At 49.9% G+C, this 143,837-nt stretch overlaps 1 protein-coding gene across 2 annotated transcripts; it reads left to right on the top strand.

Moving 5' to 3' along the window:
* Positions 1-22,931: 22,931 nt before the first annotated feature.
* Positions 22,932-122,485, top strand: LOC140396723 (fibroblast growth factor 17-like). 2 transcript variants are annotated; one of them, XM_072485469.1, is made up of 5 exons: positions 22,932-23,045; positions 23,186-23,222; positions 49,699-49,843; positions 82,387-82,493; positions 122,040-122,485. In XM_072485469.1, exons 1-5 carry the CDS (start codon positions 22,999-23,001, stop codon positions 122,334-122,336), a joined length of 633 nt encoding a protein of 210 aa, XP_072341570.1. In that variant the 5' UTR covers positions 22,932-22,998; the 3' UTR covers positions 122,337-122,485. The 2 variants fall into 2 exon arrangements, with proteins under 2 accessions (XP_072341570.1, XP_072341569.1); XM_072485468.1 differs by having other exon boundaries at positions 49,666-49,843.
* Positions 122,486-143,837: the final 21,352 nt, after the last annotated feature.

Here is a 143,837-nt window from a genome sequence, read left to right as displayed (position 1 = left end):
GACAGTGCGGCACTCCCTCAGTACTGACTCTCTGACAGTGCGGCACTCCCTCAGTACTGACTCTCTGACAGTGCGGGGCTCCCTCAGTACTGACTCTCTGACAATGCGGGGCTCCCTCAGTACTGACCCTCTGACAGTGCGGCACTCCCTCAGTACTGACTCTCTGACAATGCGGGGCTCCCTCAGAACTGACCCTCTGACAGTGCGGCACTCCCTCAGTATTGACCCTCTGACAGTGCGGCACTCCCTCAGTACTGACTCTCTGACAATGCGGGGCTCCCTCAGTACTGACCCTCTGACAGAGCAGCACTCCCTCAGTACTGACCCTCTGACAGTGCGGCGCTCCCTCAGTACTGACCCTCTGACAGTGCGGCACTCCCTCAGTACTGACCCTCTGACAGTGCGGCACTCCCTCAGTACTGACTCTCTGACAATGCAGCACTCCCTCAGTACTGACCCTCTGACAGTGCGGCATTCCCTCAGTACTGACCCTCTGACAGTGCAGCACTCCCTCAGTACTGACCCTCTGACAGTGCGGCGCTCCCTCAGTACTGACCCTCTGACAGTGCGGCACTCCCTCAGTACTGACCCTCTGACAGTGCGGCACTCCCTCAGTACTGACTCTCTGACAATGCAGCACTCCCTCAGTACTGACCCTCTGACAGTGCGGCACTCCCTCAGTACTGACCCTCTGACAGTGCGGCACTCCCTCAGCACTGACTCTCTGACAATGCGGGGCTCCCTCAGTACTGACCCTCTGACAGTGCGGCACTCCCTCAGTACTGACCCTCTGACAGTGCAGCACTCCCTCAGTATTGACCCTCTGACAGTGCGGCACTCCCTCAGTATTGACCCTCTGACAGTGCGGCACTCCCTCAGTACTGACCCTCTGACAGTGCGGCACTCCCTCAGTACTGACCCTCTGACAGTGCGGCACTCCCTCAGTCCTGACCCTCTGACAGTGCGGCACTCCCTCAGTACCAACCCTCTGACAGTGCGGCACTCCCTCAGTACTGACCCTCTGACAGTGCGGCACTCCCTCAGTACTGACCCTCTGACAGTGCAGCACTCCCTCAGTATTGACCCTCTGACAGTGCGGCACTCCCTCAGTATTGACCCTCTGACAGTGCGGCACTCCCTCAGTACTGACCCTCTGACAGTGCGGCACTCCCTCAGTACTGACCCTCTGACAGTGCGGCACTCCCTCAGTACTGACCCTCTGACAGTGCGGCACTCCCTCAGTACTGACCCTCTGACAGTGCGGCACTCCCTCAGTACTGACCCTCTGACAGTGCAGCACTCCCTCAGTACTGACCCTCTGACAGTGCGGCACTCCCTCAGTACTGACCCTCTGACAGTGCGGCACTCCCTCAGTACTGACCCTCTGACAGTGCGGCACTCCCTCAGCACTGACTCTCTGACAGTGCAGCACTCCCTCAGCACTGACTCTCTGACAGTGCGGCACTCCCTCAGTACTGACTCTCTGACAGTGCGGCACTCCCTCAGTACTGCCCCTCTGACAGTGCGGCACTCCCTCAGTACTGACCCTCTGACAGTGCGGCACTCCCTCAGTACTGACCCTCTGACAGTGCGGCACTCCCTCAGTACTGACCCTCTGACAGTGCGGCACTCCCTCAGTACTGACCCTCTGACAGTGCGGCACTCCCTCAGTACTGACTCTCTGACAGTGCGGCTCTCCCTCAGTACTGACCCTCTGACAGTGCGGCAGTCCCTCAGTACTGACCCTCTGACAGTGCGGCACTCCCTCAGTACTGACCCTCTGACAGTGCAGCACTCCCTCAGTACTGACCCTCTAACAGTGCGGCACTCCCTCAGTACTGACCCTCTGACAGTGCGGCACTCCCTCAGTATTGACCCTCTGACAGTGCGGCACTCCCTCAGTATTGACCCTCTGACAGTGCGGCACTCCCTCAGTACTGACCCTCTGACAGTGCGGCACTCCCTCAGTACTGACCCTCTGACAGTGCGGCACTCCCTCAGTACTGACCCTCTGACAGTGCGGCACTCCCTCAGTACTGACCCTCTGACAGTGCGGCACTCCCTCAGTACTGACCCTCTGACAGTGCAGCACTCCCTCAGTACTGACTCTCTGACAGTGCGGCACTCCCTCAGTACTGACCCTCTGACAGTGCGGCACTCCCTCAGTACTGACCCTCTGACAGTGTGGCAGTCCCTCAGTACCGACCCTCTGACAGTGCGGCACTCCCTCAGTACTGACCCTCTGACAGTGCGGCATTCCCTCAGTACTGACCCTCTGACAGTGCGGCATTCCCTCAGTACTGACCCTCTGACAGTGCGGCACTCCCTCAGTACTGACTCTCTGACAGTGCGGCACTCCCTCAGTATTGACCCTCTGACAGTGCGGCACTCCCTCAGTACTGACTCTCTGACAATGCGGGGCTCCCTCAGTACTGACCCTCTGACAGTGCGGCACTCCCTCAGTACTGACTCTCTGACAGTGCGGCACTCCCTCAGTACTGACTCTCTGACAGTGCGGGGCTCCCTCAGTACTGACCCTCTGACAATGCGGGGCTCCCTCAGTACTGACCCTCTGACAGTGCGGCACTCCCTCAGTACTGACTCTCTGACAATGCGGGGCTCCCTCAGTACTGACCCTCTGACAGTGCGGCACTCCCTCAGTATTGACCCTCTGACAGTGCGGCACTCCCTCAGTACTGACTCTCTGACAATGCGGGGCTCCCTCAGTACTGACCCTCTGACAGAGCAGCACTCCCTCAGTACTGACCCTCTGACAGTGCGGCGCTCCCTCAGTACTGACCCTCTGACAGTGCGGCACTCCCTCAGTACTGACCCTCTGACAGTGCGGCACTCCCTCAGTACTGACTCTCTGACAATGCAGCACTCCCTCAGTACTGACCCTCTGACAGTGCGGCACTCCCTCAGTACTGACCCTCTGACAGTGCGGCACTCCCTCAGTACTGACCCTCTGACAGTGCGGCACTCCCTCAGTACTGACCCTCTGACAGTGCAGCACTCCCTCAGTACTGACCCTCTGACAGTGCGGCACTCCCTCAGTACTGACCCTCTGACAGTGCGGCATTCCCTCAGTACTGACCCTCTGACAGTGCAGCACTCCCTCAGTACTGACCCTCTGACAGTGCGGCACTCCCTCAGTACTGACCCTCTGACAGTGCGGCACTCCCTCAGTACTGACCCTCTGACAGTGCAGCACTCCCTCAGTACTGACCCTCTGACAGTGCGGCACTCCCTCAGTACTGACCCTCTGACAGTGCGGCACTCCCTCAGTACTGACCCTCTGACAGTGCAGCACTCCCTCAGTACTGACCCTCTGACAGTGCGGCACTCCCTCAGTACTGACCCTCTGACAGTGCGGCACTCCCTCAGTACTGACCCTCTGACAGTGCGGCACTCCCTCAGTACTGACCCTCTGACAGTGCGGCACTCCCTCAGTACTGACCCTCTGACAGTGCGGCACTCCCTCAGTACTGACTCTCTGACAGTGCGGCACTCCCTCAGTACTGACCCTCTGACAGTGCGGCACTCCCTCAGTACTGACCCTCTGACAGTGCGGCACTCCCTCAGTACTGACCCTCTGACAGTGCGGCACTCCCTCAGTACTGACCCTCTGACAGTGCGGCACTCCCTCAGTACTGACCCTCTGACAGTGCGGCACTCCCTCAGTACTGACCCTCTGACAGTGCGGCACTCCCTCAGTACTGACCCTCTGACAGTGCAGCACTCCCTCAGTACTGACCCTCTGACAGTGCGGCACTCCCTCAGTACTGACCCTCTGACAGTGCGGCACTCCCTCAGTACTGACCCTCTGACAGTGCGGCACTCCCTCAGCACTGACTCTCTGACAGTGCAGCACTCCCTCAGCACTGACTCTCTGACAGTGCGGCACTCCCTCAGCACTGACTCTCTGACAGTGCGGCACTCCCTCAGCACTGACTCTCTGACAGTGCGGCACTCCCTCAGTACTGACTCTCTGACAGTGCGGCACTCCCTCAGTACTGCCCCTCTGACAGTGCGGCACTCCCTCAGTACTGACCCTCTGACAGTGCGGCACTCCCTCAGTACTGACCCTCTGACAGTGCGGCACTCCCTCAGTACTGACCCTCTGACAGTGCGGCACTCCCTCAGTACTGACCCTCTGACAGTGCGGCACTCCCTCAGTACTGACTCTCTGACAGTGCGGCTCTCCCTCAGTACTGACCCTCTGACAGTGCGGCAGTCCCTCAGTACTGACCCTCTGACAGTGCGGCACTCCCTCAGTACTGACCCTCTGACAGTGCGGCACTCCCTCAGTACTGACCCTCTAACAGTGCGGCACTCCCTCAGTACTGACCCTCTGACAGTGCGGCACTCCCTCAGTACTGACCCTCTAACAGTGCGGCACTCCCTCAGTACTGACCCTCTGACAGTGCGGCACTCCCTCAGTATTGACCCTCTGACAGTGCGGCACTCCCTCAGTATTGACCCTCTGACAGTGCGGCACTCCCTCAGTACTGACCCTCTGACAGTGCGGCACTCCCTCAGTACTGACCCTCTGACAGTGCGGCACTCCCTCAGTACTGACCCTCTGACAGTGCGGCACTCCCTCAGTACTGACCCTCTGACAGTGCGGCACTCCCTCAGTACTGACCCTCTGACAGTGCAGCACTCCCTCAGTACTGACCCTCTGACAGTGCGGCACTCCCTCAGTACTGACCCTCTGACAGTGCGGCACTCCCTCAGCACTGACTCTCTGACAGTGCGGCACTCCCTCAGCACTGACTCTCTGACAGTGCGGCACTCCCTCAGCACTGACTCTCTGACAGTGCGGCACTCCCTCAGCACTGACTCTCTGACAGTGCGGCACTCCCTCAGTACTGACTCTCTGACAGTGCGGCACTCCCTCAGTACTGCCCCTCTGACAGTGCGGCACTCCCTCAGTACTGACCCTCTGACAGTGCGGCACTCCCTCAGTACTGACCCTCTGACAGTGCGGCACTCCCTCAGTACTGACCCTCTGACAGTGCGGCACTCCCTCAGTACTGACCCTCTGACAGTGCGGCACTCCCTCAGTACTGACCCTCTGACAGTGCGGCTCTCCCTCAGTACTGACCCTCTGACAGTGCGGCAGTCCCTCAGTACTGACCCTCTGACAGTGCGGCACTCCCTCAGTACTGACCCTCTGACAGTGCAGCACTCCCTCAGTACTGACCCTCTGACAGTGCGGCACTCCCTCAGTACTGACCCTCTGACAGTGCGGCACTCCCTCAGTACTGACCCTCTGACAGTGCGGCACTCCCTCAGTACTGACTCTCTGACAGTGCGGCACTCCCTCAGTACTGACCCTCTGACAGTGCGGCACTCCCTCAGTACTGACTCTCTGACAGTGCGGCTCTCCCTCAGTACTGACCCTCTGACAGTGCAGCACTTCCTCAGTACTGACCCTCTGACAGTGCGGCACTCCCTCAGTACTGACTCTCTGACAGTGCGGCTCTCCCTCAGTACTGACCCTCTGACAGTGCAGCACTTCCTCAGTACTGACCCTCTGACAGTGCAGCACTCCCTCTGTACTGACCCTCTGACAGTGCAGCACGCCCTCAGTACTGACCCTCTGACAGTGCGGCACTCCCTCAGTACTGACCCTCTGACAGTGCGGCTCTCCCTCAGTACTGACCCTCTGACAGTGCGGCATTCCCTCAGTACTGACCCTCTGACAGTGTGGCAGTCCCTCAGTACCGACCCTCTGACAGTGCGGCACTCCCTCAGTACTGACCCTCTGACAGTGCGGCACTCCCTCAGTACTGACTCTCTGACAGTGCGGCTCTCCCTCAGTACTGACCCTCTGACAGTGCGGCAGTCCCTCAGTACTGACCCTCTGACAGTGCGGCACTCCCTCAGTACTGACCCTCTGACAGTGCAGCACTCCCTCAGTACTGACCCTCTAACAGTGCGGCACTCCCTCAGTACTGACCCTCTGACAGTGCGGCACTCCCTCAGTACTGACCCTCTGACAGTGCGGCACTCCCTCAGTACTGACTCTCTGACAGTGCGGCACTCCCTCAGTACTGACCCTCTGACAGTGCGGCACTCCCTCAGTACTGACTCTCTGACAGTGCGGCTCTCCCTCAGTACTGACCCTCTGACAGTGCTGCACTCCCTCAGTACTGACCCTCTGACAGTGCAGCACTCCCTCTGTACTGTCCCTCTGACAGTGCAGCACGCCCTCAGTACTGACCCTCTGACAGTGCGGCACTCCCTCAGTACTGACCCTCTGACAGTGCGGCTCTCCCTCAGTACTGACCCTCTGACAGTGCGGCATTCCCTCAGTACTGACCCTCTGACAGTGTGGCAGTCCCTCAGTACCGACCCTCTGACAGTGCGGCACTCCCTCAGTACTGACCCTCTGACAGTGCGGCATTCCCTCAGTACTGACCCTCTGACAGTGCGGCATTCCCTCAGTACTGACCCTCTGACAGTGCGGCACTCCCTCAGTACTGACTCTCTGACAGTGCGGCACTCCCTCAGTATTGACCCTCTGACAGTGCGGCACTCCCTCAGTACTGACTCTCTGACAATGCGGGGCTCCCTCAGTACTGACCCTCTGACAGTGCGGCACTCCCTCAGTACTGACTCTCTGACAGTGCGGCACTCCCTCAGTACTGACTCTCTGACAGTGCGGGGCTCCCTCAGTACTGACCCTCTGACAATGCGGGGCTCCCTCAGTACTGACCCTCTGACAGTGCGGCACTCCCTCAGTACTGACTCTCTGACAATGCGGGGCTCCCTCAGTACTGACCCTCTGACAGTGCGGCACTCCCTCAGTATTGACCCTCTGACAGTGCGGCACTCCCTCAGTACTGACTCTCTGACAATACGGGGCTCCCTCAGTACTGACCCTCTGACAGAGCAGCACTCCCTCAGTACTGACCCTCTGACAGTGCGGCGCTCCCTCAGTACTGACCCTCTGACAGTGCGGCACTCCCTCAGTACTGACCCTCTGACAGTGCGGCACTCCCTCAGTACTGACTCTCTGACAATGCAGCACTCCCTCAGTACTGACCCTCTGACAGTGCGGCACTCCCTCAGTACTGACCCTCTGACAGTGCGGCACTCCCTCAGTACTGACCCTCTGACAGTGCGGCACTCCCTCAGTACTGACCCTCTGACAGTGCGGCACTCCCTCTGTACTGACTCTCTGACAATGCAGCACTCCCTCAGTACTGACCCTCTGACAGTGCGGCACTCCCTCAGTACTGACCCTCTGACAGTGCGGCACTCCCTCAGTACTGACCCTCTGACAGTGCGGCACTCCCTCAGTACTGACCCTCTGACAGTGCGGCACTCCCTCAGTACTGACCCTCTGACAGTGCGGCATTCCCTCAGTACTGACCCTCTGACAGTGCAGCACTCCCTCAGTACTGACCCTCTGACAGTGCAGCACTCCCTCAGTACTGACCCTCTGACAGTGCGGCATTCCCTCAGTACTGACCCTCTGACAGTGCAGCACTCCCTCAGTACTGACCCTCTGACAGTGCGGCACTCCCTCAGTACTGACCCTCTGACAGTGCGGCACTCCCTCAGTACTGACCCTCTGACAGTGCAGCACTCCCTGAGTACTGACCCTCTGACAGTGCGGCACTCCCTCAGTACTGACCCTCTGACAGTGCGGCACTCCCTCAGTACTGACCCTCTGACAGTGCAGCACTCCCTCAGTACTGACCCTCTGACAGTGCGGCACTCCCTCAGTACTGACTGTCTGACAGTGCAGCACTCCCTCAGTACTGACCCTCTGACAGTGCAGTGCTCCCTCAGTACTGACCCTCTGACAGTGCGGCACTCCCTCAGTACTGACCCTCTGACAGTGCGGCACTCCCTCAGTACTGACCCTCTGACAGTGCGGCACTCCCTCAGTCCTGACCCTCTGACAGTGCGGCACTCCCTCAGTACTGACCCTCTGACAGTGCGGCACTCCCTCAGTACTGACTCTCGGACAGTATACCTAAACTGCAATTGAGTGTCATTCTCGGTTTGAATTGAAATCTCTGGATTGTGACTTGAAACCATTACCTTGTCAGTGGGAGGCAAGTGTTATGACAGAGGCCAGGGTGTAAATTCAGAGCAGAATATTATCTATTTGCTTAATATTCACTCCTGTTCAAATATGATCTGTCCCTCTGCTTTGTATCTTACCCCATTTAATTCTCACTACGCAGCAAGTCTAGCCTTTATTACCCATCCCTAGTTGCCCCTTGAGAAGGTGGTGGTGAGCTGCCTTCTTGAACCCGCTGCAGTCCCTGAGGTGTAGGTACACCCGCAGTGGTGGTAGGGAGGGAGTTCCAGGATGTTGCCCCTGCGACAGTGAAGGAACGGCCGATATATTTCCCAGTCAGGCGGGTGAGTGACTGGGAGGGGGACCTCCAGGTGGTGGGGTTCCCAGGTATCTGCTGCTCTTGTCCTTCTCGATGTAGTGGCTGTGGGTTTGGAAGGTGCTGTCTAGGAACCTTGGTGAGATACTGCAGTGCATCTTGTAGATGGGACACACGCTGCCGCTGTGTGTCGGTGGGGGAGGGAGTGAATGTTTCTGGTAGTGAATGTGGTAATGATGAAGTGGACTGCGTTGTTCTGAAAGGTGTTGAACTTGTTCGGTGATGTTGGAGCTGGTAGTCAAGAGACCACACTCGGGTGGTGAATAATTCTTCAAAAAGCCCTTTAGATTCTGAGTATTACAATAACGTTTATTTAAAGAAAAAGATTTCTGCCAAAGCGGGAGTGGACTGGCTCTTATTTTCATCGAAAGTAATGCTCCTTTGCATTACTCTGCTCGGTTAAAGGAAGGACTCCTCTTGATGAATGATGCCCTGGCATATATAAATGGTCTGAACCTGTGCCTGGTGTTGCCAGCTCAGGCTGGACATATTCCTGGAGGTGTCAGCTACCTCTCAGTCAACCATTTGCAATCCACTCCAAAGCAGCATTTCCTCCTTCCCACATTCCAATCACCAACCTTTGAATAACAATTCAGCCAAAATGTAAAGCACAGCCACTGCCCTGATGAATTTCCGCCCACGGTCCTGGAAATTGGTCCTTCGTTCCTGAAGCTCCCAGGGGGAAATCCTGGCAGGCTGATGACCCTATCCACTGGTCACGTGGAACAGTGGGAGCCTGCAGCCTCATGGCACTTGAAGGGTTAACAAAGCCTGACAGGCCATCCCGTGCCCCCCACCCCCTCCCCCCTGCACCTCCCACGTGTCACTTGCTGAGACTGAGCTCTGCTAATTTGTGCCAGGGTGCCCTCTGACCTCCCTGCTTCAGACCTCCCATTACCCCGCAAGCGGCAGCTCACAGGCTTTGAGTGACGAGCGTGGGGATACCTGCGTGGAAATGGCGTTTATACAGCTCGGATATACAAACAGATTGAGCCAAGAGATTCGCTTTATCTAAATACATTCTTTCTGGCTGTCTGTCAGCACACAGGCTGTTGACTCGCACTTTGAAGAAGAGGGATTCCGCCCCCCCTTTCCTGATTTGAGGGACAGGTGAGATGGTGGGGGTTGGTGGGAGCTGGGTGTGGCACTGGGAATTTACAGCACTGCCTGCTGACTCACATTGCGGCAGGAGAGCTTCTATTCCATCCCATCCTCCGCCTCACCAAACCAACCCCACTCAGCCTCTCACTTCAGCATTGAGAATCAATTGTTCGGCATCTGGAACTAAAGTGACGTCCCCATTAGGATCCCAGCGATGTCACAGAACTGGATGGTTTTGTGGAGTAAGTGGTCAATTCCAAATAATCCAGAATAACCCAGAAAGATCAGGACAGCAAGTCCTTGATGGGATGGTCGGGGCAGTCAGGGTAATACCACCCCCGCACCCCCCAACATCTCTACCCAGGATTCTCCAACTGCTTGCTGAGACACCGCATCTCCATTTCAAACACAACTTTCTACTCGCTCCCTGAAACCTTGCCTAAAAAATTTGTGCAACACAGACCTTTCTCTTCCACACTCACACACAGACACACATACAAACCTCTCTCTCTCTCTCTCGCACACACAGTCACAGTCACACACACACACACAGTCACTCTCACACACATGTTCACACTCTCCCACGCAAACACAAACACTCACACACCCTGAAACATATCCACGCACTGAGATACACTTACATATATATTTTACACCTGCGGACACACATACCTGCTCTCCCGGCAGTGGCGGTCTGGCATGGTGATGGAGCACCCCCTCACAGCTAATCAGTGCCCCAGGTTTTTGACAGACAGTCGCTGCAGTACAGAAGGGCTAGGATAAACACGAAGAGGCCTGAAAATCACAAGGATGGAGGTTCGATTATGGTTGTGTCAAATTTTGATTCCATTCTGTTGAGCATTCAATTGATGTCACCACTCGAGAGGCATATGTTGGCCTTGAAGGGGTGTGGATTTTGCAGAATATCGGGACTGAAGTTAATTTACCAGAGCAGGCTGAATTATGAAATGTAATTGAAGGTAATTAAAGGAGTTGAATGGGCAGCAGGGTGGCGCAGTGGTTAGCCCTGCGGCCTCAGGGCGCCGAGGTCCCAGGATTGATCCCGGCCCTGGGTCACTGTCCGTCTGGAGTTTGCACATTCTCCCCGTGGGTTTCGCCCCCACAACCCAAAAGATGTGCAGGGTTGGTGGATTGGCCACGATAAATTGCCCCTCAATTGGAAAATGAATTGGGTACTCTAAATTTATTTTTAAAATTAAAAAAATTAAAGGAGTTGAGAGAGAGAGACACACATTGGTGTGGTGGGGAGCTCGGAACATTACCATTGGAGCTGGGCGGTTTGAGGGTTGATGTCACAAAGGCTTTGCTGACATCGGGAACCCCCCCCCCCAGTAAACTGTGGGGGCTGCGGATTAAGTGAAAATTTCAAAAGGGAGATTGATGGATGTTTGTTCGCTCAGGTGAGTCAGGAACATGTCACCAAGGTGGGTGGAGAGCAGCCTGGATTGGTGTTACAGGCTGGAGAAGCTGAATGACCTCCTGCCCTGAGATTTCGGGGCATTCTGTGATGGCAGTGCGTTGAGAGATTTGGACAGGGGGAAGAAACCGGCACCTTCTGATTTAAAGTTGGCTGTGTGCATCGTGATTGGGTACGATTTACATCACACCAAAACTGAGGCTTTTCTTCAGGGATTCAAACAAATATCGCAAAGCATAACAGCTCCGGACAGGAATGAAATCGAAACATTGACAGGGTGGGAAGGGGCAATGGTTGGAGTATTGGGATCAAACTGCTGCCTGCTAAGTAAGGATTATACTCGTGACGTTGTTCCATCACAAGGGCCTGGGACAGAATGCCTCCCAGTTTGGGTAGTGGATACGACAGCCATGGTAACAGCAGCCTTTTTCCAGGCTGCCCAATTGGGTGGGCCTGGGCTGGGGCCTGAATCTGTTCCAATCGGGGACTGCAAATTCCTGAGGAGTGAGGGCAATGTCCACAAACACTCTCACAGCTACGGCCTCCCCGTCATGTGGAACACTGACGTCAGGGTCCTATATTCAGAGGGAGGGTGAGGGTGAGCCTGAGCTGCAATCAGACACTGTGTGCTCACCACGATTCTCCCTCCTTCTCTCTCTGATTCCTCTGGACATTCAGCCTGCACCCGTCCCCGTCCCCCCTCTGCCTCGACGCTTATCTGACTGAGAACCATGCCATCCCTTCCAACACCCTCACCTCCAAAGCAGGAACTCTGGCTGACTCACCCTCTCTCTAACCAAGGTGATCAAGAGATACATTGAGAGAAAGCAAGGGCGAGAGTGAAGTAGTGGGAAAGAGACAGGCAGAGAGACCAGCAAAGGGACACGGAGAGAGAGAGAGAGAAAGCTTCACCACAACTGTGCAGATGTATATTTGTTGTGGCCTCTGTTCCATTTTCCTGGATCTCTCTTCTTGTGATCAGAGGTCGGCTGTGAGGCAGCTTTTTTCCTTCGCCTTGAATCTGTATTTTGTGCGGAGCTCCTGAAGCATACCTGTCTATTTTAGGCCACCCCAGTTATTTGTCAGGAATGCCATTGAGGAAACTGTTTGATCCCAGGGACTGAAGTAGGCGCTGAAGTGAAATTAAACAACTTTTGTTGTGAGACCAGACTCCACTTGCCCTCTCCTCAAGGACAGAGAAGCAGGAGAAGATATGGTGTTGCTACCTGCTCTGGGCCATTCTCTGAGCATGGCTAGGAGTTGAGTGTATCCCCCTTTCCTCGGCTTTTCAAACTGTTGTATTCTCTCCAGTGCGATCGGGCCTATTCCAGAGTGCCAGCTCCACCTGGGCGAGGTAGCTGGGCAGTGGGACAACCGGCGAACCCACTGGCAGCTGTGCATTCTTGTCAGCAGTTCAAAGTCGATTGGAGATGGCGACAAAGTGCGGGAGATCCAATTGTTTGTTGACTCCCTCTGTCTGCATGTGTAGCCGTTGAAGTTATAGTGAGAGGGAAACAAGATTAAACAAGGCTGTCAATCATGTTTCCTGCTGGTGTTCGATGCCAGGCAGAAGCATCATGGCCCTTAGATCATATCTGAGTGGAGGTGCTTTTCCTCAAGTATTCCCATCTGGAGTAAGGGGAAGAGATTTGAAGGATCCGGAATCTTTCAACCGTCAATGTGAGGTGTGGCTGCAGAGTATGGATGTCAGTGTTTGACTACACACTAGTGGTTGTCCATCATATTTAACGGGTAATTCAGCCCATCTGTCCTGTAAACTGGTGTATGTTCCCTCAAGTCTCCTCCATCCACATTCTTACCATTCCCTCAGTAAAAACTTTCTTCTGAATCTTCGATTGAATTTATTATCGTCTCCCTGACATTTAGGATTTCTAATTCTGGTCTCATCCACAAGTGGAAACATTTCCTCTCCATCGACCTCCTCAAACTCTATTTTTATAAATTTAGAGTACCCAATTCATTTTTTTCCCAATTTAGCGGGGCCAATCCACCTACCCTGCACATCTTTGGGTTGTGGGGGTAAGACCCACGCAGACACGGGGAGAATGTGCAAACTCCACACGGACAGTGACCCGGGGCTGGGATTGAACCTGGGACATCGGCGCCCTGAGGCAGCAGTGCTAACCACTGTGCCGCCGTGCTGCCCCTGTCTCAAACTCTTTTTGAATAACACTGACATCAGTTTGTATCACCCCGTACATTTTGGTTCCTTGAGAAAGGAGCCGGGTCTTTTCAAGCTTTCCTCACCACTGTAACCTCTCATCTCGGCTGTCATTCTTGTCAAGCTTATTTGCCTTTCCTCCAGGTACCTCTATGGTTTCAAGAATGGTGCTTAGTACTGGAATGTGATCTACACAAAGTCCTTTACAAGTTAACACTCCCCTAATTTGTTTAAATGCCCAGTTTCTGTCGACACTGAGTTTGTGCCAGCTCCATCAGGCTGCAAAACCAGGCTCTCTCATTCCTCTCTTGCTTCCACCAGCCTCTGCAAACAATGGCAAGATAGCACTGCCCTGTTACTGGACTGTTTCAATGTTTGATTGACAAAGGTCACATCCCTTGTATGAAGGAAAAGGAATCGGGGACGGAGACCCATCGTGTGGTTCGCTTTGAATGTACTTCAGTGGCTGCGGAGGGTGCAGGGACATCCTGGGGTTGTGCAAGGTGACAGAAAAATGTCAGCCTTTTCTTGCATCACAGGGCACGACCCAGGGTGTTTCACAAAGGATGGCAGCTAGCAGAGCTAACCAGACAGCTTGGTCGCAGAAGCGAGAAGGTTTCTGAAGGAGCGGGGATGGAAATTGAAGGGATGGGTTTCAGTGAAACCATGGAGTCAAGAAATGCCATTACCTTTTGTTGACAGTGTAAAAGAGAACAGGTTATCGGTGTTATGCAGAGTCACAATGATGGATTGGAATTTTGGATACATTAACTACAAGACCCATCCTGAGATACATCACCCGCCCCTCCTATTCCCTACACAATCCCACCATTTCCACTCCGTCAATTAAAGCAAGAAGAGTTTGAGTAACAGGATTTAGCTCAAACTAATGTCAGGATGTTTGCCCTGAATCCTTAAATCATACATGTGGGATTTGTGCTCAGTGCTGTGACCTGACCCTGTGAGAAGATCACTATTACATGGCTGCAAAAAAGCCCAGCATCACTTGTCATGTTAGCCCCCTGTGAGACTGCAGAGGGATGTGAGATCCAGTCTCTTTGAACCAAGCAGGTGAATGGGAACCTTCAAGTATGACAGAATGTGGATGATCGCTGCTCTGGGAAGGGGGTGCAAAGTGATACTTGGTCAAAGAGAGGTTCGTGAGTCAGTTATTCTTGGTGGTTTATTAAAGAGATGAAATTATTTTGGTGATAGTTAGTAGCTGCAAGAAGAACAACAGCAATACGAAAATCAACAGTAAGCTTTGTAACATCAGCCTAGAAACATCAGCAACAGAAAGACCAATATCAACATTTGCAACATCAACAGTACCAATAACACAAACAGCAACGAAGGAGCACAATTTGAATTTATAGCTGTCTCTACCTGAGCATCCCAGAGGAGGGACAGATGTTGAGCAGTGTTTGGAGAGATAACAGAAAGCACGGGAGGAACAATAGGTTTTGAGGAGGTTTTTTGGAAACGGTCGTGACTATGGAGGTTATTGGCAAACGCAAGAGGTTTGGACGGAGAAGGAAAGGCAGTTTGTGTGGAGATACAGACAGTGAATCAATGGCTCCTGCAGTCCGGTTATTCGAAGAGTTCCAAGGTTTTGACCCAGGGGCAATGAAAGAACTGTGTGTGAATTCTAGCTAACCGAAAGAGGTAAGTTGGGAGATGAAGGAAGACCAAGAGGTATATTATTCATGTAAAAGAATAGAAATATCTGAAACAATGTTTAAACATGATTAAAATATTGAGGGAAGGTGTCCTTTGATTGTTACTGGGAATGTACATATGTTTGTATTTCGATCACCTACATATATGTGCACAATCTGCGATACTCTAGATGTCCCATTCAACATGTTACAGATGTTAAAGAATCTTTAAAATAGAAAACAGCCAGTCTTTGACCAACCTGGAACCTGAACTTCAGACTTCCCTCACAACTGAGTTCTGACTGATGTGAAACAACAATTGATTTTTGTGCCTTATAGGACAGTAACAACAGAATAATACGTGTTACCCCTGGTATAAATGCCCTGTTTGTGTAAAACTAATTTTCAAACCTACCATGTGTAATGCTGTGGAAGATCCCAGACATGATACTTCAGCATACCTGGGAAAGGAAAGAGAAAGAATATCAGTCTGCACTTGTCCTTCAGCGATCACTTGCTGACCAGGATTATCCACCTCCGAAACTGTGTGTCACTGGCCACAGGTTCTGAGTGTCCTTGCACGGCTCGTGAGCCTGGTCCTAGAGCCATGTCTCCAACCACCCACTTGGCAGGTGTTTGCGGGAGTTGGGATTGTCTTCGAGCGAGGCAAGGTGGCATTGTCACCCACATACTGAAGTTCCACAAGCAATGTCACTGTCGATTTCTTCTTGGATTTCAACCGGTTGAGGTTGAAAACCTTTCTGTCCATCCTGTAGACGATGTCCACTCCACTGGGATGCTTGCTCTCGACAAGGTGAAGGATGGTGGTGATGAAGATGGAGAAAGGGGTGATCGTGATGACACATCCCTGCCAGACTCCAGTCTTGACCCCAGAGGTTTCTGTCTTATTTCCGTTGGTGAGGACTGTCACCGACATCTTGCTGTGGAGGAGTCGGAGAATGTTGATACATTTTCTCTGGACATCCGGCCTTTGACAGGCTTTCCCAATTGACTGATTGGTCAGATTGATGAAGGCCGTATCGAGTGGTTGATGTTGCTCCTGGCATTTCGCTAGAAGTTGTCGAGTGCTGAAAATCATGTCCGCTGTTCCATGGTTTGATCAGACACCACGCTGGCTTTCCGGAAGGATTTCTTCAGATACTGGAAGAATGTGACTCATGAGGTTCCAGTGATGATCTTCGCAGCAATGGAGAGTAGGTAGTTACCACAATCTTTGTTGTCTCCTTTCTTGAAGATGGTGGCAATGACGGCATCTCTGAGGTTGGCAGGGATTTCTTTCTCCGTCCCAGATTTTCCGGAACAGCTCATGGGTGATTTCTTCTTCTCCAAGTTAAAACATTACGTCCAGTCCTGCAGCTTTTTCATTCTGCATGTGTTGAATGGCAGCTTCGACTTTGTCCACGCTTGGTGGGACTCCAAGATCATCATTGATGGGGAGTTGGGGGATTTCCTCAAACACGTCCTCATCGATGGTTGTATCACGGTTTAGGAGTTCTGTGAAGTGTTCTCTCCATCGAAGGCTGAGGTTTTCTCGGTCTCAAGAGGGTTCTGTCCTTAATCCACATCTGTTTGAGGCCTAGGTATCGGGTCCATACATTGCCTTGCCCAGGGTGCCATGATTGTTGGCCAGGAGTTGCAGCTCCTTACCTTTCTCAGTCCACCATTTGTTCTTGACTTCCCTAGTTCTTTGGACCTCCGCCTTGGCTGATGGGTAAGCTCTCCTCTTTGCCTTGCTGGTGATGTCGTTTTGCCAGACGCGGAACGTTTTCCTCTTCTTGTCGATGATGTCTTAGATGGTGTAGTCGTTCACGTAGAAACAATCTTTGTGTGTCCTGGTCTTGTAGCCAATCGTTTCTTCACAGCTTCAGACGATGGTTGTCTTCAGCTCTCTCTCCAGTTGTCCTCCACTCCATTAGAATGAACACTGGAGATTTTGGGGAAGACATATTTGGTGGTTCACTAGCATGCTTGGCTCTTGAAGCCACTCAACGTTGATCTTTGAGCTGTTTCTTCATCTTCCGCTGCTTCTGGAGGAGTTTGATGGATATAGAGGAATGAATGAGCCAGTGGTCTGTCCAGCAGCCATCAGCACTGGTCATCGCTTTGGCATGCTTTGACCACAGGATCAGACGATGACCAAGTCGATCATGTGTCAGTTCTTTGACCGTGGATATCTCTGGGAAGTCTTGAACTTGTCTTTTTGGTAGACCAGTGAATTAGTGATGACAAGTTGGTGTTCGCGCATTTGGTGAGCAACCGAACTCCGTTGGAGTTGCAATTCCCAACTCCTTCCTTTCAGATAGTTTCTTTCCAGATTTGGGAGTTCTTTCCAACCCTGACAGTGAAGTCCCCAAGGAGGATGATCTTCCCTTCCTCAGGAATGTTAGAGAGTATGGTGTCCAGGGTGGAGTAGAAGCCTTATTTGGACTCATCATTGGCCTCAAAAGTTGGCGGATTGGCGCTGACGACCGTTGCCCGCTGGTTCTTTTTTATACATAAATTTAGAGTACACAATTATTATTTTTTTCAATTAAGGGGCAATTTAGCATGGCCAATCCACCTACCCTGCACATCTGTGTGTTGTGGTTCTTGGCAAGTTGTAGACGGAGTGTCATGAGGGGCTCGTTGATGCCGACAGGGAGCTCCGAGAGCCGGTTGACGAGTTTGTTCTTGATGGCGAAACCAATTCCATGCATCCTGGGCTGATCCCGGGTTTTCCTCACCAGAAGAGGTGTAACCGCCGTCAACTTCCCTCAGCTGCCCTTTGCCTGCTCTTCAGGTCTCTGGCAGGGCAGCGACATCACTGTTGAAGTGCCTGAGTTCACTGCAACAAGGGCAGTTCTCCGTTCCAGTCGATTGTTTTGCTTGTTATCCATGAGGGTTCCATGAGTTGAACTTTGGTTTTCTGAGTGCAGGTCAATGAGCTGCTGGATGCAGCAGACTATTTTTAGGGCAGTGTTTCCCCATTCAGGATTAGCAGAGTGGATCCTGAAGAGGGCTGCTCAGTCGGGAAGAAAGCTGCCGAAAGGCGCTCCTGTTCCAGTTCCAGGAGTGAAATGACTCGGTCAAACTGCACCGTCTTCGTGATGATCCGAAGCTAGGGACTTCCAGATCTCATGGTCCTGTCCCAGTCACCTCTCGCCAATCGCTGCAGGGCTTGTCTATGGGGGGAGGGGTGTTAGTTTCCTCTATGTAGTCGCCTGGTGCAGGACATCTCTTAATGTGGGAATGCCGTTACACATCAGCAGGCAAGCGGTCCTTGGCAGAGGATAGATCCAGTTCCAGTGCCAAGGGAACCTCTCCTTACTGTTGCAGCCTTCATTTGCCATGGCAGCTGTTGATATCACACGAGTATCTTCCAGCTGATCCGCCATTGAGGACTTGTTTTGGATTGTGCTTTGTCTGGCTCCTCCCCTCCGACCTTACCGTCAGGGGTGACCCTGCCAGGAGTTTCAAACTCCCGACAGCATCGCTCTCAGGATGAACGGAATGCTCAAGCCTCTGCATCACGGCAAGGTGGCAATCCACAGGTCAGTCATTAACCTGTCGACTGGAATTTATAGCTGCAGTTAGTCTCTCAATGACCCAAGATGTTGATGAATACCTCCAGTTATTGGATTTAATCTATTAAGAGCTCGGGAACAATAGAACAAGAAGCGGCTATGCAGTCCCTCAAGCCTCTTCCGCTCTTCAACATGATCATGGCCAATCTATATCTTTATTTACACAGTGAGTGGTTAAAGTGTGCCAGGCACTGCTTGAATGTGTGGTGGAGGCAGGTCCAATCAAAGCTTTCAAAAGGCTTTCTGTCTGGCAATATAAATGTGAGATGAGAATGTCAGCCTTGACCCAGTGGCTCGCATTCTCACCTCTGAGACAGAATACTTGAGGGGAAAACCTCGGCTAATACTTCAAGTGGCACCTTTCGGATGAGTCCCTTCAAACTCACGACCTGTACCACCTGGAAGGACAAGGGCAGCAGATGCATGGGTACACCAACACCTGCCAGTCCCCTCCAAGTCACTCACCATCCTTCACTGTCGCTGGGTCAAAATCCTGGAACACCCTCCCGAACAGCACTGTGGGTGTACGAACACCACACGGACCGCAGCGGAAGGAGTCAGCTCATTGCCACCTTCTTAGGAGTGGACGGTAAATGTTGGCCTAGGCAGTGATGGCCACATCCCCGAAGAGAATTTTAAAAATGTCTGTCCTCTCAAGATGTTAAAGATCCAACTTCACTATTTTGTAGAACAGTGTCCTGCAACCAATATTTATTCCTCAGCCAACATCACGAAGATTATCTGGTTATTACCACAAGTTGGCTGCTGTTCTTCCCACAATGCTTCAACAATGACTACACTTCAAAAGTACTTCCTTCGGGCGGCACTGTGGTGCAGTGGTTAGCATTGCTGCCTCACGGTGCCGAGGACCCGGGTTCGATCCCGGCTCTGGGTCACGGTCTGTGTGGAGTTTGCACATTCTCCTCGTGTCTGCGTGGGTTTCACCCCAAGCCAAAGATGTGCAGGGGAGGTGGATTGGCCGCGCTAAATTGCCCCTTAATTGGGAAAAAAAAGAATTGGGTACTCTAAATTTTTTTTTAAGTACTTCATTAATTGTGAAGAACGTCAGGATAGCCTGAGAATTTGAAAGGCGAAAGTTGTTCTTCGAATTCAGAGACTCACTGTCGTGGAGAATCACACACTGTAGCTTTGACAGTCTGTCGGAATGTGTGGACACTGAAGAAAATTATTGATAATTGTCACAAGTAGGCTTCAATGAAGTTACTGTGAAAAGCCCCTAGTTGCCACATTCCGGCACTTGTTCGGGGAGGCCGATAATGGAATTGAACCCGTGCTGCTGGCATTGTTCTGCACTGCAAGCCAGCTGTTTAGCCCACTGTGCTAAACCAGCCCCTACATTGGAGTGACATAGTGGAGTTTCTGCCATTGTTACCTCTCCACTAACTCAGAGCAAGCACTTGGCTCCTCCTCTTCGTATCTCTTTCCCACCACATGCGGCACAATATAAACAGAACACAATGATTACAAGCAGGGAAGACGGTTAAGATCGGAGAGAAAGAAGAAAAAGGCAGACAGCAAGTTTCACTCCGTGTTAAATGTTTGCAGGGGTTTGATTTTTAAAAGTCACGCTGGAGGGGATTGCTGTCTTTACATGAATGTGGATTGGGATTCTATCAATTTCTTTTGCTTTCATTGTGTCAGTATCACAGGCTAATATCTGTATGTAAATGGATAGCCAGGACAGTACCCATCCTGTAACAGCAGACTAAATCCCTCCTCACCCACCCATCTCCAATAAAAAAACACTTCAGGTTGGAAAGAAAAGTTCATCCAATTACTCTTAATTGTGTTATTAGCCAAACAGTTGACTTGTAACACTCTCGCCACCCCCAAGCCCTTTGATAAAGTTTGATGTTATTTTGCATTACTTAAGCTGATAAGAAGAAATGAATGAGCCTTGTTACAAATGTTTTGTGTGCCTGCACTTTGGAGCTTCTGCATAATAATGGTGGGTAAACACAGTCTAGCAGTCATTAGGGGAAGGGTATTGTCACTGTGCATTGAGGTTTATTCATCTATTAAGAGTGGAGCTTGTGTATTGATGGTGTGACCTGGGGAGACTGTCCATGGCTTTGAAAGCTCCTGTCTCTGGTTTTGAACTGGCATCAGGAAAGGCCATGGAAGCTGCTGCCTTGTCCTCACAGCGAATTCAGTTCACTGATGTCCTTCAGAGAAGGGAATCGGCCACCCCCACCCTACCTGGGTAAATGCAGTCCCACACTGTGAAGAGGCCAAACAAGCCAGCTCCTAGAATCCCACAGCCCTGTAAGCTGATGCTGCTCCTTCGATAGAGCTGTCCAATTCCTCCCACTCCCTTGCTCTCTCCCTGGGCCCTTGCAAATTTCTCCTTTCGAAGTATTCCACCTATTTCAATGCTATTCCACTGCACTTTCTGACTGCTTTCCAGGTAACTCACTGGGTGAATAAAGGTTCCATTCACCTTCTCGTCCTTTTGCTGTTAAATCTGTGCCCTCTGGTACGAACTCACCTGCTGAAGGAAGCAGATTCTCCTGCTTCACTCCATCAAAATCCTTCATACGTTGTAAGAGCAAGTTGTAGAAGGAGGTGCACAAATACTTTGTCAGGGTTGTATTAATGCTCAGCTTGGCAGTGACACTCACACCACAAGAACAAATTGGTGTTGATGGTTTCCTGCAGTCAGACTGACCTCAGGGCAGCTTCACATCTCTTCTGATCTCAAATCAAATGATAAGCATGATTCCAAAATAAGCCCTTATGTCTCAGTGTCACCGGAAGAGCAACAACCTGAACCACCTGTATTCAATGAAATGATCCAGACTCTTCCACAAGTAACGCGTGGAAATGAATTTTGGAATTCTTTACCCCGCTTTCAGATCCCCACCATGGCTTTGAGCTCCTCCACATCTGTGGAGATATTAAACCACTGAAAAGAAAGGGGTTCATGAATCCCAAAGCATCACAAAATGCCTTGCAGCCAGGGAAGTACCTTTGAAATAGTGATGCAATGTCGGAAAGGCAGTAGCCAATTTGCATGCAGCAACTCCCACAAAGAATGACGTAATGGTCTATTTCAGTCAATACAGATTGGTTCAGATGCCAGGCAGAGCTTTCCTATCTCCCTTGAATCATGCCCTGGGATCTTTGATGTGCACCGAAGGCCTCGGGCCTCGGTTTAGCATCCTCTTTGGAAAGGCAGCATCTGTGGCTGTGCAGGGCTCCCTCAGTACTGCACTAATGGAGCCAGCCAGAATGACGTGCTCGAGTCCCGAGAGTGGAACTTCAACCTTGAAAACTGAGAGGCGAGAGAGTGTCACCCACTGAGCCAGTGGGAAGATCAGTGCGCGGGGGATAAAGTGGAGACTGGGAAATTGAGATGATTGAAAGGGAAGGCAAGCTTTGAGGAGGTGGGAGGAAGTATTGCAAGTAAGTATGGGACAGCTGCAGGAGCTTGCACCAATGGCTGTGAGGAGGGAAGTTGGTGGATGGCTGGTGGGCAGTTTTGGTGGCTGAAATGCAGGTACAGAGGTGACAGGATAAGGTAATGGATTTGTAACTGAGGGCTAGGAATTTTCACCTACTGCCATTGGAGGTCAGGGCTGACCGTGGTGATCGAGCGATGGGGGGTTGAGGCTGAGCTGGTGATATCAGTGTTTGGGGTAAAGTGAGGGATTGTGTCTGGACACCCAATCCAAATGCTGAGGAGAGAAGTGTGGGGTTTCTGCACTCAATATTCAGTCTGGGTGCAGATACAGCCCCAGGAAGGATGAAAATGGGCAACCTGACAAAAAGGGGCATTTTTAATTCCAGCAAAGTCCGAAAGTGGCCAAGATCTCATTGAGTGTACAGTCTGGGCTAACAATACAAGGCAAGCTCTTCTTCACACTGTCCATGAATTCTGGTGTGTTTATAACTGCAGTAATTAAGAGGACATGATTCCCTGGCATTTGGCAAGTGTTTACTCATCGACTGTTTTCAATGGATTGGTATCAGGACAAGTGATTGACCCGCCACAGGAGTCAGTAGCCATGAGGCTTTCATTCAACAAGTGACAGAGACAGAGAGAATGTGTGCCCCTGGGGTCCACCCCCCGCCCCCCTGCGCTCTATCACTCCATTTCCTCATTCCCCTGTTCAAACCATCCCTTGCCAGCCCCAAAGGCACAACCAGCTCTCCCATCAATGGAGTGAGAGTGCAGGAGGAGAACTTTCGATTCAAAGGCACGGGACTGCCCTTCCTCTGTGCGTGGGCAGGATGGGATTGCTGCTTGAGCCAGTCCCCGAGCCCACAAATAAGGAGGAGACAAGTGTGTGCAAGGATTCCCTTTCATGTGTCCACGTTGAGAATTTGCACCCTTCCGCTGTGTTACAAAAAAGTAGCAGAGGGGGTGGGTGGCTGGGCTGGGGGGAGGGAGGAGGAAAAAGCATTTAATTCCCAGGCTCCTGTTCATTCCTGGACACTTCTGACTGGGTTGCAGGCTGCATTAAAGGCGCAAGGTTCCTCCCCCCCCCCCCCCCCCCCCCCCGCCGAATTACTGTCGGCCGACAGGGAACAACTAAAAAAGCAGTCTGCCAAAACCGCGGCTTAAGGAGTCAGTGAGAGGAGAAAATACATGGGAGCATCAGCAATGCATCCGTTAGCGTTGCAGCAGATTTATCTGTAAGATCTGCTCTTTCGCTCAAAGCCGCGTTTGCAATTAACACTTGTGCTGTCGTTTTAAGCACATTTTCTCATGTTCAGCAATTTGAAATTGTATTTTTAATTTGTGTGTGTGCATTTTGCCATTATTTCTGTGACAGATGCCTCCAGTTTTTGCTGCTCTGCTTGCAAGCCCAGGTGAGTACATGATCTGCTTTATCACAATTTAGAATAATCTGAAATGTTCAAATGTGTGTGTAATTTTGAGAGATAGTGACCTTTCCAATGCTGTAGGCAGAGGCTGCATTGTTTAAGAGGGTGCTGTCTCTTTAAAGCCCTTGAACCTTTATACAACAAGTTTAGAATTCTTCCTTATTCTGACCCATCTAAAAAAATACCCATTTCTTTTGCTGGAGGGAATTTGACTTGTCTTCAGAGTGCCCCTTGGCAGACCCCCCCCCCCCCTTCAAGGGTGTCCCGAAGCAACTAGGTGACTGAATTCCCTTGAACGTGAGCAAAGTGACTCTCGTTATGTAGGCAAGCACGTGGGCGCCAGAACTGGGCATGCACGGCAGGATCCCGCAGATAGCCAGCTTGCCCGGAGGCGGGCGAGGAAGAAAGAAAAGGAACGAGAGAAATGGAAAGAAAGAGCAATATCTTTGCTGAAACATTGAGCTAAATCTCATTGTTAGCCGTCCATGTTTCCCAGCCAGTGCAGGGAAATACCGATTCCTGAAACGTGCTTCCCAGTATGGAAAAATCATGAGGTGGGAGCACAAACGATGATGTGTGAGAAAACTGATATGTTTCTGGATGAGGCAGTGGGATGTGGGGAACAAGGCTGCTGATCTACAAAGTGAGCAGATCCATATTAGCCTGTGTCTCCTAGTTAATCTCCAATCTGCCAGAAGATTCATAGGCATCCTGGCATTGCTTCTATTTAAAGGACATTGTTTTAAGATGGTCATTTGCAAATGGACAGGGCAAGCATTGACCTGAATGATGATTTAGTGCAGACCTTTGTATCTATTACACATAGGTATAATTATATAGACTCGAGCTACTTGAAGAAGATCCAACAGGACTTGAGAATCAATCTTTTTTTAAAATTCACGTGACTGGAGAAGGGGGAAAATGTAACGGAACAATCTCATTTCCTTCCTTCAATTCCTTTTTAACATGAACTCAACCTAATTAATCGAATCCAATCAGGTTTAAAATGTGATGATAATATGGGCAAGACAACAGGAGATTGCCTGCCAGTTAAATCCACAGTATTTAAAAAAATATATAGAAATCACTTGTGATAACATCAAACTAAGTTTAATAGCATGTTTGAGGGTTACTGCTCTAATTTTATATCATGAAAAGGGTTCCGATGTCACAATTTGTTCAAATTGGACTTATTCCATGAAAAAGAACAATAGACTTGCAGTTGTGTAGCAAGTATCACATCCTTCAGATAGCCCAAAGTTTCCCAGCCAATCCAATGCTTTATAACCTGGAGCTACTATTGTAATGCGGAAAATGTGGAGGCCAATTAATGTGCGCTTTCCAAGACAGGAATGGGATGTCTCCTGTTCGTGATGTTAGTTCAGGGATAAACGCTGGCCCAGGACACCAGGAAGAATCCCCTGCTCTTCCTTTTGTTACTTACAACTGAGGGCATCTCAAAAAGAAAACGGCACATGCGACAATACAGCTCTCTCTCAGCCCTGCCAGTGAAGCTTCAGCCAATATTCTGTCTCCAAGTGTCGGCAATGAGACTGGAATCCACACCTTGGTGAGTGTGGAGGTGAGAGTGATGCTCACTGAGACACAGCTGCCATCCTGCACTAGAGGATGCATTTGGGAGGTGTCCCACAGCAGCCTGCTGTCTGTCTAACACCCCCAATCATTCAAGCTGATCTCACCCCCTGCTGCTCACTGAGTGTCCGGCCCTGTCACTTTCCCAACATTCAATTACCTTTCCTACCAATCCCATTACTCCCCCTCTCGCCTCCCCATTGAATTGTCTCCTCAACCCCTTTACTGTCTCCCCATGTTCTGCTGTCACTTACCCAGTCTGCACCCCCACAACCACACTCCCCCCCCCCCCCCCCCCACAAACCGCTTAACCCCCCCCACCCTGGCTCCCAAACCCCCGGCACACTCTGCCCCCCCCCCATCGACACGCCCCACCCTGACTCCCCCCTGACTCCCGACCCCCCCACCCAAACTCCCCCCCATCCAAACTCCTGACCCCCCCACCCTGACTCCCCCCCCAAACTCCCCCCCACCCTGACTCCCAACCCCCCCCACCCAAACTCCCCCCCCACCCTGACTCCTGACCCCCCCACCCTGACTCCCCCCTGACTCCTGACCCCCCCACCCTGACTCCCACCCCCAACCCCCCCACCCTGACTCCCCCCCGACTCCTGACCCTCCCACCCTGACTCCCCCCCTGACTCCTGACCCCCCCACCCTGACTCCCACCCCCGACCCCCCCACCCTGACTCCCACCCCGACTCCTGACCCCCCCACCCTGACCCCCCCGACTCCTGAGCCCCCCACCCTGACCCCCTGACCCCCCACCCTGACTCCCCCCCTGACTCCTGACCCCCCACCCCCGACCCCCCCCACCCTGACTCCCACCCCGACTCCTGACCCCCCTACCCTGACCCCCCTGACTCCTGACACTCCCACCCCCGACCCCCCCACCCTGACTCCCACCCCGACTCCTGACCCCCCTACCCTGACCCCCCCGACTCCTGACCCCCACCCTGACCCCCCCGACTCCTGAGCCCCCCACCCTGACCCCCCCGACTCCTGAGCACCCCACCATGACCCCCCACCCTGACTCCCACTCCTGACCCCTCAACCCTGACTCCCACTCCTGACCCCCCAACCCAAACTCCCCCCCCACCCTGACTCCCCACCCTGACTCCCCCCCCCCCGACTCCTGACTCCCCCCCCACCATGACTCCCCCCCCCCCACCATGACTCCCCCCCCACCCTGACTCCCCCCCGACTCCTGACTCCCCCCCGACTCCTGACTCCCCCCCGACTCCTGACTCCCCCCCCCCCCCACCATGACTCCCCCCCCACCATGACTCCCTCCCACCCTGACTATCCCCCCACCCTGACTCTCCCCCCCACCCTGACTCCCACCCCCGACTCCTGACCCCCCCCCCCCCCATCCTTTAAAAAAAATAAATTTAGAGTACCCAATTCATTTTTCCCAATTATGGGGCAATTTAGCGTGGCCAATTCACCTACCCTGCACATCTTTTGGGTTGTGGGGGTGAGACCCACACAGACACGGGGAGAATGTGCAAACTCCACACGGACAGTGACCCAGAGCCGGGATTGAACCTGGGACCTCGGTGCTAATCACTGCGCCACCGTGCTGCTCTCCCCATCCTGTCTCCCGACTCCCCCCCCCCCCCCCCCCCCCCCCGCCCAACCGCGATTCCCTGGCTGCGGGATTCTCTGGTTCCGCCGGCGGCGCACACTCACACATGGGTTTCCCGGCAGCATGTGGCGGCTTCTATGGCCAGTCCCATCGACATGGAGCAGAGAACCCCGCTGCTAATCCCCGCTGCTAACGAACAGCATGCCGCCTCCCTCCGCTGAGAATCACGTGGCGGCGGGGGGGGGGGCCTTGGTTTGTTTTCAAAATTGAACATTAAAAAGACTGGACTGAGGTTCAGAAAAAACTTGCCCACTGCCTTTTCGATAATAATGTAAAAGCAAATTACTGCAGATGCTGGAATCTTAAACAGAAAATGCTGGCCAATCTCAGCAGGTATCTGTGGAGGGAGAAGGGAGCTAACCTTTCCAGTCCGGATGACTCTTTGTTCAAACCTTTTCTATACCTGTGACCATCTTGGCCTCTCTCTCTGTGTCTCTCTCTGCAGTGCCAGTCTCTGTATGTAAACGCCCCTCCCTCTCTGAACCATGTCTCGCTCTCTCTCTGATCCTCTTAGTCTCCGTAATACAGTGTGTGTGTGTCTGTGCTTGTGTGTGTGTCTGTGCGTGTGTGTCTGTGTGCGCGTGTGTGTCTGTGCGTGTGTCTGTCTGCGTGTGTGTCTGTGCGTGTCTGTCTGCGTGTGTGTCTGTGCGTGTGTGTCTGTGTAGGTGTGTGCCTGTGTGTGTGTGTCTATGTATGTGTGCGTATCTGCCTGTCTGTGTGTGTATCTGTGTGTGTATCTCTGTGTTTGTCTGTCTGTCTGTGTGTTTGTCTGTGTGTGTGTGTGTCTGTCTATCTGTGTGTCTGTCTGTCTGTGTGTGTGTGTCTGTCTGTCTCTGTGTGTGTGTATGTGTGTCTCTCTCTGTGTGAAGGGGATTTTCCTCTTCCAATTTCATTGGGCAGGAACGGCAATGGGAGCAGGCAGTCTCGCGATCCTCTGAGGTGTGCACCTGGTGGGCATCCCTCCCAGAGGAGCTGAAGTGAGTGCATCATTCAGAGGGGAGAGGGTCATGCCCGGGAACTGCCCCCTGGCAAAGGTTGCTGGCGAGGTGGGCTCAATCGGAGCCCATTCTGCCAGTGTGACATCCTGGGACCCACCCATTACCATTTTAGTTTCTATGTTCCCAGCGGTATGGCGGAGAATGCCACTGTTGGTGCCAGCGGTTCAACAGCGATATTACCTCCTGCTGACGGTGCACTCTGCCAAATACAAGTAACAGTGTGCCCGCGTCTCTCTCCCCAAAACCAATCTCTGGCCCTCTCTCTCTGTTACACACTTTGATAATTTTCTCCCTTAAATAATTTCTCAACAAAAGTCACAACAGGTGCAATATATCCTGTCACTTTTATCTTTTATGCATTAATTAAAATAGTTAACCTGTAAATTCACTTCAGTAAACCTTCTGAAAATGATTCTTTGTTTTCTAGTCATTAAAAGTGAAGCAACTGAGTCATTTAAAAGAAGATTAGACATAAAACGAGGTTTCTGATTTGATGTTGTCCAATTCTTGCTACAGCTCAAGCTGAATTTAACACCCACCTCCTCCCCCACCAGAGAATAATTCAATGGTACACTTAAAAAAAAAAAGAATTTAGAGTACCCAATTCATTGTTTCCAATTGAGGGGCAATTTAGCGTGGCCAATCCACCTATCCTGAACATCTTTGGGTTGTGGGGGCGAAACCCACGCAGACACGGGGAGAATGTGCAAACTCCACACGGACAGTGACCCAGAGCCGGGATCGAACCCGGGTCCTCGGCGCCGTGAGGCAGCAGGGCTAACCACTGTGCCACCGTGCTGTCATTCAATGGTACATTGAAACATATCGGCTCTATCCTGTGAAATATCTAATTAAAATAATATATCATTTAGGGCAAAGTCCCCAGTACAGGGTTAAACTGGTGAATGAAAATCAATGATTGGTTGTAGATATGTGCGCATGTACATATATACATGGTATACGTGGAATAATAGCAGATGTGTGTGCATGTACACAGATACATGGTATATATGGAATGATAGCAGATATGTGTATGTATACATATCGATGGTATATATGGAATGATAGCAGATATGTATGTATACATATCGATGGTATATATGGAATGATAGCAGATATGTATGTATATATATCAATGGTATATATGGAATGATAGCAGATATGTGTGTATGTACACATATACATGGTAATCATGGAATAATAGCAGGTATGCATGTATATATATCGATGGTATATATGGAATGATAGCAGATATGTGTGTATGTATACATATCGATGGTATATATGGAATGATAGCAGATATGTATGTACATATATCGATGGTATATATGGAATGATAGCAGATATGTGTGTATGTATACATATCGATGGTATATATGGAATAATAGCAGATATGCATGTATATATATCGATGGTATATATGGAATGATAGCAGATATGTGTGTATGTATACATATCGATGGTATATATGGAATGATAGCAGATATGTATGTATATATATCGATGGTATATATGGAATGATAGCAGATATGTGTGTATGTACACATATACATGGTATACATGGAATAATAGCAGATATGCATGTATATATATCGATGGTATATATGGAATGATAGCAGATATGTGTGTGTATGTATACATATCGATGGTATATATGGAATTATAGCAGATATGTATGTATATATATCGATGGTATATATGGAATGATAGCAGATATGTGTGTATGTATACATATCGATGGTATATATGGAATGATAGCAGATATGTATGTATATATATCGATGGTATATATGGAATGATAGCAGATATGTATGTATACATATCGATGGTATATATGGAATGATAGCAGATATGTGTGTATGTATACATATCGACGCTATATATGGAATGATAGCAGATATGCATGTATATATATCGATGGTATATATGGAATGATAGCAGATATGTGTGTATGTACACATATACATGGTATACATGGAAGAATAGCAGATATGTATGTATACATATCGATGGTATATATGGAATAATAGCAGATATGTATGTATACATATCGATGGTATATATGGAATGATAGCAGATATGTGTGTATGTACACATATACATGGAATAATAGCAGATATGTATGTATACATATCGATGGTATATATGGAATAATAGCAGATATGTATGTATACATATAGATGGTATATATGGAATGATAGCAGATATGCAAGTATATGTATCGATGGTATATATGGAATGATAGCAGATATGTGTGTATGTACACATATACATGGTATACATGGAATAATAGCAGATATGTATGTATACATATCGATGGTATATATGGAATAATAGCAGATATGTATGTATACATATCGATGGTATATATGGAATGATAGCAGATATGCATGTATATATATCGATGGTATATATGGAATGATAGCAGATATGTGTGTATATATATCGATGGTATATATGGAATAATAGCAGATATGTATGTATACATATCGATGGTATATATGGAATGAGAGCAGATATGTGTGTATGTATACATATCGATGGTATATATGGAATGATAGCAGATATGTATGTATACATATCGATGGTATATATGGAATAATAGCAGATATGTGTATACATATCGATGGTATATATGGAATGATAGCAGATACGTGTGTATGTATACATATCGATGGTATATATGGAATGATAGCAGATTTGTGTGTATGTATACATATCGATGGTATATATGGAATGATAGCAGATGTGTGTATGTATACATATCGATGGTATATGTGGAATAATAGCAGATATGTGTGTATACATATCGATGGTATATATGGAATGATAGCAGATATGTGTATGTATACATATCGATGGTATATATGGAATGATAGCAGATATGTGTGTATGTATACATATCAATGGTATATATGGAATGATAGCAGGTGTGTGTATGTATACATATCGATGGTATATATGGAATGATAACAGATATGTGTATGTACACATTTACATGGTATATATGGAATGATAGCAGATATGTATGTATACATATCGATGGTATATATGGAATGATAGCAGATATGTATGTATATATATCGATGGTATATATGGAATAATAGCAGATATGTATGTATACATATCGATCGTATATATGGAATGATAGCAGATATGCATGTATATGTATCGATGGTATATATGGAATGATAGCAGATATGTGTGTATGTACACATATACATGGTATACATGGAATAATAGCAGATATGTATGTATACATATCGATGGTATATATGGAATAATAGCAGATATGTATGTATACATATCGATGGTATATATGGAATGATAGCAGATATGCATGTATATATATCGATGGTATATATGGAATGATAGCAGATATGTGTGTATACATATCGATGGTATACATGGAATAATAGCAGATATGTATGTATACATATCGATGGTATATATGGAATGATAGCAGATATGCATGTATATATATCGATGGTATATATGGAATGATAGCAGATATGTGTGTATATATATCGATGGTATATATGGAATAATAGCAGATATGTATGTATACATATCGATGGTATATATGGAATGAGAGCAGATATGTGTGTATGTATACATATCGATGGTATATATGGAATGATAGCAGATATGTATGTATACATATCGATGGTATATATGGAATAATAGCAGATATGTGTGTATACATATCGATGGTATATATGGAATGATAGCAGATACGTGTGTATGTATACATATCGATGGTATATATGGAATGATAGCAGATATGTGTGTATGTATACATATCGATGGTATATATGGAATGATAGCAGATGTGTGTATGTATACATATCGATGGTATATATGGAATAATAGCAGATATGTGTGTATACATATCGATGGTATATATGGAATGATAGCAGATATGTGTGTATGTATACATATCGATGGTATATATGGAATGATAGCAGATATGTGTGTATGTATACATATCGATGGTATATATGGAATGATAGCAGATGTGTGTATGTATACATATCGATGGTATATATGGAATGATAGCAGATATGTGTGTATGTACACATTTACATGGTATATATGGAATGATAGCAGATATATATGTATACATTTCGATGGTATATATGGAATGATAGCAGATATGTGTGTATGTATACATATCAATGGTATATATGGAATGATAGCAGATATGTGTGTATGTATACGTATCGATGGTATATATGGAATGATAGCAGATATGTATGTATATATATCAATGGTATATATGGAATGATAGCAGATATGTATGTATATATATCAATGGTATATATGGAATGATAGCAGATATGTGTGTATGTACACATATTACATGGTAATCATGGAATAATAGCAGGTATGCATGTATATATATCGATGGTATATATGGAATGATAGCAGATATGTGTGTATGTATACACATCGATGGTATATATGGAATGATAGCAGATATGTATGTATATATATCGATGGTATATATGGAATGATAGCAGATATGTGTGTATGTACACATATACATGGTATACATGGAATAATAGCAGATATGTATGTATACATATCGATGGTATATATGGAATAATAGCAGATATGTATGTATACATATCGATGGTATATATGAAATGATAGCAGATATGTGTGTATGTACACATATACATGGTATACATGGAATAATAGCAGATATGGATGTATACATATCGATGGTATATATGGAATGATAGCAGATATGCATGTATATGTATCGATGGTATATATGGAATGATAGCAGATATGTGTGTATGTACACATATACATGGTATACATGGAATAATAGCAGATATGTATGTATACATATCGATGGTATATATGGAATAATAGCAGATATGTATGTATACATATCGATGGTATATATGGAATGATAGCAGATATGCATGTATATATATCGATGGTATATATGGAATGATAGCAGATATGTGTGTATACATATCGATGGTATACATGGAATAATAGCAGATATGTATGTATACATATCGATGGTATACATGGAATAATAGCAGATATGTATGTATGTATACATATCGATGGTATATATGGAATGATAGCAGATATGTGTGTATACATATCGATGGTATATATGGAATGATAGCAGATATGTGTGTATGTATACATATCGATGGTATATATGGAATGATAGCAGATATGTATGTACACATATCGATGGTATATATGGAATAATAGCAGATATGTATGTATACATATCGATGGTATACATGGAATAATTGCAGATATGTATGTATGTATACATATCGATGGTATATATGGAATGATAGCAGATATGTGTGTATACATATCGATGGTATATATGGAATGATAGCAGATATGTGTGTATGTATACATATCGATGGTATATATGGAATGATAGCAGATGTGTGTATGTATACATATCGATGGTATATATGGAATGATAGCAGATATGTGTGTATGTATACATATCGATGGTATATATGGAATGATGGCAGATATGTGTGTATGTACACATTTACATGGTATATATGGAATGATAGCAGATATGTATGTATACATATCGATGGTATACATGGAATAATTGTGGGCAGCACAGTAGCCTTGTGGATAGCACAATTGCTTCACAGCTCCAGGGTCCCAGGTTCGATTCCGGCTTGGGTCACTGTCTGTGCGGAGTCTGCACATCCTCCCCGTGTGTGTGTGGGTTTCCTCCGGGTGCTCCGGTTTCCTCCCACAGTCCAAAGATGTGCAGGTTAGGTGGATTGGCCATGATAAATTGCCCTTTGTGTCCAGAATTGCCCTTAGTGTTGGGTGGGGTTACTGGGTTATGGGGATAGGGTGGAGGTGTTGACCTTGAGTAGGGTGCTCTTTCCAAGAGCCGGTGCAGACTCAATGGGCCGAATGGCCTCCTTCTGCACTGTAAATTCTATGATAATCTATGATCTATGATAGCAGATATGTATGTATACATATTGATTGTATATATGGAATGATTGCAGATATGTGTGTATGTATACATATCGATGGTATATATGGAATGAGAGCAGATATGTGTGTATGTACACATATACATGGTGTACGTGGAATAGCAGATATGTCTGTATACATATCGATGGTATATATGGATTTATAGCAGATATGCATGTATACATATCGATGGTATATATGGAATTATAGCAGATATGTGTGTATGTATACATATCGATGGTATATATGGAATGATAGCAGATATGTGTGTATGTATACATATCGATGGTATATATGGAATAATAGCAGATATGTGTGTATGTATACATATCGATGGTATATATGGAATGATAGCAGATATGTGTGTATGTATACATATCGATGGTATATATGGAATGATAGCAGATATGTATGTATACATATCGATGGTATATATGAAATGATAGCAGATATGTGTGTATGTATACATATCGATGGTATATATGGAATGATAGCAGATATGTATGTATACATATAGATGGTATATATGGAATGATAGCAGATATGTGTGTATGTATACATATCGATGGTATATATGGAATGATAGCAGATATGTATGTATACATATCGATGGTATACATGGAATGATTGCAGATATGTGTGTATGTATACATATCGATGGTATATATGGAATGATAGCAGATATGTGTGTATGTATACATATCGATGGTATATATGGAATGATAGCAGATATGTATGTATATATATCGATGGTATATATGGAATGATAGCAGATATGTGTGTATGTATACATATCGATGGTATATATGGAATGATAGCAGATATGTATGTATACATATCGATGGTATATATGGAATGATAGCAGATATGTGTGTATGTACACATTTACATGGTACGTATGGAATTTTCAATTCCTTCCATGTTGTTGTAACCTCCTCCATCCCTACAACCCACTGAGATCTCTGTATTCCTCCAATTCTCTCTTTTGTATCCTGCTCCTCTGCTCTCGGCCTGTCCCAAGTTCAGAAATTCCCTGCCAAAGCCCTTCTCTCCTCCTTTAAGATGCTCATTAAAACCAATATCTTTTGTCCTCTTAACGTGTACTCAGTCAATTTGCCTGATTATATGGGTGAAGCGCCTTTGGCTGCGTTACTCCTTGAAAGGTGCTATATAAATACAAGTTGTGGTTATTGGGAAAGATTGGGAAGAATTTCCCACTTCCCACAGCGCCTTTTCCAGGAGCAGAGGTGGCCTGCCATCCCTGGAGGTGGGATCTTCAATTCCTGCCAGCCCTGCCCCCTTCACCACCGGGGATGCGGCGCTGGGGAGGGACTTCACCATCGGCCCTGCCCCCTCCACCACCGGGGATGCGGCGCTGGGGAGGGACTTCACCATCGGCCCTGCCCCCTCCACCACCGGGGATGCGGCGCTGGGGAGGGACTTCACCATCAGCCCTCCCCCCACCACCACTGGGGGATGCGGCGCTGGGGAGGGACTTCAGCATCGGCCCTGCCCCCACCACCACCGGGGGATGCGGCGCTGGGGAGGGACTTCACCATCGGCCCTGCCCCCTTCACCACCGGGGGATGCGGCGCTGGGGAGGGACTTCAGCATCAGCGGGAGCTTCCATTCCCACCGGCAGGAAAGGTCTGAAAATTTTGGCCAATGAATGATCCTGAATGAGAACAGGAAATGCCGGAAATGCACAGCAGGTCAGTTGCTAAACGGAGGAGGAGAGACAGGTGAATGTTTGCGGTGAGCTCCTGGACAGGAACATTTCCCTTCTCCCCGCAGTTTGTGAGCAACAGGTAGCTTCAGCTGTTTTGGAAGGTGGGGGGAGATTCCACGTGATGTGTGTGTGCATTGTAAGGGCATTCAGATAGAGCCTGTTTACGGTTTCACTGACCGTAGAGACTACGGCAATTCCACCCGTAATAGTTTGGGAACTGTGGCGAGGACACTGTGTGCAGGTTGTATGAACACAAGTTTCATCCTCGGGATCCTATCACATGCTGGACGGACCACAGTTGCCTCTCCGAAGGGCATTGGTAAACCAGTTGGCGTTTGAACATCCAATCTGGCCTGACCCTCCAACGGGGCTTTGAGATCATTTTACTCTGGTGTCAGATTTCTTCAATTCAATTTGGGCAGCACGGTAGCACTGTGGATAGCACAATTGCTTCACAGCTCCAGGGTCCCAGGTTCGATTCCGGCTTGGGTCACTGTCTTTGCGGAGTCTGCACATGTGTGTGCGTGGGTTTCCTCCGGGTGCTCCGGTTTCCTCCCACAGTCCAAAGATGTGCAGGTTAGGTGGATTGGCCGTGATAAATTGCCCTCAGTGTCCAAAATTGCCCTTAGTGTTGGGTGGGGTGGGGTTATGGGGATGGGGTGGAGGTGTTGACCTTGTGAACGGTGCTCTTTCCAAGAGCCGGTGCAGACCCGATGGGCCGAATGGCCTCCTTCTGCACTGTAAATTCTATGATAATCTATGAATTTCACAATGAGCCATTGCTGGATTGGAATTGGGGCATTTGGGGTTGGTGATCCAAGCCTATACTCTTTGTTCGGCTTTAAAAATGCAAGTTACTTCTTTCTATCTGTTTTCCTTTGCGAGTTGATTGAAAGTGATGTGTATTTGTTTCAGTGGTGAGTGTTGATACATCATTGCGGAAACTAACTGTTTGAGGAGCTGTTTCTAAACCCAGCACTGGCCATCCGACTGAATGATTCTGCGGTGTCCCAATCACAGCAGCTTATCCAGTGTCACTGCCTTACCCGCCAATAATCACTCCTTCCACAGATACTATCCCAGTTTAAAAAATGGACAGGCCAGTCGTCAGGTAGGATACGAAGCCTGAGTGAAATTATCCTCACTTCCATACTGATTTATCTTAGTTTGAATGAGAAGATCTCTGAATTTCCAGCCATCTCTCCGGGTCTATCAATAGCCGTGAACATACTTGTTAATTTAACTGACGCCGCCGAGGATCCGGGTTCGAATCCCGGCTCTGGGTCACTGTCCGTGTGGAGTTTGCACATTCTCCCCGTGTCTGCGTGGGTTTCACCCCCACAACCCAAAAATGTGCAAGCTAGGTGATTGGCCACGCTAAATTGCCCCTTATTGGAAAAAAAGAATTGGGTACTCGAAATTTATTTTTTACAAAGGCAGTAGTGCTAACCACTGCGCCACCATGCCATCCCTAAATTGCTCCTTAATTGGGAAAAAAAAATGACCATGTATGATCATTCATCTCTATCTGTCTGTCCATCCATCCATCAATTTCTCCAGGTATCTACAAGTATCTCTACCTGTTGATCCATTCATATCCATTATCTGTGTTTGTGAGGGATATTATCTACAGTCTTTCTCAATCAGTTTGTCATCCTGTGTCAATCTAGATCTATTGATTAATTGTTCTGGGTCAATTTTAACTCAATCTACTGTTCGCCTTTCTCCATCTAGAACATTACAGCGCAGTACAGGCCCTTCGGCCCTCGATGTTGCGCCGACCTGTGAAACCACTCTAAAGCCCATCTACACTATTCCCTTATCGTCCATATGTCTATCCAATGACCATTTGAATGCCCTTAGTGTTGGTGAGTCCACTACTGTTGCAGGCAGGGCATTCCACGCCCTTACTACTCTCTGAGTAAAGAACCTACCTCTGACATCTGTCTTATATCTATCTCCCCTCAATTTAAAGCTATGTCCTCTCGTGCTAGACATCACCATCCGAGGAAAAAGGCTCTCACTGTCCACCCTATCCAATCCTCTGATCATCTTGTATGCCTCAATTAAGTCACCTCTTAACCTTCTTCTCTCTAACAAAAACAGCCTCAAGTCCCTCAGCCTTCCCTCATAAAATCTTCCCTCCATACCAGGCAACATTCTGGTAAATCTCCTCTGCACCCTTTCCAATGCTTCCACATCCTTCCTATAATGCGGCGACCAGAATTGCACGCAATACTCCAAATGCGGCCGCACCAGATTTTTGTACAGCTGCAACATGACCTCATGGCTCCGAAACTCAATCCCTCTACCAATAAAAGCTAACACACCGTACGCCTTCTTAACAACCCTCTCAACCTGAGTGGCAACTTTCAGGGATCTATGTACATGGACACTGAGATCTCTCTGCTCATCCACACTGCCAAGAATCTTACCATTAGCCCAGTACTCTGTCTTCCTGTTATTCCTTCCAAAATGAATCACCTCACACTTTTCTGCATTAAACTCCATTTGCCACCTCTCAGCCCAGTGCTGCAGTTTATCTATGTCCCTCTGTAACTTGTAACATCCTTCCGCACTGTCCACAACTCCACTGACTTTAGTGTCATCTGCAAATTTACTCACCCATCCTTCTACACCCTCCTCCAGGTCATTTATAAAAATGACAAACAGCAGTGGCCCCAAAACAGATCCTTGTGGTACACCACTAGTAACTGGACTCCAGTCTGAACACTTCCCATCAGCCACCACCCTTTGTCTTCTTCCAGCTAGCCAATTTCTGATCCAAACTGCTAAATCACCCTGAATCCCATGCCTCTGTATTTTCTGCAGTAGCCTACCGTGGGGAACCTTATCAAGTGCTTTACTGAAATCCATATACACCACATCAACTGCTTTACCCTCATCCACCTGTTTGGTCACCTTCTCAAAGAAAAATGGGTGATGAATTTACACCACCATTCAAAATTAAAATTATTCCAAAAGACGGACTATTGAGAGAAATGAAAACTGTGTAGCTCGACAAACCTCCATCACCGCGAAGAACAAGGGGGTGGGATCACCCCCACCTCCAAATTCTCCGCCAATCTGATCTGAAAGTATTGTTCTCATCTCTCTCTAGTCATCTATTTCTGTGTGCCTATTTATGCACCTATTTTGTGACAAATATCCAAATCTATCTCTCTTGATAATGATCTATGCTTCTGTATGTATTATTTAACTGCCTATTAATTTCAATTTCTTTCTCTATCTATAGTCATCTATCTCTATTTATTTCTATCCAGCTATTTATCTGATTATATCTATTCATGTTCTATCTGTATCTGTCTACAATCACATACACACAACATATATATTTATCCTTATATATAAAGCAGCACGGTAGCACAGTGGTTAGCACTGCTGCTTCACAGCGCCAGGGACCCAGGTTCGATTCGCGGCTTGGGTCACTGTCTGTGCGGAGTCTGCATGTTCTCCCCGTGTCTGCATGGGTTACCTCCGGGTGCTCCGGTTTCCCCCCACAAGTCTCGAAAGACGTGCTTGTTAGGTGAATTGGACATTCTGAATTCTCCCTCTGTGTACCCGAACAGGCGCCGGAATGTGGCGACTAGGGGCTTTTCACAGTAACTTCATTGCAGTGTTAATGTAAACCTACTTGTGAGAATAATAAAGATTATTATTAGATTATTATCAATCCTTTTCCACTATCAAGGAATCTCTCTGCATGTGTCTATTTCTCTCTCTCGAAACAGCAACCACTCTGATCACAGCATCACTATGGGGCACTGCTGTGTCTGTAATCACCTGTTGACCATCAATACATATTTCTGCATATATGCACAGATTTTTCTGAGGGCCTATTCAAACTAAAACACAATCTTTAAATGTACCTGCTGGACAGTTTCTGGGGAGAAGACAGAGCCAGCAGGGCTGCTACCTTCCTCTCCTCCCCCATCACCAGCAGTGTCATCCACCAGCTTTTTTTACAAGTCCCTCTCGCAAAGCTGTTCTGAGCCCTCCCATATTTGCAATGCCGTCTGCTGTCTCCTGGGAAGAGTCGCAGCCTTTAAAGAAAGGTGTAAAAATAGTGACATTCTTCAAAAGCAAGGCTGGAAAAGCCTCCCAGGAAGAGGCACAAAGATCTTGCCCTCTCTGTCTCTCTCGAGTGACTATTTCAGGATCTGGCCCCACAGTGTTGAGGTTACTCCACTGAGCTGCTTTGGTGACAAATGCAGAAAGTGCTCAGAGGTGTTTATGTTGGCAGGTGACGGACGGCATTGAAAGAAAGACAGAACTTGCATTTATAAAGTGCTTTTAATGACCTTGATGTGTCCTAATGCCAGTGGGACTTTGCAGCTAAACTTGCAGTCACTGTTGTAATGTGGGAAGCAGGGCAGCCAAATTGTACAAGCAAGATCCCACAAACAGCAATGTGTGAAATAACCAGACGACCTGTTTTAGCGGTTGGTTATGGCCAGGACACTGGAGAGATTAACATTTCCCCACCCTTTCTTCATCTAGTAGCTGTGAGATCTTTGACATCCACCTGAGAAGATGCTGAATGAGGCAGTGTATGGAGTTAGCTCGCAGATCGAGCACCATCTCACTGGGTGCCAATACAGGCTCCAGGGGTTAAATGCCTTCCTGTTGTTGCCTCTCACTGCAGGTGTACAAGTTGATCCAGCCCTGGCTGGGACTGGAACCCACGATGTTTAGATAGAAGATGTGAGGGATGCGTGTCACCGATTGAGCCAGTCTGGTGTTTCCCTCTTTGTGTCTGTGCCGGGCCTTGCCACACTCCACAGCAGCTCACCCTGGCATTCGGAATCGCGAGCCTGTGCAGCAATCAGAAAGGTGCCGCTCAGGGAACAGAGCAACACTTCCATTAAGATGCTGACTGCGCACAGCAAAAGGAAGTTAAAGGGAACACGTTCGTGAAGAACCCTGGGTTTAAAGTTGTGTCAATGCAGCTCTGTTGCATCAACATGGTAAAGCATGCAACAATCTTTAGTGCCTGTCTGTAAACATCATTTAATGTAACCCTGTCTGGGACAAGTGGTAACTTCAGCCCAGTGATACCCTCAGAATAAACAAACAGATGTCAAACTAGATGGCTATCCATCGATCTATCCTTCACTATTTATTAGTCTATCTGTCGATTGATCTATCTGTCTATCTCATTGTTCTGGTCCATGTCTATCACTGCTTATATCTCTCTGTCTCTCCATATGTAAAAGTTTTGACCGTATCCATCAGACTTTAGATTATCGTAAATCTATTATCAAAATGAAACCCACGCTGGGATACTTTTCTGAGCAGGAGTTAGAAATTTGCGAACATCTGATAATCTTTAGCTTTGCCTCACCCTGGAGCAGTTCAATCCTGCCTGAACACAGCAAGACCCATTCAGGCCACTGACAATGTTCGGAGTATCACCATCACCAGATTCCATTCAAACCAGGAAAGATACAGGACAACACTGGGCTGTGTGACTGCCTCCCATTAGGATTAGCATCTTTTCTTGCGTGGATTATTTCTAAAGGAAGTGAGTAATTCCTCTTTGGAATTTGCAGTCATCTCGAATTCCCATTTGATTTCATGTGCGGGGTATATGCTTTCACAAAGCACTTTCCTAATATCGCAACAATTTGCATTGATAAATTGCACCTTTAATCTGAAAAAGCATCCCAAGGCAGTATATTCTAATCTGCCTTCTTGGATGTTTGATTACCCATCACTAGGTGCCCTTGAGAAGAAGGCAGTGATAAAACTCCTTCTTTCACCACTGCAGTGTGTGTGTGTGGTGACGACACACTCATCGTGGTGTTCGGTAAGATTCGGACCCAGCACCGATGATGAGATGAGAACAATACTTTCAGGTCAGATTGGCGGAGAATTTGGAGGTGGGGGTGATCCCACCCCCTTGTTCTTCGCGGTGATGGAGGTTTGTCGAGCTACACAGTTTTCATTTCCCTCAATAGTCCGTCTTTGGGAATAATTTTAATTTTGAATGGTGGTGTAAATTCATCACCCATTTTTAAAAAATAAATTTGGAGTGCCCAATTATTTCTTTCCAATGAAGGGGCAATTTAGCGGGGCCAATCCACCTCCGCTGCACATCTTTGGGTTGTGGGGGCGAGCCCCACGCAGACATGGGGAGAATGTGCAAACTCCTCACGGACAGTGACCCGGGGCCGGGATCGAACCCGGGTCCTCAGCATTGTAGGCAGCAGTGCTAACCACTGCGCCACAGTGCCGTCCCATTCATCATCCATGTGATTTTTCCTCCACATTGAAGTGATAGATTGTGGTGGAATAGTTGGATATTATCCACAATTACAATTACAACACTTGCCTCTTGAGCTTTACCTGAAGATAGAACCTGGGGAGTGTGTGCATTGGGGGATTTGCAGATAAGAGCAGAAAGTCTGATCCAATACGTAATGCGATGACTCCCCAGCAAGACCTACAAAGTTTAAACTCTACAAGTGGGCGGTAGAATGGGGTTGAGGGAGTCTTCGTGAAACAAGACCGGTTAGAATTTCGGGTGATGCTGACATTAACCAGCTTCGCCCTGTTGGGCAGTCGATGGTGTCATTCACCAAAGAGCCAAGAGAACCGGCATGTAGTGTTTTGGAAATACAGAATTCTGTCTAATTAGACCGAGGCAAAGTGAACCCAGCATATTACCCCGAGCCAACTCGAGAGTGACAGGCATGAAATGAAAATCGCTTATTGTCACAAGTAGGCTTCAAATGAAGTTACTGTTAAAAGTGTAAAATCAGGGACAAACTTCAGACTGCTGGAAAATATAATGAATTCTAATTATTGGGCGTGATCAAGCTGAAGACATGAGGCACCAATCAAAATGCACTTAATCTGCTCCCAGGAGAAAAGAAAGTGTTTGAATTATTCTGCAAATTTCCCAGAGCACTTTACAGCAAATTCAGTGTTTCTGCAAGTGGAGCCACTGCTAAAATACAGGAAGCATGGCAACCAATTTGTGCACAGCAAGATCCACCAAATAGCATTCTGATCAAAGATCAGATGGGATTGTTTCAACAATACTTGTTGAGGAATATCATCGACCGCACTAAGGAGAGCTCCTCAGCAGTTCATTGAATATTGTCATGTGATCCACTTGAGAAGGAAGACCCCCGAGTCTCGGTTTAATGTCCCCCTCCAGCAGGGCAGCACTGCAACAGGTGCTGCAGTCTCTGGAGTGGGGTTTGAATCCACCACTTGCTGCAGCGGAGAGAGTGTGAGCCAGCCGCACGCTGAGGAAAGCGTGAGGATTCACAGTTCCAGAAGGATGAACTTGAGCCAGCTGAGTGATTCAATGCACGCGATATTCCTCTGTCCGCAACATCCATGTTTGTTTTAAACCGGTTAAAATCTCTGGTACACAAGTGAGAGGAGGAATGGCCCGTGATCAGGCTATGTACTTGTCGGTGAGGTGATCGGTGATTTCTAGACTTGTCCATCATGGACATGGCAGGATCTCGATTGTGGCATATCGAGGTGTGTTTTTTTTCCATCCAATGTTACATTCTGGGAATCCCACAAGGACGTCGGTGGCCTGGTTAAGGGGAATCGGGATGGAAGTGGTTCTGCCACTCTATGAGGGTGTTCTTTACCTGGACTAGGCTTTCTGAGAGAGCTGAGGAATAGTCAGGGGTGAGGCAGTTCAAGTGGAAAGATTGGAGAAGAAAAGATTAAGAGGAAATTTAATGGAGCTGTTGAACATTAGAATGGGGTTTGATCGTCTAAATAAGGGACAGCAGTTTCCATTAGCTGTTGGGTGCTTTTGGGACCATGGGTTTGTGAAAGGCGCCATAGAAGGCAAGTCTATAGAACACACCTTTTTCCTTCTCAAGTCAATGAGAAAATCTCAGTTTGTGATCCTTTTAATGACTGACACTGCTGCATTTGTAGAATAGTATCTTGGTAAATTTTAGAGGGCTGGATGCACTGCAAGGTAGTTCATCCACAACCGGACGGAGACAGTAGATGAGACATGACAAAGGTACAGTCAACTGAGAATAGCCATCCTCCGCTGCCAACACGCCATCCACTCACATGCAGTGAGCTGCTGGGTCAACTTGCATTTCTACAGTGTCTTCCAGAGTGTGAGGACATCTCAAAGCCTTTCACAGTCAACAAAGTACTTTCTGAAGTGCAGTCACTGTTTTGTTGCAGGAAACACAATTTGTTCACTGTGACTTGTTCACAAACAGAAATGTGATAACGACCAGATGAATCTGTTTTAGTGACATTGATTAGGGCCAGGACATTGGGACACCACGCCATCCCCTGTTCAGGATAGTCGACCATTTCTGTTGACTTGAGAGGATGGAAGGCACTAATTTAACACCTCTTCCAAAAGGCAGCACTCCCTCTTGTTAGATAGATTGTGTGCGGAATGGGGCCTGGCCCCATGGCCTACTCAGAGCTGAGATTGTCCTCCAACTGAGCCATGGTTGAATCAGGTATGGTTCTCGGTTCCTGTTGAGTCAGCTGGCATCAGCCTGCATTGTTGGATGGACAGTGCCTGGGGAAAGGAGGATGGAATGAAGCAGCTTGCCATTGTAAGCCCTGCTGAAAAGGGTGCCCCAGGCCACGATTCTTGGCTGCCGTGTGCTGTCCCCAGTGGCCTGCCAGGCATCAATGCCCCAAGCTTGCACACAATTGGCGAGGTTCACCCACAGCAAGTAGACAGAAGGATACATTCCTGACCATGACAAGGCACAGCTCAGAGGTGTGAAAATCAGCGGCGAAAAAGCAGCAAATGCTTCAGTGCGGCGTGAAGCTCTCAAAGGGTTAATTGGCCCACGGTCCTTGAGCAGTTCCCTGAGAGTTGGTTACCTCCCCTTCCCCACCCAGCCCTAACCCCGCGGTGCTAACCCGTGCAGTAAATTCATCACCGGAAGCTTTTTTTAGTGCAGATATAAATAGTTTCAGTATCCGACACCAAGTTAACACTTCTCTCTGGGCAAAAGGTTAAAATTAGCACGAGCGGCTGTGCATTTTGCAAAAGTGATTTAGATCCCTACTCCAAAGCTGTGGAATTCTCCTGCCCAGTCGCAGGTCAATGTGGATGGAGACAAACACAATACCCAATCCAAGCCTTTAAGGCACAAATCCTTTTGATGTGGACTGCCTGTCGGGGGTTTTTTTTGGGTGCATTTGTTTTTTTTAGGAAGCAGGTTGAGAACAATTAATCAAAACATCGTCCTTCTCTTTCCCTTGGGCGGCATGGTAGCACAGTGGTTAGCACCGTGGCTTCACAGCACTAGGGTCCCAGGTTCGATTCCGCGCTGGGTCACTGTCTGTGCGGAGTCTGCACATCCTCCCCGTGTGTGCGTGGGTTTCCTCCGGGTGCTCCGGTTTCCACCCACAGTCCAAAGATGTGCAGGTTAGGTGGATTGGCCATGATAAATTGCCCTTAGTGTCCAAAAAGGTTAGGAGAGGTTATTGGGTTATGGGGATAGGGTGGAAGTGAGGGCTTAAGTGGGTCGGTGCAGACTTGATGGGCTGAATGGTCTCCTTCTGCACTGTATGTTCTATGTTATGCTGGGGGAAGGATACCGTGGACATCATTCATTCCCCTCCCCCTCCCTGGGTGAGAATAGATGCCGAGTGTCGACAGGCCATCAGAGAGAGAGAGGACAAGAGAATCATCTTCATGCAGCAGATTGTGGTACTCCCCTCCTGTGTTAGTGGCTGAGGGAGGAACTGTGGCAACATTCCAGATTAGACCGCAGGCCAATACGGGGTTGATAACATAAGAACATAAGAACTAGGAGCAGGAGTCGGCCATCTGGCCCCTCGTGCCTGCTCCTCCATTCAATGAGATCATGGCTGATCTTTTGTGGACTCAGCTCCACTTTCCGGCCCGAACACCATAACCCTTAATCCCTTTATTCTTCAAAAAACTATCTATCTTTATCTTAAAAACATTTAATGAAGGAGCCTCTACTGCTTCACTGGGCAAGGAATTCCATAGATTCACAACCCTTTGGGTGAAGAAGTTCCTCCTAAACTCAGTCCTAAATCTACTTCCCCTTATTTTGAGGCTATGCCTCCTAGTTCTGCTTTCCCCGACCAGTGGAAACAACCTGCCCGCATCTATCCTACCTATTCCCTTCATAATTTTGTATGTTTCTATAAGATCCCCCCTCATCCTTCTAAATTCCAACGAGTACAGTCCCAGTCTACTCAATCTCTCCTCGTAATCCAACCTCTTCAGCTCTGGGATTAACCTAGTGAATCTCCTCTGCACACCCTCCAGTGCCAGTACGTCCTTTCTCAGGTAAGGAGACCAAAACTGAACACAATACTCCAGGTGTGGCCTCACTAACACCTTTCCAATTGCAGCATAACCTCCCGAGTCTTAAACTCCATCCCTCTAGCAATGAAGGACAAAACTCCATTCGCCTTCTTAATCACATGTTGCACCTGTAAACCAACGTTTTGCGACTCATGCACTAGCACACCCAGGTCTCTCTGCACAGCAGCATGTTGTAATATTTTATCATTTAAATAATAATCCCTTTTGCCGTTATTCCTACCAAAATGGATAACCTCACATTTGTCAACATTGTATTCCATCTGCCAGACCCTAGCCCATTCACTTAGCCTATCCAAATCCCTCTGCAGGCTTCCAGTATCCTCTGCACTTTTTGCTTTACCACTTTCTCCAGTTCTGCATACTCCTGGAGGTTTCCTCACCTCACACCGCCTCACTTGGTCAAAATGCCACTCTTTATCCCATTTCCAGTATTTTTCCAACAAGGAAACTGAATATAACGTACAATTATTTTGAATATTGACTCTGATTTTTTTTGTTGCCAAATCAGTGTGTTGGAAGTTAATCTGAAGGGGCTGCCAGCCACTATAGGTGGATGGAGGAAGAGGGGATGAAGCGATTGGGGAAAATGGGGGACAGATTGTTGGCACGATGAGTGTTGGACTGGACAGCCTGTTTCCATGTTGTCATCTTTCCTGTGCCAGTGCACGGCGCTTTGGGTTGTCCACCGAGACAGATCTGGGCAATTTAAATGAGGCATGGAATGGGAGCCCCATCACCAGAGAATCCTCCCCCCCCCCCCCCCACCTCCAACTCTATCTTTGCTCACGTGAACTGCTGTCCTGTAGGCAAATGTGGAAGCTGCCTTGGTGCACAGCAATATCCCTCAAAGGGAAACAGTGGCCAGGATGCTAGTGACAACTCCTTGTGGAGAATCTTTGACAGAGAGGAATATTTTCTGACTTACTAATGTCCATCTTCCATGACATGCCACAAAATCGTATTTCCCTTTGTCACCATTGTAAACACACTTCAGTGCCAACCTCGCCAATGTTAAATTCCTCTGTCCACATTTCTCATGGTCAATGTCAATGTAAACACGTCACACTATCAATCCTTCCAGTGCTGGCCCTGCCACACCTCCATTTTGCAGCCAGCTCCTCAGCCTCTACAACAGAGAAACTCCCTTTGCTCCAACTATCTCTCCCTCCCCAATGGCTGAAAGTTGATCTGTTTATCTCACTCTTCTGAAATCAAATTAATGCCGACAAATAAGGACAGGGCTACTTTGAAACTGGCCCAATGATTAGCTCCGGCCGACTGATCCCACTTCACCTGTCGCCTGCACATGCAGCAGGGGTTTTCCAACCCCGCCCAAGTCACTTTTAGAGGGCTTGTGGTATTTTCCAGCTCCGCCCTGCCCCGATAGGACTGTGAACCTCCAGCCACGATGCTGTCTCGCCCTGTGCACTACCACCTGGCGTCAGCCTTCCTGCGATCGTCAACTAAATGTGAATGGAAGCAAATGTGGCCCACGGAAGAGGATGGCGGGGATTGGAGCATTCACCGCACTGCCGAATTGTAACATACCACACGTTAAAGACGTGTGGTCACAAGCAGCTGTAACTTGTCAATGATGTGACCAATGCTGCTCTGGAACATCCACGGGACCAATTATGGAGCCTTGAGAAACTAACGCCAAAGCAGAAGGGGGAATAAACGGAGTTAAAATGATGCACACAAGCCTGGCATGTGAGGAGTTACCTCTCAGCACTGCTCAAGTTCTTTCAGCTTATTCCAAGACTTTTTCTGTTGCTGTTAGCTTCTACAACTCAAGAAAGATAGGTTTGTGTCTCTACTTTTAAAATAAAATTGATAATCTAGGCCTGTGAGTCCGGCTAGGAGTTGAATCCAATGCCCTGCCCCCTGTATTATATTCAGTTAGCCAGACCCTTGGAGCACCCCCCCCCCCCCCCCCCCCCCCGTGTTTGCCGCAGGCCTCCCGGTGCGATTGCCGAATGGAATCTGTGAATATTTATGTGCTGTGGACATATGTCCACAGGAGAATAGAATGAGGCTTGGTTCAGTTAGGGTGATGGAAAAAATGCTACAGAGAGCAGGGATCTTTTTTGCAATGATAAAAATAGCAAAGGCTGCAAATGGATAGCGGGACAAAAGGATCTCCCTATTCCATCCTGCAGACCACCAGGGAGAAACCTCCAGAGGGGCTCTCCTGTGCTGATCTCTGCAAATTTTAAACTTAATCTGCTTCCAGTATCCAGATAGCATTTATATAGTGGTCTCCAACCATCCCAAAGTAGTTTACAACCCCTGAAATAACTTTCTGAAGTGTACTCACTGTTGTAATGTAGGAGTAAATTCTGTATTTTTATGCATATTATGAATGTTGGCCATATAAAAATCACACAGAAATCATAACACGGCCCATTGTGTGATACCATGAAAAAGGAGATCTGCTCATTACCTCAGTGCTGTTTGTGGGATCTTGCTATGCACAAAATGGAGGTTGCCTACACAACCAGCTTGATTGGCTTGGGAATGTGCCCAGGATGGGAGATGGCCACATCCTGAAGGATGTGCCAGATGTTGAGCAAGCTCATGTTCCACCAGGTTGCCCGAATGTCTGATTGAGGGCTGGTGCCATGACAGCCCTCACCATCAATCACGACAAGTGGGAAACTGGAGGGCACAGGCGGTGACACCAGCTTCGGGCAGGAGGTTGGGCACCTTGACGATGTGTAGTTTCAGGTGCTCCAAAGCAGGTGCCAGCCCTGCACACAAGGCGGTGGCGGGCGGGCTCGGCCTTTGCAGATTCGGCTTGTTGAGCCGTCAGAAGAATCGCGGCAGACGATCTGATCCGACCTTAAATTTTGTGACTGTGTTTGCATCACATTCTGCAAATGGATGGGTGCCAGTCCCTCAGAAAGCAGTGACTGTATCTCAAAAATACTCCATTCAGAGTGAAGCATTTTGAAACCACCCGAGGACGAGAAAATCGTCAGATTAATAGACGTTCTGTCACTGTCTGTGCGGAGTCTGCACGTTCTCCCCGTGTCTGCGTGGGTTTCCTCCGGGTTCTCCGGTTTCCTCCCACAGTCCAAAGATGTGCGGGTTAGGTGGATTGGCCATGCTAAATTGCCCATAGTGTCCAAAATTGCCCTTAGGGTGGGGTTACTGGGTTATGGGGATTAGGTGGAGGTTTGGACCTTCGGTAGGGTGCTCTTTCCAAGAGCCGGTGCAGACTCGATGGGCCGAATGGCCTTCTTCTGCACTGTAAATTCTATGTCTATGTCTATATCTCTAGGAATTAACGATCAATCTGCAGGACACGTGAGCAAAACCCAGGAACTCTAAAGAGCATTTTTTAAAAAAAGTGTTTTATTTTAGTATTGCTGAGAAAAGGGACATGCTGTTGAAGGTTTTTATCATGATTCATCAGGACAGATTGACACGAATATTAAATGAGTTTAGGACTGAGTTTAGGAGGAACTTCTTCACCCAAAGGGTTGTGAATCTATGGAACTCCTTGCCCAGTGAAGCAGTAGAGGCTCCTTCATTAAATGTTTTTAAGATGAAGATAGATAGTTTTTTTGAAGAATAAAGGGATTAAGGGTTCTGGTGTTCGGGCCGGAAAGTGGAGCTGAGTCCACAAAAGATCAGCCATGATCTCATTGAATGGTGGAGCAGGCTCGAGGGGGCAGATGGCCGACTCCAGATCCTAGTTCTTATGTTCTAATGAGTGCACGATTAAAAGCAGCGATGGCTTATATCTTTGTTCAGCAACACATGTCCCGTACTACCAAGTGAATGTTGTTAATTTTAATTTGTAGGTCTTTGTTAATTTTTAAAATATTGAACAAGGGGAGAGAAGGAGCACGACAAAGGGAGACACATTTGACAGTCAATGGCGGTTCTCTGGGGATGGGGAGGTTGGAGGTCAAGTGACGACACTTCCAGCAATATGTCCAACCAGAGTTGGCAACCCTCCGCCCAGCGCAGACTGGCAGCGGGTCGAGTGGGGGGGAGGGGTAAGCGGACGCACACTGGTGCAGTCCGCGATCGCGTGCCCCAGGTCGCTGGGCTCCGGCACAGTAAAAGCAAATTGATTTTATTTCTCCCTTTGTAAACAAAAGGGGGAGAATCAATCGTCTCCTAATTTTAATCAGCACGTGAGGGAGCACGCCAGGAACAGTGACCAGCTCAGCCGACGACACATCCGTGTCTACCAGCTCTACAGCCGGACCAGCGGAAAGCACGTCCAGATCCTCGGCAAGAGAATCAATGCAACTGCTGAAGACGGCAGCAAATACGGTAAGAATGCTGTTTTACTGCTGCCTTTGAGTCGTGATATCACAATCCCTGGCCAGAATGGAGGTGATGACTGAGTGGTCTGTTAATCACACCCAGGACTGACTGTTGTCAGTGACAGAGATTGACTTTATGCACATCATTTAGAAACTATAACACATCTCCATTCACTGCAACTTGCTGTTTTAAATAGAATCAGCTTTCGAGCAAATTTCTCTCTCACTCCAGAAATTCAAACTGTTCACAACCGAGTAACAGATACCCGGGAGTGAGATGCAGACTGGAACCTAATCGAGGGGATCAAGGTGGTTGATATATAGAATACCAGATACCCGGGAGTGAGTTACAGACTGGAATCTAATCGAGGGGTTCGGGGGTTTATATATAGAATAACAGATACCCGGGAGTGAGTTACAGACTGGAATCTAATCGAGGGGTTCGGGGGTTTATATATAGAATAACAGATACCCGGGAGTGAGTTACAGTCTGGAATCTAATCGAGGGGTTCTGAGTGGTTTATACATAGAATAACAGATACCTGGGAGTAAGATACAGACTAGAATCTAATCGAGGGGTTCGGAGTGGGTTACTTGAGGGTAATTAATCCAGGGGATCGGGGGGGTTTATCTGTAGAATAACAGATACCCCAGGAGTGGGTTACATGAGGGTAATTAATCCAGGGATAGGGGTGGTTTATCTATAGAATACCCGGGAGTGGGTTACATGAGGGTAATTAATACAGGGGATCGGGATGGTTTATCTATAGAATAACAGATACCCCGGAGTGAGTTACATGGAGGTAATTAATCCAGGGGATCGGGGTGGCTTATCTGTAGAATAACAGATACCCCTGGAGTGGGTTACATGAGGGTAATTAATCCAGGGATAGGGATGGTTTATCGATAGAATAACAGATACCCCGGAGTGAGTTACATGGAGGTAATTAATCCAGGGGATCGGGGTGGTTTATCTGTAGAATAACAGATACCCCTGGAGTGGGTTACATGAGGGTAATTAATCCAGGGATAGGGATGGTTTATCGATAGAATACCCGGGAGTGGGTTACATGAGGGTAATTAATCCAGGGGATCGGGATGGTTTATATATAAAATAACAGATACCCCAGAGTGGGTTACATGAGGGTAATTAATCCAGGGATAGGGATGGTTTATCTGTAGAATAACAGATACCCCGGAGTGGGTTACATGAGGGTAATTAATCCAGGGAATCGGGGTGGATTATCTGTAGAATAACAGGTACCCCGGAGTGGGTTACATGAGGGTAATTAATCCAGGGGATCGGGGTGGTTTATCTGTAGAATAACAGATAGCCCGGAGTGGGTTACATGAGGGTAATTAATCCAGGGAATCGGGGTGGTTTATCTGTAGAATAACAGATACCCCGGAGTGGGTTACATAGAACATAGAACATGGAACAATACAGCGCAGTACAGGCCCTTCGGCCCACGATGTTGCACCGAAACAAAAGCCATCTAACCTACACTATGCCATTATCATCCATATGTTTATCCAATAAACTTTTAAATGCCCTCAATGTTGGTGAGTTCACTACTGTAGCAGGTAGGGCATTCCACGGCCTCACTACTCTTTGCGTAAAGAACCTACCCCTGACCTCTGTCCTATATCTATTACCCCTCAGTTTAAGGCTATGTCCCCTCGTGCTAGCCATTTCCATCCGCGGGAGAAGGCTCTCACTGTCCACCCTATCTAACCCTCTGATCATTTTGTATGCCTCTAATAAGTCTCCTCTTAACCTTCTTCTCTCTAACGAAAACAACCTCAAGTCCATCAGCCTTTCCTCATAAGATTTTCCCTCCATACCAGGCAACATCCTGGTAAATCTCCTCTGCACCCGTTCCAAAGCCTCCACGTCCTTCCTACAATGCGGTGACCAGAACTGTACGCAATACTCCAAATGCGGCCGTACCAGAGTTCTGTACAGCTGCAACATGACCTCCTGACTCCGGAACTCAATCCCTCTACCAATAAAGGCCAACACTCCATAGGCCTTCTTCACCACCCTATCAACCTGGGTGGCAACTTTCAGGGATCTATGTACATGGACACCTAGATCCCTCTGCTCATCCACACTTTCAAGAACTTTTCCATTAGCCAAATATTCCACATTCCTGTTTTTCCTTCCAAAGTGAATCACCTCACACTTCTCTACATTAAACTCCATTTGCCACCTCTCAGCCCAGCACTGCAGCTTATCTATATCCCTCTGTAACCTGCTACTTCCTTCCACACTATCGACAACACCACCGACTTTAGTATCGTCTGCAAATTTACTCACCCACCCTTCTGCGCCTTCCTCTAGGTCATTGATAAAAATGACAAACAGCAACGGCCCCAGAACAGATCCTTGTGGTACTCCACTTGTAACTGAACTCCATTCTGAACATTTCCCATCAACCACCACCCTCTGTCTTCTTTCAGCTAGCCAATTTCTGATCCACATCTCTAAATCACCCTCAATCCCCAGCCTCCGTATTTTCTGCAATAGCCTACCGTGGGGAACCTTATCAAACGCTTTGCTGAAATCCATATACACCACATCAACTGCTCTACCCTCGTCTACCTGTTCAGTCACCTTCTCAAAGAACTCGATAAGGTTGGTGAGGCATGACCTACCCTTCACAAAGCCATGCTGACTATCCCTGATCATATTATTCCTATCTAGATGATTATAAATCTTGTCTCTAATAATCCCCTCCAAGACTTTACCCACTACAGACGTGAGGCTCACCGGTCTATAGTTGCCGGGGTAATTAATGGGGTAATTAATCCAGGGGATCGGGGTGGTTTATCTGTAGAATAACAGGTACCCCTGGAGTGGGTCACATGAGGGAAATTAATCCAGGGATAGGGGTGGTTTATCTGTAGAATAACAGACACCCTGGAGTGGGTTACATGAGGGTAATTAATCCAGGGGATCGGGGTGGTTTATCTGTGGAATAACAGATACCCCAGAGTGGGTTACATGAGGGTAATTAATCCAGGGGATCGGCGTGGTTTATCTATAGAATAACAGAGTCCCCAGAGTGGGTTACATGAGGGTAATTAATCCAGGGATAGAGGTAGTTTATCTGTAGAATAACAGATACCACGGAGTGGGTTACATGAGGGTAATTAATCCAGGGGATCGGGGTGGTTTATCTGTAGAATAACAGATACCCTGGAGTGGGTTACATGAGGGTAATTAATCCAGGCGATAGGGGTGGTTTATCTATAGAATAGCAGATACCCCGGAGTGGGTTAAATGAGGGTAATTAATCCAGGGGATCGGGGTGGTTTATCTATAGAATAACAGATACCCCACAGTGGGTTACATGAGGGTAATTAATCCAGGGGATCGGATGGTTTATCTATAGAATAACATATACCTCGGAGTGGGTTAGATGAGGGTAATTAATCCCGGGGATAGGGGTGGTTTATCTGTAGAATAACAGATACCCCGGAGTGGGTTACATGAGGGTAATTAATCCAGGGGATCGGGGTGGTTTATCTGTAGAATAACAGATCCCCGGAGTGGGTTACAAGTGGGTAATTAATCCAGGGAATCAGGGTGGTTTATCTATAGAATAACAGATACCCGGGAGTGGGTTACTTGAGGCTAATAAATCCAGGGGATCGGGGTGGTTTATCTATAGAATAACAGATAACCCGGAGTGGGTTACATGAGGGTAATTAATACAGGGGATCGGGATGGTTTATCTGTAGAATAACAGATACCCGAGAGTGAGTTACTTGAGGGTAATTAATCCAGGGGATCGGGGTGGTTTATCTACAGAATAACAGATACCCCGGAGTGGGTTACATGAGGGTAATTAATCCAGGGGATCGGGGTTGTTTATCTGTAGAATAACAGAAAGCCCAGAGTGGGTTACTTGAGGGTAATTAATCCAGGGGATCGGGGTGGTTTATCTATTGAATAACAGATACCCGGGAGTGGGTTACATGAGGGTAATTAATACAGGGAATCGGGGTGGATTATCTATAGAATAACAGACACCCCGGAGTGGGTTACATGAAAGTAATTAATCCAGGGGATCGGGGTCGTTTATCTATAGAATAACAGATACCCGAGAGTGGGTTACATGAGGGTAATTAATCCAGGGGACAGGGGTGGTTTATATATAGAATAACAGATACCCCGGAGTGGTTAAATGGGGGTAATTAATCCAGGGGATTGGGGTGGTTTACCTGTAGAATAACAGATACCCCGGAGTGGGTTACATGAGGGTAATTATTCCAGGGGATCGGGGTGGTTTATCTGTAGAATAACAGATAACCGGGAGTGGGTTACATTAAGGTAATGAATCCAGGGATAGGGGTGGTTTATCATTAGAATAACAGATACCACGGAGTGGGTTACATGAGGGTAATTAATCCAGGGGATCGGGTGGTTTATCTGTAGAATAACAGATACCCGGGAGTGGGTTACATGAGGGTAATTAATCCAGGGATAGGGGTGGTTTATCTATAGAATAACAGATACCCCAGAGTGGGTTACATGCGGTTAATTAATCCAGGGGATCGGGGTGGTTTATCTGTAGAATAGCAGATACCCTGGAGTGGGTTACATGAGGGTAATTAATCCAGGGGATAGGGGTGGTTTATCTGTAGAACAGCAGATACCCCGGAGTGGGTTAAATGAGGGTAATTAATACAGGGGATCGGGGTGGTTTATCTATAGAATAACAGATACCCCAGAGTGGGTTACATGAGGGTAATTAATCCAGGGGATCGGATGGTTTATCTATAGAATAACAGATCCCTCAGAGTGGGTTAGATGAGGGTAATTAATCCCGGGGATAGGGGTGGTTTATCTGTAGAATAACAGATACCCCGGAGTGGGTGACATGAGGGTAATTAATCCAGGGGATCGGGGTGGTTTATCTATAGATTAACAGATACCCCGGAGTGTGTTCGTGAGGGTAATTAATCCAGGGGATCGGGGTGGTTTATCTGTAGAATAACAGATTCCCCGGAGTGGGTGACATGAGGGTAATTAATCCAGGGGATTGGGGTGGTTTATCTGTAGAATAACAGATACCCAACAGTGGGTTACATGAGGGTAATTAATCCAGGGTTATCGGATGGTTTATCTAGAGAATAACATATACCTCGGAGTGGGTTAGATGAGGGTAATTAATCCCGGGTATAGGGGTGGTTTATCTGTAGAATAACAGATACCCCGGAGTGGGTTACATGAGGGTAATTAATCCAGGGGATCGGGGTGGTTTATCTGTAGAATAACAGATTCCCCGGAGTGGGTTACATGTGGGTAATTAATCCAGGGAATCAGGGTGGATTATCTATAGAATAACAGATACCCCTGGAGTGGGTTACATGAGGGTAATTAATCCAGGGAATCGGGGTGGATTATCTATCGAATAACAGATACCCGGGAGTGGGTTACATGAGCGTAATTAATCCAGGGGATCGGGGTGGTTTATCTATAGAATAACAGATACCCCGGAGTGGGTTACATGAAGGTAATTAATCCAGGGGATCGGGGTGGTTTATCTATAGAATAACAGATACCCGGGAGTGGGTTACTTGAGGCTAATTAATCCAGGGGATCGGGGTGGTTTATCTATAGAATAACAGATAACCCGGAGTGGGTTACATGAGGGTAATTAATCCAGGGGATCGGGATGGTTTATCTGTAGAATAACAGATACCCGGGAGTGAGTTACTTGAGGGTAATTAATCCAGGGAATCGGGGTGGTTTATCTATTGAATAACAGATACCCGGGAGTGGGTTACATGAGGGTAATTAATCCAGGGAATCGGGGTGGATTATCTATAGAATAACAGACACCCCGGAGTGGGTTACATGAAAGCAATTACTCCAGGGGATCGGGGTTGTTTATCTATAGAATAACAGATACCCGAGAGCGGGTTACATGAGGGTAATTAATCCAGGGGACAGGGGTGGTTTATCTATAGAATAACAGATACCCCGGAGTGGGTTACATGAAGGTAATTAATCCAGGGGATTGGGGTGGTTTACCTGTAGAATAACAGATACCACGGAGTGGGTTACATAAGGGTAATTAGTCCAGGGGATCGGGGTGGTTTATCTTTAGAATAACAGATAACCGGGAGTGGGTTACATGAAGGTAATGAATCCAGGGATAGGGGTGGTTTATCTATAGAATAACAGATACCCCGGAGTGGGTTACATGAGGGTAATTAATCCAGGGATAGGGGTGGTTTATCTATAGAATAACAGATACCCCAGAGTGGGTTACATGCGGTTAATTAATCCAGGGGATCGGGGTGGTTTATCTGTAGAATAGCAGATACCCTGGAGTGGGTTACATGAGGGTAATTAATCCAGGGGAAAGGGGTGGTTTATCTATAGAATAGCAGATACCCCGGAGTGGGTTAAATGAGGGTAATTAATGCAGGGGATCGGGGTGGTTTATCTATAGAATAACAGATACCCCAGAGTGGGTTACATGAGGGTAATTAATCCAGGGGATTGGGGTGGTTTATCGATAGAATAACAGATACCCCGGAGTGGGTTACATGAGGGTAATTAATCCAGGGGATCGGGGTTGTTTATCTGTAGAATAACAGAAAGCCCAGAGTGGGTTACATGAGGGTAATTAATCCAGGGGATCGGGGTGGTTTATCTATTGAATAACAGATACCCGGGAGTGGGTTACATGAGGGTAATTAATCCAGGGAATCGGGGTGGATTATCTATAGAATAACAGACACCCCGGAGTGGGTTACATGAAAGTAATTAATCCAGGGGATCGGGGTCGTTTATCTATAGAATAACAGATACCCGAGAGTGGGTTACATGAGGGTAATTAATCCAGGGGACAGGGGTGGTTTATATATAGAATAACAGATACCCCGGAGTGGTTAAATGGGGGTAATTAATCCAGGGGATTGGGGTGGTTTACCTGTAGAATAACAGATACCCCGGAGTGGGTTACATGAGGGTAATTAATCCAGGGGATCGGGGTGGTTTATCTGCAGAATAACAGATAACCGGGAGTGGGTTACATGAAGGTAATGAATCCAGGGATAGGGGTGGTTTACCATTAGAATAACAGATACCCCGGAGTGGGTTACATGAGGGTAATTAATCCAGGGGATCGGGTGGTTTATCTGTAGAATAACAGATACCCGGGAGTGGGTTACATGAGGGTAATTAATCCAGGGGATCGGGTGGTTTATCTGTAGAATAACAGATACCCCGGAGTGGGTTACATGAGGGTAATTAGTCCAGGGGATCGGGGTGGTTTATCTGTAGAATAACAGATAACCGGGAGTGGGTTACATGAAGGTAATGAATCCAGGGATAGGGGTGGTTTACCATTAGAATAACAGATACCCCGGAGTGGGTTACATGAGGGTAATTAATCCAGGGGATCGGGTGGTTTATCTGTAGAATAACAGATACCCGGGAGTGGGTTACATGAGGGTAATTAATCCAGGGATAGGGGTGGTTTATCTATAGAATAACAGATACCCCAGAGTGGGTTACATGCGGTTAATTAATCCAGGGGATCGGGGTGGTTTATCTGTAGAATAGCAGATACCCTGGAGTGGGTTACATGAGGGTAATTAATCCAGGGGATAGGGGTGGTTTATCTATAGAATAGCAGATACCCCGGAGTGGGTTAAATGAGGGTAATTAATCCAGGGGATCGGGGTGGTTTATCAATAGAATAACAGATACCCCAGAGTGGGTTACATGAGGGTAATTAATCCAGGGGATTGGGGTGGTTTATCTATAGAATAACAGATACCCCAGAGTGGGTTACATGAGGGTAATTAATCCAGGGGATCAGATGGTTTATCTATAGAATAACAGATACCTCAGAGTGGGTTAGATGAGGGTAATTAATCCCGGGGATAGGGGTGTTTTATCTGTAGAATAACAGATACCCCGGAGTGGGTGACATGAGGGTAATTAATCCAGGGGATCGGGGTGGTTTATCTGTAGATTAACAGATACCCTGGAGTGGGTTCATGAGGGTAATTAATCCAGGGGATCGGGGTGGTTTATCTGTAGAATAACAGATTCCCCTGAGTGGGTGACATGAGGGTAATTAATCCAGGGGATCGGGGTGGTTTATCTGTAGAATAACAGATACCCCACAGTGGGTTACATGAGGGTAATTAATCCAGGGTTATCGGATGGTTTATCTATAGAATAACATATACCTCGGAGTGGGTTAGATGAGGGTAATTAATCCCGGGGATAGGGGTGGTTTATCTGTAGAATAACAGATACCCCGGAGTGGGTTACATGAGGGTAATTAATCCAGGGGATCGGGGTGGTTTATCTGTAGAATAACAGATTCCCCGGAGTGGGTTACATGTGCGTAATTAATCCAGGGAATCAGGGTGGATTATCTATAGAATAACAGATACCCCTGGAGTGGGTTACATGAGGGTAATTAATCCAGGGAATCGGGGTGGATTATCTATAGAATAACAGATACCCGGGAGTGGGTTACTTGAGGCGAATTAATCCAGGGGATCGGGGTGGTTTATCTATAGAATAACTGATAACCCGGAGTGGGTTACATGAGGGTAATTAATACAGGGGATCGGGATGGTTTATCTGCAGAATAACAGATACCCGGGAGTGAGTTACTTGAGGGTAATTAATCCAGGGGATCGGGGTGGTTTATCTACAGAATAACAGATACCCCAGAGTGGGTTACATGAGAGTAATTAATGCAGGGGATCGGGGTTGTTTATCTGTAGAATAACAGAAAGCCCAGAGTGGGTTACATGAGGGTAATTAATCCAGGGGATCGGGGTGGTTTATCTATTGAATTACAGATACCCGGGAGTGGGTTACATGAGGGTAATTAATCCAGGGAATCGGGGTGGATTATCTATAGAATAACAGACACCCCGGAGTGGGTTACATGAAAGTAATTAATCCAGGGGATCGGGGTTGTTTATCTATAGAATAACAGATACCCGAGAGCGGGTTACATGAGGGTAATTATTCCAGGGGACAGGGGTGGTTTATATATAGAATAACAGATACCCCAGAGTGGTTAAATGAGGGTAATTAATCCAGGGGATTGGGGTGGTTTACCTGTAGAATAACAGATACCCCGGAGTGGGTTACATGAGGGTAATTAGTCCAGGGGATCGGGGTGGTTTATCTGCAGAATAACAGATAACCGGGAGTGGGTTACATGAAGGTAATGAATCCAGGGATAGGGGTGGTTTATCTATAGAATAACAGATACCCCGGAGTGGGTTACATGAGGGTAATTAATCCAGGGGATCGGGTGGTTTATCTGTAGAATAACAGATACCCGGGAGTGGGTTACTTGAGGGTAATTAATCCAGGGATAGGGGTGGTTTATCTATAGAATAACAGATACCCCAGAGTGGGTTACATGCGGTTAATTAATCCAGGGGATCGGGGTGGTTTATCTGTAGAATAGCAGATACCCTGGAGTGGGTTACATGAGGGTAATTAATCCAGGGGAAAGGGGTGGTTTATCTATAGAATAGCAGATACCCCGGAGTGGGTTAAATGAGGGTAATTAATCCAGGGGATCGGGGTGGTTTATCTATAGAATAACAGATACCCCAGAGTGGGTTACATGAGGGTAATTAATCCAGGGAATCGGGGTGGATTATCTATAGAATAACAGATACCCCGGAGTGGGTTACAGGAAGGTAATTAATCCAAGGGATCGGGGTGGTTTATCTATAGAATAACAGTTACCCCGGAGTGGGTTACATGAGGGTAATTAATCCAGGGGATCGGGGTGGTTTATCGAGAGAATAACAGATACCCGGGAGTGGGTTACATGAGGGTAATTAATCCAGGGGATAGGGGTGGTTTATCTGTAGAATAACAGATACCCGGAGTGGGTTACATGAGGGTAATTAATCCAGGGGATCGGGGTGGTTTATCTATAGAATAACAGATACCCGGGAGTGGGTTACATGAGGGTAATTAATCCAGGGGATCTGGGTGGTTTATCGAGAGAATAACAGATACCCGGGAGTGGGTTACATGAGGGTAATTAATCCAGGGGATCGGAGTGGTTTATCTGTAGAATAACAGATACCCGGGCGTGGGTTACTTGAGGCTAATTAATCCAGGGGATCGGGGTGGTTTATCTATAGAATAACAGATACCCCAGAGTGGGTTACATGAGGGTAATTAATCCAGGGGATCGGGGTGGTTTATCTATTGAATAACAGATACCCGGGAGTGGGTTACATGAGGGTAATTAATCCAGGGAATCGGGGTGGATTATCTATGGAATAACAGACACCCCGGAGTGGGTTACATGAAAGTAATTAATCAAGGGGATCGGGTCGTTTATCTATAGAATAACAGATACCCTGGAGTGGGTTACATGAGGGTAAATAATCCAGGGGACAGGGGTGGTTTATATATAGAATAACAGATACCCCGGAGTGGGTTAAATGAGGGTAATTAATCCAGGGGATGGGGGTGGTTTATCTGTAGAATAACAGATACCCGGGAGTGGGTTACATGAAGGTAATGAATCCAGGGATAGGGGTGTTTTATCTATAGAATAACAGTTACCCCGGAGTGGGTTACATGAGGGTAATTAATCCAGGGGATCGGGGTGGTTTAACTATAGAATAACAGATACCCCGGAGTGGATTACTTGAGGGTAATTAATCCAGGGGTTCGGGGTGGTTTTTCTGTACAATAACAGATACCCCAGAGTGGGTTACATGAAGGTAATGAATCCAGGGATATGGCTGGTTTATCTATAGTATAACAGATACCCCGGAGTGGGTTACATGAGGGTAATTAATCCAGGGGATCGGGGTGGTTAATCTATAGAATAACAGAAACCCCGGAGTGGGTTACATGAGGGTAATTAATCCAGGGGATCGGGGTGGTTTATCTGTAGAGTAACAGATACCCAGAGGGTTACATGTGGGTAATTAATCCAGGGGATCGGGGTGGTTTATCTATCGAATAACGATACCCGGGAGTGGATTACATGAGGGTAATTAATCCAGGGGATCGGGGTGGTTTATCTGTAGAATAACAGATACCCCGGAGTGGGTTACATGAGGGTAATTAATCCAGGGGATCAGGGTGGTTTATCTGTAGAATAACAGATACCCCGGAGTGGGTTACATGAGGGTAATTAATCCAGGGGATCGGAGTGGTTTATCTGTAGAATAACAGATACCCGGGCATGGGTTACTTGAGGCTAATTAATCCAGGGGATCTGGGTGGTTTATCGAGAGAATAACAGATACCCGTGAGTGGGTTACATGAGGGTAATTAATCCAGGGGATCGGAGTGGTTTATCTGTAGAATAACAGATACCCGGGCATGGGTTACTTGAGGCTAATTAATCCAGGGGATCGGGGTGGTTTATCTATAGAATAACAGATACCCGGAGTGGGTTACATGAGGGTAATTAATCCAGGGGATCGGGGTCGTTTATCTGTAGAATAACAGATACCCGGGAGTGGGTTACTTGAGGGTAATTAATCCAGGGGATCGGGGTGGTTTATATATGGAATAACAGATACCCCAGAGTGGGTTACATGAGGGTAATTAATCCAGGGGATCGGGGTGGTTTATCTATTGAATAACAGATACCCGGGAGTGGGTTACATGAGGGTAATTAATCCAGGGAATCGGGGTGGATTATCTATGGAATAACAGATACCCCGGAGTGGGTTACCTGAGGGTAATTAATCCAGGGGATCGGGGTGGATTATCTGTGGAATAACAGATACCCCGGAGTGGGTTACATGAAAGTAATTAATCCAGGGGATCGGGTCGTTTATCTATAGAATAACAGATACACGGGAGTGGGTTACATGAGGGTAAATAATCCAGGGGACAGGGGTGGTTTATATATAGAATAACAGATACCCCGGAGTGGGTTAAATGAGGGTAATTAATCCAGGGGATCGGGGTGGTTTATCTGTAGAATAACAGATACCCGGGAGTGGGTTACTTGAGGGTAATTAATCCAGGGGATCGGGGTGGTTTATCTGTACAATAACAGATACCCCAGAGTGGGTTACATGAAGGTAATGAATCCAGGGATATGGCTGGTTTATCTATAGTATAACAGATACCCCGGAGTGGGTTACATGAGGGTAATTAATCCAGGGGATCGGGGTGGTTAATCTATAGAATAACAGATACCCCGGAGTGGGTTACATGAGGGTAATGAATCCAGGGGATCGGGGTGGTTTATCTGTAGAATAACAGATACCCCAGAGGGTTACATGTGGGTAATTAATCCAGGGGATCGGGGTGGTTTATCTATCGAATAACGATACCCGGGAGTGGATTACATGAGGGTAATTAATCCTGGGGATCGGGGTGGTTTATCTAGAGAATAACAGATACCCCGGAGTCGGTTACATGAGGGTAATTAATCCAGGGGATCGGGGTGGTTTATCTGTAGATTAACAGATTCCCCGGAGTGGGTTCCATGTGGGTAATTAATCCAGGGAATCAGGGTGGATTATCTATAGAATAACAGATACCCCTGGAGTGGGTTACATGAGGGTAATAAATACAAGGAATTGGGGTGGATTATCTATAGAATAACAGATACCCGGGAGTGGGTTACATGAGCGTAATTAATCCAGGGGATCGGGGTGGTTTATCTATAGAATAACAGATACCCCGGAGTGGGTTACATGAAGGTAATTAATCCAGGGGATCGGGGAGGTTTATCTGTAGAATAACAGATAACCGGGAGTGAGTTACTTGAGGGTCATTAATCCAGGGGATCGGGGTGGTTTATCTACAGAATAACAGATACCCCGGAGTGGGTTACGTGAGGGTAATTAATCCACGGGATCGGGGTTGTTTATCTGTAGAATAACAGAAAGCCCAGAGTGGGTTACATGAGGGTAATTAATCCAGGGGATCGGGGTGGTTTATCTATTGAATAACAGATACCCGGGAGTGGGTTACATGAGGGTAATTAATCCAGGGAATCGGGGTGGATTATCTATAGAATAATAGACACCCCGGAGTGGGTTACATGAAAGTAATTGATCCAGGGGATCGGGGTCGTTTATCTATAGAATAACAGATACCCGAGAGTGGGTTACATGAGGGTAATTAATCCAGGGGACAGGGGTGGTTTATATACAGAATAACAGATACCCCGGAGTGGTTAAATGAGGGTAATTAATCCAGGGTATTGGGGTGGTTTACCTGTAGAATAACAGATACCCTGGGGTGGGTTACATGAGGGTAATTAATCCAGGGGATCGGGTGGTTTATCTGTAGAATAACAGATACCCGGGAGTGGGTTACATGAGGGTAATTAATCCAGGGATAGGGGTGGTTTATCTATAAAATAACAGATACCCGGGAGTGGGTTACATGCGGCTAATTAATCCAGGGGAACGGGGTGGTTTATCTGTAGAATAACAGATACCCTGGAGTGGGTTACATGAGGGTAATTAATCCAGGGGATAGGGGTGGTTTATCTATGGAATAGCAGATACCCCGGAGTGGGTTAAATGAGGGTAATTAATCCAGGGGATCGGGGTGGTTTATCTATAGAATATCAGATACCCCAGAGTGGGTTACATGAGGGTAATTAATCCAGGGGATAGGGGTGGTTTATCTATAGAATAACAGATACCCCACAGTGGGTTACATGAGGGTAATTAATCCAGGGGATCGGATGGTTTATCTTTAGAATAACAGATACCTCGGAGTGGGTTAGATGAGGGTAATTAATCCCGGGGATAGGGGTGGTTTATCTGTAGATTAACAGATACCCCGGAGTGGGTTACATGAGGGTAATTAATCCAGGGGATCGGGGTGGTTTATCTGTAGATTAACAGATACCCCGGAGTGGGTTACATGAGGGTAATTAATCCAGGGTATCGGTGTGGTTTATCTGTAGAATAACAGATTCCCCGGAGTGGGTTACATGTGGGTAATTAATCCAGGGAATCGGGGTGGATTATCTTTAGAATAGCTGATACCCCTGGAGTGGGTTACATGAGGGTAATTAATCCAGGGGATCGGGGTGGTTTATCTATAGAATAACAGATACCCTGGAGTGGGTTACATGAAGGTAATTAATCCAGGGGATCGGGGTGGTTTATCTATAGAATAACAGATACCCCGGAGTGGGTTACATGAGGGTAATTAATCCAGGGGATCGGGGTGGTTTATCGAGAGAATAACAGATACCCGGGAGTGGGTTACATGAGGGTAATTAATCCAGGGGATCGGGCTGGTTTATCTGTAGAATAACAGATACCCGGGAGTGGGTTACTTGAGGCTAATTAATCCAGGGGATCGGGGTGGTTTATCTATAGAATAACAGATACCCGGAGTGGGTTACATGAGGGTAATTAATCCAGGGGATCGGGGTGGTTTATCTGTAGAATAACAGATACCCGGGAGTGGGTTACTTGAGGGTAATTAATCCAGGGGATTGGGGTGGTTTATATATAGAATAACAGATACCCCAGAGTAGGTTACTTGAGGGTAATTAATCCAGGGGATCGGCGTGGATTATCTGTAGAATAACAGATACCCCGGAGTGGGTTAAATGAGGGTAATTAATCCAGGGGATCGGGGTGGTTTATCTGTAGAATAACAGATACCCCAGAGTGGGTTACATGAGGGTAATTAATCCAGGGGATCGGGGTGGTTTATCTATTGAATAACAGATACCCGGGTGTGGGTTACATGAGGGTAATTAATCCAGGGAATCGGGGTGGATTATCTATAGAATAACAGATACCCCGGAGTGGGTTACATGAAAGTAATTAATCCAGGGGATCGGGGTCGTTTATCTCTAGAATAACAGATACCTGGGAGTGGGTTACATGACGGTAATTAATCCAGGGGATCGGGGTTGTTTATCTGTAGAATAACAGAAAGCCCAGAGTGGGTTACATGAGGGTAATTAATCCAGGGGATCGGGGTGGTTTATCGATTGAATAACAGATACCCGGGAGTGGGTTACATGAGGGTAATTAATCCAGGGAATCGGGGTGGATTATCTATAGAATAACAGACACCCCGGAGTGGGTTACATGAAAGTAATTAATCCAGGGGATCGGGGTCGTTTATCTATAGAATAACAGATACCCGAGAGTGGGTTACATGAGGGTAATTAATCCAGGGGACAGGGGTGCTTTATATATAGAATAACAGATACCCCGGAGTGGTTAAATGGGGGTAATTAATCCAGGGGATTGGGGTGGTTTACCTGTAGAATAACAGATACCCCGGAGTGGGTTACATGAGGGTAATTAATCCAGGGATAGGGGTGGTTTATCTATAGAATAACAGATACCCCAGAATGGGTTACATGCGGTTAATTAATCCAGGGGATCGGGGTGGTTTATCTGTAGAATAGCAGATACCCTGGAGTGGGTTACATGAGGGTAATTAATCCAGGGGATAGGGGTGGTTTATCTATAGAATAGCAGATACCCCGGAGTGGGTTAAATGAGGGTAATTAATCCAGGGGATCGGGGTGGTTTATCTATAGAATAACAGATACCCCAGAGTGGGTTACATGAGGGTAATTAATCCAGGGGATTGGGGTGGTTTATCTATAGAATAACAGATACCCCAGAGTGGGTTACATGAGGGTAATTAATCCCGGGGATAGGGGTGTTTTATCTGTAAAATAACAGATACCCCGGAGTGGGTGACATGAGGGTAATTAATCCAGGGGATCGGGGTGGTTTATCTGTAGATTAACAGATACCCTGGAGTGGGTTCATGAGGGTAATTAATCCAGGGGATCGGGGTGGTTTATCTGTAGAATAACAGATTCCCCTGAGTGGGTGACATGAGGGTAATTAATCCAGGGGATCGGGGTGGTTTATCTGTAGAATAACAGATACCCCACAGTGGGTTACATGAGGGTAATTAATCCAGGGTTATCGGATGGTTTATCTATAGAATAACATATACCTCGGAGTGGGTTAGATGAGGGTAATTAATCCCGGGGATAGGGGTGGTTTATCTGTAGAATAACAGATACCCCGGAGTGGGTTACATGAGGGTAATTAATCCAGGGGATCGGGGTGGTTTATCTGTAGAATAACAGATTCCCCGGAGTGGGTTACATGTGGGTAATTAATCCAGGGAATCAGGGTGGATTATCTATAGAATAACAGATACCCCTGGAGTGGGTTACATGAGGGTAATAAACCCATGGAATCGGGGTGGATTATCTATAGAATACCAGATACCCGGGAGTGGGTTACATGAGCGTAATTAATCCAGGGGATCGGGGTGGTTTATTATTAGAATAACAGATACCCCGGAGTGGGTTACATGAAGGTAATTAATCCAGGGGATCGGGGTGGTTTATCTATAGAAAAACAGATACCCGAGAGTGGGTTACTTGAGGCGAATTAATCCAGGGGATCGGGGTGGTTTATCTATAGAATAACAGATACCCCGGAGTGGGTTACATGAGGGTAATTAATACAGGGGATCGGGATGGTTTATCTGTAGAATAACAGATACCCGGGAGTGAGTTACTTGAGGGTAATTAATCCACGGGATCGGGGTGGTTTATCTACAGAATAACAGATACCCTGGAGTGGGTTACATGAGGGTAATTAATGCAGGGGATCGGGGTTGTTTATCTGTAGAATAACAGAAAGCCCAGAGTCGGTTACATGAGGGTAATTAATCCAGGGGATCGAAGTGGTTTATCTATTGAATAACAGATACCCGGGAGTGGGTTACATGAGGGTAATTAATCCAGGGAATCGGGGTGGATTATCTATAGAATAACAGACACCCCGGAGGGGGTTACATGAAAGTAATTAATCCAGGGGATCGGGGTTGTTTATCTATAGAATAACAGATACCCGAGAGCGGGTTACATGAGGGTAATTAATCCAGGGGACAGGGGTGGTTTATATATAGAATAACAGATACCCCGGAGTGGTTAAATGAGGGTAATTAATCCAGGGGATTGGGGTGGTTTACCTGTAGAATAACAGATACCCCGGAGTGGGTTACATGAGGGTAATTAGTCCAGGGGATCGGGGTGGTTTATCTGTAGAATAACAGATACCCGGGAGTGGGTTACTTGAGGGTAATTAATCCAGGGATAGGGGTGGTTTATCTATTGAATAACAGATACCCCAGAGTGGGTTACATGAAGGTAATGAATCCAGGGATAGGGGTGGTTTATCTATAGAATAACAGATACCCCGGAGTGGGTTACATGAGGGTAATTAATCCAGGGGATCGGGTGGTTTATCTGTAGAATAACAGATACCCGGGAGTGGGTTACTTGAGGGTAATTAATCCAGGGGATCGGGGTGGTTTATCTATAGAATAACAGATACCCAGAGTGGGTTACATGAGGGTAATTAATCCAGGGGATTGGGGTGGTTTATCTATAGAATAACAGATACCCCAGAGTGGGTTACATGAGGGTAATTAATCCAGGGATCGGATGGTTTATCTATAGAATAACAGATACCTCAGAGTGGGTTAGATGGGGGTAATTAATCCCAGGGATAGGGGTGGTTTATCTGTAGAATAACAGATACCCCGGAGTGGGTGACATGAGGGTAATTAATCCAGGGGATCGGGGTGGTTTATCTGTAGAATAACAGATTCCCCGGAGTGGGTTACATGTGGGTAATTAATCCAGGGAATCGGGGTGGATTATCTATAGAATAACAGATACCCGGGAGTGGGTTACATGAGGGTAATTAATCCAGGGGATCGGGGTGGTTTATCTGTAGAATAACAGATACCCCGGAGTGGGTTACATGAGGGTAATTAATCCAGGGGATCTGGGTGGTTTATCGAGAGAATAACAGATACCCGGGAGTGGGTTACATGAGGGTAATTAATCCAGGGGATCGGAGTGGTTTATCTGTAGAATAACAGATACCCGGGAGTGAGTTACTTGAGGGTAATGAATCCAGGGGATCGGGGTGGTTTATCTGTAGAATAACAGATACCCCGGAGTGGGTTACATGAGGGTAATTAATCCAGGGGATCAGGGTGGTTTATCTGTAGAATAACAGATACCCCGGAGTGGGTTACATGAGGGTAATTAATCCAGGGGATCGGGGTGGTTTATCTGTAGAATAACAGATACCCCGGAGTGGGTTACATGAGGGTAATTAATCCAGGGGATCGGGGTGGTTTATCTGTAGAATAACGGTTCTTTACAACTTGGTTATGGGAAGGTCATTTTCTGAATTCACAATCGCTGTGCTTTGCTCTGCTGATGGCAGCAACGAATGGATGGGAAGATGGTGGTCAACAAACTCACAGGATCTTCCCTTCCTTCCTTTTCAGGAGTCAGTGAAATTCTATGTGAATATTCCACCATACCCTAAGTGAATGGGGGAAAAACCCAAAACATATTCTCGAATTTAACAGCATTACATCCCCAGTAACAGTGAAACCCTCATTGTGTTCTGTGTCTGTCCGTGTGGCCTGGGTATTTTATCCCCAGGAACAGTGATACCCTCATTGTGTTCTGTGTCCGTGTGGCCTGGGTATTTTATCCCCAGTAACAGTGATACCCTCATTGTGTTCTGTGTCTGTCCGTGTGGCCTGGGTATTTTATCCCCAGTAACAGTGATACCCTCATTGTGTTCTGTGTCTGTCCATGGCCACCGCATTTTATCCCCAGTAACAGTGATACCCTCATTGTGTTCTGTGTCTGTCCGTGTGGCCTGGGTATTTTATCCCCAGTAAAAGTGATACCCTCATTGTGTTCTGTGTCTGTCCGTGTGGCCTGGGTATTTTATCCCCAGTAACAGTGATACCCTCATTGTGTTCTGTGTCTGTCCGTGTGGCCTGGGTATTTTATCCCCAGTAACAGTGATACCCTCATTGTGTTCTGTGTCTGTCCGTGTGGCCTGGGTATTTTATCCCCAGTAACAGAGATACCCTCATTGTGTTCTGTGTCTCTCCGTGTGGCCTCAGCATTTTATCCCCAGGAACAGTGATACCCTCATTGTGTTCTGTGTCCGTGTGGCCTGGGTATTTTATCCCCAGTAACAGTGATACCTTCATTGTGTTCTGTGTCTGTCCGTGTGGCCTGGGTATTTTATCCCCAGTAACAGTGATACCCTCATTGTGTTCTGTGTCCGTGTGGCCTGGGTATTTTATCCCCAGTAACAGTGATACCCTCATTGTGTTCTGTGTCTGTCCGTGTGGCCTCAGTATTTTATCCCCAGTAACAGTGATACCCTCATTGTGTTCTGTGTCTGTCCGTGTGGCCTCAGCATTTTATCCCCAGTAACAGTGATACCTTCATTGTGTTCTGTGTCTGTCCGTGTGGCCTGGGTATTTTATCCCCAGTAACAGTGATACCCTCATTGTGTTCTGTGTCTGTCCGTGTGGCCTGGGTATTTTATCCCCAGTAACAGTGATACCCTCATTGTGTTCTGTGTCTGTCCGTGTGGCCTGGGTATTTTATCCCCAGTAACAGTGATACCCTCATTGTGTTCTGTGTCTGTGTGGCCTGGGTATTTTATCCCCAGTAACAGTGATACCCTCATTGTGTTCTGTGTCTGTCCGTGCCGCCTGGGTATTTTATCCCCAGTAACAGTGATACCCTCATTGTGTTCTGTGTCTGTCCGTGTGGCCTCCGCATTTTATCCCCAGTAACAGTGATACCCTCATTGTGTTCTGTGTCTGTCCGTGCGGCCTGGGCATTTTAACCCGAGTAACAGTGATACCCTCATTGTGTTCTGTGTCTGTCCGTGGCCTCAGCATTTTATCCCCAGTAACAGTGATACCCTCATTGTGTTCTGTGTCCGTGTGGCCTGGGTATTTTATCCCCAGTAACAGTGATACCCTCATTGTGTTCTGTGTCTGTCCGTGTGGCCTGGGTATTTCATCCCCAGTAACAGTGATACCCTCATTGTGTTCTGTGTCTGTCCGTGTGGCCTGGGTATTTTATCCCCAGTAACAGTGATACCCTCATTGTGTTCTGTGTCTGTCCGTGTGGCCTGGGTATTTTATCCCCAGGAACAGTGATACCCTCATTGTGTTCTGTGTCTGTCCGTGTGGCCTGGGTATTTCATCCCCAGTAACAGTGATACCTTCACTGTGTTCTGTGTCTGTCCGTGTGGCCTGGGTATTTTATCCCCAGTAACAGTGATACCCTCATTGTGTTCTGTGTCTGTCCGTGTGGCCTGGGTATTTTATCCCCAGTAACAGTGATACCCTCATTGTGTTCTGTGTCTGTCCGTGTGGCCTCAGCATTTTATCCCCAGTAACAGAGATACCCTCATTGTGTTCTGTGTCTGTCCATGGCCTCCGCATTTTATCCCCAGTAACAGTGATACCCTCATTGTGTTCTGTGTCTGTCCGTGTGGCCTGGGTATTTCATCCCCAGTAACAGTGATATCCTCATTGTGTTCTGTGTCTGTCCATGTGGCCTGGGTATTTCATCCCCAGTAACAGTGATACCCTCATTGTGTTCTGTGTCTGTCCCTGTGGCCTCAGCATTTTATCCCCAGTAACAGTGATACCCTCATTGTGTTCTGTGTCTGTCCGTGTGGCCTGGGCATTTTATCCCCAGTAACAGTGATACCCTCATTGTGTTCTGTGTCCGTGTGGCCTGGGTATTTTATCCCCAGTAACAGTGATACCCTCATTGTGTTCTGTGTCTGTCCGTGTGGCCTGGGTATTTTATCCCCAGTAACAGTGATACCCTCATTGTGTTCTGTGTCTGTCCGTGTGGCCTGGGTATTTTATCCCCAGTAACAGTGATACCCTCATTGTGTTCTGTGTCTGTCCCTGTGGCCTCAGCATTTTATCCCCAGTAACAGTGATACCCTCATTGTGTTCTGTGTCTGTCCGTGCGGCCTGGGTATTTTATCCCCAGTAACAGTGATACCCTCATTGTGTTCTGTGTCTGTCCGTGTGGCCTGGGTATTTTATCCCCAGTAACAGTGATACCCTCATTGTGTTCTGTGTCTGTCCGTGTGGCCTGGGTATTTCATCCCCAGTAACAGTGATACCCTCATTGTGTTCTGTGTCTGTCGGTGTGGCCTGGGTATTTTATCCCCAGTAACAGCGATACCCTCATTGTGTTCTGTGTCTGTCCGTGTGGCCTGGGTATTTTATCCCCAGTAACAGTGATACCTTCATTGTGTTCTGTGTCTGCCCGTGTGGCCTGAGCATTTTATCCCCAGTAACAGTGATACCCTCATTGTGTTCTGTGTCTGTCCGTGTGGCCTGGGTATTTTATCCCCAGTAACAGTGATACCCTCATTGTGTTCTGTGTCTGTCCGTGTGGCCTGGGTATTTTATCCCCAGTAACAGTGATACCCTCATTGTGTTCTGTGTCTGTCCATGGCCTCCGCATTTTATCCCCAGTAACAGTGATACCCTCATTGTGTTCTGTGTCTGTCCGTGTGGCTTGGGTATTATATCCCCAGTAACAGTGATACCCTCATTGTGTTCTGTGTCTGTCCGTGTGGCCTGAGCATTTTATCCCCAGTAACAGTGATACCCTCATTGTGTTCTGTGTCTGTCCGTGGCCTCAGCATTTTATCCCCAGTAACAGTGATACCCTCATTGTGTTCTGTGTCTGTCCGTGTGGCCTGGGTATTTTATCCCCAGTAACAGTGATACCCTCATTGTGTTCTGTGTCTGTCCGTGTGGCCTGGGTATTTTATCCCCAGTAACAGTGATACCCTCATTGTGTTCTGTGTCTGTCCGTGTGGCCTGGGTAATTTATCCCCAGTGATACCCTCATTGTGTTCTGTGTCTGTCCATGGCCTCCGCATTTTATCCCCAGTAACAGTGATACCCTCACTGTGTTCTGTGTCTGTCCGTGTGGCCTGGGTATTTTATCCCCAGTGACAGTGATACCTTCACTGGGTTCTGTGTCTGTCCGTGTGGCCTGGGTATTTTATCCCCAGTAACAGTGATACCCTCATTGTGTTCTGTGTCTGTCCATGGCCTCAGCATTTTATCCCCAGTAACAGTGATACCCTCATTGTGTTCTATGTCTGTCCGTGTGGCCTGGGTATTTTATCCCCAGTAACAGTGATACCCTCATTGTGTTCTGTGTCTGTCCTTGTGGCCTGGGTATTTTATCCCCAGTAACAGTGATACCCTCATTGTGTTCTGTGTCTGTCCGTGTGGCCTGGGTATTTTATCCCCAGTAACAGTGATACCCTCATTGTGTTCTGTGTCCGTGTGGCCAGGGTATTTTATCCCCAGTAACAGTGATACCTTCATTGTGTTCTGTGTCTGTCCGTGTGGCCTGGGTATTTTATCCCCAGTAACAGTGATACCTTCATTGTGTTCTGTGTCTGTCCGTGTGGCCTGGGTATTTTATCCCCAGTAACAGTGATACCTTCATTGTGTTCTGTGTCTGTCCCTGTGGCCTCAGCATTTCATCCCCAGTAACAGTGATACCCTCATTGTGTTCTGTGTCTGTCCGTGTGGCCTGGGTATTTTATCCCCAGTAACAGTGATACCCTCATTGTGTTCTGTGTCTGTCCGTGTGGCCTGGGTATTTTATCCCCAGTAACAGTGATACCCTCATTGTGTTCTGTGTCTGTCCGTGTGGCCTGGGTATTTTATCCCCAGTAACAGTGATACCTTCATTGTGTTCTGTGTCTGTCCGTGTGGCCTGGGTATTTTATCCCCAGTAACAGTGATACCCTCATTGTGTTCTGTGTCTGTCCGTGTGGCCTGGGTATTTTATCCCCAGTAACAGTGATACCCTCATTGTGTTCAGTGTCTGTCCGTGTGGCCTGGGTATTTTATCCCCAGTAACAGTGATACCCTCATTGTGTTCTGTGTCTGTCCGTGTGGCCTGGGTATTTTATCCCCAGTAACAGTGATACCTTCATTGTGTTCTGTGTCTGTCCGTGTGGCCTGGGTATTTTATCCCCAGGAACAGTGATACCCTCATTGTGTTCTGTGTCTGTCCGTGTGGCCTGGGTATTTCATCCCCAGTAACAGTGATACCTTCACTGTGTTCTGTGTCTGTCCGTGTGGCCTGGGTATTTTATCCCCAGTAACAGAGATACCCTCATTGTGTTCTGTGTCTCTCCGTGTGGCCTCAGCATTTTATCCCCAGGAACAGTGATACCCTCATTGTGTTCTGTGTCCGTGTGGCCTGGGTATTTTATCCCCAGTAACAGTGATACCTTCATTGTGTTCTGTGTCTGTCCGTGTGGCCTGGGTATTTTATCCCCAGTAACAGTGATACCCTCATTGTGTTCTGTGTCCGTGTGGCCTGGGTATTTTATCCCCAGTAACAGTGATACCCTCATTGTGTTCTGTGTCTGTCCGTGTGCCCTCAGTATTTTATCCCCAGTAACAGTGATACCCTCATTGTGTTCTGTGTCTGTCCGTGTGGCCTCAGCATTTTATCCCCAGTAACAGTGATACCTTCATTGTGTTCTGTGTCTGTCCGTGTGGCCTGGGTATTTTATCCCCAGTAACAGTGATACCCTCATTGTGTTCTGTGTCTGTCCGTGTGGCCTGGGTATTTTATCCCCAGTAACAGTGATACCCTCATTGTGTTCTGTGTCTGTCCGTGTGGCCTGGGTATTTTATCCCCAGTAACAGTGATACCCTCATTGTGTTCTGTGTCTGTGTGGCCTGGGTATTTTATCCCCAGTAACAGTGATACCCTCATTGTGTTCTGTGTCTGTCCGTGCCGCCTGGGTATTTTATCCCCAGTAACAGTGATACCCTCATTGTGTTCTGTGTCTGTCCGTGTGGCCTCCGCATTTTATCCCCAGTAACAGTGATACCCTCATTGTGTTCTGTGTCTGTCCGTGCGGCCTGGGCATTTTAACCCGAGTAACAGTGATACCCTCATTGTGTTCTGTGTCTGTCCGTGGCCTCAGCATTTTATCCCCAGTAACAGTGATACCCTCATTGTGTTCTGTGTCCGTGTGGCCTGGGTATTTTATCCCCAGTAACAGTGATACCCTCATTGTGTTCTGTGTCTGTCCGTGTGGCCTGGGTATTTCATCCCCAGTAACAGTGATACCCTCATTGTGTTCTGTGTCTGTCCGTGTGGCCTGGGTATTTTATCCCCAGTAACAGTGATACCCTCATTGTGTTCTGTGTCTGTCCGTGTGGCCTGGGTATTTTATCCCCAGGAACAGTGATACCCTCATTGTGTTCTGTGTCTGTCCGTGTGGCCTGGGTATTTCATCCCCAGTAACAGTGATACCTTCACTGTGTTCTGTGTCTGTCCGTGTGGCCTGGGTATTTTATCCCCAGTAACAGTGATACCCTCATTGTGTTCTGTGTCTGTCCGTGTGGCCTGGGTATTTTATCTCCAGTAACAGTGATACCCTCATTGTGTTCTGTGTCTGTCCGTGTGGCCTCAGCATTTTATCCCCAGTAACAGAGATACCCTCATTGTGTTCTGTGTCTGTCCATGGCCTCCGCATTTTATCCCCAGTAACAGTGATACCCTCATTGTGTTCTGTGTCTGTCCGTGTGGCCTGGGTATTTCATCCCCAGTAACAGTGATATCCTCATTGTGTTCTGTGTCTGTCCATGTGGCCTGGGTATTTCATCCCCAGTAACAGTGATACCCTCATTGTGTTCTGTGTCTGTCCCTGTGGCCTCAGCATTTTATCCCCAGTAACAGTGATACCCTCATTGTGTTCTGTGTCTGTCCGTGTGGCCTGGGCATTTTATCCCCAGTAACAGTGATACCCTCATTGTGTTCTGTGTCCGTGTGGCCTGGGTATTTTATCCCCAGTAACAGTGATACCCTCATTGTGTTCTGTGTCTGTCCGTGTGGCCTGGGTATTTTATCCCCAGTAACAGTGATACCCTCATTGTGTTCTGTGTCTGTCCGTGTGGCCTGGGTATTTTATCCCCAGTAACAGTGATACCCTCATTGTGTTCTGTGTCTGTCCCTGTGGCCTCAGCATTTTATCCCCAGTAACAGTGATACCCTCATTGTGTTCTGTGTCTGTCCGTGCGGCCTGGGTATTTTATCCCCAGTAACAGTGATACCCTCATTGTGTTCTGTGTCTGTCCGTGTGGCCTGGGTATTTTATCCCCAGTAACAGTGATACCCTCATTGTGTTCTGTGTCTGTCCGTGTGGCCTGGGTATTTCATCCCCAGTAACAGTGATACCCTCATTGTGTTCTGTGTCTGTCGGTGTGGCCTGGGTATTTTATCCCCAGTAACAGCGATACCCTCATTGTGTTCTGTGTCTGTCCGTGTGGCCTGGGTATTTTATCCCCAGTAACAGTGATACCTTCATTGTGTTCTGTGTCTGCCCGTGTGGCCTGAGCATTTTATCCCCAGTAACAGTGATACCCTCATTGTGTTCTGTGTCTGTCCGTGTGGCCTGGGTATTTTATCCCCAGTAACAGTGATACCCTCATTGTGTTCTGTGTCTGTCCGTGTGGCCTGGGTATTTTATCCCCAGTAACAGTGATACCCTCATTGTGTTCTGTGTCTGTCCATGGCCTCCGCATTTTATCCCCAGTAACAGTGATACCCTCATTGTGTTCTGTGTCTGTCCGTGTGGCCTGGGTATTATATCCCCAGTAACAGTGATACCCTCATTGTGTTCTGTGTCTGTCCGTGTGGCCTGAGCATTTTATCCCCAGTAACAGTGATACCCTCATTGTGTTCTGTGTCTGTCCGTGGCCTCAGCATTTTATCCCCAGTAACAGTGATACCCTCATTGTGTTCTGTGTCTGTCCGTGTGGCCTGGGTATTTTATCCCCAGTAACAGTGATACCCTCATTGTGTTCTGTGTCTGTCCGTGTGGCCTGGGTATTTTATCCCCAGTAACAGTGATACCCTCATTGTGTTCTGTGTCTGTCCGTGTGGCCTGGGTAATTTATCCCCAGTGATACCCTCATTGTGTTCTGTGTCTGTCCATGGCCTCCGCATTTTATCCCCAGTAACAGTGATACCCTCACTGTGTTCTGTGTCTGTCCGTGTGGCCTGGGTATTTTATCCCCAGTAACAGTGATACCTTCACTGGGTTCTGTGTCTGTCCGTGTGGCCTGGGTATTTTATCCCCAGTAACAGTGATACCCTCATTGTGTTCTGTGTCTGTCCATGGCCTCAGCATTTTATCCCCAGTAACAGTGATACCCTCATTGTGTTCTATGTCTGTCCGTGTGGCCTGGGTATTTTATCCCCAGTAACAGTGATACCCTCATTGTGTTCTGTGTCTGTCCTTGTGGCCTGGGTATTTTATCCCCAGTAACAGTGATACCCTCATTGTGTTCTGTGTCTGTCCGTGTGGCCTGGGTATTTTATCCCCAGTAACAGTGATACCCTCATTGTGTTCTGTGTCCGTGTGGCCAGGGTATTTTATCCCCAGTAACAGTGATACCTTCATTGTGTTCTGTGTCTGTCCGTGTGGCCTGGGTATTTTATCCCCAGTAACAGTGATACCTTCATTGTGTTCTGTGTCTGTCCGTGTGGCCTGGGTATTTTATCCCCAGTAACAGTGATACCTTCATTGTGTTCTGTGTCTGTCCCTGTGGCCTCAGCATTTCATCCCCAGTAACAGTGATACCCTCATTGTGTTCTGTGTCTGTCCGTGTGGCCTGGGTATTTTATCCCCAGTAACAGTGATACCCTCATTGTGTTCTGTGTCTGTCCGTGTGGCCTGGGTATTTTATCCCCAGTAACAGTGATACCCTCATTGTGTTCTGTGTCTGTCCGTGTGGCCTGGGTATTTTATCCCCAGTAACAGTGATACCTTCATTGTGTTCTGTGTCTGTCCGTGTGGCCTGGGTATTTTATCCCCAGTAACAGTGATACCCTCATTGTGTTCTGTGTCTGTCCGTGTGGCCTGGGTATTTTATCCCCAGTAACAGTGATACCCTCATTGTGTTCAGTGTCTGTCCGTGTGGCCTGGGTATTTTATCCCCAGTAACAGTGATACCCTCATTGTGTTCTGTGTCTGTCCGTGTGGCCTGGGTATTTTATCCCCAGTAACAGTGATACCTTCATTGTGTTCTGTGTCTGTCCGTGTGGCCTGGGTATTTTATCCCCAGGAACAGTGATACCCTCATTGTGTTCTGTGTCTGTCCGTGTGGCCTGGGTATTTCATCCCCAGTAACAGTGATACCTTCACTGTGTTCTGTGTCTGTCCGTGTGGCCTGGGTATTTTATCCCCAGTAACAGTGATACCCTCATTGTGTTCTGTGTCTGTCCGTGTGGCCTGGGTATTTTATCCCCAGTAACAGTGATACCCTCATTGTGTTCTGTGTCTGTCCGTGTGGCCTCAGCATTTTATCCCCAGTAACAGAGATACCCTCATTGTTTTCTGTGTCTGTCCATGGCCTCCGCATTTTATCCCCAGTAACAGTGATACCCTCATTGTGTTCTGTGTCTGTCCGTGTGGCCTGGGTATTTCATCCCCAGTAACAGTGATATCCTCATTGTGTTCTGTGTCTGTCCATGTGGCCTGGGTATTTCATCCCCAGTAACAGTGATACCCTCATTGTGTTCTGTGTCTGTCCCTGTGGCCTCAGCATTTTATCCCCAGTAACAGTGATACCCTCATTGTGTTCTGTGTCTGTCCGTGTGGCCTGGGCATTTTATCCCCAGTAACAGTGATACCCTCATTGTGTTCTGTGTCCGTGTGGCCTGGGTATTTTATCCCCAGTAACAGTGATACCCTCATTGTGTTCTGTGTCTGTCCGTGTGGCCTGGGTATTTTATCCCCAGTAACAGTGATACCCTCATTGTGTTCTGTGTCTGTCCGTGTGGCCTGGGTATTTTATCCCCAGTAACAGTGATACCCTCATTGTGTTCTGTGTCTGTCCCTGTGGCCTCAGCATTTTATCCCCAGTAACAGTGATACCCTCATTGTGTTCTGTGTCTGTCCGTGCGGCCTGGGTATTTTATCCCCAGTAACAGTGATACCCTCATTGTGTTCTGTGTCTGTCCGTGTGGCCTGGGTATTTTATCCCCAGTAACAGTGATACCCTCATTGTGTTCTGTGTCTGTCCGTGTGGCCTGGGTATTTTATCCCCAGTAACAGTGATACCCTCATTGTGTTCTGTGTCTGTCGGTGTGGCCTGGGTATTTTATCCCCAGTAACAGTGATACCCTCATTGTGTTCTGTGTCTGTCCGTGTGGCCTGGGTATTTTATCCCCAGTAACAGTGATACCTTCATTGTGTTCTGTGTCTGTCCGTGTGGCCTGAGCATTTTATCCCCAGTAACAGTGATACCCTCATTGTGTTCTGTGTCTGTCCGTGTGGCCTGGGTATTTTATCCCCAGTAACAGTGATACCCTCATTGTGTTCTGTGTCTGTCCGTGTGGCCTGGGTATTTTATCCCCAGTAACAGTGATACCCTCATTGTGTTCTGTGTCTGTCCATGGCCTCCGCATTTTATCCCCAGTAACAGTGATACCCTCATTGTGTTCTGTGTCTGTCCGTGTGGCCTGGGTATTATATCCCCAGTAACAGTGATACCCTCATTGTGTTCTGTGTCTGTCCGTGTGGCCTGAGCATTTTATCCCCAGTAACAGTGATACCCTCATTGTGTTCTGTGTCTGTCCGTGGCCTCAGCATTTTATCCCCAGTAACAGTGATACCCTCATTGTGTTCTGTGTCTGTCCGTGTGGCCTGGGTATTTTATCCCCAGTAACAGTGATACCCTCATTGTGTTCTGTGTCTGTCCGTGTGGCCTGGGTATTTTATCCCCAGTAACAGTGATACCCTCATTGTGTTCTGTGTCTGTCCGTGTGGCCTGGGTAATTTATCCCCAGTGATACCCTCATTGTGTTCTGTGTCTGTCCATGGCCTCCGCATTTTATCACCAGTAACAGTGATACCCTCACTGTGTTCTGTGTCTGTCCGTGTGGCCTGGGTATTTTATCCCCAGTAACAGTGATACCCTCATTGTGTTCTGTGTCTGTCCGTGGCCTCAGCATTTTATCCCCAGTAACAGTGATACCTTCATTGTGTTCTCTGTCTGTCCGTGTGGCCTGGGTATTTTATCCCCAGTAACAGTGATACCTTCACTGGGTTCTGTGTCTGTCCGTGTGGCCTGGGTATTTTATCCCCAGTAACAGTGATACCCTCATTGTGTTCTGTGTCTGTCCATGGCCTCAGCATTTTATCCCCAGTAACAGTGATACCCTCATTGTGTTCTATGTCTGTCCGTGTGGCCTGGGTATTTTATCCCCAGTAACAGTGATACCCTCATTGTGTTCTGTGTCTGTCCTTGTGGCCTGGGTATTTTATCCCCAGTAACAGTGATACCCTCATTGTGTTCTGTGTCTGTCCGTGTGGCCTGGGTATTTTATCCCCAGTAACAGTGATACCCTCATTGTGTTCTGTGTCCGTGTGGCCTGGGTATTTTATCCCCAGTAACAGTGATACCTTCATTGTGTTCTGTGTCTGTCCGTGTGGCCTGGGTATTTTATCCCCAGTAACAGTGATACCTTCATTGTGTTCTGTGTCTGTCCGTGTGGCCTGGGTATTTTATCCCCAGTAACAGTGATACCTTCATTGTGTTCTGTGTCTGTCCCTGTGGCCTCAGCATTTCATCCCCAGTAACAGTGATACCCTCATTGTGTTCTGTGTCTGTCCGTGTGGCCTGGGTATTTTATCCCCAGTAACAGTGATACCCTCATTGTGTTCTGTGTCTGTCCGTGTGGCCTGGGTATTTTATCCCCAGTAACAGTGATACCCTCATTGTGTTCTGTGTCTGTCCGTGTGGCCTGGGTATTTTATCCCCAGTAACAGTGATACCTTCATTGTGTTCTGTGTCTGTCCGTGTGGCCTGGGTATTTTATCCCCAGTAACAGTGATACCCTCATTGTGTTCTGTGTCTGTCCGTGTGGCCTGGGTATTTTATCCCCAGTAACAGTGATACCCTCATTGTGTTCAGTGTCTGTCCGTGTGGCCTGGGTATTTTATCCCCAGTAACAGTGATACCCTCATTGTGTTCTGTGTCTGTCCGTGTGGCCTGGGTATTTTATCCCCAGTAACAGTGATACCTTCATTGTGTTCTGTGTCTGTCCGTGTGGCCTGGGTATTTTATCCCCAGTAACAGTGATACCCTCATTGTGTTCTGTGTCTGTCCGTGTGGCCTGGGTATTTTATCCCCAGTAACAGTGATACCCTCATTGTGTTCTGTGTCTGTCCGTGTGGCCTGGGTATTTTATCCCCAGTAACAGTGATACCCTCATTGTGTTCTGTGTCTGTCCGTGTGGCCTGGGTATTTTATCCCCAGTAACAGTGATACCCTCATTGTGTTCTGTGTCTGTCCTTGTGGCCTGGGTATTTTATCCCCAGTAACAGTGATACCCTCATTGTGTTCTGTGTCTGTCCGTGTGGCCTGGGCATTTTATCCCCAGTAACAGTGATACCCTCATTGTGTTCTTTGTCTGTCCGTGTGGCCTGGGTATTTTATCCCCAGTAACAGTGATACCCTCATTGTGTTCTGTGTCTGTCCGTGTGGCCTGGGTATTTTATCCCCAGTAACAGTGATACCCTCATTGTGTTCTGTGTCTGTCCGTGGCCTCAGCATTTTATCCCCAGTAACAGTGATACCCTCATTGTGTTCTGTGTCCGTGTGGCCTGGGTATTTTATCCCCAGTAACAGTGATACCCTCATTGTGTTCTGTGTCTGTCCGTGTGGCCTGGGTATTTTATCCCCAGTAACAGAGATACCCTCATTGTGTTCTGTGTCTGTCCGTGTGGCCTGGGTATTGTATCCCCAGTAACAGTGATACCCTCATTGTGTTCTGTGTCTGTCCGTGGCCTCAGCATTTTATCCCCAGTAACAGTGATACCCTCATTGTGTTCTGTGTCTGTCCGTGTGGCCTCAGCATTTTATCCCCAGTAACAGAGATACCCTCATTGTGTTCTGTGTCCGTGTGGCCTGGGTATTTTATCCCCAGTAACAGTGATACCCTCATTGTGTTCTGTGTCTGTCCGTGCGGCCTGTGTATTTTATCCCCAGTAACAGTGATACCCTCATTGTGTTCTGTGTCTGTCCGTGTGGCCTGGGTATTTTATCCCCAGTAACAGTGATACCCTCATTGTGTTCTGTGTCTGTCCGTGTGGCCTGGGTATTTTATCCCCAGTAACAGTGATACCTTCATTGTGTTCTGTGTCTGTCCGTGTGGCCTGGGCATTTTATCCCCAGTAACAGTGATACCCTCATTGTGTTCTGTGTCTGTCGCTGTGGCCTGGGTATTTTATCCCCAGTAACAGTGATACCCTCATTGTGTTCTGTGTCTGTCCGTGTGGCCTGGGTATTTTATCCCCAGTAACAGTGATACCCTCATTGTGTTCTGTGTCTGTCCGTGTGGCCTGGGTATTTTATCCCCAGTAACAGTGATACCCTCATTGTGTTCTGTGTCTGTCCGTGTGGCCTGGGTATTTTATCCCCAGTAACAGTGATACCCTCATTGTGTTCTGTGTCTGTCCGTGTGGCCTGGGTATTTTATCCCCAGGAACAGTGATACCCTCATTGTGTTCTGTGTCTGTCCGTGTGGCCTCAGCATTTTATCCCCAGTAACAGTGATACCCTCATTGTGTTCTGTGTCTGTCCGTGTGGCCTGGGTATTTTATCCCCAGTAACAGTGATACCCTCATTGTGTTCTGTGTCTGTCCGTGTGGCCTGGGTATTTTATCCCCAGTAACAGTGATACCCTCATTGTGTTCTGTGTCTGTCCGTGTGGCCTGGGTATTTTATCCCCAGTAACAGTGATACCCTCATTGTGTTCTGTGTCTGTCCGTGTGGCCTGGGTATTTTATCCCCAGTAACAGTGATACCTTCATTGTGTTCTGTGTCTGTCCGTGTGGCCTGGGTATTTTATCCCCAGTAACAGTGATACCCTCATTGTGTTCTGTGTCTGTCCGTGTGGCCTGGGTATTTTATCCCCAGTAACAGTGATACCTTCACTGGGTTCTGTGTCTGTCCGTGTGGCCTGAGCATTTTATCCCCAGTAACAGTGATACCTTCATTGTGTTCTGTGTCTGTCCGTGGACTCAGCATTTTATCCCCAGTAACAGTGATACCTTCACTGGGTTCTGTGTCTGTCCGTGTGGCCTGGGTATTTTATCCCCAGTAACAGTGATACCTTCACTGGGTTCTGTCTCTGTCCGTGTGGCCTGGGTATTTTATCCCCAGTAACAGTGATACCCTCATTGTGTTCTGTGTCTGTCCGTGTGGCCTGGGTATTTTATCCCCAGTAACAATGATACCCTCATTGTGTTCTGTGTCCGTGTGGCCTGGGTATTTTATCCCCAGTAACGGTGATACCGTCACTGGGTTCTGTGTCTGTCCGTGTGGCCTGGGTATTTTATCCCCAGTAACAGTGATACCCTCATTGTGTTCTGTGTCTGTCCGTGCGGCCTGGGCATTTTATCCCCAGTAACAGTGATACCCTCATTGTGTTCTGTGTCTGTCCGTGCGGCCTGGGTATTTTCTCCCCAGTAACAGTGATACCTTCACTGGGTTCTGTGTCTGTCCGTGTGGCCTGAGCAGGTGTGGATCCAGTGCCTCTTTGAGGAAAGTCGTTATTTTAATGGCGGTCTTTCTTCTTGCAGCTAAACTCCTGGTGGAAACAGACACGTTCGACAGTCGAGTGAGAATCCGAGGAGCGGAGACCGGACATTACATCTGTATGAACAGAAGGGGAAAGCTTGTTGGAAAAGTAAGTGACTGGGCAAAGCTGTGTCTGCAGTTTCCAGGCTCTGTACATGCAGCGCTGTCCCCAGGGGTTGTCCATGAAGCTGGGGAAACCACTCTCAGAATTGTCAGCATTTGCCATACATTTTGTGGGATTCCACCCTCTCCTCCCCACTTCAAGGTCTCTGTGCTAAGCTTACAGCTCTGGAACAAAATGCCAAATCAGTGGTACTCATTTGCACTTTGATAGGTTTGTGGGTTCTGAAATGAAATACAGACATAGAAACTCTACAGTGCAGAAGGAGGCCATTCGGCCCACTGAGTCTGCACTGAAAGAGCACCCTACCCAGGCCCGATCCCCGTAACCCTATAACCCACCTCACTTAACCTTTGGACACTTTGAGGCAATTTGGCATGGCCAATCCACCTAGCCTGCACATCTTTGGACTGTGGGAGGAAACCAGAGCACCCGGAGGAAACCCACGCAGACACGGGTAGAATGTGCAGACTCCACACAGACAGTGACCCAAGCCGGGAATCAAACCTGGGACCCTGGTGCTGTGAAGCAGTAGTGCTAACCACTGTGCTACCTCGCTGCCCATGTTGCTACGATCTGGAGCAGACGCCTTGATTCAATAGTAAGCTTCAAAAGAAATTGGATAAGTACTTGAAAAGAAAACTAAATTGCAAGTCTCTGGGGAACGAGCAGAAACTCATTGGGTCACTCTCCCACAGAGCCAGCACAGGTCTGGAGAGCTGAATGGCTTTATTCTGCATTATAGGATTTAGCATTTCAAGCATTTGAGTCATCTGTTATTGGCATTTATTAAAATACCTGCATTTATATAGCAACTTTCATGACCTTAGGAAATCCCAAAACGCCTTCCAGGCAATGAAGCACTTATGAAATGTAACCAATGTTTCAATTTATGAAATGTGGCAACCAATGTACTGTTCCTTCCTGTCCACTCCCTTCATTCCTATTTCTTTATCTTCGTTGTTTTTGGTCCATGGATCATTAATAGAGACATGCCTTTAAGTTGAGCAGAGGAAATAAGGAACTCAGTGTCAAATTGGTACACTGGGTTATACAGTTTTGTATTTTGGACAGAAGAACCCAGACTTTATGTCACCCAAGAGATTGGATTGGAGGAGTTTGTTTCGATTGGTTGGCTGGTGGCCAATGGATTGGCCAGGGTTAGTATTCTGCCCGGCAACTGTCAGCGATTGGTTCCTGTCAGATGGAGTTCTTTTTGGAGAGAACCCAGGAGAAGCCACAGGACCCTCAAGGTGGAAGCAGCTCTCTCTCTCTCTCTCTGCTGCCTACTGTCTGAAGGAAGAAGCTCCCAGACCCTGAAAGAAGAAGCTCTCTCTCTCTCTCGCTGTCTGCCTGATATTTCTGTGGGTCTACAGTGAAAAACATCACAAGCTAAAAGAAAAGATGACATCTGGAAGGCTCGACTGAAGAAACTAACTGGGATACGTCCATTTTGCACCCCACTTTCCCCTGTGTATGTGTGTGTGTGTGTGTATACAGAGTGCGGATGCTTTAAAGGTGGGGGGTTATAGATTGGATAGCAGCTAACCAGTTGCGTTTGTTACCTATTTAATTCTGGATACTGTCGGGCGGCAGGGTGCTGCAGTGGTTAGCACTGCTGCCTCACGGCGCCAATGTCTCAGGTTCGATCCCGGCCCCGGGTCACTGTCCGTGTGGAGTTTGCACATTCTCCCCGTGTCTGCGTGGGTCTCGCCCCAACAACCCAAAGATGTGCAGGGTCGGTGGATTGGCCACGCTAAATTGGGAAATTGTTCGTCAATTGGAAAAAAATAATTGAGGAATCTAAATTTATAAAAAAAATAATAGATACTGTTGGAAACAAAAAGTTAATAGTGTTTAAATTTACAAAGCTGGTGTCTGGTGTTATTGGGCAGCCAAAGAGTGTGGGTATTTTAAATTCACATCTAATGTACTTGCAGCCCTCTAAGGGGCTGGAATTAACTTCGCACTGGCCCAGGGTGTCATCACATAATTGACTTTTTTATTATTAACAGTATCTATAACTAAATAGGCAACAAATACAACTGATTAACTACTATCTAATCTCTAACCCCCCCCCCCCCCCCCACACTTAACTCACCCCCACCCTCCACACAGCCACAGAGGGGAAAGTGGGGTGTAAAATGGACACCTCCCAGTTAGTTTCTTCAGTCGAGGCTTCCAGATGGATGTTATCTTTTTCAGTTTGTGATGGTTTTCACTGTAGACCCAAAGAAATATCAGGCAGACAGCGAGAGAGAGAGAGAGAGAGAGACAGCAGAGTCTAGAATCCTCTGCCTTCAGACAACAGACAGCGAGAGAGAGAGAGAGAGAGAGAGACAGCAGGGTCTAGAAGCCTCTGCCTTCAGACAGTAGGCAGCAGAGAGAGAGAGACAGCAGGGTCTAGAAGCCTCTGCCTTCAGACAGTAGGCAGCAGACAGAGAGAGAGAGACAGCAGGATCTAGAAGCCTCTTCCTTCAGACAGTAGGCAGCAGAGAGAGAGAGAGAGACAGCAGGGTCTAGAAGCCTCTTCCTTCAGACAGTAGGCAGCAGAGAGAGAGAGAGAGACAGCAGGGTCTAGAAGCCTCTTCCTTCAGACAGTAGGCAGCAGAGAGAGAGAGAGAGAGAGACAGCAGGGTCTAGAAGCCTCTTCCTTCAGACAGTAGGCAGCAGAGAGAGAGAGAGACAGCAGGGTCTAGAAGCCTCTTCCTTCAGACAGTAGGCAGCAGAAAGAGAGAGAGAGAGAGAGACAGCAGGGTCTAGAAGCCTCTTCCTTCAGACAGTAGGTAGCAGAGAGAGACAGCAGGGTCTAGAAGCCTCTTCCTTCAGACAGTAGGCAGCAGAGAGAGAGAGAGACAGCAGGGTCTAGAAGCCTCTTCCTTCAGACAGTAGGCAGCAGAAAGAGAGAGAGAGAGAGAGAGACAGCAGGGTCTAGAAGCCTCTTCCTTCAGACAGTAGGTAGCAGAGAGAGACAGCAGGGTCTAGAAGCCTCTTCCTTCAGACAGTAGGCAGCAGACAGAGAGAGAGAGAGAGAGAGACAGCAGGGTCTAGAAGCCTCTGCCTTCAGACAGTAGGTAGCAGACAGAGAGAGAGAGAGAGACAGCAGGGTCTAGAAGCCTCTGCCTTCAGACAGTAGGCAGCAGAGAGAGAGAGAGAGACAGCAGGGTCTAGAAGCCTCTGCCTTCAGACAGTAGGCAGCAGAGAGAGAGAGAGAGACAGCAGGGTCTAGAAGCCTCTTCCTTCAGACAGTAGGCAGCAGAGAGAGAGAGAGAGACAGCCGGGTCTAGAAGCCTCTTCCTTCAGACAGTAGGCAGCAGAGAGAGAGAGACAGCAGGGTCTAGAAGCCTCTTCCTTCAGACAGTAGGTAGCAGAGAGAGAGAGAGAGACAGCAGGGTCTAGAAGCCTCTTCCTTCAGACAGTAGGCAGCAGAGAGAGAGAGACAGTAGGGTCTAGAAGCCTCTTCCTTCAGACAGTAGGCAGCAGAGAGAGAGAGAGAGACAGCGGGGTCTAGAAGCCTCTGCCTTCAGACAGTAGGCAGCAGAGAGAGAGAGAGAGAGACAGCAGGGTCTAGAAGCCTCTGCCTTCAGACAGTAGGCAGCAGAGAGAGAGAGAGAGACAGCAGGGTCTAGAAGCCTCTGCCTTCAGACAGTAGGCAGCAGGGAGAGAGAGAGAGAGAGAGACAGCAGGGTCTAGAAGCCTCTTCCTTCAGACAGTAGGCAGCAGAGAGAGAGAGACAGCAGGGTCTAGAAGCCTCTTCCTTCAGACAGTAGGCAGCAGAGAGAGAGAGAGAGAGACAGCAGGGTCTAGAAGCCTCTTCCTTCAGACAGTAGGTAGCAGAGAGAGAGAGAGAGACAGCAGGGTCTAGAAGCCTCTTCCTTCAGACAGTAGGCAGCAGAGAGAGAGAGACAGCGGGGTCTAGAAGCCTCTGCCTTCAGACAGTAGGCAGCAGAGAGAGAGAGAGAGAGAGACACAGCAGGGTCTAGAAGCCTCTGCCTTCAGACAGTAGGCAGCAGAGAGAGAGAGAGAGAGAGAGAGACAGCAGGGTCTAGAAGCCTCTGCCTTCAGACAGTAGGCAGCAGAGAGAGAGAGAGAGAGAGACAGCAGGATCTAGAAGCCTCTTCCTTCAGACAGTAGGCAGCAGAGAGAGAGAGAGAGACAGCAGGGTCTAGAAGCCTCTTCCTTCAGACAGTAGGCAGCAGAGAGAGAGAGAGAGAGACAGCAGGGTCTAGAAGCCTCTTCCTTCAGACAGTAGGCAGCAGAGAGAGAGAGAGAGAGAGAGAGACAGCAGGGTCTAGAAGCCTCTTCCTTCAGACAGTAGGCAGCAGAGAGAAAGAGAGAGAGATACAGCAGGGTCTAGAAGCCTCTTCCTTCAGACAATAGGCAGCAGAGAGAGAGAGAGAGAGAGACAGCAGGGTCTAGAAGCCTCTTCCTTCAGACAGTAGGTGGCAGAGAGAGAGAGAGAGAGAGACAGCAGGGTCTAGAAGCCTCTGCCTTCAGACAGTAGGCAGCAGAGAGAGAGAGACAGCAGGGTCTAGAAGCCTCTTCCTTCAGACAGTAGGCAGCAGAGAGAGAGAGAGAGACAGCAGGGTCTAGAAGCCTCTTCCTTCAGACAGTAGGCAGCAGAGAGAGAGAGAGAGAGAGACAGCAGGGTCTAGAAGCCTCTTCCTTCAGACAGTAGGCAGCAGAGAGAGAGAGAGAGACAGCAGGGTCTAGAAGCCACTTCCTTCAGACAGTAGGCAGCAGAGAGAGAGAGAGAGAGAGAGAGACAGCAGGGTCTAGAAGCCTCTTCCTTCAGACAGTAGGCAGCAGAGAGAGAGAGAGAGACAGCAGGGTCTAGAAGCCTCTTCCTTCAGACAGTAGGCAGCAGAGAGAGAGAGAGAGACAGCAGGGTCTAGAAGCCTCTTCCTTCAGACAGTAGGCAGCAGAGAGAGAGAGAGAGAGAGACAGCAGGGTCGAGAAGCCTCTTCCTTCAGACAGTAGGCAGCAGAGAGAGAGAGACAGCAGGGTCTAGAAGCCTCTTCCTTCAGACAGTAGGCAGCAGAGAGAGAGAGAGAGACAGCAGGGTCTAGAAGCCTCTTCCTTCAGACAGTAGGCAGCAGAGAGAGAGAGAGACAGCAGGGTCTAGAAGCCTCTTCCTTCAGACAGTAGGCAGCAGAGAGAGAGAGAGAGAAAGAGACAGCAGGGTCTAGAAGCCTCTTCCTTCAGACAGTAGGCAGCAGAGAGAGAGAGAGAGACAGCAGGGTCTAGAAGCCTCTTCCTTCAGACAACAGGTAGCAGAGCAGAGAGAGAGAGAGACAGCAGGGTCTAGAAGCCTCTTCCTTCAGACAGTAGGCAGCAGAGAGAGAGAGAGAGACAGCAGGGTCTAGAAGCCTCTTCCTTCAGACAGTAGGCAGCAGAGAGAGAGAGACAGCAGGGTCTAGAAGCCTCTTCCTTCAGACAGTAGGCAGCAGAGAGAGAGAGAGAGAGAGACAGCAGGGTCTAGAAGCCTCTTCCTTCAGACAGTAGGCAGCAGAGAGAGAGAGAGAGAGAGAGACAGCAGGGTCTAGAAGCCTCTTCCTTCAGACAGTAGGTAGCAGAGAGAGACAGCAGGGTCTAGAAGCCTCTTCCTTCAGACAGTAGGCAGCAGAGAGAGAGAGAGAGTGAGAGACAGCAGGGTCTAGAAGCCTCTTCCTTCAGACAGTAGGTAGCAGAGAGAGAGAGAGAGAGAGACAGCAGGGTCTAGAAGCCTCTTCCTTCAGACAGTAGGCAGCAGAGAGAGAGAGACAGCAGGGTCTAGAAGCCTCTTCCTTCAGACAGTAGGCAGCAGAGAGAGAGAGAGAGACAGCAGGGTCTAGAATCCTCTTCCTTCAGACAGTAGGCAGCAGAGAGAGAGAGAGAGACAGCAGGGTCTAGAAGCCTCTTCCTTCAGACAGTAGGCAGCAGAGAGAGAGAGAGAGATATAGAGACAGCAGGGTCTAGAAGCCTCTGCCTTCAGACAGTAGGTAGCAGAGAGAGAGAGAGAGAGAGAGACAGCAGGGTCTAGAAGCCTCTGCCTTCAGACAGGAGGCAGCAGAGAGAGAGAGAGAGAGAGAGACAGCAGGGTCTAGAAGCGTCTGCCTTCAGACAGTAGGCAGCAGAGAGAGAGAGAGAGAGAGACAGCAGGGTCTAGAAGCCTCTGCCTTCAGACAGTAGGCAGCAGAGAGAGAGAGAGAGACAGCAGGGTCTAGAAGCCTCTTCCTTCAGACAGTAGGCAGCAGAGAGAGAGAGAGAGACAGCAGGGTCTAGAAGCCTCTTCCTTCAGACAGTCGGCAGCAGAGAGAGAGAGAGAGAGAGAGACAGCAGGGTCTAGAAGCCTCTTCCTTCAGACAGTAGGCAGCAGAGAGAGAGAGACAGCAGGGTCTAGAAGCCTCTTCCTTCAGACAGTAGGTAGCAGAGAGAGAGAGAGAGACAGCAGGGTCTAGAAGCCTCTTCCTTCAGACAGTAGGCAGCAGAGAGAGAGAGAGAGACAGCAGGGTCTAGAAGCCTCTTCCTTCAGACAGTAGGCAGCAGAGAGAGAGAGAGAGACAGCAGGGTCTAGAAGCCTCTGCCTTCAGACAGTAGGTAGCAGAGAGAGAGAGAGAGAGACAGCAGGGTCTAGAAGCCTCTGCCTTCAGACAGTAGGCAGCAGAGAGAGAGAGAGAGAGAGAGACAGCAGGGTCTAGAAGCCTCTGCCTTCAGACAGTAGGCAGCAGAGAGAGAGAGAGAGAGAGACACAGCAGGGTCTAGAAGCCTCTGCCTTCAGACAGTAGGCAGCAGAGAGAGAGAGACAGCAGGGTCTAGAAGCCTCTTCCTTCAGACAGTAGGCAGCAGAGAGAGAGAGAGAGAGAGAGACAGCAGGGTCTAGAAGCCTCTGCCTTCAGACAGTAGGCAGCAGAGAGAGAGAGAGACAGCAGGGTCTAGAAGCCTCTGCCTTCAGACAGTAGGCAGCAGAGAGAGAGAGAGAGACAGCAGGGTCTAGAAGCCTCTGCCTTCAGACAGTAGGCAGCAGAGAGAGAGAGAGAGACAGCAGGGTCTAGAAGCCTCTTCCTTCAGACAGTAGGCAGCAGAGAGAGAGAGAGAGAGAGACAGCAGGGTCTAGAAGCCTCTTCCTTCAGACAGTAGGCAGCAGAGAGAGAGAGAGAGACAGCAGGGTCTAGAAGCCTCTTCCTTCAGACAGTAGGCAGCAGAGAGAGAGAGAGAGACAGCAGGGTCTAGAAGCCTCTGCCTTCAGACAACAGGCAGCAGAGAGAGAGAGAGAGAGACAGCAGGGTCTAGAAGCCTCTTCCTTCAGACAGTAGGTAGCACAGAGAGAGAGAGAGAGAGAGACAGCAGGGTCTAGAATCCTCTGCCTTCAGACAACAGGCAGCAGAGAGAGAGAGAGAGACAGCGGGGTCTAGAAGCCTCTGCCTTCAGACAGTAGGCAGCAGAGAGAGAGAGAGAGACAGCAGGGTCTAGAAGCCTCTGCCTTCAGACAGTAGGCAGCAGAGAGAGAGAGAGAGACAGCAGGGTCTAGAAGCCTCTGCCTTCAGACAGTAGGCAGCAGGGAGAGAGAGAGAGAGAGAGAGACAGCAGGGTCGAGAATCCTCTTCCTTCAGACAGTAGGCAGCAGAGAGAGAGAGAGAGAGAGAGACAGCAGGGTCTAGAAGCCTCTTCCTTCAGACAACAGGCAGCACAGAGAGAGAGAGAGAGACAGCAGGGTCTAGAAGCCTCTTCCTTCAGACAACAGGCAGCACAGAGAGAGAGAGAGAGACAGCAGGCTCTAGAAGCCTCTGCCTTCAGACAGTAGGCAGCAGAGAGAGAGAGAGAGAGAAACAGCAGGGTCTAGAAGCCTCTTCCTTCAGACAGTAGGCAGCAGAGAGAGAGAGAGACAGCAGGGTCTAGAAGCCTCTTCCTTCAGACAACAGGCAGCAGAGAGAGAGAGACAGCAGGGTCTAGAAGCCTCTGCCTTCAGACAGTAGGTAGCAGAGAGAGAGAGAGAGACAGCAGGGTCTAGAAGCCTCTTCCTTCAGACAGTAGGTAGCAGAGAGAGAGAGAGAGAGAGACAGCAGGGTCTAGAAGCCTCTTCCTTCAGACAGTAGGCAGCAGAGAGAGAGAGAGAGAGACAGCAGGGTCTAGAAGCCTCTTGCTTCAGACAGTAGGCAGCAGAGAGAGAGAGAGAGACAGCAGGGTCTAGAAGCCTCTTCCTTCAGACAGTAGGTAGCAGAGAGAGAGAGAGACAGCAGGGTCTAGAAGCCTCTGCCTTCAGACAGTAGGCAGCAGAGAGAGAGAGACAGCAGGGTCTAGAAGCCTCTTCCTTCAGACAGTAGGCAGCAGAGAGAGAGAGAGAGAGACAGCAGGGTCTAGAAGCCTCTTCCTTCAGACAGGAGGTAGCAGAGAGAGAGAGAGAGAGAGAGAGACAGCAGGGTCTAGAAGCCTCTGCCTTCAGACAGTAGGCAGCAGAGAGAGAGACAGCAGGGTCTAGAAGCCTCTTCCTTCAGACAGTAGGCAGCAGAGAGAGAGACAGCAGGGTCTAGAAGCCTCTTCCTTCAGACAGTAGGCAGCAGAGAGAGAGAGAGAGACAGCAGGGTCTAGAAGCCTCTGCCTTCAGACAGTAGGCAGCAGACAGAGAGAGAGAGAGACAGCAGGGTCTAGAAGCCTCTGCCTTCAGACAGTAGGCAGCAGAGAGAGAGAGAGAGAGACAGCAGGGTCTAGAAGCCTCTGCCTTCAGACAGTAGGCAGCAGACAGAGAGAGAGAGAGACAGCAGGGTCTAGAAGCCTCTGCCTTCAGACAGTAGGCAGCAGAGAGAGAGAGAGACAGCAGGGTCTAGAAGCCTCTTCCTTCAGACAACAGGCAGCAGAGAGAGAGAGAGAGAGAGAGAGAGACAGCAGGGTCTAGAAGCCTCTGCCTTCAGACAGTAGGCAGCAGAGAGAGAGAGAGAGAGACAGCAGGGTCTAGAAGCCTCTGCCTTCAGACAACAGGTAGCAGAGAGAGAGAGAGAGACAGCAGGGTCTAGAAGCCTCTGCCTTCAGACAGTAGGTAGCAGAGAGAGAGAGAGAGAGAGAGAGACAGCAGGGTCTAGAAGCCTCTGCCTTCAGACAGTAGGCAGCAGAGAGAGAGAGAGACACAGCAGGGTCTAGAAGCCTCTTCCTTCAGACAGTAGGTAGCAGAGAGAGAGAGAGAGAGAGAGAGAGAGACAGCAGGGTCTCGAAGCCTCTTCCTTCAGACAGTAGGCAGCAGAGAGAGAGAGAGAGACAGCAGGGTCTAGAAGCCTCTGCCTTCAGACAACAGGTAGCAGAGAGAGAGAGACAGCAGGGTCTAGAAGCCTCTTTCTTCAGACAGTAGGCAGCAGAGAGAGAGAGAGACAGCAGGGTCTAGAAGCCTCTGCGTTCAGACAGTAGGCAGCAGAGAGAGAGAGAGAGACAGCAGGGTCTAGAAGCCTCTGCCTTCAGACAGTAGGTAGCAGAGAGAGAGAGAGAGACAGCAGGGTCTAGAAGCCTCTTCCTTCAGACTGTAGGCAGCAGAGAGAGAGAGAGAGAGAGAGAGACAGCAGGGTCTAGAAGCCTCTTCCTTCAGACAGTAGGCAGCAGAGAGAGAGAGAGACAGCAGGGTCTAGAAGCCCCTGCCTTCAGACAGTAGGCAGCAGAGAGAGAGAGAGAGACAGCAGGGTCTAGAAGCCTCTGCCTTCAGACAACAGGTAGCAGAGAGAGAGAGACAGCAGGGTCTAGAAGCCTCTTCCTTCAGACAGTAGGCAGCAGAGAGAGAGAGAGAGACAGCAGGGTCTAGAAGCCTCTTCCTTCAGACAGTAGGCAGCAGAGAGAGAGAGAGAGAGAGACAGCAGGATCTAGAAGCCTCTTCCTTCAGACAGTGGGCAGCAGAGAGAGAGAGACAGCAGGATCTAGAAGCCTCTTCCTTCAGACAACAGGCAGCAGAGAGAGAGAGAGAGAGAGACAGAGACAGCAGGGTCTAGAAGCCTCTGCCTTCAGACAGTAGGTAGCAGAGAGAGAGAGAGAGACAGCAGGGTCTAGAAGCCTCTGCCTTCAGACAGTAGGTAGCAGAGAGAGAGAGAGAGAGAGAGACAGCAGGGTCTAGAAGCCTCTGCCTTCAGACAGTAGGCAGCAGAGAGAGAGAGAGAGAGAGAGAGAGACAGCAGGGTCTAGAAGCCTCTTCCTTCAGACAGTAGGCAGCAGAGAGAGAGAGAGAGAGAGACAGCAGGGTCTAGAAGCCTCTGCCTTCAGACAGTAGGCAGCAGAGAGAGAGAGACAGCAGGGTCTAGAAGCCTCTTCCTTCAGACAACAGGCAGCAGAGAGAGAGAGAGAGAGAGACAGCAGGGTCTAGAAGCCTCTGCCTTCAGACAGTAGGCAGCAGAGAGAGAGAGACAGCAGGGTCTAGAAGCCTCTTCCTTCAGACAGTAGGCAGCAGAGAGAGAGAGACAGCAGGGTCTAGAAGCCTCTTCCTTCAGACAGTAGGCAGCAGAGAGAGAGAGACAGCAGGGTCTAGAAGCCTCTGCCTTCAGACAGTAGGCAGCAGACAGAAAGAGAGAGACAGCAGGGTCTAGAAGCCTCTTCCTTCAGACAGTAGGCAGCAGAGAGAGAGAGACAGCAGGGTCTAGAAGCCTCTTCCTTCAGACAGTAGGCAGCAGAGAGAGAGAGAGAGAGACAGCAGGGTCTAGAAGCCTCTTCCTTCAGACAGTAGGCAGCAGAGAGAGAGAGAGAGACAGCAGGGTCTAGAAGCCTCTTCCTTCAGACAGTAGGTAGCAGAGAGAGAGAGAGAGAGAGAGACAGCAGGGTCTAGAAGCCTCTGCCTTCAGACAGTAGGCAGCAGAGAGAGAGAGACAGCAGGGTCTAGAAGCCTCTTCCTTCAGACAGTAGGCAGCAGAGAGAGAGAGACAGCAGGGTCTAGAAGCCTCTTCCTTCAGACAGTAGGCAGCAGAGAGAGAGAGACAGCAGGGTCTAGAAGCCTCTGCCTTCAGACAGTAGGCAGCAGACAGAAAGAGAGAGACAGCAGGGTCTAGAAGCCTCTTCCTTCAGACAGTAGGCAGCAGAGAGAGAGAGACAGCAGGGTCTAGCAGCCTCTGCCTTCAGACAGTAGGCAGCAGAGAGAGAGAGAGAGAGACAGCAGGGTCTAGAAGCCTCTTCCTTCAGACAGTAGGTAGCAGAGAGAGAGAGAGAGACAGCAGCGTCTAGAAGCCTCTGCCTTCAGACAGTAGGCAGCAGACAGAGAGAGAGAGACAGCAGGGTCTAGAAGCCTCTTCCTTCAGACAGTAGGCAGCAGAGAGAGAGAGACAGCAGGGTCTAGAAGCCTCTTCCTTCAGACAGTAGGAAGCAGAGAGAGAGAGACAGCAGGGTCTAGAAGCCTCTGCCTTCAGACAACAGGCAGCAGAGAGAGAGAGAGAGAGAGAGACAGCAGGGTCTAGAAGCCTCTTCCTTCAGACAGTAGGTGGCAGAGAGAGAGAGAGAGAGAGACAGCAGGGTCTAGAAGCCTCTGCCTTCAGACAGTAGGCAGCAGAGAGAGAGAGAGAGACAGCAGGGTCTAGAAGCCTCTGCCTTCAGACAACAGGTAGCAGAGCAGAGAGAGAGAGAGACAGCAGGGTCTAGAAGCCTCTGCCTTCAGACAACAGGCAGCAGAGAGAGAGAGAGAGAGAGAGAGACAGCAGGGTCTAGAAGCCTCTTCCTTCAGACAGTAGGCAGCAGAGAGAGAGAGAGAGACAGCAGGGTCTAGAAGCCTCTGCCTTCAGACAACAGGCAGCAGAGAGAGAGAGAGAGAGAGACAGCAGGGTCTCGAAGCCTCTGCCTTCAGACAACAGGTAGCAGAGAGAGAGAGAGAGAGACAGCAGGGTCTAGAAGCCTCTTCCTTCAGACAGTAGGCAGCAGAGAGAGAGAGAGAGACAGACAGCAGGGTCTAGAAGCCTCTGCCTGAAGACAGTAGGTAGCAGAGAGAGAGAGACAGCAGGGTCTAGAAGCCTCTTCCTTCAGACAGTAGGCAGAGAGAGAGAGAGAGAGAGAGACAGCAGGGTCTAGAAGCCTCTTCCTTCAGACAGTAGGTAGCAGAGAGAGAGAGAGAGAGAGAGAGACAGCAGGGTCTAGAAGCCTCTTCCTTCAGACAGTAGGCAGCAGAGAGAGAGAGACAGCAGGGTCTAGAAGCCTCTGCCTTCAGACAACAGGCAGCAGAGAGAGAGAGAGAGAGACACAGCAGGGTCTAGAAGCCTCTGCCTTCAGACAGTAGGTAGCAGAGAGAGAGAGAGAGACAGCAGGGTCTAGAAGCCTCTTCCTTCAGAAAGTAGGTGGCAGAGAGAGAGAGGGAGAGAGACAGCAGGGTCTAGAAGCCTCTTCCTTCAGACAGTAGGCAGCGGAGAGAGAGAGACAGCAGGGTCTAGAAGCCTCTGCCTTCAGACAGTAGGCAGCAGACAGAAAGAGAGAGACAGCAGGGTCTAGAAGCCTCTTCCTTCAGACAGTAGGCAGCAGAGAGAGAGAGACAGCAGGGTCTAGAAGCCTCTGCCTTCAGACAGTAGGCAGCAGAGAGAGAGAGAGAGAGACAGCAGGGTCTAGAAGCCTCTTCCTTCAGACAGTAGGTAGCAGAGAGAGAGAGAGAGAGAGAGACAGCAGGGTCTAGAAGCCTCTGCCTTCAGACAGTAGGCAGCAGACAGAGAGAGAGAGACAGCAGGGTCTAGAAGCCTCTTCCTTCAGACAGTAGGCAGCAGAGAGAGAGAGACAGCAGGGTCTAGAAGCCTCTTCCTTCAGACAGTAGGCAGCAGAGAGAGAGAGACAGCAGGGTCTAGAAGCCTCTGCCTTCAGACAACAGGCAGCAGAGAGAGAGAGAGAGAGAGACAGCAGGGTCTAGAAGCCTCTGCCTTCAGACAGTAGGCAGCAGAGAGAGAGAGAGAGAGACAGCAGGGTCTAGAAGCCTCTGCCTTCAGACAGTAGGCAGCAGAGAGAGAGAGAGAGAGACAGCAGGGTCTAGAAGCCTCTGCCTTCAGACAACAGGTAGCAGAGAGAGAGAGAGAGACAGCAGGGTCTAGAAGCCTCTGCCTTCAGACAGTAGGTAGCAGAGAGAGAGAGAGAGAGAGAGAGAGAGACAGCAGGGTCTAGAAGCCTCTTCCTTCAGACAGTAGGTAGCAGAGAGAGAGAGAGAGAGAGAGAGAGACAGCAGGGTCTAGAAGCCTCTTCCTTCAGACAGTAGGTAGCAGAGAGAGAGAGAGAGAGAGAGAGAGAGACAGCAGGGTCTAGAAGCCTCTTCCTTCAGACAGTAGGCAGCAGAGAGAGAGAGAGAGAGACAGCAGGGTCTAGAAGCCCCTGCCTTCAGACAGTAGGCAGCAGAGAGAGAGAGAGAGAGACAGCAGGGTCTAGAAGCCTCTGCCTTCAGACAACAGGTAGCAGAGAGAGAGAGAGACAGCAGGGTCTAGTAGCCTCTTCCTTCAGACAGTAGGCAGCAGAGAGAGAGAGAGAGAGAGAGACAGCAGGGTCTAGAAGCCTCTTCCTTCAGACAGTAGGCAGGACAGAGAGAGAGAGAGAGAGAGAGAGACAGCAGGATCTAGAAGCCTCTTCCTTCAGACAGTGGGCAGCAGAGAGAGAGAGACAGCAGGATCTAGAAGCCTCTTCCTTCAGACAACAGGCAGCAGAGAGAGAGAGAGAGAGAGAGACAGCAGGGTCTAGAAGCCTCTGCCTTCAGACAGTAGGTAGCAGAGAGAGAGAGACAGCAGGGTCTAGAAGCCTCTGCCTTCAGACAGTAGGTAGCAGAGAGAGAGAGAGACAGCAGGGTCTAGAAGCCTCTGCCTTCAGACAGTAGGCAGCAGAGAGAGAGAGAGACAGCAGGGTCTAGAAGCCTCTGCCTTCAGACAGTAGGCAGCAGAGAGAGAGAGACAGCAGGGTCTAGAAGCCTCTTCCTTCAGACAGTAGGCAGCAGAGAGAGAGAGACAGCAGGGTCTAGAAGCCTCTTCCTTCAGACAGTAGGCAGCAGAGAGAGAGAGACAGCAGGGTCTAGAAGCCTCTGCCTTCAGACAGTAGGCAGCAGACAGAAAGAGAGAGACAGCAGGGTCTAGAAGCCTCTTCCTTCAGACAGTAGGCAGCAGAGAGAGAGAGACAGCAGGGTCTAGAAGCCTCTGCCTTCAGACAGTAGGCAGCAGAGAGAGAGAGAGAGAGACAGCAGGGTCTAGAAGCCTCTTCCTTCAGACAGTAGGTAGCAGAGAGAGAGAGAGACAGCAGGGTCTAGAAGCCTCTGCCTTCAGACAGTAGGCAGCAGACAGAGAGAGAGAGACAGCAGGGTCTAGAAGCCTCTTCCTTCAGACAGTAGGCAGCAGAGAGAGAGAGACAGCAGGGTCTAGAAGCCTCTTCCTTCAGACAGTAGGCAGCAGAGAGAGAGAGACAGCAGGGTCTAGAAGCCTCTGCCTTCAGACAACAGGCAGCAGAGAGAGAGAGAGAGAGAGAGACAGCAGGGTCTAGAAGCCTCTTCCTTCAGACAGTAGGTGGCAGAGAGAGAGAGAGAGAGAGACAGCAGGGTCTAGAAGCCTCTGCCTTCAGACAGTAGGCAGCAGAGATAGAGAGAGAGACAGCAGGGTCTAGAAGCCTCTGCCTTCAGACAACAGGTAGCAGAGCAGAGAGAGAGAGAGACAGCAGGGTCTAGAAGCCTCTGCCTTCAGACAACAGGCAGCAGAGAGAGAGAGAGAGAGACAGCAGGGTCTAGAAGCCTCTGCCTTCAGACAGTAGGTAGCAGAGAGAGAGAGAGACAGCAGGGTCTAGAAGCCTCTGCCTTCAGACAGTAGGCAGCAGAGAGAGAGAGAGAGACAGCAGGGTCTAGAAGCCTCTGCCTTCAGACAACAGGTAGCAGAGCAGAGAGAGAGAGAGACAGCAGGGTCTAGAAGCCTCTGCCTTCAGACAACAGGCAGCAGAGAGAGAGAGAGAGAGAGAGAGACAGCAGGGTCTAGAAGCCTCTGCCTTCAGACAGTAGGTAGCAGAGAGAGAGAGAGACAGCAGGGTCTAGAAGCCTCTGCCTTCAGACAGTAGATAGCAGAGAGAGAGAGAGACAGCAGGGTCTAGAAGCCTCTGCCTTCAGACAGTAGGTAGCAGAGAGAGAGAGAGACAGCAGGGTCTAGAAGCCTCTGCCTGAAGACAGTAGGTAGCAGAGAGAGAGAGACAGCAGGGTCTAGAAGCCTCTTCCTTCAGACAGTAGGCAGAGAGAGAGAGAGAGAGAGAGACAGCAGGGTCTAGAAGCCTCTTCCTTCAGACAGTAGGTAGCAGAGAGAGAGAGAGAGAGAGAGAGACAGCAGGGTCTAGAAGCCTCTTCCTTCAGACAGTAGGCAGCAGAGAGAGAGAGACAGCAGGGTCTAGAAGCCTCTGCCTTCAGACAACAGGCAGCAGAGAGAGAGAGAGAGAGACACAGCAGGGTCTAGAAGCCTCTGCCTTCAGACAGTAGGTAGCAGAGAGAGAGAGAGAGACAGCAGGGTCTAGAAGCCTCTTCCTTCAGAAAGTAGGTGGCAGAGAGAGAGAGAGAGAGAGACAGCAGGGTCTAGAAGCCTCTTCCTTCAGACAGTAGGCAGCAGAGAGAGAGAGACAGCAGGGTCTAGAAGCCTCTGCCTTCAGACAGTAGGCAGCAGACAGAAAGAGAGAGACAGCAGGGTCTAGAAGCCTCTTCCTTCAGACAGTAGGCAGCAGAGAGAGAGAGACAGCAGGGTCTAGAAGCCTCTGCCTTCAGACAGTAGGCAGCAGAGAGAGAGAGAGAGAGACAGCAGGGTCTAGAAGCCTCTTCCTTCAGACAGTAGGTAGCAGAGAGAGAGAGAGAGAGACAGCAGGGTCTAGAAGCCTCTGCCTTCAGACAGTAGGCAGCAGACAGAGAGAGAGAGACAGCAGGGTCTAGAAGCCTCTTCCTTCAGACAGTAGGCAGCAGAGAGAGAGAGACAGCAGGGTCTAGAAGCCTCTTCCTTCAGACAGTAGGCAGCAGAGAGAGAGAGACAGCAGGGTCTAGAAGCCTCTGCCTTCAGACAACAGGCAGCAGAGAGAGAGAGAGAGAGAGACAGCAGGGTCTAGAAGCCTCTGCCTTCAGACAGTAGGCAGCAGAGAGAGAGAGAGAGAGACAGCAGGGTCTAGAAGCCTCTGCCTTCAGACAGTAGGCAGCAGAGAGAGAGAGAGAGACAGCAGGGTTTAGAAGCCTCTGCCTTCAGACAACAGGTAGCAGAGAGAGAGAGAGAGAGACAGCAGGGTCTAGAAGCCTCTGCCTTCAGACAGTAGGTAGCAGAGAGAGAGAGAGAGAGACAGCAGGGTCTAGAAGCCTCTTCCTTCAGACAGTAGGTAGCAGAGAGAGAGAGAGAGAGAGAGAGACAGCAGGGTCTAGAAGCCTCTTCCTTCAGACAGTAGGTAGCAGAGAGAGAGAGAGACAGCAGGGTCTAGAAGCCTCTTCCTTCAGACAGTAGGCAGCAGAGAGAGAGAGAGAGAGACAGCAGGGTCTAGAAGCCCCTGCCTTCAGACAGTAGGCAGCAGAGAGAGAGAGAGAGAGAGACAGCAGGGTCTAGAAGCCTCTTCCTTCAGACAGTAGGCAGCAGAGAGGGAGAGAGAGACAGCAGGGTCTAGAAGCCTCTGCCTTCAGACAACAGGTAGCAGAGAGAGAGAGAGAGACAGCAGGGTCTAGAAGCCTCTGCCTTCAGACAGTAGGTAGCAGAGAGAGAGAGAGACAGCAGGGTCTAGAAGCCTCTTCCTTCAGACAGTAGGTAGCAGAGAGAGAGAGAGAGAGACAGCAGGGTCTAGAAGCCTCTTCCTTCAGACAGTAGGCAGCAGAGAGAGAGAGAGAGAGACAGCAGGGTCTAGAAGCCCCTGCCTTCAGACAGTAGGCAGCAGAGAGAGAGAGAGAGAGACAGCAGGGTCTAGAAGCCTCTGCCTTCAGACAACAGGTAGCAGAGAGAGAGAGAGAGAGAGACAGCAGGGTCTAGAAGCCTCTGCCTTCAGACAGTAGGCAGCAGAGAGGGAGAGAGAGACAGCAGGGTCTAGAAGCCTCTGCCTTCAGACAGTAGGTAGCAGAGAGAGAGAGAGAGACAGCAGGGTCTAGAAGCCTCTTCCTTCAGACAGTAGGCAGCAGAGAGAGAGAGAGAGAGAGAGACAGCAGGGTCTAGAAGCCTCTTCCTTCAGACAGTAGGCAGGACAGAGAGAGAGAGAGAGACAGCAGGATCTAGAAGCCTCTTCCTTCAGACAGTGGGCAGCAGAGAGAGAGAGACAGCAGGATCTAGAAGCCTCTTCCTTCAGACAACAGGCAGCAGAGAGAGAGAGAGAGAGAGAGACAGCAGGGTCTAGAAGCCTCTGCCTTCAGACAGTAGGTAGCAGAGAGAGAGAGAGAGACAGCAGGGTCTAGAAGCCTCTGCCTTCAGACAGTAGGTAGCAGAGAGAGAGAGAGACAGCAGGGTCTAGAAGCCTCTGCCTTCAGACAGTAGGCAGCAGAGAGAGAGAGAGACAGCAGGGTCTAGAAGCCTCTGCCTTCAGACAGTAGGCAGCAGAGAGAGAGAGACAGCAGGGTCTAGAAGCCTCTTCCTTCAGACAGTAGGCAGCAGAGAGAGAGAGACAGCAGGGTCTAGAAGCCTCTTCCTTCAGACAGTAGGCAGCAGAGAGAGAGAGACAGCAGGGTCTAGAAGCCTCTGCCTTCAGACAGTAGGCAGCAGACAGAAAGAGAGAGACAGCAGGGTCTAGAAGCCTCTTCCTTCAGACAGTAGGCAGCAGAGAGAGAGAGACAGCAGGGTCTAGAAGCCTCTGCCTTCAGACAGTAGGCAGCAGAGAGAGAGAGAGAGAGACAGCAGGGTCTAGAAGCCTCTTCCTTCAGACAGTAGGTAGCAGAGAGAGAGAGAGAGAGAGACAGCAGGGTCTAGAAGCCTCTGCCTTCAGACAGTAGGCAGCAGACAGAGAGAGAGAGACAGCAGGGTCTAGAAGCCTCTTCCTTCAGACAGTAGGCAGCAGAGAGAGAGAGACAGCAGGGTCTAGAAGCCTCTTCCTTCAGACAGTAGGCAGCAGAGAGAGAGAGACAGCAGGGTCTAGAAGCCTCTGCCTTCAGACAACAGGCAGCAGAGAGAGAGAGAGAGAGAGAGACAGCAGGGTCTAGAAGCCTCTTCCTTCAGACAGTAGGTGGCAGAGAGAGAGAGAGAGAGAGACAGCAGGGTCTAGAAGCCTCTGCCTTCAGACAGTAGGCAGCAGAGAGAGAGAGAGAGACAGCAGGGTCTAGAAGCCTCTGCCTTCAGACAACAGGTAGCAGAGCAGAGAGAGAGAGAGACAGCAGGGTCTAGAAGCCTCTGCCTTCAGACAACAGGCAGCAGAGAGAGAGAGAGAGAGACAGCAGGGTCTAGAAGCCTCTGCCTTCAGACAGTAGGTAGCAGAGAGAGAGAGAGACAGCAGGGTCTAGAAGCCTCTTCCTTCAGACAGTAGGCAGCAGAGAGAGAGAGAGAGACAGCAGGGTCTAGAAGCCTCTGCCTTCAGACAACAGGCAGCAGAGAGAGAGAGAGAGAGAGACAGCAGGGTCTCGAAGCCTCTGCCTTCAGACAACAGGTAGCAGAGAGAGAGAGAGAGAGAGAGAGAGACAGCAGGGTCTAGAAGCCTCTTCCTTCAGACAGTAGGCAGCAGAGAGAGAGAGAGAGAGACAGCAGGGTCTAGAAGCCTCTTCCTTCAGACAGTAGGCAGCAGAGAGAGAGAGAGAGACAGACAGCAGGGTCTAGAAGCCTCTGCCTGAAGACAGTAGGTAGCAGAGAGAGAGAGAGAGACAGCAGGGTCTAGAAGCCTCTTCCTTCAGACAGTAGGCAGAGAGAGAGAGAGAGAGAGAGAGACAGCAGGGTCTAGAAGCCTCTTCCTTCAGACAGTAGGCAGAGAGAGAGAGAGAGAGACAGCAGGGTCTAGAAGCCTCTTCCTTCAGACAGTAGGCAGAGAGAGAGAGAGAGAGAGAGACAGCAGGGTCTAGAAGCCTCTTCCTTCAGACAGTAGGCAGCAGAGAGAGAGAGACAGCAGGGTCTAGAAGCCTCTGCCTTCAGACAACAGGCAGCAGAGAGAGAGAGAGAGAGACACAGCAGGGTCTAGACGCCTCTGCCTTCAGACAGTAGGTAGCAGAGAGAGAGAGAGAGACAGCAGGGTCTAGAAGCCTCTTCCTTCAGAAAGTAGGTGGCAGAGAGAGAGAGAGAGAGAGACAGCAGGGTCTAGAAGCCTCTGCCTTCAGACAGTAGGCAGCAGAGAGAGAGAGAGACAGCAGGGTCTAGAAGCCTCTTCCTTCAGACAACAGGCAGCAGAGAGAGAGAGAGAGAGAGACAGCAGGGTCTAGAAGCCTCTGCCTTCAGACAGTAGGCAGCAGAGAGAGAGAGAGAGAGACAGCAGGGTCTAGAAGCCTCTGCCTTCAGACAGTAGGCAGCAGAGAGAGAGAGAGAGACAGCAGGGTCTAGAAGCCTCTGCCTTCAGACAACAGGTAGCAGAGAGAGAGAGAGAGACAGCAGGGTCTAGAAGCCTCTGCCTTCAGACAGTAGGTAGCAGAGAGAGAGAGAGAGAGAGAGAGACAGCAGGGTCTAGAAGCCTCTTCCTTCAGACAGTAGGTAGCAGAGAGAGAGAGAGAGAGAGAGAGACAGCAGGGTCTAGAAGCCTCTTCCTTCAGACAGTAGGTAGCAGAGAGAGAGAGAGAGAGAGAGAGAGACAGCAGGGTCTAGAAGCCTCTTCCTTCAGACAGTAGGCAGCAGAGAGAGAGAGAGAGACAGCAGGGTCTAGAAGCCCCTGCCTTCAGACAGTAGGCAGCAGAGAGGGAGAGAGAGACAGCAGGGTCTAGAAGCCTCAGCCTTCAGACAACAGGTAGCAGAGAGAGAGAGAGAGACAGCAGGGTCTAGAAGCCTCTGCCTTCAGACAGTAGGTAGCAGAGAGAGAGAGAGAGAGAGAGAGAGACAGCAGGGTCTAGAAGCCTCTTCCTTCAGACAGTAGGTAGCAGAGTGAGAGAGAGAGACAGCAGGGTCTAGAAGCCTCTTCCTTCAGACAGTAGGCAGCAGAGAGAGAGAGAGAGAGACAGCAGGGTCTAGAAGCCCCTGCCTTCAGACAGTAGGCAGCAGAGAGAGAGAGAGAGAGACAGCAGGGTCTAGAAGCCTCTGCCTTCAGACAACAGGTAGCAGAGAGAGAGAGAGAGAGAGAGAGACAGCAGGGTCTAGAAGCCTCTGCCTTCAGACAGTAGGCAGCAGAGAGGGAGAGAGAGACAGCAGGGTCTAGAAGCCTCTGCCTTCAGACAGTAGGTAGCAGAGAGAGAGAGAGAGACAGCAGGGTCTAGAAGCCTCTTCCTTCAGACAGTAGGCAGCAGAGAGAGAGAGAGAGAGAGAGACAGCAGGGTCTAGAAGCCTCTTCCTTCAGACAGTAGGCAGGACAGAGAGAGAGAGAGAGAGAGAGAGACAGCAGGATCTAGAAGCCTCTTCCTTCAGACAGTGGGCAGCAGAGAGAGAGAGACAGCAGGATCTAGAAGCCTCTTCCTTCAGACAACAGGCAGCAGAGAGAGAGAGGGAGAGAGAGAGAGACAGCAGGGTCTAGAAGCCTCTGCCTTCAGACAGTAGGTAGCAGAGAGAGAGAGAGAGACAGCAGGGTCTAGAAGCCTCTGCCTTCAGACAGTAGGTAGCAGAGAGAGAGAGAGACAGCAGGGTCTAGAAGCCTCTGCCTTCAGACAGTAGGCAGCAGAGAGAGAGAGAGACAGCAGGGTCTAGAAGCCTCTGCCTTCAGACAGTAGGCAGCAGAGAGAGAGAGAGAGACAGCAGGGTCTAGAAGCCTCTGCCTTCAGACAGTAGGCAGCAGAGAGAGAGAGAGAGACAGCAGGATCTAGAAGCCTCTTCCTTCAGACAGTAGGCAGCAGAGAGAGAGAGAGACAGCAGGGTCTAGAAGCCTCTGCCTTCAGACAACAGGCAGCAGAGAGAGAGAGAGAGAGAGACAGCAGGGTCTAGAAGCCTCTGCCTTCAGACAGTAGGTGGCAGAGAGAGAGAGAGAGAGAGACAGCAGGGTCTAGAAGCCTCTTCCTTCAGACAGTAGGCAGCAGAGAGAGAGAGAGAGAGAGACAGCAGGGTCTAGAAGCCTCTTCCTTCAGACAGTAGGCAGCAGAGAGAGAGAGAGAGAGAGAGACAGCAGGGTCTAGAAGCCTCTTCCTTCAGACAACAGGCAGCAGAGAGAGAGAGAGACAGCAGGGTCTAGAAGCCTCTGCCTTCAGACAGTAGGCAGCAGAGAGAGAGAGAGAGAGACAGCAGGGTCTAGAAGCCTCTGCCTTCAGACAGTAGGCAGCAGAGAGAGAGAGAGAGAGAGACAGCAGGGTCTAGAATCCTCTGCCTTCAGACAACAGGCAGCAGAGAGAGAGAGAGACAGCAGGGTCTAGAAGCCTCTTCCTTCAGACAGTAGGTAGCAGAGAGAGAGAGAGAGAGACAGCAGGGTCTAGAAGCCTCTTCCTTCAGACAGTAGGCAGCAGAGAGAGAGAGAGAGAGACAGCAGGGTCTAGAAGCCTCTGCCTTCAGACAGTAGGCAGCAGACAGAGAGAGAGAGACAGCAGGGTCTAGAAGCCTCTTCCTTCAGACAGTAGGCAGCAGAGAGAGAGAGACAGCAGGGTCTAGAAGCCTCTGCCTTCAGACAACAGGCAGCAGAGAGAGAGAGAGAGAGAGAGACAGCAGGGTCTAGAAGCCTCTTCCTTCAGACAGTAGGTGGCAGAGAGAGAGAGAGAGAGAGACAGCAGGGTCTAGAAGCCTCTGCCTTCAGACAGTAGGCAGCAGAGAGAGAGAGAGAGACAGCAGGGTCTAGAAGCCTCTGCCTTCAGACAACAGGTAGCAGAGCAGAGAGAGAGAGAGACAGCAGGGTCTAGAAGCCTCTGCCTTCAGACAACAGGCAGCAGAGAGAGAGAGAGAGACAGCAGGGTCTAGAAGCCTCTGCCTTCAGACAGTAGGTAGCAGAGAGAGAGAGAGACAGCAGGGTCTAGAAGCCTCTTCCTTCAGACAGTAGGTAGCAGAGAGAGAGAGAGAGAGAGAGACAGCAGGGTCTAGAAGCCTCTTCCTTCAGACAGTAGGCAGCAGAGAGAGAGAGAGAGACAGCAGGGTCTAGAAGCCTCTGCCTTCAGACAACAGGCAGCAGAGAGAGAGAGAGAGAGACAGCAGGGTCTAGAAGCCTCTGCCTTCAGACAACAGGTAGCAGAGAGAGAGAGAGAGACAGCAGGGTCACGAAGCCTCTTCCTTGAGACAGTAGGTGGCAGAGAGAGAGAGACAGCAGGGTCTAGAAGCCTCTTCCTTCAGACAGTAGGTAGCACAGAGAGAGAGAGAGACAGCAGGGTCTAGAAGCCTCTTCCTTCAGACAGTAGGCAGCAGAGAGAGAGAGAGAGAGAGAGAGAGAGAGAGCAGGGTCTAGAAGCCTCTTCCTTCAGACAGTAGGCAGCAGAGAGAGAGAGAGAGAGAGAGAGACAGCAGGGTCTAGAAGCCTCTTCCTTCAGACAGTAGGCAGCAGAGAGAGAGAGAGAGAGAGAGAGACAGCAGGGTCTAGAAGCCTCTTCCTTCAGACAGTAGGTAGCAGAGAGAGAGAGAGAGACAGCAGGGTCTAGAAGCCTCTTCCTTCAGACAGTAGGCAGCAGAGAGAGAGAGAGAGAGAGAGACAGCAGGATCTAGAAGCCTCTTCCTTCAGACAACAGGCAGCAGAGAGAGAGAGAGAGAGAGAGAGACAGCAGGGTCTAGAAGCCTCTTCCTTCAGACAGTAAGCAGCAGAGAGAGAGAGACAGCAGGGTCTAGAAGCCTCTGCCTTCAGACAACAGGCAGCAGAGAGAGAGAGAGAGACAGCAGGGTCTAGAAGCCTCTTCCTTCAGACAGTAGGTGGCAGAGAGAGAGAGAGAGAGAGACAGCAGGGTCTAGAAGCCTCTGCCTTCAGACAGTAGGCAGCAGAGAGAGAGAGAGAGAGACAGCAGGGTCTAGAAGCCTCTGCCTTCAGACAGTAGGCAGCAGAGAGAGAGAGAGAGAGACAGCAGGGTCTAGAAGCCTCTTCCTTCAGACAGTAGGCAGCAGAGAGAGAGAGAGAGACAGCAGGGTCTAGAAGCCTCTGCCTTCAGACAGTAGGCAGCAGAGAGAGAGAGAGAGACAGCAGGGTCTAGAAGCCTCTTCCTTCAGACAGTAGGCAGCAGAGAGAGAGAGAGAGAGAGAGAGAGCTTCCTTCAGACAGTAGGCAGCAGAGAGAGAGACAGCAGGATCTAGAAGCCTCTTCCTTCAGACAACAGGCAGCAGAGAGAGAGAGAGAGAGAGAGAGAGAGACAGCAGGGTCTAGAAGCCTCTTCCTTCAGACAGTAAGCAGCAGAGAGAGAGAGAGACAGCAGGGTCTAGAAGCCTCTGCCTTCAGACAACAGGCAGCAGAGAGAGAGAGAGAGAGACAGCAGGGTCTAGAAGCCTCTTCCTTCAGACAGTAGGTGGCAGAGAGAGAGAGAGAGAGAGACAGCAGGGTCTCGAAGCCTCTGCCTTCAGACAGTAGGCAGCAGAGAGAGAGAGAGAGACAGCAGGGTCTAGAAGCCTCTTCCTTCAGACAGTAGGCAGCAGAGAGAGAGAGACAGCAGGGTCTAGAAGCCTCTTCCTTCAGACAGTAGGCAGCAGAGAGAGAGAGAGAGAGAGAGAGACAGCAGGGTCTAGAATCCTCTTCCTTCAGACAGTAGGTAGCAGAGAGAGAGAGAGAGAGAGACAGCAGGGTCTAGAAGCCTCTGCCTTCAGACAGTAGGCAGCAGAGAGAGAGAGAGAGACAGTAGGGTCTAGAAGCCTTTGCCTTCAGACAGTAGGCAGCAGAGAGAGAGAGAGAGAGAGACAGCAGGGTCTAGAATCCTCTTCCTTCAGACAGTAGGTAGCAGAGAGAGAGAGAGAGAGAGACAGCAGGGTCTAGAAGCCTCTTCCTTCAGACAGTAGGCAGCAGAGAGAGAGAGAGAGAGAGACAGCAGGGTCTAGAAGCCTCTTCCTTCAGACAGTAGGCAGCAGAGAGAGAGAGAGAGAGAGACAGCAGGATCTAGAAGCCTCTGCCTTCAGACAGTAGGCAGCAGAGAGAGAGAGAGAGACAGCAGGGTCTAGAGGCCTTTGCCTTCAGACAGTAGGCAGCAGAGAGAGAGAGAGAGACACAGCAGGGTCTAGAAGCCTCTGCCTTCAGACAGTAGGCAGCAGAGAGAGAGAGAGAGACAGCAGGGTCTAGAAGCCTCTGCCTTCAGACAACAGGCAGCAGAGAGAGAGAGAGAGAGAGAGACAGCAGGGTCTAGAAGCCTCTGCCTTCAGACAGTAGGCAGCAGAGAGAGAGAGACAGCAGGGTCTAGAAGCCTCTGCCTTCAGACAGTAGGTGGCAGAGAGAGAGAGAGAGAGAGAGACAGCAGGGTCTAGAAGCCTCTTCCTTCAGACAACAGGCAGCAGAGAGAGAGAGAGAGAGACAGCAGGGTCTAGAATCCTCTTCCTTCAGACAGTAGGTAGCAGAGAGAGAGAGAGAGAGAGACAGCAGGGTCTAGAAGCCTCTTCCTTCAGACAGTAGGCAGCAGAGAGAGAGAGAGAGAGACAGCAGGGTCTAGAAGCCTCTGCCTTCAGACAGTAGGCAGCAGAGAGAGAGAGAGAGACAGCAGGGTCTAGAATCCTCTTCCTTCAGACAGTAGGTAGCAGAGAGAGAGAGAGAGACAGCAGGGTCTAGAATCCTCTTCCTTCAGACAGTAGGTAGCAGAGAGAGAGAGAGAGAGACAGCAGGGTCTAGAAGCCTCTGCCTTCAGACAGTAGGCAGCAGAGAGAGAGAGAGAGAGAGAGACAGCAGGGTCTAGAAGCCTCTTCCTTCAGACAACAGGCAGCAGAGAGAGAGAGAGAGAGACAGCAGGGTCTAGAATCCTCTTCCTTCAGACAGTAGGTAGCAGAGAGAGAGAGAGAGAGAGACAGCAGGGTCTAGAAGCCTCTGCGTTCAGACAGTAGGCAGCAGAGAGAGAGAGAGAGACAGCAGGGTCTAGAATCCTCTTCCTTCAGACAGTAGGTAGCAGAGAGAGAGAGAGAGAGAGACAGCAGGGTCTAGAATCCTCTTCCTTCAGACAGTAGGTAGCAGAGAGAGAGAGAGAGAGAGAGAGACAGCAGGGTCTAGAAGCCTCTGCCTTCAGACAGTAGGCAGCAGAGAGAGAGAGAGACAGCAGGGACTAGAAGCCTCTGCCTTCAGACAGTAGGCAGCAGAGAGAGAGAGAGAGACAGCAGGGTCTAGAAGCCTCTTCATTCAGACAGTAGGCAGCAGAGAGAGAGAGAGAGACAGCAGGGTCTAGAAGCCTCTTCCTTCAGACAGTAGGCAGCAGAGAGAGAGAGAGAGAGAGAGACAGCAGGGTCTAGAATCCTCTTCCTTCAGACAGTAGGTAGCAGAGAGAGAGAGAGAGAGAGAGAGACAGCAGGGTCTAGAAGCCTCTGCCTTCAGACAGTAGGCAGCAGAGAGAGAGAGAGAGACAGCAGGGTCTAGAAGCCTCTGCCTTCAGACAGTAGGCAGCAGAGAGAGAGAGAGAGAGAGAGACAGCAGGGTCTAGAAGCCTCTGCCTTCAGACAGTAGGCAGCAGAGAGAGAGAGAGAGAGAGAGACAGCAGGGTCTAGAATCCTCTTCCTTCAGACAGTAGGTAGCAGAGAGAGAGAGAGAGAGAGACAGCAGGGTCTAGAAGCCTCTGCCTTCAGACAGTAGGTAGCAGAGAGAGAGAGAGAGACAGCAGGGTCTAGAATCCTCTTCCTTCAGACAGTAGGCAGCAGAGAGAGAGAGAGAGACAGCAGGGTCTAGAAGCCTCTGCCTTCAGACAGTAGGCAGCAGAGAGAGAGAGAGAGAGAGAGACAGCAGGGTCTAGAAGCCTCTGCCTTCAGACAGTAGGCAGCAGAGAGAGAGAGAGAGAGAGAGACAGCAGGGTCTAGAATCCTCTTCCTTCAGACAGTAGGTAGCAGAGAGAGAGAGAGAGAGAGACAGCAGGGTCTAGAAGCCTCTGCCTTCAGACAGTAGGCAGCAGAGAGAGAGAGAGAGACAGTAGGGTCTAGAAGCCTTTGCCTTCAGACAGTAGGCAGCAGAGAGAGAGAGAGAGAGACAGCAGGATCTAGAAGCCTCTGCCTTCAGACAGTAGGCAGCAGAGAGAGAGAGAGAGAGACAGCAGGGTCTAGAAGCCTCTGCCTTCAGACAGTAGGCAGCAGAGAGAGAGAGAGAGAGACAGCAGGGTCTAGAAGCCTCTGCCTTCAGACAGTAGGTAGCAGAGAGAGAGAGAGAGAGAGAGACAGCAGGGTCTAGAAACCTCTGCCTTCAGACAACAGGCAGCAGAGAGAGAGAGAGAGACAGCAGGGTCTAGAAGCCTCTGCCTTCAGACAACAGGCAGCAGAGAGAGAGAGAGAGAGACAGCAGGGTCTAGAATCCTCTTCCTTCAGACAGTAGGTAGCAGAGAGAGAGAGAGAGAGAGAGACAGCAGGGTCTAGAAGCCTCTTCCTTCAGACAGTAGGCAGCAGAGAGAGAGAGAGAGACAGCAGGGTCTAGAAGCCTCTTCCTTCAGACAGTAGGCAGCAGAGAGAGAGAGAGAGAGAGACAGCAGGGTCCAGAAGCCTCTTCCTTCAGACAGTAGGCAGCAGAGAGAGAGAGAGAGAGAGAGACAGCAGGGTCTAGAAGCCTCTGCCTTCAGACAGTCGGCAGCAGAGAGAGAGAGAGAGACAGCAGGGTCTAGAAGCCTCTTCCTTCAGACAGTAGGTAGCAGAGAGAGAGAGAGAGAGAGAGAGACAGCAGGGTCTAGAAGCCTCTTCCTTCAGACAGTAGGGAGCAGAGAGAGAGAGAGAGAGACAGCAGGGTCTAGAAGCCGCTGCCTTCAGACAGTAGGCAGCAGAGAGAGAGAGAGAGAGACAGCAGGGTCTAGAAGCCTCTGCCTTCAGACAGTAGGCAGCAGAGAGAGAGAGAGACAGCAGGGTCTAGAAGCCTCTGCCTTCAGACAGTAGGCAGCAGAGAGAGAGAGAGAGAGAGAGAGACAGCAGGGTCTAGAAGCCTCTTCCTTCAGACAGTAGGGAGCAGAGAGAGAGAGAGAGAGACAGCAGGGTCTAGAAGCCTCTGCCTTCATACAGTAGGCAGCAGAGAGAGAGAGAGAGAGAGAGAGACAGCAGGGTCTAGAAGCCTCTTCCTTCAGACAGTAGGCAGCAGAGAGAGAGAGAGAGAGAGAGACAGCAGGGTGTAGAAGCCTCTGCCTTCAGACAGTAGGCAGCAGAGAGAGAGAGAGAGAGAGAGACAGCAGGGTCTAGAAGCCTCTGCCTTCAGACAACAGGCAGCAGAGAGAGAGAGAGAGACAGCAGGGTCTAGAAGCCTCTTCCTTCAGACAGTAGGCAGCAGAGAGAGAGAGAGAGACAGCAGGGTCTAGAAGCCTCTGCCTTCAGACAGTAGGCAGCAGAGAGAGAGAGAGAGACAGCAGGGTCTAGAAGCCTCTGCCTTCAGACAGTAGGCAGCAGAGAGAGAGAGAGAGAGAGAGACAGCAGGGTCTAGAATCCTCTTCCTTCAGACAGTAGGTAGCAGAGAGAGAGAGAGAGAGAGACAGCAGGGTCTAGAAGCCTCTGCCTTCAGACAGTAGGCAGCAGAGAGAGAGAGAGAGACAGTAGGGTCTAGAAGCCTTTGCCTTCAGACAGTAGGCAGCAGAGAGAGAGAGAGAGACACAGCAGGATCTAGAAGCCTCTGCCTTCAGACAGTAGGCAGCAGAGAGAGAGAGAGAGAGACAGCAGGGTCTAGAAGCCTCTGCCTTCAGACAGTAGGCAGCAGAGAAAGAGAGAGACAGCAGGGTCTAGAAGCCTCTGCCTTCAGACAGTAGGCAGCAGAGAGAGAGAGAGAGAGAGAGACAGCAGGGTCTAGAAGCCTCTGCCTTCAGACAACAGGCAGAAGAGAGAGAGAGAGAGAGAGAGAGACAGCAGGGTCTAGAAGCCTCTGCCTTCAGACAGTAGGCAGCAGAGAGAGAGAGACAGCAGGGTCTAGAAGCCTCTGCCTTCAGACAGTAGGCAGCAGAGAGAGAGAGAGACAGCAGGGTCTAGAAGCCTCTTCCTTCAGACAACAGGCAGCAGAGAGAGAGAGAGAGAGACAGCAGGGTCTAGAATCCTCTTCCTTCAGACAGTAGGTAGCAGAGAGAGAGAGAGAGAGAGACAGCAGGGTCTAGAAGCCTCTTCCTTCAGACAGTAGGCAGCAGAGAGAGAGAGAGAGAGAGAGAGACAGCAGGGTCTAGAATCCTCTTCCTTCAGACAGTAGGCAGCAGAGAGAGAGAGAGAGAGACAGCAGGGTCTAGAAGCCTCTGCCTTCAGACAGTCGGCAGCAGAGAGAGAGAGAGAGACAGCAGGGTCTAGAAGCCTCTTCCTTCAGACAGTAGGTAGCAGAGAGAGAGAGAGAGAGAGAGACAGCAGGGTCTAGAAGCCTCTTCCTTCAGACAGTAGGCAGCAGAGAGAGAGAGAGAGAGAGAGAGACAGCAGGGTCTAGAAGCCTCTTCCTTCAGACAGTAGGCAGCAGAGAGAGAGAGAGAGAGAGAGACAGCAGGGTCTAGAAGCCTCTGCCTTCAGACAGTCGGCAGCAGAGAGAGAGAGAGAGACAGCAGGGTCTAGAAGCCTCTTCCTTCAGACAGTAGGTAGCAGAGAGAGAGAGAGAGAGAGACAGCAGGGTCTAGAAGCCTCTTCCTTCAGACAGTAGGCAGCAGAGAGAGAGAGAGAGACAGCAGGGTCTAGAAGCCTCTGCCTTCAGACAGTAGGCAGCAGAGAGAGAGAGAGACACAGCAGGGTCTAGAAGCCTCTGCCTTCAGACAGTAGGCAGCAGAGAGAGAGAGAGAGACAGCAGGGTCTAGAAGCCTCTTCCTTCAGACAGTAGGCAGCAGAGAGAGAGAGAGAGAGAGAGACAGCAGGGTGTAGAAGCCTCTGCCTTCAGACAGTAGGCAGCAGAGAGAGAGAGAGAGACACACAGCAGGGTCTAGAAGCCTCTGCCTTCAGACAGTAGGTTGCAGAGAGAGAGAGAGAGAGACAGCAGGGTCTAGAAGCCTCTTCCTTCAGACAGTAGGCAGCAGAGAGAGAGAGAGACAGCAGGGTCTAGAAGCCTCTTCCTTCAGACAGTAGGCAGCAGAGAGAGAGAGAGACAGCAGGGTCTAGAAGCCTCTGCCTTCAGACAGTACGCAGCAGACAGCGAGAGAGAGAGAGAGAGAGAGAGAGACAGCAGGGTCTAGAAGCCTCTGCCTTCAGACAGTAGGCAGCAGAGAGAGAGAGAGAGAGAGAGACAGCAGGGTCTAGAAGCCTCTTCCTTCAGACAACAGGCAGCAGAGAGAGAGAGAGAGAGACAGCAGGGTCTAGAATCCTCTTCCTTCAGACAGTAGGTAGCAGAGAGAGAGAGAGAGAGAGACAGCAGGGTCTAGAAGCCTCTGCGTTCAGACAGTAGGCAGCAGAGAGAGAGAGAGAGACAGCAGGGTCTAGAATCCTCTTCCTTCAGACAGTAGGTAGCAGAGAGAGAGAGAGAGAGAGACAGCAGGGTCTAGAATCCTCTTCCTTCAGACAGTAGGTAGCAGAGAGAGAGAGAGAGAGAGAGAGACAGCAGGGTCTAGAAGCCTCTGCCTTCAGACAGTAGGCAGCAGAGAGAGAGAGAGACAGCAGGGACTAGAAGCCTCTGCCTTCAGACAGTAGGCAGCAGAGAGAGAGAGAGAGACAGCAGGGTCTAGAAGCCTCTTCATTCAGACAGTAGGCAGCAGAGAGAGAGAGAGAGACAGCAGGGTCTAGAAGCCTCTTCCTTCAGACAGTAGGCAGCAGAGAGAGAGAGAGAGAGAGAGACAGCAGGGTCTAGAATCCTCTTCCTTCAGACAGTAGGTAGCAGAGAGAGAGAGAGAGAGAGAGAGACAGCAGGGTCTAGAAGCCTCTGCCTTCAGACAGTAGGCAGCAGAGAGAGAGAGAGAGACAGCAGGGTCTAGAATCCTCTTCCTTCAGACAGTAGGCAGCAGAGAGAGAGAGAGAGACAGCAGGGTCTAGAAGCCTCTGCCTTCAGACAGTAGGCAGCAGAGAGAGAGAGAGAGAGAGAGACAGCAGGGTCTAGAAGCCTCTGCCTTCAGACAGTAGGCAGCAGAGAGAGAGAGAGAGAGAGAGACAGCAGGGTCTAGAATCCTCTTCCTTCAGACAGTAGGTAGCAGAGAGAGAGAGAGAGAGAGACAGCAGGGTCTAGAAGCCTCTGCCTTCAGACAGTAGGCAGCAGAGAGAGAGAGAGAGACAGTAGGGTCTAGAAGCCTTTGCCTTCAGACAGTAGGCAGCAGAGAGAGAGAGAGAGAGACAGCAGGATCTAGAAGCCTCTGCCTTCAGACAGTAGGCAGCAGAGAGAGAGAGAGAGAGACAGCAGGGTCTAGAAGCCTCTGCCTTCAGACAGTAGGCAGCAGAGAGAGAGAGAGAGAGACAGCAGGGTCTAGAAGCCTCTGCCTTCAGACAGTAGGTAGCAGAGAGAGAGAGAGAGAGAGAGACAGCAGGGTCTAGAAACCTCTGCCTTCAGACAACAGGCAGCAGAGAGAGACAGCAGGGTCTAGAAGCCTCTGCCTTCAGACAACAGGCAGCAGAGAGAGAGAGAGAGAGACAGCAGGGTCTAGAATCCTCTTCCTTCAGACAGTAGGTAGCAGAGAGAGAGAGAGAGAGAGAGACAGCAGGGTCTAGAAGCCTCTTCCTTCAGACAGTAGGCAGCAGTGAGAGAGAGAGAGACAGCAGGGTCTAGAAGCCTCTTCCTTCAGACAGTAGGCAGCAGAGAGAGAGAGAGAGAGAGACAGCAGGGTCCAGAAGCCTCTTCCTTCAGACAGTAGGCAGCAGAGAGAGAGAGAGAGAGAGAGACAGCAGGGTCTAGAAGCCTCTGCCTTCAGACAGTCGGCAGCAGAGAGAGAGAGAGAGACAGCAGGGTCTAGAAGCCTCTTCCTTCAGACAGTAGGTAGCAGAGAGAGAGAGAGAGAGAGAGAGACAGCAGGGTCTAGAAGCCTCTTCCTTCAGACAGTAGGGAGCAGAGAGAGAGAGAGAGAGACAGCAGGGTCTAGAAGCCTCTGCCTTCAGACAGTAGGCAGCAGAGAGAGAGAGAGAGAGACAGCAGGGTCTAGAAGCCTCTGCCTTCAGACAGTAGGCAGCAGAGAGAGAGAGAGACAGCAGGGTCTAGAAGCCTCTGCCTTCAGACAGTAGGCAGCAGAGAGAGAGAGAGAGAGAGAGAGACAGCAGGGTCTAGAAGCCTCTTCCTTCAGACAGTAGGGAGCAGAGAGAGAGAGAGAGAGACAGCAGGGTCTAGAAGCCTCTGCCTTCATACAGTAGGCAGCAGAGAGAGAGAGAGAGAGAGAGAGACAGCAGGGTCTAGAAGCCTCTTCCTTCAGACAGTAGGCAGCAGAGAGAGAGAGAGAGAGAGAGACAGCAGGGTGTAGAAGCCTCTGCCTTCAGACAACAGGCAGCAGAGAGAGAGAGAGAGACAGCAGGGTCTAGAAGCCTCTTCCTTCAGACAGTAGGCAGCAGAGAGAGAGAGAGAGACAGCAGGGTCTAGAAGCCTCTGCCTTCAGACAGTAGGCAGCAGAGAGAGAGAGAGAGACAGCAGGGTCTAGAAGCCTCTGCCTTCAGACAGTAGGCAGCAGAGAGAGAGAGAGAGAGAGAGACAGCAGGGTCTAGAATCCTCTTCCTTCAGACAGTAGGTAGCAGAGAGAGAGAGAGAGAGAGACAGCAGGGTCTAGAAGCCTCTGCCTTCAGACAGTAGGCAGCAGAGAGAGAGAGAGAGACAGTAGGGTCTAGAAGCCTTTGCCTTCAGACAGTAGGCAGCAGAGAGAGAGAGAGAGACACAGCAGGATCTAGAAGCCTCTGCCTTCAGACAGTAGGCAGCAGAGAGAGAGAGAGAGAGACAGCAGGGTCTAGAAGCCTCTGCCTTCAGACAGTAGGCAGCAGAGAGAGAGAGAGAGAGAGAGACAGCAGGGTCTAGAAGCCTCTGCCTTCAGACAACAGGCAGAAGAGAGAGAGAGAGAGAGAGAGAGACAGCAGGGTCTAGAAGCCTCTGCCTTCAGACAGTAGGCAGCAGAGAGAGAGAGACAGCAGGGTCTAGAAGCCTCTGCCTTCAGACAGTAGGCAGCAGAGAGAGAGAGAGACAGCAGGGTCTAGAAGCCTCTGCCTTCAGACAGTAGGCAGCAGAGAAAGAGAGAGACAGCAGGGTCTAGAAGCCTCTGCCTTCAGACAGTAGGCAGCAGAGAGAGAGAGAGAGAGAGAGACAGCAGGGTCTAGAAGCCTCTGCCTTCAGACAACAGGCAGAAGAGAGAGAGAGAGAGAGAGAGAGACAGCAGGGTCTAGAAGCCTCTGCCTTCAGACAGTAGGCAGCAGAGAGAGAGAGACAGCAGGGTCTAGAAGCCTCTGCCTTCAGACAGTAGGCAGCAGAGAGAGAGAGAGACAGCAGGGTCTAGAAGCCTCTTCCTTCAGACAACAGGCAGCAGAGAGAGAGAGAGAGAGACAGCAGGGTCTAGAATCCTCTTCCTTCAGACAGTAGGTAGCAGAGAGAGAGAGAGAGAGAGACAGCAGGGTCTAGAAGCCTCTTCCTTCAGACAGTAGGCAGCAGAGAGAGAGAGAGAGAGAGAGAGACAGCAGGGTCTAGAATCCTCTTCCTTCAGACAGTAGGCAGCAGAGAGAGAGAGAGAGAGAGAGAGACAGCAGGGTCTAGAAGCCTCTGCCTTCAGACAGTCGGCAGCAGAGAGAGAGAGAGAGACAGCAGGGTCTAGAAGCCTCTTCCTTCAGACAGTAGGTAGCAGAGAGAGAGAGAGAGAGAGAGACAGCAGGGTCTAGAAGCCTCTTCCTTCAGACAGTAGGCAGCAGAGAGAGAGAGAGAGAGAGAGAGACAGCAGGGTCTAGAAGCCTCTTCCTTCAGACAGTAGGCAGCAGAGAGAGAGAGAGAGAGAGAGACAGCAGGGTCTAGAAGCCTCTGCCTTCAGACAGTCGGCAGCAGAGAGAGAGAGAGAGACAGCAGGGTCTAGAAGCCTCTTCCTTCAGACAGTAGGTAGCAGAGAGAGAGAGAGAGAGAGACAGCAGGGTCTAGAAGCCTCTTCCTTCAGACAGTAGGCAGCAGAGAGAGAGAGAGAGACAGCAGGGTCTAGAAGCCTCTGCCTTCAGACAGTAGGCAGCAGAGAGAGAGAGAGACACAGCAGGGTCTAGAAGCCTCTGCCTTCAGACAGTAGGCAGCAGAGAGAGAGAGAGAGACAGCAGGGTCTAGAAGCCTCTTCCTTCAGACAGTAGGCAGCAGAGAGAGAGAGAGAGAGAGAGACAGCAGGGTGTAGAAGCCTCTGCCTTCAGACAGTAGGCAGCAGAGAGAGAGAGAGAGACACACAGCAGGGTCTAGAAGCCTCTGCCTTCAGACAGTAGGTTGCAGAGAGAGAGAGAGAGAGACAGCAGGGTCTAGAAGCCTCTTCCTTCAGACAGTAGGCAGCAGAGAGAGAGAGAGACAGCAGGGTCTAGAAGCCTCTTCCTTCAGACAGTAGGCAGCAGAGAGAGAGAGAGACAGCAGGGTCTAGAAGCCTCTGCCTTCAGACAGTAGGCAGCAGACAGCGAGAGAGAGAGAGAGAGACAGCAGGGTCTAGAAGCCTCTGCCTTCAGACAGTAGGCAGCAGAGAGAGAGAAGAGAGAGAGACAGCAGGGTCTAGAAGCCTCTGCCTTCAGACAGTAGGCAGCAGACAGCGAGAGAGAGAGAGAGAGACAGCAGGGTCTAGAAGCCTCTGCCTTCAGACAGTAGGTAGCAGAGAGAGAGAGAGAGAGAGAGACAGCAGGGTCTAGAAGCCTCTGCCTTCAGACAGTAGGCAGCAGAGAGAGAGAGAGAGAGACAGCAGGGTCTAGAAGCCTCTGCCTTCAGACAGTAGGCAGCAGAGAGAGAGAGAGAGACAGCAGGGTCTAGAAGCCTCTTCCTTCAGACAGTAGGCAGCAGAGAGAGAGAGAGACAGCAGGGTCTAGAAGCCTCTGCCTTCAGACAGTAGGTAGCAGAGAGAGAGAGAGAGAGACAGCAGGGTCTAGAAGCCTCTGCCTTCAGACAGTAGGCAGCAGAGAGAGAGAGAGACAGCAGGGTCTAGAAGCCTCTGCCTTCAGACAGTAGGTAGCAGAGAGAGAGAGAGAGACAGCAGGGTCTAGAAGCCTCTTCCTTCAGACAGTAGGTAGCAGAGAGAGAGAGAGAGAGAGACAGCAGGGTCTAGAAGCCTCTTCCTTCAGACAGTAGGCAGCAGAGAGAGAGAGAGAGAGACAGCAGGGTCTAGAAGCCTCTTCCTTCAGACAGTAGGCAGCAGAGAGAGAGAGAGAGACAGCAGGGTCTAGAAGCCTCTGCCTTCAGACAACAGGCAGCAGAGAGAGAGAGACAGCAGGGTCTAGAAGCCTCTGCCTTCAGACAACAGGCAGCAGAGAGAGAGAGAGACAGCAGGGTCTAGAAGCCTCTGCCTTCAGACAGTAGGCAGCAGAGAGAGAGAGACAGCAGGGTCTAGAAGCCTCTGCCTTCAGACAGTAGGCAGCAGAGAGAGAGAGAGACAGCAGGGTCTAGAAGCCTCTGCCTTCAGACAACAGGCAGCAGAGAGAGAGAGAGAGAGAGAGACAGCAGGGTCTAGAAGCCTCTGCCTTCAGACAGTAGGCAGCAGAGAGAGAGAGAGAGACAGCAGGGTCTAGAAGCCTCTTCATTCAGACAGTAGGCAGCAGAGAGAGAGAGAGAGACAGCAGGGTCTAGAAGCCTCTTCCTTCAGACAGTAGGCAGCAGAGAGAGAGAGAGAGAGAGAGACAGCAGGGTCTAGAATCCTCTTCCTTCAGACAGTAGGTAGCAGAGAGAGAGAGAGAGAGAGAGAGACAGCAGGGTCTAGAAGCCTCTGCCTTCAGACAGTAGGCAGCAGAGAGAGAGAGAGAGACAGCAGGGTCTAGAAGCCTCTTCCTTCAGACAGTAGGCAGCAGAGAGAGAGAGAGAGAGACAGCAGGGTCTAGAAGCCTCTGCCTTCAGACAGTAGGCAGCAGAGAGAGAGAGAGAGAGAGAGACAGCAGGGTCTAGAAGCCTCTGCCTTCAGACAGTAGGCAGCAGAGAGAGAGAGAGAGAGAGAGACAGCAGGGTCTAGAATCCTCTTCCTTCAGACAGTAGGTAGCAGAGAGAGAGAGAGAGAGAGACAGCAGGGTCTAGAAGCCTCTGCCTTCAGACAGTAGGCAGCAGAGAGAGAGAGAGAGACAGTAGGGTCTAGAAGCCTTTGCCTTCAGACAGTAGGCAGCAGAGAGAGAGAGAGAGAGACAGCAGGATCTAGAAGCCTCTGCCTTCAGACAGTAGGCAGCAGAGAGAGAGAGAGAGAGACAGCAGGGTCTAGAAGCCTCTGCCTTCAGACAGTAGGCAGCAGAGAGAGAGAGAGAGAGACAGCAGGGTCTAGAAGCCTCTGCCTTCAGACAGTAGGTAGCAGAGAGAGAGAGAGACAGCAGGGTCTAGAAACCTCTGCCTTCAGACAACAGGCAGCAGAGAGAGAGAGAGAGACAGCAGGGTCTAGAAGCCTCTGCCTTCAGACAACAGGCAGCAGAGAGAGAGAGAGAGACAGCAGGGTCTAGAATCCTCTTCCTTCAGACAGTAGGTAGCAGAGAGAGAGAGAGAGAGAGAGACAGCAGGGTCTAGAAGCCTCTTCCTTCAGACAGTAGGCAGCAGAGAGAGAGAGAGAGACAGCAGGGTCTAGAAGCCTCTGCCTTCAGACAGTAGGCAGCAGAGAGAGAGAGAGAGAGAGACAGCAGGGTCTAGAATCCTCTTCCTTCAGACAGTAGGTAGCAGAGAGAGAGAGAGAGAGAGACAGCAGGGTCTAGAAGCCTCTTCCTTCAGACAGTAGGCAGCAGAGAGAGAGAGAGAGAGAGACAGCAGGGTCCAGAAGCCTCTTCCTTCAGACAGTAGGCAGCAGAGAGAGAGAGAGAGAGAGAGAGACAGCAGGGTCTAGAAGCCTCTTCCTTCAGACAGTAGGTAGCAGAGAGAGAGAGAGAGAGAGAGAGACAGCAGGGTCTAGAAGCCTCTTCCTTCAGACAGTAGGGAGCAGAGAGAGAGAGAGAGAGACAGCAGGGTCTAGAAGCCTCTGCCTTCAGACAGTAGGCAGCAGAGAGAGAGAGAGACACAGCAGCGTCTAGAAGCCTCTGCCTTCAGACAGTAGGCAGCAGAGAGAGAGAGAGAGAGAGACAGCAGGGTCTAGAAGCCTCTGCCTTCAGACAGTAGGCATCAGAGAGAGAGAGAGAGACAGCAGGGTCTAGAAGCCTCTGCCTTCAGACAGTAGGCAGCAGAGAGAGAGAGAGCTGCTTCCACATTGAGGGTCCTGGGTTCTCTCCAAAAAACTCCATCTGACAGGAACCAATCGCTGACAGTTGCCAGGCAGAATACTAACCCTGGCCAATCCATTGACCACCAACCAACCAATCAAAACAAACCCCTCCAATCTCTTGGTGCCATGGAGTCTGGGTTCTTCTGCCCAAAATACAAAACTTACATCCAGCAAGTGCCCACGAACAGCAATGTGACAGCGATTAGGTAATCTGCTTCAGTGATGGTGACTGGGAAATAAATATTGTCCCTGGGACACTGGGAAAAACTCCCCCTGTCCTTCTTTGAGACAGTGGTTGTGGGATTGTTCACAACCACCTGAAATGACTGTCCTCTTTCATCTGACCAGACTCGACATTCTGATCCACTGTTGGAGGGCTGGTTTCAGTCACTGAGACTGGAGAAGTTGTCCGAGCCTCACTCCACCTCCCTGCCTTTGGGAGATCTGCAGTCAATAGGCAGTGACGGCAGTGACAGTACGCTGACTCTGCTGCTTAATCAGCTGCAACCTGCCAAGGAGAGGGAGGTGGGAGCAGAGAATGATTACATGTTCCATGTATTGGGCTGACTTTCTGGCTGAAGTTGCTGTGGGCGGGCAGCTATTCCACCCTATGGTGACGGTATGGTTGAATACTGATTATTATGAAGCTGTTATTTGCCTTGAGAGCCCACCATCATCTCTCTTCCCCAACCTTTGATTCTTTCTCCCTTCCCAGCCGGCACCTGAGGCGGAATCAGATTGACCCCTTTATCGCCGTGCTCCTGACCTCCTCTGGTTCTGCAAACCGCCAAGATCTCTACAATCCGCCATTTCCGGCCTCTTGGCCATCCTCATTTTCCATAGCTCCACTGTTGACAGCCAAGGCACTAAATTCTGCAATTTCCTCTCTAAATCTCTCTCCTCCTTCAAGGGACCCCCTAAAAAATCTCCCCCTTTGGCCCAGCTTTTGGTAACCTTGTCCTCATAATCGTTGTGCGTGGCAGAATACCAAGTTTTGTTTGACTGCTTACCTGTGAAGTATCTTGGGACTTTTGACGATGTGAACAGGGCTGTATAAATGCAAGTTGTTGCTGATAGGATTTGCTCTTGGACTGGGATCTTGCTGTGCCCAAATTGCCCGTTACCTTTTTCCTGCGAAACAATAGTGACTGCGCTTTAGAAGTAATTTGTTGGCAGTACAGGGCTGTGCGATGTCCCGCTTGGTTTCGATCCCTTCACAAGTGGGGACAGTTTCTCCCTCTTGACTCTGTCCAGACCCCTCGTGAGTTTGAACATCTCCATCGAATCTCCTCTCAACCATCCCTTTTCCAAGGAAAACACTCCCAACTTTTCCAATCTATCTTCAGGACTGATCCTCCGATCTGGAATCACTCCCATGCATCTTTTCTGCACCCTCTCGGATGTCTATACGCCCTTCCTAAAGAGTGGCTTCCAGAACTGGAAGCAAGCTCCAACTGAGGCCTAACTAGTGGCTTACAAAAGTTCAATCAAACCTCCTTGCCCTGTACTCTGTGACCCTCCTGATGAAGCCGACGAAACCATGTGCTTTTCTTTAATTTTTCCAATAAGGGGCAATTTAGCGTGGCCAATCAACCTAAATTCGAACCCGGGCCTCAGCGCTGCAGTCCCAGTGCTAACCACTGCGCCACATGCCGTTCGGGGTCAGACATATATAAACACTCAGATCCCTCTGCTCCTTCAGCCCTTCGGGAATCATATCCTTTATTTTAGACTGTCTTTCCATTTTCAAAATAAATCACTTCGTATTTCTCTGCATTGAACTTCATCTGCCGTCTGTCTGCCCTTTGCACCAACCTGTCTGTATTCTACACCACCCTATTCTCACAGTGCACCAACCTGTCTGTATTCTACACCACCCTATTCTCACAGTGCACCAACCTGTCTGTATTCTACACCACCCTATTCTCACAGTGCACCAACCTGTCTGTATTCTACACCACCCTATTCTCACAGTGCACCAACCTGTCTGTATTCTACACCACCCTATTCTCACAGTGCACCAACCTGTCTGTATTCTACACCACCCTATTCTCACAGTGCACCAACCTGTCTGTATTCTACACCACCCTATTCTCACAGTGCACCAACCTGTCTGTATTCTACACCACCCTATTCTCACAGTTCACAATGGTTCCTAATTTTTATATGGTCTGCAAACTTTGCAATTATACTGTGTATGCCGAGGTCCAGGTCATTAATATATATCAGAAAGAGCAAAGGAGCCAACACTGATCCTGGGGAGCTCCAATACAGACCTTCCTCGAGCACAAAACATATTACCCACCACTCCTTCTTTCCCGTCACACAGCCAACCCCCTGTCAATGTTGCTCCTGTCCCTTTGGTTCCATGAGTATAACTTTGCTGACAAGTCTGTTTTATGCCACTGTTTCAGGTTTCTTTTGGAGACCGGTGTACACATCAACAGCATTGACCTCATGAAACCTTCTCTGTTACTTCTTCAGCAAAAACTCCAGCGCATTAGCTCAACATGATTTTCCCTGACAAAATCCACGCTGCCTTTCCTTAACTAGCCCACGTTTGCCCGTGTGACTATTAACTTTGTCCCAAAATATTCTTTCTGGAAGTTAAACTGACTGACATGCAGTTGCCGGGCTTATCTTTGGTCTCTTTTGACCAAGGGTGTGTAGCGTTTGTAATTCTCCAGCCCTCTGGGACCACCCCTGGGTCGATGGAAGGCTGGGAAATTACAGCCAGTGCGTCTGCAATGTGCACCCTCACTTCCTTCAGTCTCTTTGGGTACATCTCATCCGGTCCCAGTGTCGTATCCATTTCATAGAATCATAGAATTTACAGGTGGCCATTCAGCCCATCAAGTCTGCACTGGCCCTTGGAAAGAGCATCCTGTTTAAGCCCACACTTCCAATCTATACCCGTCACCCAGTAACCCCACCTAACCTTTTTGGACACCATGGGACAATTTATCACGGTCAATCCACCTAACCTGCACATCTTTGTGACTGTGGGAGGGAACCGGAGCACCCGGAGGAAACCCGCGCAGACACGGGGAGGACGTGCAGACTCCACACAGTCAGTGACCCAAGCTGGGAATCGAACCTGGGACCCTGGGGCAAAGCAACTGTGCTAACCACTGTGCTACCATGCTGCCTGGATTGGGTTTGATTTATTGTCCCGTGTACCGAGGTACAGTGAAAAGTATTGTTCTGCGTACAGACCAGGCAGACCGTTCCATACGTGAGAAAACATAGGAAATACATAAATACGCAATGTAAATATATTGTGGCTTTACATTTTAAGATATGAATGCAGCAATTTTTTTTTTGCTTTAACCTAGCTGGTTGGAAAGGGGAAGGATTGCATTTTTACCGAGATACTGTTGGAAAATAACTACACAGCGCTGAGGAACACCAAGTACGACGGCTGGTACATGGCCTTCACCAGGAAGGGCCAGCCCAGGAAAGCGACAAAGACCAGGCAGAATCAGAGGGAAGTCCACTTCATGAAGAGACTCTTCAAAGGGGAGCCTCTCTTCCCAAACCGGAACCGACAAAGGCACTTTGAGTTTATAAATTACCCAGTCTCCAAAAGGACTCGGAGGACCCGTCTGCCGAGGAGGAGGCACCGAACCTAGAGAAGGACAGCCCCCATGACTTTCAATATTTTTTAAATAAGATGTTCTATTTTTTTATACTTGGTTTTAAAGGGTAGATGGTGCAATGTAAGCAGGTTTTTTAAAAAAGCACAAAAAAAATTGATTAAATAAAAAAAATAAATGAAACAAGCTCCTAAAAATCAAATGTGTGCTGGATTGTGAATGCCAAGGATTGTTGTGTGAATTCATAGATAGATCATTGAGGAAATCCTGGTCAGATATATAAAGAAGGAAAGGATTTGTATTCCTATATCGCCATACACATCCTCAGGACATTCCAAAGTGCTTTACAGCCGGTGAAAGACTTTGAAACTCTTCTCAAAAGGGTAAAGTTCTCCAGGTGCTGCCACCGACCGCTGAACAATCCAGCGTGTGTCTCAGTCCGAGTCCCACTGCAGACAGCACTCTAATCTCCGTCCACATGCCGAGTGCAGTACTGAGGGACTGCTGCATTGTCACAGGTGCTGTTTTTAAAATGAGACATTAAAGCCAGGCCCCTTCTGCCCTCTCGACTCGGCACAAACTATCTCATGGCACGATTTCCAAGTGGAGCAGGGGAGACCTCCCCAGTGTCCCGGGCGAATTTTGATCCTTGGCCAACTTGACCAAAGCATCACCAGTCTCATGACTGTTGATGGGAGCTTGCTGTGTTTAAACCGGCTACCGTCTTTCCCTCATGACAGTCGTGACTACAATGTGAAAGAAAACCATTGGCAGTGAGGTGCTTTGGGAAATCCTGACATCATGAAAGTCACTAGAGAATGCGAGTTCTTTCCTTTTCCAGTCTCCCCTATCATCGAGGTTTCGATGGGGCTACAACCGAATGGAACACAATTTTACATCACACAGTGCCTTTAAAATACCTCCGACCCCCTTCCAGCAAAGCGTGAGGAATGAGTGCCGGGAAAGTTTTGAAAACTCTTCCGCTGAGGAAACGTCCCAGGCCAGGGGAGGTACGAGGGACTGTTTGTCCCCCCATTTCACAGTGTTATCAGGGCAAATGCAGAAGCAGAGATCCAGAACACGCAAGCTGCTGAAAGCTGCCAGGGAACAAAGCAAAGCTTCAGGAAACAGGTTCATTTCTGCCAGGGCCGCACGGTGACACAGTGTCTAGCACTGCTGCCTCACAGCGCAGGGCCGCACGGTGACACAGTGTCTAGCACTGCTGCCTCACAGCGCTGGGCCGCACGGTGACAGTGTCTAGCACTGCTGCCTCACAGCGCAGGGCCGCACGGTGACACAGTGATTAGCACTGCTGCCTCACAGCGCAGGGCCGCACGGTGACACAGTGATTAGCACTGCTGCCTCACAGCGCAGGGCCGCACGGTGACACAGTGATTAGCACTGCTGCCTCACAGCGCCAGGGCCGCACGGTGACACAGTGATTAGCACTGCTGCCTCACAGCGCAGGGCCGCACGGTGACACAGTGATTAGCACTGCTGCCTCACAGCGCAGGGCAGCACGGTGACACAGTGATTAGCACTGCTGCCTCACACTGCCAGGGCCGCACGGTGACACAGTGATTAGCACTGCTGCCTCACAGCGCAGGGCCGCACGGTGACACAGTGATTAGCACTGCTGCCTCACAGCGCAGGGCCGCACGGTGACACAGTGATTAGCACTGCTGCCTCACAGCGCCAGGGCCGCACGGTGACACAGTGATTAGCACTGCTGCCTCACAGCGCAGGGCAGCACGGTGACACAGTGATTAGCACTGCTGCCTCACAGCGCAGGGCGGCACGGTGACACACTGATTAGCACTGCTGCCTCACAGCGCAGGGCCGCACGGTGACACAGTGATTAGCACTGCTGCCTCACAGCGCAGGGCAGCACGGTGACACAGTGATTAGCACTGCTGCCTCACAGCGCAGGGCGGCACGGTGACACACTGATTAGCACTGCTGCCTCACAGCGCAGGGCAGCACGGTGACACACTGATTAGCACTGCTGCCTCACAGCGCAGGGCGGCACGGTGACACAGTGATCAGCACTGCTGCCTCACAGCGCAGGGCCGCACGGTGACACAGTGATTAGCACTGCTGCCTCACAGCGCAGGGCCGCACGGTGACACAGTGATTAGCACTGCTGCCTCACAGCGCAGGGCCGCACGGTGACACAGTGATTAGCACTGCTGCCTCACAGCGCAGGGCCGCACGGTGACACAGTGGTTCGCACTGCTGCCTCACAGCGCAGGGCGGCACGGTGACACAGTGATCAGCACTGCTGCCTCACAGCGCAGAGCCGCACGGTGACACAGTGATTAGCACTGCTGCCTCACAGCGCAGGGCCGCACGGTGACACAGTGATTAGCACTGCTGCCTCACAGCGCATGGCCGCACGGTGACACAGTGATTAGCACTGCTGCCTCACAGCGCTGGGCCACACGGTGACACAGTGATTAGCACTGCTGCCTCACAGTGCCAGGGCAGCACGGTGACAGTGATTAGCACTGCTGCCTCACAGCGCAGGGCAGCACGGTGACACAGTGTTTAGCACTGCTGCCTCACAGCGCAGGGCCCGACGGTGACAGTGTTTAGCACTGCTGCCTCACAGCGCCAGGGCCGCACGGTGACACAGTGATTAGCACTGCTGCCTCACAGCGCCAGGGCAGCACGGTGACACAGTGGTTAGCACTGCTGCCTCACAGCGCCAGGGCCGCACGGCGACACAGTGATTAGCACTGCTGCCTCACAGCGCAGGGCAGCACGGTGACACAGTGATTAGCACTGCTGCCTCACAGCGCAGGGCAGCACGGTGACACAGTGTTTAGCACTGCTGCCTCACAGCGCCAGGGCCGCACGGTGACACAGTGGTTAGCACTGCTGCCTCACAGCGCCAGGGCCGCACGGTGACACAGTGATTAGCACTGCTGCCTCACAGCGCAGGGCAGCACGGTGACACAGTGATTAGCACTGCTGCCTCACAGCGCCAGGGCCGCACGGTGACACAGTGATTAGCACTGCTGCCTCACAGCGCAGGGCCGCACGGTGACACAGTGATTAGCACTGCTGCCTCACCGCCAGGGCCGCACGGTGACACAGTGATTAGCACTGCTGCCTCACAGCGCAGGGCCGCACGGTGACACAGTGATTAGCACTGCTGCCTCACAGCGCAGGGCCGCACGGTGACACAGTGATTAGCACTGCTGCCTCACAGCGCAGGGCAGCACGGTGACACAGTGATTAGCACTGCTGCCTCACAGCGCAGGGCCGCACGGTGACACAGTGATTAGCACTGCTGCCTCACAGCGCAGGGCAGCACGGTGACACAGTGATTAGCACTGCTGCCTCACAGCGCAGGGCCGCACGGTGACACAGTGATTAGCACTGCTGCCTCACCGCCAGGGCCGCACGGTGACACAGTGATTAGCACTGCTGCCTCACAGTGTCAGGGCCGCACGCTGACACAGTGATTAGCACTGCTGCCTCACAGCGCAGGGCCGCACGGTGACACAGTGATTAGCACTGCTGCCTCACAGCGCAGGGCCGCACGGTGACACAGTGATTAGCACTGCTGCCTCACAGTGCAGGGCCGCACAGTGACACAGTGATTAGCACTGCTGCCTCACAGCGCAGGGCCGCATGGTGACACAGTGATTAGCACTGCTGCCTCACAGCGCAGGGCCACACGGTGACACAGTGATTAGCACTGCTGCCTCACAGCGCAGGGCCGCACGGTGACACAGTGATTAGCACTGCTGCCTCACAGCGCAGGGCAGCACGGTGACACAGTGATTAGCACTGCTGCCTCACAGCGCAGGGCCGCACGGTGACACAGTTATTAGCCCTGCTGCCTCACAGCACAGGGCAGCATGGTGACACAGTGATTAGCACTGCTGCCTCACAGCGCAGGGCCGCACGGTGACACAGTGTTTAGCACTGCTGCCTCACAGCGCAGGGCCGCACGGTGACACAGTGGTTCGCACTGCTGCCTCACAGCGCAGGGCTGCACGGTGACACAGTGATTAGCACTGCTGCCTCACAGCGCAGAGCCGCACGGTGACACAGTGATTAGCACTGCTGCCTCACAGCGCAGGGCCGCACGGTGACACAGTGATTAGCACTGCTGCCTCACAGCGCAGGGCCGCACGGTGACACAGTGATTAGCACTGCTGCCTCACAGCGCAGGGCCGCACGGTGACACAGTGATTAGCACTGCTGCCTCACAGCGCAGGGCCGCACGGTGACACCGTGATTAGCACTGCTGCCTCACAGCGCAGGGCCGCATGGTGACACAGTGATTAGCACTGCTGCCTCACAGCGCAGGGCCGCATGGTGACGCAGTGATTAGCACTGCTGCCTCACCGCCAGGGCCGCACGGTGACACAGTGATTAGCACTGCTGCCTCACAGCGCAGGGCCGCACGGTGACACAGTGATTAGCACTGCTGCCTCACAGCGCAGTGCCGCACGGTGACACAGTGATTAGCACTGCTGCCTCAGAGCGCAGGGCCGCACGGTGACACAGTGATTAGCACTGCTGCCTCACAGCGCAGGGCTGCACGGTGGCACAGTGGGTTAGCACTGCTGCCTCACAGCGCAGGGCCGCACGGTGACACAGTGGTTAGCACTGCTGCCTCACAGCGCAGGGCCGCACGGTGACACAGTGATTAGCACTGCTGCCTCACAGCGCAGGACCGCACGGTGACACAGTGGTTAGCACTGCTGCCTCACAGCACCAGGGCCGCACGGCGACACAGTGATTTAGCACTGCTGCCTCACAGCGCAGGGCAGCACGGTGACACAGTGATTAGTACTGCTGCCTCACAGCGCAGGGCCGCACGGTGACACAGTGGTTAGCACTGCTGCCTCACAGCACAGGGCCGCACGGTGACAGAGTGATTAGCACTGCTGCCTCACAGCGCAGAGCCGCACGGTGACACAGTGATTAGCACTGCTGCCTCACAGCGCAGGGCCGCACGGTGACACAGTGATTAGCACTGCTGCCTCACAGCACAGGGCCGCACGGTGACACAGTGATTAGCACTGCTGCCTCACAGCGCAGGGCCGCACGGTGACACAGTGATTAGCACTGCTGCCTCACAGCGCAGGGCAGCATGGTGACAGTGATTAGCAATGCTGCCTCACAGCGCAGGGCAGCACGGTGACACAGTGATTAGCACTGCTGCCTCACAGCGCAGGGCAGCACGGTGACACAGTGATTAGCACTGCTGCCTCACAGCGCCAGGGCAGCACGGCGACACAGTGATTAGCACTGCTGCCTCACAGCGCAGGGCAGCACGGTGACACAGTGTTTAGCACTGCTGCCTCACAGCGCAGGGCCGCACGGTGACACAGTAGTTAGCACAGTTGCTTCACAGCTGCAGGGTCCCGGGTTCGATTCCCGGCTTGGGTCACTGTCTGTGTGGAGTCTGCACCTTCTCCCCGTGTGTGCGTGGGTTTCCTCCGGGTGTTCCGGTTTCCTCCCACAGTCCCAAAAGACGTGCTGTTGGGTGAATTGGACGTTCTGAATTCTCCCTCTGTGTATCCGAACAGGAGCCGGAGTGTGGCGACTAGGGGCTTTTCACAGTAACTTCATTGGGTGTTTAAAAAATTTTTTTTTAGAGTATCCAATTCATTTTTTCCAATCAAGGGGCAATTTAGTGTGGCCAATCCATCTACCCTACACATCTTTTGGGTTGTGGGGGTGAGACCCACGCAAACACTGGGAGAATGTGCAAACTCCATCCGGACAGTGACCCCAGAGCCAGGATTGAACCTGGGACCTCGGCAGCGTGAGGCAGCAGTGCTAACCACTGCGTCACCGTGACGTCCTTTCATTGCAGTGTTAACGTAAGCCTCATTGTGACAATAATAAATATTATTATTATATCAGCAGTTACCACTGTGGGTGAAATTTATTTATATTAGCCCTGATAAAATCCACTGAAAAACAATGTAACTTCTTCTTGTTCATCTCTCTAACACCAAGGGCACCCTGCCGTGATGTAAGTGAAATTAATGAACTGGCTTGTGGGTGGCTATTTAACCATGGGGGGGAATAACGCGATCTGCAATCCTGCCCACCCGGAGGCGCACATTGCCATAACAATGTGGAGAGGCTGACCTTTCCCCAGCCCTATCCAGGCCACCCAGTCTGACTGCAGCACCCCGGCACAGCAGCTGCATTGACCCAGGGTGGGGAGTGGATGAAGAGTGGAGTGAGGGGCTCAGGTCTTTCCTTCTGCTACGTGTTCTCTGGGTGACTGTGATCTCATCACAAATGTAGCTGTACATAAATTACAAAATGTTGGAAAAGCTCAGCCTCTGTGGAGAGAGAAACAGAATCCCTTTTACTCTTGTGAAAGAGACACCGCTTCTGTTTTCATTTCCGAGTTCCAGCATCCACAGTATTTTGCTTCGATATCTTTTGCTGTACGCTTTGATTCTGCAAACCAGTCCAGGGACACACAGTGTTAGCTAGCAATCGAAAGGAAGGTGAAGGTGAACTAAAGTATTTTGTCTCCACTGCAAATGAATGCAGCAGTTTACAGTCACCAGTCGGTTGCAAGTGGCACTTAGCATCTATGTCACCTCCACCTTTCATTAACCCTGGTTAACCAGAATTAGCAGTCAGACAGGACGGAGGAATATCGGGGCATGGTGAAGCCACACACCAACTCAAACCTGTTCCATCAGAACAGGAGCAGACCATTCAACTTCTTCAGCCTGTCACACAGGAACATAAAGCGAGCCTGCTCCGACATTCAATCATGGCTGATATTTTCTCATCCCCATTCTCCTGCTTTCTCCACATAACCCCTGACCCCTGATTAATCAAGAACCTATCTATCTCTGTCTTAAAGACACTCAGTGATTTGGCCTCCACAGCCTTCTGCGGCAAAGAGTTCCACAGATTCACCACCCTCTGGCTGAAGAAATTCCTCCTCATCTCGGTTTTAAAGGATCGTCCCTTTAGCCTGAGATTGTGTCCTCTGCTTCCAGTTTTTCCTACAAGTGGAAACATCCTCGTCACATCCACTCTATCCAGGCCTCGCAGTATCCTGTAAGTTTCAATAAGATCCCCCCTCATTCTGAGTACACACCCAGAGTCCTCAACCGCTCCTCAATTAACAAGTCCTTAATTCCAGGGATCACTCTTGTGAACCTTCTCTGGACCCTTTCCAAGGCCAGCACATCCTTCCTTAGATACGGGGACCAAAACTGCTCACAATACTCCAAATGGGGTCTGACCAGAGCCTTGTACAGCCTCAGAAGTACATCAAGGTTAGGTGGATTGGCCATGATAAATTGCCCTTAGTGTCCAAAATTGCCCTTAGTGTTGGGTGGGGTTACTGAGTTATGGGAATAGGGTGTAGGTGTTGACCTTGGGTAGGGTGCTCTTTCCAAGAGCCGGTGCAGACTCGATGGGCCGAATGGCCTCCTTCTGCACTGTAAATTCTATGATAATCTACATCCCTAGTCTTGTATTCTAGCCCTCTCATAGTAAATGCTAATTTGCCTTCCTAACTGCCGACTGAACCTGTACTTTAACCTGAAGAGAATTGTGAACAAGGACTCCCAAGTCCCTTTGTGTTTCTGCTTTCCGAAGCATTTCCCCATTTAGAAAATAGTCTACACCTCCATTCCTCCTTCCAAAGTGCATAACCTCACACTTTTCCACATTGTATTCCATCTGCCACTTCATTGCCCGCTCTCCTGGCCTGTCCAAGTCCTTCTGCATCCTCCCAGCTTCTTCAATACTACCTGTCCCTCTGCATATCTTTGTACCCACCTCAGCGCCGTCCACTCAACCAATAAATATCTGTCAATCTCGGCACTGAAAGCTCTGATCCATCTCGACCCTCCGCAGGTTTTGTTTGGAAGTAGTGCATTCCAGATTCCAGCTATCCATTGTGTGAAGAAATTCTTCCTAATTTCATCCCGGAATGCCCCTGGTTCTAGATTTCATGCCTCCAAGTTCTTTAATACACCACCAGTTGAAGTCGTTTCTTCCTCGTTAACCCGGAGAATCCTTTTTAATATTTTGAACACCTCCCGTAGTCCAGGCCTCAATCTGCGAAATTCAAGGGAATGGGGTTGCCAACTCCAGTTGGATGTATTCCTGAAGATTTCATCACATGGCCTCCTGTCTCCAGTCACCCCACTCACAGCTCTTTTTACTGCATCTCCGATACATTTACATTGAATAAACTAATCGCTTAGAAAATGTGGAAAAAAGCACCGATGAATCTCCGCTGCTCGGACACACGAGTCAGCCATGCTTCACGTTGCTGAAAAGGAACGCGTTGTGGAAGTTTTTCATCTTGCCCTCATCCGGACACATGCAAGAATGCCAAATTTCAAAATCTCACCACCACTTGGACTGCAGGAGAAAAGGGGGTGGATTGGTTGGAAGGTCTCTGATTCCGATTGGCCGAGACATTGCCATGGAGAAAGCAAGCCAAAGTCACATGTTGGCCAGACCAGGTGAGGATTGATGATTTCCTTGCATAAAGTGAAATGAAGCATGTGGCCTTTCACCACAGCGGATGGCAGCGTCATGGTGGCCAGGAGTGGAAGCAGACTTCTGAACTGATTCTATCAGTTGTCATGGGACTTGAACCCATGTCCCCAGAGCATAAGTCTGTCGATTACTAGTCCAGTTACACCACTATTTCTCCATTTAGTTCAATATTTTCCCTCACCAGCTTACCAAAATTTGACATTTTTTACTTTCCAGCTTGTAATGACCTCCAATTGGCATTATTGGTTGGCCAGTTGGAGTGTGAGCTCCCTCAATGATAGCTCATTGAGGGGGCCCATATAAGCACCTGTGAAGGCTTTGTGAGGCAGTCTTAAGTTGACTGGAATGCTAGCAGCACGGTTTGGAGCTGCTCTTGGATATAGTTATTGTAAATAAATACTGGTGTAGTGACGGGGTGACGGAACCCCTGCCTCCTGTGGATTATTACACAGCTGCTTGGATTAACTGCCAAACTTTGGACCCTGGCAAACATGGTTCCAATACTCACAGTTTGATTTATTTTCTCTTATTTTAACAAAGTTGAAGGTTGAATGTTCAGTCCTGCTCCCCACACTCCAGGTAAGAGATGGGCCCCAAGCCTGGGCTTCAATTTATTCTTGAAACATAGAAAATAAGGCCCGGAGTAGATCTTTGGCCCTTTGAACCTGCTCAGCCATTCAATATGATTGATGTTTACCCTCTATCTTGACGCTGTAGCCTTGCACTCCCCCCACACCCCTTGACCACTTCACAGTTCTTACCCCCCCCCCCCCCCCCCCCTCTTCCTCCCAGGATCACTGTGCTCTTCCCAGGATCACTGTGCTCCTGATTCTTTCTTCAAGATAAGCCCAAGCCTGGGTTTCAATTTACTCCCATCCCGCTGCTCCCAGCTCCTTCCAAGCCCGCTTCTACCTCCGAATCTCTCAAGTAAGAAATGGCCTGATTTGTTGTCTTTTAGTGACATTGTCCTTATGAGAAAGCATCATTCGTTGTAAAAATCTTTAAAATATTGTTGATAATCAAAGGCCATCTCTCATTGATATTGATGCCTGTTGGTTTACAAGCATCTGGAAAAGGGTGGTTGGGAAGAAATCCATCATTGTGTCTCTGTCTTGTTTTTGGTTATGATTTGGGGTTTCAGTGACGGCTTTTAAAACGTTGTGTATTTTTAAAAAAAGGTGCTTTGTGTTATCAAAGATGCAGGTCCCTAAGAGGGAGGAAGAGTTGGCGGAGGGCATGGAGGAAGGGTTGTGGTGTGAGATGCTCCGGAGGGTGAATGCCTCAACTTTGTGCGCGAGATGGGGCTGATACAGCCGAAGGTGGTGTATAGGGCGCACCTCGCAAGGGCGAGGATGAGCCGACTTTTTGAAGGGGTGGAGGATGTTTGTAAACGCTATGGTGGGGGGAGGGCTGCAAATCACATTCACATGGTAGCACAGTGGATAGCACTGTGGCTTCACAGCGCCAGGGTCCCAGGTTCGATTCCCCGCTGGGTCACTGTCTGTGTGGAGTCTGCACGTTCTCCCCGTGTGTGCGTGGGTTTCCACCGGGTGCTCCGGTTTCCTCCCACAGTACAAAGATGTGCAGGTTAGGTGGATTGGCCATGCTGAATTGCACTTGGTGTCCATAAAGGTTAGGAGGGGTTATTGGGTTATGGGATAGTGTGGAAGTGAGGGCTTAGTTGGGTCAGTGCAGACTCGATGGGCCGAATGGCCTCCTTCTGCACTGTATGTTCTATGTTTTGGTCCTGCCCAAATCTGGAGGGGTATTGGAGTGAAGCCTTTCAAAGGTGATGCACATGAGACTCGAATCAGCCCCCCTAGAAGCCATATTCTGGGTGTGGGATCGGCCAGGGTTGCAAGAGGGTGTGGAGGCAGATGTCTTGGCCTTCGCCTTGCTGATTATCCGAAGGTAATCCACGCTGTGCCTCGGCGTGGCGGGGGGATCTGCTGGAGCTCCTCACACTCGAAAGTAAAGCTCGAGTTGAGGGGGAGGATGGAAGGATTCTACAATTCATGGGCCTTGTTCATGGATTTTCATAAGTTGGATGACCTCAAACATGGGGGGAGGGGTTTGGAGTGTCCAAATGATGATTCTTTTTCACTTATGTATTTGAAATGTTGGGATCTGTTTGAGGGTGGGTGGGATAAGGGGATTGTTGGCTAGGGGATGACCATTGTATTTGTTGTTAATTATTTGTTGTAAATATGATCCATATGAAAAAGGAGAATAAAAATATTTTATACTTTAAAAAAAAAAGATGCTGGTCCCAGCCATTAGCTCTGAAATTCTCGCCCTAAACACCTCTGCCTCGCAATCTATTTCTTCTGCTTAAAGCTGCTCCTTAAATCACGCTTTGGTCAGCCGCTCCAACTTTTCCTCCTGTTGGCTGTCAATATTGCTTGATAATTCTGTGATGTGCCTTTATTGCATTAAGGACACTATATAAACATACGTTGTTGCTGACTTTCGGAATACATTTCATGTTTGGGTCACTATCTGGGTAGGACCACTGCGACATTAAACTGTTAAAAGTGAGTTGGTAGAGTGGCACAGTGGTTAGCACTGGGACTACGGCGCTGAGGACCCGGGTTCGATCCCGGCTCTGGGTCACTGTCCGTGTGAAGTTTGCACATTCTCCCCGTGTCTGCGTGGGTTTCACCCCCACAACCCAAAGATGTGCAGGGTAGGTGGATTGGCCACGCTAAATTGCCGCTTACTTGGAAAAAAAATAATAATTGGGTACTCTCTTTATTGGAAAAAAAAAAGTGAGTTGGTAGTTCAGAATGGGTGACTTCCACTCGAGTCAGTGGCGTTAAACTGGGGAGATGTGCAGGTCAGGTGGGGTTGCAGGGGAGAGGGCCTGGGTTGGTTCAGACTCGATGAGCCGAATAGCCTCCTTCCGTACTGTCGGAATTCTCTTTTTTCGTGGTCCTAGGTGTGAAATGGGCCGCTGTCTTGTTGCACACCATCGTAACACAGTGAAAATCTCCTTGCTTGTGTCAAGCTGTAAGCAGTCCAGAATGTATCTGGCATTGGCTTTACCCTCGGTTTCCTTCCCCCTGCCCCCACTGGGACCTGGTTGCACCAGTTAATTGAAAGTAATTTTCCGGATTTACTTTTCCTTCCATTTCTTTTTCTTCTCCAAAGATCTCTTCTCAGTCGGCACTTTTCAAGGACGAAAGGGTTTCTTCAAAGCTCCCGGTTCTCGAATGGTTAAAGTTCCCACTGCAGTCCTGTAATCCGCTTTGATTGAAGCCCATCGCTACCTGGATACATTGTGAGCCACAGCTTCCAAAGGTCTTTTTGTATTTTGCCCACATCAAAGCCCCGCCAATCTCCGTGTGAGGGTTGGGATCATAAAGGGCCTGGGTGGGGAAAGTGGCTGGGAAGGTTGTAATCATTTCACCAACAATCAGTAGGTTAATTAAAAATGCTGTGTTTACTGTGAATGTCCAGGCCCCAGCGTGGGGTCCTGGCCAGATACCTGTGGGAAAGGTAACACCTCTAAACTCAATCAGCTTCCGAATGAATGAGGAGGACCCCAGCGCCCATTCTCTTCACACACAGTATGTTCCCTTTCATGCTCCCTACTTTTCATTTTGTCTTGACAAGGTGTGACGCACCGTTTGCCCAAGTGTTTGAAGACTGCTTTCTTTCTTGCTCGCCTTGATTGAGCCACGGTGTCACGAGCCATTAAATTGGATTTCCAGAGATTAAAAGCAAATTGTTTCTTTTTGAACGAAGGCGGGATAAATGTTTCCTTTGCTGAATAAGCTCCTTTGTTTACACAGCGAGCTTTGACACAGCTGCGTAAATCAAGTTTGCCAATATGCCGGCCGCCCCTCTCTGCATTAAAACCCCATTAATGAGAGGTCCACGAACCTTCAACAAAGAAACTGCATTCGAAGAGGGTGGGCAGGGAACCATTCCATTTCCACCTTTGGCAAGACGGTCTCTGTCGTGACAACTTAAAATCCTTGACGTTGTTTTCAGACAGATTGTCAATTTTATCTGGCTCGCAGAGGTTTCAGCAAAGGAGAAGACCATTCAGCCCCTCACCTCACTGCCAGCCCTCATGATCAACTTTGTTCAGCACCCTCTGGCTTTTACTTGAGCACAATGTCTCTTGTCAAAGTTCATTTGGTGACTCCAATCTGTGCTTGTCATGTTACTGTGCAATGATAGAAGCAAACCTTCCAGCTGTGGTACATCTATCAAAGACCTACCCAATTTATTCCATGATGTGGAGATGCCGGCGTTGGACTGGGGTGAGCACAGTAAGAAGTCTTACAACACCAGGTTAAAGTCCAACAGGTTTGTTTCGTATCACTAGCTTTCGGAGCGCTGCTCCTTCCTCAGGTGAATCCACACAATTTATTCCACACCTAGAATCATTTTCCCTTCAAGGGCAGCGCGGTAGCGCAGTGGTTAGCATGGTTGCTTCACAGCTCCAGAGTCCCAGGTTCGATTCCCGGCTTGGGTCAGTGTTTGTGCGGAGTCTGCATGTTCTCCCCGTGTCTGCGTGGGTTTCCTCCAGGTGCTCCGGTTTCCTCCCACAAGCCCTGAAAGACGGGCTGTTAGGTGAACTGGACATTCTGAATTCTCCCTCTGTGTACCCGAACAGGTGCCGGAATGTGGCGACTAGGGAATTTTCACAGTAACTTCATTGCAGTGTTAATGTAAGCCTACTTGTGATACTAATAAAGATTATTTTTTTAAAATAAAAACAAAAACAAAAAGTATGACGCAGGAAGGGCCTTTGGTCTGTTAGCCAGTCTTTGCTCCGCCCACTCAGTCATGCTATCAGCTGTCTGGGCCCTGAGTTCCCTCCGCAAACCTCTCTCTGCTTCTCAATCGCACAACTTTCCAACAGACTCCTGAAAGCCTATCTCTGTGAACGAGCTTTTGTGCAGCTGCCTCGTATATCCCTCTGGAGCTCCGTGTCAAATGCTGTCTGATAATGCTCCTGTTGAGTGTCATGGGACAGTTGACTACAGGAAAGGCACCATACAAATGCAAGATGTTGTTGTGATAGTGAGTTCCACAGCGCCTCAACTCTGGGCGAACAAATAGATTATCTTGCTCCCTGCTATAAATTCCTTGCACTTAATCTTACTTCCATGTGAACGTTCCCTTTGCTCTGGTCCGTCAATCTGTTACTGTTTCACCCTGACCAGCATTTTCCGAATGTCCAATCAAATCGCCCCATAAAACAGCACCAAATTTAATTATTTTTTTAAAGAGTACCGAATTCTTTTTTTTTCCAATTACGGGGCAATTTAGCGTGGCCAATCCACCCACCCGGCACATCTTTGGGTTGTGGGGGTGAGACCCACGCAGACACTGGGAGAATGTGCAAACTCCACACGGACAGTGACCCGGGGCCGGGATCGAACCCGGGTCCTCGCGCCGTGAGGCAGAAGAGCTAACCACTGCGCCACACTGCCGCTCCCCCAAATTGAATCCTATGCTCCTAAAAGGATTTAAGTTCAGACATTAGACTGTTGCTCCGGTGTACTGCTGAGGGAATGCTGCACGTTCGACTCCACTATCATAGATTTAGTGCATAGTTTAATGCAATAACTCGTTAATCTGCTGGAGCAGTCCACCTGGTACATTGTAGAAAATGGACATCCTCTCACCTGGTCCTCATTTTTAGATCTTCGTTTCTCCTCTTCTCTCTCATTGTCTCTTTTCACTCTCCTTTCAGCTTATTTGTCTCTGTTGTGTCCATTTTGGGGTGCATTGCGATTGGGTCAAGTGGACCCCCAGCAGGAGCTGTGTACTGGTTCCAGGACGAGAGGTGGTTTCACAGCTGGACAGGTGTGAGCAGGGAGCAAGGTGAGTGAACTTGAGAAGACGCGCTTTCTGACCAACTCCTCTGTCTGTCTCGATCTTGCCCTCTCACGAGCTGTCATTCTCTGACTCTGAACGAGACAGAGATGAAGATGAAGGATATGACAGATGTGTAATACACCAGGCTGAACATAGAGAGACAAGGCACCAGGACCAGATGAGATACACCCAAGGAAAGTGAGAGTGGAGATTGCAGAGGCACTGGCTGTAATTTTCCAGACAAGCATGTGGCTCACCTTCTCCCCATATCCATATTGCACCCCCCTCGTGCTCTGTAGCTGCCCCACTGCTCTTCCCCTCGTCAACCTATTGAACTGCCCTGGCAACCTCTTCCTCTCCTCCAGCAGCTCTTTAGTCGGGGGCCCCCGCGGATCTCCTGTCCATCGCGACTATCGTGTCCAACAACCACCCATATTCCTCCCTCCTCCTCCTATCCCTGTGCACCTTGAACAAGATAATCTCCCCTGGAATTAAATGGTCTTGGGTTTTTGCGCACCTGAGGAGTTTGAAGGAGGATGTGATCTTTTCAATGGCGACACATCTCTGGGTGAAGGGCCAGCTTAGGTTGAGGAAGGGATGGATAGGACAATTATTTCACTCGGCGTTTGACTCAAAGTCACGGGAGGGAGGCCATTTTGCTGAACAAAAGAACCGGGTTTGTGGGGGCCAAGGAAGTGATGGATAGGACATAGGACCACTTAATCAGCCCATTCAATCCACTTACGTTCCATATTACAATTCTTATCCGAGGCTTAAGCCTCCATTCCGCTGTACCGCCCGCCATCACTCCCCTCCGACTCTGCCTCCTCAATACCACCCTAAATCAGGCCCGTCACCCCCCTCCGACTCTGCCTCTCTAATACCACCCTAAATCAGGCCCGTCACCCCCCTCCGACTCTGCCTCTCTAATACCACCCTAAATCAGGCCCGTCACCCCCCTCCGACTCTGCCTCTCTAATACCACCCTAAATCAGGCCCGTCACCCCCCTCCGACTCTGCCTCCTCAATACCACCCTAAATCAGGCCCGTCACCCCCCTCCGACTCTGCCTCTCTAATACCACCCTAAATCAGGCCCGTCACCCCCCTCCGACTCTGCCTCTCTAATACCACCCTAAATCAGGCCCGTCACCCCCCCTCCGGCTCTGCCTTCTCTAATACCACCCTAAATCAGGCCCGTCACCCCCCCCCGACTCTGCCTCTCTAATACCACCCTAAATCAGGCCCGTCACCCCCTCCGACTCTGCCTCCTCAATACCACCCTAAATCAGGCCCGTCACCCCCCTCCGACTCTGCCTCTCTAATACCACCCTAAATCAGGCCCGTCACCCCCCCTCCGACTCTGCCTCCTCAATACCACCCTAAATCAGGCCCGTCACTCCCCTCCGACTCTGCCTCTCTAATACCACCCTAAATCAGGCCCGTCACCCCCTCCGACTCTGCCTCTCTAATACCACCCTAAATCAGGCCCGTCACCCCCCTCCGACTCTGCCTCTCTAATACCACCCTAAATCAGGCCCGTCACCCCCCCCGGCTCTGCCTCTCTAATACCACCCTAAATCAGGCCCGTCACCCCCCTCCGGCTCTGCCTCTCTAATACCACCCTAAATCAGGCCCGTCACCCCCCTCCGGCTCTGCATCTCTAATACCACCCTAAATCAGGCCCGTCACCCCCCTCCGACTCTGCCTCTCTAATACCACCCTAAATCAGGCCCGTCACCCCCCTCCGACTCTGCCTCTCTAATACCACCCTAAATCAGGCCCGTCACCCCCCCCCGGCTCTGCCTCTCTAATACCACCCTAAATCAGGCCCGTCACCCCCCCCCGACTCTGCCTCTCTAATACCACCCTAAATCAGGCCCGTCACCCCCCTCCGACTCTGCCTCCTCAATACCACCCTAAATCAGGCCCGTCACCCCCCCCCCGACTCTGCCTCTCTAATACCACCCTAAATCAGGCCCGTCACCCCCCTCCGACTCTGCCTCTCTAATACCACCCTAAATCAGGCCCCTCACCCCCCTCCGACTCTGCCTCCTCAATACCACCCTAAATCAGGCCCGTCACCCCCCCCCGGCTCTGCCTCTCTAATACCACCCTAAATCAGGCCCGTCACCCCCCTCCGACTCTGCCTCTCTAATACCACCCTAAATCAGGCCCCTCACCCCCCCCCGGCTCTGCCTCTCTAATACCACCCTAAATCAGGCCCGTCACCCCCCTCCGACTCTGCCTCTCTAATACCACCCTAAATCAGGCCCGTCACCCCCCTCCGACTCTGCCTCCTCAATACCACCCTAAATCAGGCCCGTCACCCCCCTCCGACTCTGCCTCTCTAATACCACCCTAAATCAGGCCCGTCACCCCCTCCGACTCTGCCTCTCTAATACCAACCTAAATCAGGCCCGTCACCCCCTCCGACTCTGCCTCTCTAATACCACCCTAAATCAGGCCCGTCACCCCCCTCCGACTCTGTCTCTCTAATACCACCCTAAATCAGGCCCGTCACCCCCTCCGACTCTGCCTCTCTAATACCAACCTAAATCAGGCCCGTCACCCCCCTCCGACTCTGCCTCTCTAATACCACCCTAAATCAGGCCCGTCACCCCCCCCCCGACTCTGCCTCTCTAATACCACCCTAAATCAGGCCCGTCACCCCCCTCCGACTCTGCCTCTCTAATACCACCCTAAATCAGGCCCGTCACCCCCCTCCGACTCTGCCTCCTCAATACCACCCTAAATCAGGCCCGTCACCCCCCTCCGACTCTGCCTCCTCAATACCACCCTAAATCAGGCCCGTCACCCCCCTCCGACTCTGCCTCTCTAATACCACCCTAAATCAGGCCCGTCACCCCCCTCCGACTCTGCCTCCTCAATACCACCCTAAATCAGGCCCGTCACCCCCCTCCGACTCTGCCTCTCTAATACCACCCTAAATCAGGCCCCTCACCCCCCTCCGACTCTGCCTCTCTAATACCACCCTAAATCAGGCCCGTCACCCCCCTCCGGCTCTGCCTCTCTAATACCACCCTAAATCAGGCCCGTCACCCCCCTCCGGCTCTGCCTCTCTAATACCACCCTAAATCAGGCCCGTCACCCCCCTCCGACTCTGCCTCTCTAATACCACCCTAAATCAGGCCCGTCACCCCCCTCCGACTCTGCCTCTCTAATACCACCCTAAATCAGGCCCGTCACCCCCCTCCGACTCTGCCTCTCTAATACCACCCTAAATCAGGCCCGTCACCCCCCTCCGACTCTGCCTCTCTAATACCACCCTAAATCAGGCCCGTCACCCCCCTCCGACTCTGCCTCTCTAATACCACCCTAAATCAGGCCCGTCACCCCCCTCCGACTCTGCCTCCTCAATACCACCCTAAATCAGGCCCGTCACCCCCTCCGACTCTGCCTCCTCAATACCACCCTAAATCAGGCCCGTCACCCCCCTCCGACTCTGCCTCTCTAATACCACCCTAAATCAGGCCCGTCACCCCCCTCCGGCTCTGCCTCTCTAATACCACCCTAAATCAGGCCCGTCACCCCCCTCCGACTCTGCCTCTCTAATACCACCCTAAATCAGGCCCGTCACCCCCCCCCCCCCGGCTCTGCCTCTCTAATACCACCCTAAATCAGGCCCGTCACCCCCCTCCGACTCTGCCTCCTCAATACCACCCTAAATCAGGCCCCTCACCCCCCCCCGACTCTGCCTCTCTAATACCACCCTAAATCAGGCCCGTCACCCCCCCTCCGACTCTGCCTCTCTAATACCACCCTAAATCAGGCCCGTCACCCCCCTCCGACTCTGCCTCCTCAATACCACCCTAAATCAGGCCCGTCACCCCCCCCCCGACTCTGCCTCTCTAATACCACCCTAAATCAGGCCCGTCACCCCCCTCCGACTCTGCCTCTCTAATACCACCCTAAATCAGGCCCGTCACCCCCCTCCGACTCTGCCTCTCTAATACCACCCTAAATCAGGCCCGTCACCCCCCTCCGACTCTGCCTCTCTAATACCACCCTAAATCAGGCCCGTCACCCCCCCCCGGCTCTGCCTCCTCAATACCACCCTAAATCAGGCCCGTCACCCCCCTCCGACTCTGCCTCTCTAATACCACCCTAAATCAGGCCCGTCACCCCCCTCCGACTCTGCCTCTCTAATACCACCCTAAATCAGGCCCGTCACCCCCCTCCGACTCTGCCTCCTCAATACCACCCTAAATCAGGCCCGTCACCCCCCCCTCCGACTCTGCCTCTCTAATACCACCCTAAATCAGGCCCGTCACCCCCCCCCGACTCTGCCTCTCTAATACCACCCTAAATCAGGCCCGTCACCCCCCTCCGACTCTGCCTCTCTAATACCACCCTAAATCAGGCCCGTCACCCCCCTCCGGCTCTGCCTCTCTAATACCACCCTAAATCAGGCCCGTCACCCCCCCTCCGACTCTGCCTCTCTAATACCACCCTAAATCAGGCCCGTCACCCCCCTCCGGCTCTGCCTCTCTAATACCACCCTAAATCAGGCCCGTCACCCCCCTCCGACTCTGCCTCTCTAATACCACCCTAAATCAGGCCCGTCACCCCCCCCCGACTCTGCCTCCTCAATACCACCCTAAATCAGGCCCGTCACCCCCCCCCGGCTCTGCCTCCTCAATACCACCCTAAATCAGGCCCGTCACCCCCCCCCGACTCTGCCTCCTCAATACCACCCTAAATCAGGCCCGTCACCCCCCTCCGACTCTGCCTCTCTAATACCACCCTAAATCAGGCCCGTCACCCCCCCCCCGACTCTGCCTCCTCAATACCACCCTAAATCAGGCCCGTCACCCCCCTCCGACTCTGCCTCTCTAATACCACCCTAAATCAGGCCCGTCACCCCCCCCCGACTCTGCCTCCTCAATACCACCCTAAATCAGGCCCGTCACCCCCCTCCGACTCTGCCTCTCTAATACCACCCTAAATCAGGCCCGTCACCCCCCTCCGACTCTGCCTCCTCAATACCACCCTAAATCAGGCCCGTCACCCCCCTCCGGCTCTGCCTCTCTAATACCACCCTAAATCAGGCCCGTCACCCCCCCCTCCGACTCTGCCTCTCTAATACCACCCTAAATCAGGCCCGTCACCCCCCTCCGACTCTGCCTCTCTAATACCACCCTAAATCAGGCCCCTCACCCCCCTCCGACTCTGCCTCTCTAATACCACCCTAAATCAGGCCCGTCACCCCCCTCCGACTCTGCCTCCTCAATACCACCCTAAATCAGGCCCCTCACCCCCCCCCGACTCTGCCTCTCTAATACCACCCTAAATCAGGCCCGTCACCCCCCCCTCCGACTCTGCCTCTCTAATACCACCCTAAATCAGGCCCGTCACCCCCCCCCGACTCTGCCTCTCTAATACCACCCTAAATCAGGCCCGTCACCCCCCTCCGACTCTGCCTCTCTAATACCACCCTAAATCAGGCCCGTCACCCCCCTCCGACTCTGCCTCTCTAATACCACCCTAAATCAGGCCCGTCACCCCCCTCCGGCTCTGCCTCTCTAATACCACCCTAAATCAGGCCCGTCACCCCCCCCCGACTCTGCCTCTCTAATACCACCCTAAATCAGGCCCGTCACCCCCCCCGGCTCTGCCTCTCTAATACCACCCTAAATCAGGCCCGTCACCCCCCCCCGACTCTGCCTCTCTAATACCACCCTAAATCAGGCCCCTCACCCCCCTCCGACTCTGCCTCTCTAATACCACCCTAAATCAGGCCCCTCACCCCCCTCCGACTCTGCCTCCTCAATACCACCCTAAATCAGGCCCGTCACCCCCCTCCCGACTCTGCCTCCTCAATACCACCCTAAATCAGGCCCATCACCCCCCTCCGGCTCTGCCTCTCTAATACCACCCTAAATCAGGCCCGTCACCCCCCTCCGACTCTGCCTCCTCAATACCACCCTAAATCAGGCCCGTCACCCCCCCCCGACTCTGCCTCTCTAATACCACCCTAAATCAGGCCCGTCACCCCCCCCCGACTCTGCCTCTCTAATACCACCCTAAATCAGGCCCGTCACCCGCCTCCGACTCTGCCTCCTCAATACCACCCTAAATCAGGCCCGTCACCCCCCTCCGACTCTGCCTCCTCAATACCACCCTAAATCAGGCCCATCACCCGCCTCCGACTCTGCCTCTCTAATACCACCCTAAATCAGGCCCGTCACCCGCCTCCGACTCTGCCTCTCTAATACCACCCTAAATCAGGCCCGTCACCCGCCTCCGACTCTGCCTCTCTAATACCACCCTAAATCAGGCCCGTCACCCGCCTCCGACTCTGCCTCTCTAATACCACCCTAAATCAGGCCCGTCACCCGCCTCCGACTCTGCCTCCTCAATACCACCCTAAATCAGGCCCATCACCCCCCTCCGACTCTGCCTCCTCAATACCAGCCTAAATCAGGCCCGTCACCCCCCTCCGACTCTGCCTCCTCAATACCACCCTAAATCAGGCCCGTCACCCCCCTCCGACTCTGCCTCCTCAATACCACCCTAAATCAGGCCCGTCACCCCCCCCCGACTCTGCCTCTCTAATACCACCCTAAATCAGGCCCGTCACCCCCCTCCGGCTCTGCCTCTCTAATACCACCCTAAATCAGGCCCGTCACCCCCCTCCGACTCTGCCTCCTCAATACCACCCTAAATCAGGCCCGTCACCCCCCTCCGACTCTGCCTCCTCAATACCACCCTAAATCAGGCCCCTCACCCCCCTCCGACTCTGCCTCTCTAATACCACCCTAAATCAGGCCCGTCACCCCCCCTCCGGCTCTGCCTCTCTAATACCACCCTAAATCAGGCCCGTCACCCCCCTCCGACTCTGCCTCTCTAATACCACCCTAAATCAGGCCCCTCACCCCCCTCCGACTCTGCCTCTCTAATACCACCCTAAATCAGGCCCGTCACCCCCCTCCGACTCTGCCTCCTCAATACCACCCTAAATCAGGCCCGTCACCCCCCTCCGACTCTGCCTCTCTAATACCACCCTAAATCAGGCCCGTCACCCCCCTCCGACTCTGCCTCCTCAATACCACCCTAAATCAGGCCCGTCACCCCCCTCCGACTCTGCCTCTCTAATACCACCCTAAATCAGGCCCGTCACCCCCCCTCCGACTCTGCCTCTCTAATACCACCCT

Source organism: Scyliorhinus torazame, chromosome 20 (genome assembly GCF_047496885.1).
Source record: "Scyliorhinus torazame isolate Kashiwa2021f chromosome 20, sScyTor2.1, whole genome shotgun sequence".
Classification (NCBI taxonomy): domain Eukaryota; kingdom Metazoa; phylum Chordata; class Chondrichthyes; order Carcharhiniformes; family Scyliorhinidae; genus Scyliorhinus; species Scyliorhinus torazame.
The sequence above is the reverse complement of the archived record's forward strand: the minus strand, read 5'-3'. Positions and strand labels throughout refer to the sequence as shown.

What these genes read in the sequence shown, in the direction of transcription:
- LOC140396723 (XM_072485468.1), top strand. Translation starts at nt 22,999, where the DNA reads ATGGGAGCATCAGCAATGCATCCGTTAGCGTTGCAGCAGATTTATCT. An exon ending in TGAAGACGGCAGCAAATACG is followed by an intron (nt 49,844 to 82,386) that starts GTAAGAATGCTG and finishes TTCTTCTTGCAG; the next exon opens with CTAAACTCCTGGTGGAAACA. An exon ending in GGGGAAAGCTTGTTGGAAAA is followed by an intron (nt 82,494 to 122,039) that starts GTAAGTGACTGG and finishes GCTTTAACCTAG; the next exon opens with CTGGTTGGAAAGGGGAAGGA.